A 144,179-nucleotide genomic window follows, 5' to 3' on the forward strand; every position below is an offset into this window, starting at 1 on the left:
TGCAATTCTGCTCTTTTTCTTTTATCATCTTCTGATGACTTCTTCCCACTTTATAATTTTAAATGTTTGCATGTTTCAATGGCATTGAAACATGTATACTATCAGGTAAGAAATGAATCGCTAGTCTAGGTTTGATACAGGTACAGGATGCTTGGGGCTGGTGCACTGGGATGACCCAGAAAGATGATATGGGGAGGGTGGTGGGAGGGGGGTTCAGGGTTGGGAACTCATGTACACCTGTGGTGGATTCAGTCAATGTATGGCAAAACCAATACAGTATTGTAAAGTAAAAAAATAAAATTAAAAAAAAAAAAAACTTTATACTTTTTTCCCTTCCTTTCATAAGTACATTTTATTGCCAAATAAGTAATATTTTCTTTACATTATATTTCCTTGATATTGAATTACCTTTGCAACTTGCTTTGTAAACTTTAGGCAGTATTTACTTTTTGAGACAAGATAAGGAAATAATTATAATTATACTTTTTCTGATTTCTCTAATTTTATTTATAGCTTTATTGTTTTAGTTCAGGAAATTTATCTTTGTCACATATTTTTCATCATTGTATGAAATGTTAGTCTTTTCCTTCTAATGTGACAAAGTAGATTTAAAAAAAGAGCATTATTGGAAAGGTAAAAATTATGTTTTGAAGTTTTGTTCTTAGTTGCTTATTTTAACTTCTTCCTGGTTAGAATATATTATTTATAGAAGAGATGCTTTTAGAACTTGTATCAAGGTTATTTTAAATATTACTAGATATTTTGCTAATTACATTTGAAATACTGTTTGAAGACAAAACATATTATAGGTTTAAAAACATACTTTAATTATGTAGCTTTTTATTCCAATTGCCTTATTTATTTCTCTTGGATATTAAATACCCCTCCATTATTTAGAGTAATTCTATTTTCACTGTACAGTTGAGAAAATTGATGCTCAGATATTAAAAAACAGCAAATAGATTAAAGTTGATATGCTTAATCTTAGTGTCATTGTCCAACGTAATCTGATTAAAACCTAAGTCTCATTCCTCAAATATGTCTGTGGTTGAACATGTTATGACTTTCAAGTGAAGGTGCTCTATTTTTTAAATATCCAACCTTAAATATGCTCCACTAATGAGGACTCATTTATAAACTTGTTTTCTTTTATCTCTTCTATAATGAGGCTATACATAAAAGTCAGTGTAAGAAAAATGATAATATACCTATAGCTATGATATCTGTTAATATTATCTTCATATACATGTATATTACTGTTAATATCTGTATCCAACCTTTAGAGTTTTTTGTCATTGCTGTTGTTTAGCCAGTAAGTTGTTTTAGACTCTTTTGAAACCCCATGGACTGTAGCCCATCGAGTCCTCTGTCCTTGGGATTTCCCAGGCAAGAATACTGGAGTGCGTTGCTATTTCCTTCTCCAGCAGATCTTTCCAACCCAGGAAATGAACCCATGTGTCCTGCATTCCAGGCAGATTCTTTACCACTGAGTCACCAGGGAAGTCCACTTATAGTGTCTATGGAAAATTAAATAATGTATATTGGTGAAATTATTGATTAATGAAGAAAACAATAAGCACTCATAAATTGTTTACCAAAGAGTTTAACTGGAGCCTTTGTAATAAGTACTAATTGTTGGCATAAAATACCAAGCAAATAAATTCTTTAAAATCTGGATAGTAAAGGAGGGTATCATGAAAATCTATTTAAAATGAAATTTTTTGAATTGCAGCTTATGCTAAAAATTCCAATTCTGTGTAGGAGCAACATTTATACTTTAAACTCTTTTTGAGTACATCAGCAGAGGCAGATTCATTTAGTTGATATAGGTCTTTTCCTCACCTTAACCAGACTCACAAGTATATGTTTAGCAGAATATTTATATGATAAGCATACCGAAACTGCTTATTTAGTGTAAAGTGCAACTTGTGCTGTCTCTTTCAAATTATGTATTTTAGGTCCTACATTTTTGGAAAAAAAAAAAGTCTAACTCAGTCTGGTTTCAACAGTTTCAGCAGAATGTTGACTTTATATACCTTACAGATAAATAGCCTAGATTTTGAATTTATACCTTTGTAGTAATAAAGGCCAGATTTTGTATGTTATAACAACCATAACAAACAAACAAAAAAGATGAATAGGAATTACTGCAATAAAGAAGAATGACAGTCTTATTTTAATGTAGGAAGATATTAATTTTTGTTATTAAAAGCTTGAGGTAACATAGTAGTTTCATTTGTGGAACAAAATATTATTATAAATTATGTTATCACTTTATTAAAAATGGAAATGTGATTGTTAAATTGTGATAAATGTATTTGTCTTTTCTAAATGTGTACTTTAAAACTATTCTTTAATCATTTGTTCAGTAACTTTGACTCTTTCTCTTGGATAAAGTAAAAAACAAATTCTCTAAAATCTTGTCCCTTCTACATGTAAGCTCTCATTATCTCTTATGTGTCCTTAACAATTTCCATTTAATAAGCATATTACTTAGCTCAAAGCGGACTGACAAATTTGGAATCATTCTCAACACCATTCCTTGAATTGTCCTGTCCATTTGCTTAAAAGTCCTTTGCCTTTATTTATGTTTATTCTAAGACCATGAATCTTGCAAGACTCTTTTGCAAAAACAACCTAACCAGTGTGTACTGCAATATGGTGATTCTTTCCTCTGAAACTTAACAGTGCTCTCAGTACTGCACTATTGCTTGGATGTATTTTTATTGGTAACATGCCATATTGTTGGAGTTTTGATTCATGATGTTAACAGTTTTCTGTCTGTTCTTACTTGTTTACCAAATATGGATTTCTTATTGTTCGTATTATGATTCATGATAATGAATATGAATATGAATATTTTGTAGAAAAATATGACAAATCTCTTTATATAGTCAGCAAATGAAGTCTTCCAAACTTTAATTCACTTGCCCAAAGTCACTCACTCTAAATGAGACAATCTAGTATTTTTCATGTAGATCCAGTCTAATCCAACTTGTGCTTGTAATCACTGAGTTTTAGTTGATGTGAGATTTCAAGTCCTTGGCAGAGTTGAAACAATAAGTCTGTATGCAGCCAAAATGTTTGAATCAGTCTGCAAGTTTAGATTATTTGATGTCCACATAATCTTTTGCAAATCTCTCTCTCATCCCTTTCTAAAGCCTGAGCATTTCTAAGGTGAAATTTCCAACAATCGATCTTCCTTTGTTTCCCTCATATTTCTATCAAACCAAATCCCATTAATCTGTTTATCTGCTATTTTAAAACAATGTTTTGTTTTTTTTTTTATCTCCACCATCTATGTGTCTAGCTGTATGTGTGGAGAGACTTAAGTGGGATCCTCCTGTTTATAGATGGTGGCAGTTGAATTACATAGTTTGAAGTTTGTGGAGTATGAAACAGGCTTCCCATGTGGCGCTAGTGGTAAAGAACCCACCTGCCAATGCAGGAGATGTAAGAGAAGCAGGTTTGATCCCTGGGTCAGGGAGGTTCCCTAGAGAAGGGCATGGCAGCCCACTCCAGTATTCTTGTCTAGAGAATCACATGGTCAGAGGAGCCTGGCGGGCTATAGTCCTTGGGGTCACACAGAGTCAGACATGACTGAAGCAACTAAGCACGCACGCATGAAGTAAGAAAATAATTTTGTTTCCTCATTTCGTTTTGTTATTCACAACAAGCAGTGAAATAATGATTTCTGAGAAGGAAATATGTGTAATATTAGTGATGATATTTTAATTTTTATTTCACTGGATGGATCTTATCAATCCTAACGGACTAAACACTTTTTACCTTTCTCTTTATTTTTTAGTATTATAAAAGATAGGTTGGTATTTTGGAAATGAAATTGAAAACAGGATTTATATGCCCTTATAAAGCTTATTGTCTACTGGAGCAAATAAACTAGCTATCAATTCCAGTGATTAGTTACTTTGTATGGCATAGAAAATACTGGGTTGAGTTGGTGTAATTTAACCTTAGGAAGTACAGCTGCTGCTGCTGCTGCTGCTAAGTTGCTTCAGTCGTGTCTGAATCTGTGCGACCCCATAGACGGCAGCCGACCAGGCTCTCCTGTCCCTGGGATTCTCCAAGCAAGAACACTGGAGTGGGCTGCCATTTCCTTCTCCAATGCGTGAAAGTGAAAAGTGAAAGTGAAGTCGCTCAGTAGTGTCAGACTCTTTGTGACCCCATGAACCGCAGCCTATCAGGCTCCTCCATTCATGGGATTTTCCAGGCAAGAGTACTGGAGTGAGATGCCATCGCCTTCTCCATAGGAAGTACAGAGGGATCCTAATTGATTTAAGGAAGTATAGTGTCAAGGAAGCTTTCAAATGTAACATGAAACCTAAAGTCTGAAAGAATTATAGGGCTGCCCTAATGGCTGACATGGTAAAGAATCTGCCTGCAATACAGGAGACTGAGGTTCAATCTTTGGGTTGGAAAGATCCCCTAGAGAAGGGACTGCCTACCCACTCCAGTATTCTTGCCCAGAGAATCCCGTGGACAGAGGAACCTAGCAGGGTCACAGAGTCAAACATGACTAACACTTTCACACTTCACAAGGAAGATTTCTTTGTTAATATGACATAAAAACTAAAGTCTGAAAGAGTTACAGGACTGAACCAAGAAGAGAGATGAGGTGCTTTCCAGAATCTGGATAAGCATGTATATATACCTGTGAGATACAAAATACTGCATAAGTCTTATAGCTTTTTGGAGCCAGTTCCAGAATGGTTTTGAAGCATGATTGTTATGTGAAATAGTGTAAAAATGTTCAAGCTGCTTGGCAGGCTCTGCTGTGTGCTCTGCAGTTTCAATGGAGAATGAATGGCCATAAGATAAAGCAGTGGGCTTTTTAATCAAGGACTCCTGGAAAAAAGTGACAGAAAGAAAGATGAAAGCCCAAATTGCAGTAATAGTCACTCTCTGCCCATCAGCTCCCAAACTCATATATAAAATCATAAGCTAAGGTCTAAGCTGTTAGCCAAATCCCAGGAAATTACTATTAATGAAAAGAGCTGACTTCCATTAGAGATTAAAAGGTAAGTTTACAAAGAAGCAAAATGAGTGATTTGAAAAGCAGAATCACTGTGTAAAAAAGGCCAAAAATTAAAGAATCTACATCATTGTCTTGATGAATGCAACTTTATAGTGAAATCTCAAAAATGGGTAGTATCTGTCTTCTGACATTGTTCTTCTTCAATAATGAGTTGGTTATTTTGTGTTTTTTGCTTCCCATATAAACTTTAGAATCAGTTTGTCAATATCCATTATACAATTGATGTGATTTAGTTTTTCTTTTATATCTGTCATCAGAACTTGGTACTTTGCCTCATATAGACCTTGTACATTCATTGTTAATTTATACCTAACTTTTTCCTATTTGGTGTGCTAATATGTACAGTATTGTGCTTTAATATCAAATTCCATTAGACATTACTAGTATATAGGGGAATATTTGACTTTTATGTGTTAACCTGAGTCCTGCAACCTTGTATATCAGTAGTTATTAATTCCAGGAGTTTTTTTTTTTCTTTTGGATGTTCTATATAGACAATCACGTCACCTATAAAAAAAGAGTTTAGTTTCTTCCTTCTCGATCTGTGTATTTTTTTGTTCACATTTTTTTGTCCTATTGCATTAGTTAACACTTTCAGTATGGTCTTGGATAACAGTGTAAGAAGGAACATCTCTTTATTCCTGATGTTAGTGGGAAAACTTCAAGTTATTCACCATTAAGTATGATATTTGCTGTACATTTTTTGTAGGTGTTCATCAAGTTCAGGAAATTGCCCTTTATCCCTAGTTTACTGAGAATTTTTGTCATGAATTGGTGTTGGATTTTGCAAATTCTTTTTCTGTACCTATTGATATGATCTTGTCATTTTTCCTTTTTAACCTCTTGATGTAATGGGTTCTGTTAACTGATTTCTAAATGTTGAACCAGCCTTGCATTACTGGGGTGAATATGCTTTATTCATGAGGTACAATTCTTTTTATATATTGTTAGATTCTATTAGCTAAATTTTGTTTGGGATTTTTGTATTTATGTTCATAATTTATATTGGACTGTGATTTTCTTCTTTTTTATGATGTCTTCATCTGATTTTGGTATTAGGATAATTCTGATCTTATAGTATGAGTTAGAAACTATCTCCTTTGCTTTTACCTTTGAAAAAGATTGTAGATAATTGGTACTTTATTCTTAAATGTTTTGTAGAATTCAGTGAATCCATCTGGACTTGATATTTTTTTAATTAATTTATTTTTATTGAAGGATAATTGCTTTACAGATTTTTGCTGCTTTCTGTCAAACCTCAGTGTGAATCAGCCATAGGTATATATATATCCCCTCCGTTTTGAATCTCCCTCCCATCTCCCTCCCCATCCCACTCCTCTAGCTTGATACAGAGCCCCTGTTTGAGTTCCCAGAGCCATACAGAAAATTCCCATTGGCTATCTATTTTACATATGGTAATGAAAGTTTCCATGTTACTCTTCCCATACATCTCACCCTCCTCTCCCCGTCCCCATGTCCATAAGTCTATTCTCTATGTCTGTTTCTCCATTGTTGCTCTGTAAATAAATTCTTCAGCACCATTTTTCTAGATTCCATATATATGTGTTAGAATATGGTATTTATCTTTCTCTTTCTTACTCACTTCACTCTAGATAATAGGTTCTGGGTTCATCCACCTCATTAGAACTGACTCAAATGTGTTTCTTTTTATGGCTGAGTAATATTTCATTGTGTATATATACTGCAACTTCTATATCCATTCATCTGTTGATGGACATCTAGGTTGTTTCCATGTTCTAGCTATTGTAAATAGTGTTACAATGAACAATGGGATACATGTGTCTGTTTCAATTTTGGTTTCCTCGGGGTATATGCCTAGGAGTGGGATTGCTGGGTCATATGGTGTTTTTATTCCTAGTTTTTTAAGGAATCTCTATAAAATCTTCCATAGTGGCTGTATCAATTTACATTCCCACCAACTGTGCAAGAGTGTTCCCTTTTCTCCACACTGTTTCCACCATTTATTGTTTGTAGACTTTTTGATGAGGGCCATTCTGACTGGTGTGAGGTGATATCTCATTGTAGTTTTGATTTGCATTTTACTAATAATGAGCAATGCTGAGCATCTTTTCATGTTTTTATTAGCCATCTGTATGTCTTCTTGGGAGAAATGTCTGTTTAGGTCTTTTTCCCACTCTTTGATTGGGTTGTTTGTTTTTCTGGTATTGAGTTGTATGAGCTGCTTGTATATTTTGGAATGTGGGGCCCTAAATGGGAAACCTTGAAAAAAGAAGGGCTAGCTTTGCGGTTTAGAGCTAAGATGGCACCTGGCGGGAGAGATGAGGATGTGGCCTAAGTTGTTTGTTAAAACTTTTGATTGGCTCTGTTGATTTCTGTGCACACGGGACAGCCAGTGATACCCATAGACTCTTGTTACAATGAAGCACATGACGACTTGACCTTTAACGTGATTGGTGCAACTATGGTATATTAAGATTTGACCTTTAACGTGATTGGTGCAACTATGGCATATTACAATTTGACTTTTAACGTGATTGTTGCAACCCTCGCAAAACCCCCTTGCTTGCCTATTTAAACCAAGAGTTTGTGGCAATAAAGCGGAACTGCTTAGATGGAACCCCTGTAACGTCTGATTGTCTCTCGCTCGCCGAGGGGCTGGGTTGGCGGACAGCAGGCTCACCTCTCCTCAGGACCCCTTGGCTTTGCTGAGGGAAGTTCCACTGCCTCTCTCTTTCTGCGGAGCGCCCCCTGCATTGGAAAGTAATCTTTGTCAGTTGTTTCACTTGCTATTATTTTCTCCCATTCTGAGGGCTGTCTTTTCACCTTGCTTATAGTTTCCTTTGCTGTGCAAAAGCTAAATCAGTCCCACTTGTTTAATCAGGTCCCACTTGTTTACTTTTGTTTTTATTTCTATTACTCTAGAGGGTGAGTCATAGAGGATTTTGCTTTGATTTATGTCATCGAGTATTCCACTTATGTTTTCCTCTAAGAGTTTTATAGTTTCTGGTCTTACATATAGGTCTTTAATCCACTTTGAGTTTATCTTTGTGTGTGGTGTTAAGAAGTGTCATAATTTCATTCTTTTACATGTAAAGCTGTCCAGTGTTCCATAGTTCATCAGGCACTCTATCTATCAGATCTAGGCCCTTAAATCTATTTCTCACTTCCACTGTATAATCATAAGGGATTTGATTTAGGTCATATCTGAATCGTTTATCAGTTTTCCCTACTTTCTTCAATTTAAGCCTGAATTTGGTAATAAGGAGTTCGTGATCTGAGCCACGGTCAGCTCCTGGTCTTGTTTTTGTTGACTGTATAGAGCTTCTCCATCTTTGGCTGCAAAGAATATAATCAGTCTGATATTAGTGTTGACCACCTGGTGATGTCCATGTGTAGAGTCTTCTCTTGTGTTGTTGGAAGAGGGTGTTTGCTATGACCAGTGCATTTTCTTGGAAAAACTCTATTAGTCTTTGCCCTGCTTCATTCTGCATTCCAAGGCCAAATTTGCTTTTTACTCCAGGTGTTTCTTGACTTCCTACTTTTGCATTCCAGTCCCCTATAATGAAAAGGACATCTTTGGGGGGTATTAGTTCTAAAAGGTCTTGTAAGTCTTCATAGAACCATTCAACTTCAGCTACTAGATCTGATAGAGTGCCCGATGAACTATGGAATGAGTTTAGTGACATTGTACAGGAGACAGGGATCAAGACCATCCCCATGGAAAAGAAATGCAAAAAAGCAAAATGGCTGTCTGGGGAGGCCTTACAAATAGCTGTGAAAAGAAGAGAGGCAAAAAACAAAGGAGAAAAGGAAAGATATAAGCATCTGAATGCAGAGTTCCAAAGAATAGCAAGAAGAGATAAGAAAGCCTTCTTCAGCGATCAATGCAAAAAAATAGAGGAAAAAAACAGAATGGGAAAGACTAGAGATCTCTTCAAGAAAATTAGAGATACCAAGGGAACATTTCATGCCAAGATGGACTCAATAAAGGACAGAAATGGTATGGACCTAAAGAAGCAGAAGATATTAAGAAGAGGTGGCAAGAATACACAGAAGAACTGTACAAAAAAGATCTTCATGACCCAGATAATCATGATGGTGTGATCACTCATCTAGAGCCAGACATCCTGGAATGTGAAGTCAAGCGGGCCTTAGAAAGGATCACTACAAACAAAGCTAGTGGAGATGATGGAATTCCAGTTGAGCTGTTTCACATCCTGAAAGATGATGCTGTGAAAGTGCTGCACTCAATATGCTAGCAAATTTGGAAAACTCAGCAGTGGCCACAGGACTGGAAAAGGTCAGTTTTCATTCCAATCCCAAAGAAAGGCAATGCCAATGAATGCTCAAACTACCACACAATTGCACTCATCTCACATGGTAGAAAAGTAATGCTCAATATTCTCCAAGCCAGGCTTCAGCAATACATGAACCATGAACTTCCTGATGTTCAAGCTGGTTTTAGAAAAGGCAGAGGAACCAGAGATCAAATTGCCAACGTCTGCTGGATCATGGGAAAAGCAAGAGAGTTCCAGAAAAACATCTATTTCTGCTTTATTGACTATGCCAAAGCCTTTGACTGTGTGGATCACAATACACTGTGGAAAATTCTGAAAGAGATGGGAATACCAGACCACCTGATTTACCTCTTGAGAAACCTGTACGCAGGTCAGGAAGCAAAAGTTATAACTGGACATGGAACAACAGACTGGTTCCAAATAGGAAAAGGAGTACATCAAGGCTGTATATTGTCACCCTGCTTATTTAACTTCTATGCAGAGTACATCATGAGAAATGCTGGATTGGAAGAAACACAAGCTGGAATCAAGATTGACGGGAGAAATTTCAATAACCTCAGATATGCAGATGACACCACCCTTATGGCAGAAAGTGAAGAGGAACTAAAAACCCTCTTGATGAAAGTGAAAGTGGAAAGTGAAAAAGTTGGCTTGTAGTTCAACATTCAGAAAACGAAGATCATGGCATCCGGTCCCATCACTTCATGGGAAATAGATGGGGAAACAGTAGAAACAGTGTCAGACTTTATTTTGGGGGGCTCCAAAATCACTGCAGATGGTGATTGCAGCCGTGAAATTAAAAGACGCTTACTCCTTGGAAGAAAAGTTATGACCAACCTAGATAGTATATTCAAAAGCAGAGACATTACTTTGCTGACTAAGGTCCTTCTAGTCAAGGCTATGATTTTTCCTATGGTCATGTATGGATGTGAGAGTTGGACTGTGAAGAAGGCTGAGCGCCAAAGAATTCATGCTTTTAAACTGTGGTGTTGGAGGAGACTCTTGAGAGTCCCTTGGACTGCAAGGAGATCCAACCAGTCCATTCTGAAGAAGATCAACCCTGGGTGTTCATTGGAAGGAATGATGCTAAAGCTGAAACTCCAATACTTTGGAGTTTTATTTTTAATATAAATTTATTTATTTTAATTGGAGGCTATTTACTTTACAATATTGTATTGGTTTTGCTATACATTGACATGAATCTGCCATGGGTGTACATGTGTTTCCCATCCTGAACCTCCCTCCAACCTCCCTCCCCATACCATCCCTCTGGGTCATCCCAGTGCACCAGCCCCAAGCATCCTGTATCATGCATCAAACCTGGATCAGCAATTCATTTCATATATGATAATATACAAGTTTCAACGCCATTCCTCCAAATCATCCCATCCTTGCCCTCTCCCAGAGTCTAAAAGACTGTTCTATACATCTGTGTTTCTTTTGCTATCTCTCATACAGGGTTATCATTGCCATCTTTCTAAATTCCATATCTATGTGTTATTATACAGTATTGATGTTTTTCTTTCTGGCTTACTTCACTCTGTATAATAGGCTCCAGTTTCATTCACCTCATTAGAATTGGTTCAAATGTATTCTTTTTAATGGCTGAGTAATACTCCATTGTGTATGTGTACCACAGCTTTCTTATCATAGTAGTCTCTTATAATCTTTTGTATTTCTGCACTATCTGTTGTAACCTCTCTTTTTTCATTCCTATTTTTTTTTTTGATTTGAGTCTTCTCTCTTTTTTTCTTGGTGAGTCTGGCTAAGGATTTGTCTTTTTTTTTTTAATCCTCTCAAAGAACAAGCTTTTAGTTGTATTAATCTTTACTATTGATCTTTCATTTCTTTTTCATTTATTTCTTCTAGGATCTTTATGATTACTTTCCTTCTACTAATTTTTTTTCCTTCTTTTTCCAGTTGCTTTGGTGTGAAGTTAGGTTATCCATTTGCTGTTTTTCTTGTTTCTTGAGGTAGGGTTGTATTGCCATAAACTTCCCTCTTGGAACTGCTTTTGCTGCATCCCATAGGTTTTGAGTTGTCATGTTTTCATTGTCATTTGTTTCTAGAAATTTTTTGATTCCCCTTTTGATTTCTTCAGTAACCTGTTGGTTATTTAGAAATGTATAGTTTAATCTCCACGTGTTTCTGTTTTATACAGATTTTTTTCTTGTAATTGATATCTAGTCTCATAGCATTGTGGTTGGAGAAGATGCTTGATACAATTTCCATTTTCTTAAATTTACTGAAGTTTGATTTTGTCCTGGAGAATGTTCCATGTGCAGTTAAGAAGAAGGTGTATTCTTCTGCAATTGGATGGAATGTCCTGAAGATATCAATGAGATCCATCTCATCTAATGTATCATTTAAGACTTGTGCTTCCTTATTAATTTTCTGTTTTGATGATCTGTCCATTGGTCTGAGTGGAGTGTTAAAGTCTCCTAGTATTATTGTGTTACCGTTGATTTCTCCTCTTAGATCTGTTAGTGTTTGTCTTATGTACATGCATTATTGAGGTGCTCCTATGTTGGGTGCATAGATGTTTACAATTGTTATGTCTTCCTCTTGGATTGATCCTTTGATCATTATGTGGTGTCCTTCCTTATCTCTTATAATCTTCTTTATTTTATGATCTATTTTGTCTGATATGAGGATTGCTACTCCAGGTTTCTTTTGCTTCCCATTTGCATGGAATATATTTTTCCATCCTCTCACCTTCAGTCTATATGTGTCTTGAGGTCTGAAGTGGGTTTCTTGTAGCTAGCATGTACATGGGTCTTTTATTTGTATCCATTCAGCCAGTCTGTGTCTTTTGGTTGGAGCATTTAGTCCATTTACATTTAAAGTAATTATTGATATATATGTTCCTATAGCCATTTTCTAATCGTCTGGGGTTGATTTTGTAGATCTTTTTTCTTCTGTTGTATTTCTTGACTATATAAGCCCATTTAACATTTGTTGTAAAGCTGGTTTTGTGGTACTGAATTCTCTTAACTTTTACTTGTCTGAAAAGCTTTTTATTTCTCCATCAATTTTGAATGAGATCCTTGCTGGGTACAGTAATCTTGGTTGTAGATTTTTCCCTATCAGTACTTTAGGTATATCCTGCCATTCCTTTCTGACCTGTAGAGTTTCTGCTGAAAGATCAAATGTTAAGGATATGGAGTTAGCTTTGTATGTTACTTGTTGCTTCTCCCCTACTGCTTTTAATATTCTTTCTTGGTGTTTAGTCTTTGTTAGTTTGATTAGTATTTGTCTTGGCATGTTTCTCCTTGAGTTTATCCTGTATGGGACTCTTTGTGCCTCTTGGACTTGATTGGCTATTTCCTTTTCCATGTTGGGGAGATTTTCAACTATAATATCTTCAAAAATTTTCTCCAACCCTTTCTTTTTCTCTTCTTCTGGGATCCTTATAATTTGAATATTGTTGCTTTTGGTATAATCCCAGAGGTCTCTCAGCCTGTCCTCAGCTCTTTTCATTCTTTTTACTTTATTCTGTTCTTCAGAAGTCATTTCACCATTTTATCTTCCAGCTCACTGATTCGTCCTTCTGCTTCAGATATTTTACTATTGATTCTTTCTAGAGTATTTTTAATTTCAGTAATTGTGTTGTTTGTCTCTGTATGCATATTGTTTAATTCTTCTAGCTCTTTGTTAATTGTTTCTTGCATTTTCTCCATTTTTTTTTCAAGGCTTTTGACCACCTTTACTATCATCATTCCAAATTCATTTTCAGGTAATTTTCCTATTTTCTTTTCATTTATTTGGATTTTTTGTGTTTCTAGTTTGTTTGTTTGTGCTGTATTTCTCTGCCTTTTCTTTTTTTTTAAAGTTATTATGTTTGAGGTCTCCTTTTCCCAGGCTTTAAAGCAAGTTCAATTCTTTCCTTGAAGAAGATTGAATTCTTTCTTCCTTTTGGTTTCTGCACTCCTAAGTTTGGTCCAGTGGTTTATGTGAGCTTCATATAGGGTGAGATTTTTGTTTGTTTGTTTGTTTTTCCTCTGATGGGCAAGGCTGAGTGAGGTGGTAATCCTGTCTGCTGATGACTGGGTTTGTATTTTTGTTTAGTTTATTGTTTAGATGAGGCGTCCTGCACAAGGTGCTACTGGTGGTTGAGTGATGCCGGGTCTTGTATTCAAATGGTTTCTTTTGTGTGAGCTCTCACTATTTGATGCTCCCTAGGGTTAATTCTCTGGTAGTCAGTGCTCCCACTCCAAAGGTTCAGGTTTTGATCTCTGGTTGGGAACAAACATTCAAGGAGAGTAAAACAAATATCCAAAAACAAGAAACCAAAGATGAACCCCAGACAAATGGCAATTACAAAATCAGGCAAATAATAATTAAGATAATATAATATACATATACACAAATAACCCATGAGCAAAGTGAAAACAGTCCAAATAAAATAAAGTACAGTAGATAGATCTGGTGAACAAAGGAAATAAAACATTATATTTACCAGTTAAGAACAAAACTAACTTAAGCACAAAATGGAAAACAAAGCTAAAGCAAGGTGCCAAGTAGAGAATAAAGCAATGAAAACAAAACTAACAAATATGTTGAGAGGAAAGGAAAGAAAAGAAAGAAAAAATAGATATGCAAAGTTAAATAGAGGTAGATGAAGAAGATTTATATACATTGAAGATTAACTGCAAGGGGAAAAGCACAGTAGACAAGACAAACGAAGGAACAAATGTAGAAAAAATATAGTAGGCTCTAAAAAATTAAAATTATAAAAAAGAGAAAGAACAGAAGAAGAAAGAAAAAAGGGGGTGGGGGTGGGGCAAAGGATAACTCCACAGAACTGCAAAAGCCCAGTGTAGAGGCAGAGGTTTATAACAACAATAGAAAGTATGACTGAATACACACATATACATATACACCCACAATTAAAATCAAAACAGTCCAACAAAAATTGACTACAATCTATCGACCTGGCAAACAAAGGAAACCAAAAATTATGTCTACCAGAACAAAACTAATTAAAGCACAAACTGGAAAACAAAACTAAAGCAAGGTGCCAATTGGGGAATAAAGCAGTGAAAATAAAACTAGCAAATATGTTGAGAGGAAAGGAGAGAAAGAAAAGAAAAGAAACAAAGAATAGATATGCAAAGTTAAGTAGAGGTAGATAAAGAAGATTTATATACATTAAAGGTTAACTGCAAGGGGAAAAGAACAATAGGAAAAGCAAACAAAGAAATAATGTAGAAAAAATAATAGGTTAAGAAAATTGAAAATTAAAATAAAAAAAGAGAGTGAAAGAGAAAAGAGGAACAACCAGAGAACTGCAAAAGCCCAATGTAGAGGCAGAGGTTTATGACAATAAATATGTGACTGAGGAAAAAGATAAAAAAAAATTTAAAGCTTAATTGGATTTCTTAGTGCCAATAAAATTAACAACTACAATGGGGCAGGGGGAGGGGAGAGGAAAAAAGTTCAAAAGAATCTACAGAACAAGTCAAAAAATAAGAATAATAAAAGTTTTTCTTGTGTCACTGCTGTCAGAGTCCTTTCCCATGCTGGAAATCACAGTCCACCTCACCTCCGTAGGCCCTCCAACACTGAACTGATCTCTGGACCTGCTGTGGGGGCAGTGCAGATTCTGATCTGGTCCAGCTCCTGTGTGTTCTTGCCTCCAGTGTCCACAGCTATCAGAGTTAGTGCATTTTCTTTTGTGGGAGCTCTCAATGGCATTTTATATATTCCATAGACACAGGGTCTGCTTAATTGTGTGGACTTAATCTGCAGCTTGTACAGCTGGTGGGAAGGTTTTGGGTCTTCTCCCTTAGCCACACTGCCCCTGGGTTTCAACTGTGGTTTTATTTCCACCTCTACATGTGGGTCGTCCACTGGGGTTTAGCTCCTGAGGCTGCCCTAGAGGGCTTGGGTTTGCCCCTGTGAGGGCCAGGTGTGGAGGTGGTGCAGCTGCTTGGCTTGCAGGGGTTCTGGCAACACCAGGTACTCAGGGGAGTTGGCAGCTAGGGCAGCAGGAAATATAGTGCTCTAGAAGGGTATGGGAACAAGTATTGGCCAGTATGCTCCAGTATTCTTGCCTGGAGAATCCCCCTCTCTGACAGAGAAGCCTGGCAGACCACAGTCTACAGAGTCACAAAGAGTTGGACAGGACCAAAAGACCCTGCGCGCATAGACAAAAGACTTTTTTTCTTTTGCCTGTGGCAGCTCTGCCCCAGTGAGAGTTGAGCGTGAAGGTGGTGCAGCTGCTTGGTTTGTGGGGACCCTGGTGGCACCAAATGTTCAGGGACACAGACTGCCTCTGCTGCAGTAGTTATGGCCCTATCAGAGTCTTTTTTCGAGCCTCTGGTAGCTGGCGATCAGAAGGTCTCTTTGGCCAGTCTTTGTAGCTCCGCCTGTTCAGGCACATAGAGGGGCCCCTCTGGTTGGGGTCCTACTCTGTAGATCTGTGTATCAGTCACTTGAAGGGGCATCCTGGGTGGGGTCCTATTCTGTAGTTCAGTGCATCAGGTGTTTGACAGGCCACCCTCTCTATTGTTCAGCTGCAGATGCTGGCGTGTGGAGAGAGAGAGGCTATGTGATGGCTTCACCCTCTACACATGACTCAGCAGTATCACCTTGCTTCCATGGCTGCCTAGCTTTCCTCCACAGTCATTTCCCACCATAATCTCCCTCACATCCCCTTGATCCGTCTCTCCGCAGTCAACAGCAGCCTTTTCCCTGGCATCGCTCCACAATCCCTAAACTCCAGCTCCCAGCCTTTTCCAGGAGACCTGCATTCCTGTCCAGTATATGTATGACTGAAGCAAGGACTGTCTGATTCTCATTCCATTTAGGCTGCCAGAGATCAACTGTTTCACTCTCAGCCTTAAATGTTTCTCCTCTGAATCAGACAATTGCCTTGCTGTGGTGACTGGATCGGACCCCTGCTTCAGTTCCCCTAGCTGCCGAGAATAGGTCCAGTCCTACTAACACTCCCGTTTTTCTCCCTAGTTCCTTTGTCCTACTGAGTTTTGCGGGATTCTACATATTCTTTTCCATTGGTCAGGTCCTCCTGTCTGCTCTCAGCTCGTGTTTTGCCCACGCTTCTGGGTCTGAAGGTGTACTCCTAATGTATCCATGGAGAGAGATGTACTCCACATCCTCCTACACCTCTGCCATCTTGCTCTCTGAACTTGGTGTTTTTTGATTTGGAAGATTATTAACCATTGATTGTGTTTCTTTAATAGATAATAAGACTATTCAGGTTACCTATTTTTTCTTGTTGAAATTTTGGCAGATTGGTCTTTTAAGGAATTATTTATATCAAATTTGTGGGCATAGAATTTTTCATCATGTTTCTTTATTATCCTTTAAATGTATTTAATATCTGTAATTTTGTCTCCTCTTTCATTCCTGATATTGGTGATTTGGGTCTTCTGTCTTTTGCTCTTAGTCATCTTGGGTAGAGGCTTGTTAATTTTACTGTTTTTTTAATTTATTGCTTTCTGCTTTATTAAGATATATAATTTTAATTTTCTCTTCTGTTTATTTTAATTCAATTCAATTTTATTCTCTCAGACTGGAAATTTAGATGACCAATTCTTGGTTTGTTTTTCCTTCCTAATGTATGAATTCAGTGCTGTTAACTTCCCTCTATGCATTAATTTTCCTCTAAGCATTTCAGTGTATACTACAGATTTTGATAAGCTGTATATTTATTTTAATTTAGTCCAAAATATTTAAAATTTTCTGCTTGTAATATTTTGTTGTTTTAGGCAGCCATAATTCATAATGTGCCAGGTAAAGAAACTTTGATAAATAGACTTTCAGCAATATGGTGGTCACATAGATTGTTTTATATAGTTTTGTTATTATCTTTGGTGAATCTAGGCTCCTGTACCATGAACTTCACCAGTGCTCCCCTCCTCCCACCCATATGACACAGAAGGGGCCAGAGTTGGATAATTCCCTTCTTTTGTGTAGGTTTGGCTCTGCTAAAACCCCATCAGGTTAAACTCTGCCAAAATAGTTTTTCCTGAGGACCTGCCTTTTTAAGCACAGAATGCTCTGGTATATTCCATACTGTTTCCTATTCCTTCCTCCTACTGGGATTACAAGGGGATTTTTCTTCAGTGTTCATCTTGAGAACCTGGAAGGGCCCCTGAAAGTAAAACTCACAAAATGTGGGAGCTTATTGATGACTTCTACCCCTTGGAGATTTTAATTCTCAGAGTTGTCCATATCAAGCCTCTGAAAATTTGTTGATTACAGTTCTGGCTTTCCCATCCTTGCACTGGCTCCTGTAGAGGTTTATCCTCTTGGGTTTCTGTTCTGGAAGTTAAAAAATTTCTGGAGTTGGAAAGATTGCAGGACCTACACGGAAGTGAAAAACTCTTGCTATCACATAATATGCGGGTTCTGGCATCACTTTCCCCTCACCCTGTCCTTGGCAATAGTTAATAGTTCTGTCCACATTTCCTTACACAGAGTTGCAGTGCAGCTGTACTGAAGTCATCAAACTGTGTGTTTCTACTACTACTACTACTAAGTCGCTTCAGTCATGTCCAACCCTGTGCGACCCCATAGACGGCAGCCCACCAGGCTCCCCTGTCCCTGGGTTTCTCCAGGCAAGAACACTGGAGTGGGTTGCCATCTCCTCCAAAGCATGAAAGTAAAAAGTGAAAGTGAAGTCGCTCAGTCGTGTCCAAATGTTAGCGACCCCATGGACTGCAGCCCACCAGGCTCCTCCATCCATGGGATTGCCTCAAATTCCAGAGGACATATGTCAAGCTCTCCTAAGTGTTCCCTCACTATGTTCTGTTCTTTTTCCAAGAGCAATGACTTCCGAATCTGATATATTCTACTACTTCAAATAAGTGTGTGTGCTACTATAAGAGAGAAAAAGCTTGACTGCTCTTTTCAAAGCCCTTCAAGGGGTTTGTGGAAGTTAATCTACATCCTCTTTATCAACTGTTGTTCCAAACATTTGTATGTTAGCTGAAATTGTGGGTTTATAGAAAAAATAATTTAACATCTTTCGTCACGCACAGACGGAGAAGGCAATGGCATCCCACTCCAGTACTCTTGCCTGGAAAATCCCATGGATGGAGGAGCCTGGAAGGCTGCAGTCCGTGGAGTCGCTGAGGGTCGGACACGACTGAGCGCCTTCACTTTCACTTTTCACTTTCCTGCATTGGAGAAGGAAATGGCAACCCACTCCAGTGTTCTTGCCTGGAGAAAGCCAGGGACAGGGGAGCCTGGTGGGCTGCCGTCTATGTGGTCGCACAGGTTCGGACACGACTGAAGTGACTTAGCAGTAGTAGTCATACACAGAAACTATGTGAATGTCTATTGTAGGCTTCACTGAACCTCTATTGCCTTCATGGGCCAGGCTGGTGATTTAAGTTCATTGAATTATAGTGTCATGTGCTTGAAAGTAGAAAGTTAAAATGTTTTTAACAAGGAGTTTTTTTTAAATGAGTGAAGATACTCAGTGGCAAGAAACAATATACTCTGTACTCTGAAACACCAAAACATTAAAGTGAATTTGGAAAGCTAATAAAAATATACTATGCATATTGAACATCTTTAATATATAAACATTACATATTGATTCACCTAAGAAGCTTGTGGACTACAGTGCTCTTCCTTATACAATGAAATGACCTAAAATATCAAGTACTGTTTGTGAAGTCTTGTTTTAAATAATAGAATGAAGTAATATCATGCTTATCATATGGATCATATTAAATGTGGCTCCAGAGGTTACTTTAGACCTTGAAATGTCACCATTTAAACATATACATCAGGGTTTTGTTATTCACTAATAACTTCATTAACACCAAAACTTTCTCTTTGATTCATTTTTTAGTTGTTTGTTTTCACTAGATAAAGGAAAATTGAATATGGTAGACTATCCATTGCTGGGTTTTATAAACTTGTCTTATTAGTTTATAATATGATTTCAATCTGCCACTCAAAAAATAATGATGTCATTCATTTTCAAATATTATTTATTCTTCATTGGGCTGTTGGTAAATTTCATTAGAAGGAAATGACAATTTTTACGCCAGGAAGTAACTTTTATCTAAAATCTGCCTTGCATTTAGTCTATTCTCTGAAAAAACTAGAGCACTTCAGGAAATATTAAAAATTCTGGTAAAATTCTGGAAATAGATTACATCCAACAGGGTATAATTTCCCATATAACCAGTATGAGAACTGATGGTATAATAAAAATTCTCAAGTTACATTGCACTTGGCATTCATTTCGTTTCAGTTCAACAACTTTCTGTCCTGATATTTGTTTATTTGACCAGGTGAACTCGTAAATTAGGAGAATCCTACTCTGAATCCTTTACATTCAATTGAAATAATTCTACAAAGGCAACTATTATTTCAGATGATGTAAATATCATCACCTCTGATGTGGAGGAGAAGGGGTCGACAGAAGATGAGATTGTTGGATAGCAACACTGACACGATGGGCATGACTTTGAGTAGGCTCTGGGAGTTGGTGATGGACAGGGAAGCCTGGCATGCTGCAGTCCATGGGGTCGCAAAGAGTATACAACTGAGTGACTGAACTGAACTTAACTGATGTGTCTTATTGACTTTGATAATAGTTTGTCTACAATTGACTAAACTAACTATGTGTGGATCACAATAAACTGGAAAATTCTGAAAGAGATGGGAATACCAGACCACCTGACCTGCCTCTTGAGAAACCTATATGCAGGTCAGGAAGCAACAGTCAGAACTGGACATGGAACAACAGACTGGTTCCAAATAGGAAAAGGAGTACATCAAGGCTGTATATTGTCACCCTGCTTATTTAACTTCTATGCAGAGTACATCATGAGAAACACTGGGCTGGAAGAAGCACAAAGTTGAATCAAGTTTGCCAGGAGAAATATCAATAACCTCAGATATGCAGATGACACCACCCTTATGGCAGAAAGTGAAGAGAAACTAAAAAGCCTCTTGATGAAAGTGAAACAGGAGAGTGAAAAAGTTGGTTTAAAGCTCAACATTCAGAAAACGAAGATCATGGCATCTGGTCTCATCACTTCATGGCAGATAGATGGGGAAACAGTGGAAACAGTGTCAGACTTTATTTTGAGGGGCTCCCAAACCACTGCAGATGGTGACTGCAGCCATGAGATTAAAAGACACTTACTCCTTGGAAGGAAAGTTATGACCAACCTAGATAGCATATTCAAAAGCAGAGATATTACTTTGCCAACAAAGGTCTATCTAGTCAAGGCTATGGTTTTTGCAGTGGTCATGTATGGATATGAGTGTTGGACTGTGAAGAAAGCTGAGTGCCAAAGAACTGATGCTTTTGAACTGTGGTGTTGGAGAAGGCTCTTGAGAGTCCCTTGGATTGCAAGGAGATCCAACCAGTCCATTCTGAAGGAGATCAGCCCTGGGATTTCTTTGGAAGGAATGATGCTAAAACTGAAACTCCAGTACTTTGGCCACCTCATGTGAAGGGTTGACTCACTGAAAAAGACTCTGATGCTGGGAGGGATTGGGGGCAGGAGGAAAAGGGGACGACAGAGGATGAGATGGCTGGATCACATCACCCACTCGATGGACGTGAGTTTGAGTGAACTCTGGGAGTTGGTGATGGACAAGGAGACCTGGCGTGCTGCAATTCATGGGGTCACAAAGAGTCGGACACTACTGAGTGACTGAACTGAACTGAACTATGCAAGAGTGTTAAATTTGGGATAATTCAGGTATGAAACCTAGAATAGCATTTCCTCTTCTGCTTTCAAATATATTTTTAACTGGCTGATCTATGAGTTATGAAAACATTGTCCATATGTCTAGATTGATATTGCAAATAATTTTAATTGGTTTTAATAAGACATAAGGGCAACAATTAGAATTCATTCACTTCTTACTTTATGTTTTCATTAGTGTCCTATTTCGTCTATTGCAGAAGCAAGAGAAAAACAGAAGCAGAGAATAAAGGAAGTATATTGATATACATTTTGATTTCTAACTGTGTTGTTTGAGGACATCATATAATTACTTAAGCTCTGCATCTCAATTTTTGGCCTTTTCTGAAGGAAGTTTTATCATCCACAGATTCCAGTGTGCTGTACCTTCTTAAGCATGCAAGGAGGTTAAATATATTAGCGCTCATAAAGTGCTTAGCACGATACTTGATTAGATTACTTATTCTTTAGATTGTTAAGTTTTTCATAAAGGGAGTATTTCTAAATAGTTATCATTGCTCTTTCTAGTATGTTTGCTAACTTAATGAATCACATTTTGAAAGACTTAGCTAGGATTTATCAGATTATAAATAAAAAATATTTTATAGCTAACTACTGGCACAATCTTTTCTTAGAATCTGTTAAGTTTATATTATACATGCATTAAATTGAACCAAATTTGATAGTTTGTCTCTCTTTTTTACTCAGTGTAGAACAAAGATGTCTGCCCTATCCCTTTTCAGAAGTCACATACTCTAAATTATAGGGTTAAGTCCTGTGGTTTCTTTAGAATTCTTTAATCTGGTGGGTGTAAGGTACTCTTTCCTATAAGTTTGTGGCTGTGTTGTGAGCTGCTGTTTACCATATACTACTGACCATCGTTTCTATTGTCAGGGAGCTTATAGGAAAGAGGTATGACCCAGTCTGAGCAAATATACAACTTATCTTCTCCCATAATATGTGTACTTGTGTGCATTTGTAGGGGAGAAGGAGTATTAAAATTGCTCATTTAAACTTAACCCTAAATTGCAAATGAAAACATGTTGTAAAGATATTTTCTCAAAGTTCCTAATAGCTCCCTTGCTCCAATGTTCAGACATCTGCAATACTTAAATTCTCTACCATCCCTTCATAAGAAATGCCTACAAACCCATTAAGAATTAAATTAACTTCTAGGTCCACCTCTTTCCCACATATGTCCCCATGATTCCAATCCCATTCAGCCTGCACTGTAGCCGAGAATTGCATCCTGAAAATCAGTGATGCCTACTGATTAACTTCACATTACCCAGAACATCTTGCTCTTAGATATCTGTGAGACCAAGTGTGGACAAATTCTTTAGGTTTTTTTCAGTGTTAGATGCCTCCACACTGCCATCTTCAACCACCATGTGAAAAAGCAGCTTACCTTTAATTTTTGAAGTTTTCCTAGTAAGCTATGCAAATCTTTGAAGTAAATGGCATACTGGCAAGGCAGCAGAAGTGTGTAAGTCATAGTGAAAGATAATGTTTCTTTTTTCATTGAAGTATAGTTGATTTACAATGTTTCAGGTATACAGCAAAATGATTCAGTTACACACACACACACACACACACGCACACTTTTCCATTATGTGCTCAGATGCTCAGTCGTGTCTGACTCTGTGATCCCATGAACTGTAGCCCCCCAGACTTCTCTGTCCATGAGTTTTTCCAGGCAAGAATACTAGAGTGGGTCGGCATGCTCTCCTCAAAGGATTCTTCCTAACCCAGGGATTGAACTCACGTGTTTTATGTCTCCTGCATTGGCAGGCAGATTTTTTACCACTAGCATCACCTGGGAAGCCCTCCTCTTTTCCATTATAGGTTATTACAAGATATTGAATATAGTTCCCTGTGCTATACAGTATGTACTTGTTGTTTGTCTATATATATAGTAGTGTATATCTGTAAATCCCCAGTTGTCAGTTTATCCCTCTTCTCTACCTGCTCACTTTCCCCTTTTAGTAACCTTAAGTTTGCCTGTGAGTCTATTTTGGCTTTATAAATAAGTTCATTGGCATGATTTTTAGGTTCCACATATGATTGATGCTTCCCTGGTGGCTCAGGAGGTACACACACACACACACACACACACACACACATACTGCATCTATATTCATTCATCTGTTGATGGTCATTTAGGTTGCTTCCATGTCTTGGCTATTGTAAACAGTGTTTTTTACACTGGATACTAGAATACATGTATCTTTTCTGAATATAGAGAAAAAATTTTTTTTTCCATTGGAGAATTTCCAAAGTAACACATGGAGATAAAATGTTTCATTTCTTTCCTTCTTTATTTTGGAGCTTATTGAAATCAATGAAATAACTACTCTGTTCTTCAAGAAATGTTACCTTTTGTGACTTCTGGGAATCAGTGATTCTAGATACTAGATAGACTCTAATCCTTCTGAGGTAAATAGCTATTTCCTATTTCATTTTAAAAGTGATGTTATAATTGTTTTTGAAACACACATAGAAAATACATCTGATTACTGTGGACTATGTTCAAAATATATACACTACTGAATAGGCAGGAGAAACTGATAATAGCAACAGCTACAACAACAGAATAAATATGGATATAGATGAGTCTCCTGGTCATTAAAACAGTTCTTCAGTATAAATCAGTGTATTTAAAAATATATATCATTGATATCATTGATCAGGAACAATTCCTCCTGTCATTTTTGAGACTTTATTTCTCAAAAGAAGAAATAAATAGATAGAGATACACTCTTTAAAATGTTACAAGCTTCAAAATTTGGTTTTATTATCTCTATTATTGACTATGCCAAAGCCTTTGACTGTGTGGATCACAATAAACTGTGGAAAATTCTGAAAGAGATGGGAATACCAGACCACCTGACCTGCCTCTTGAGAAATCTGTATGCAGGTCAGGAAGCAACAGTTAGAACTGGACATGCAGCAACAGACTGGTTCCAAATAGGAAAAGGAGTACGTCAAGGCTGTATATTGTCACCCTGCTTATTTAACTTCTATGCAGAGTACATCATGAGAAACGCTGGACTGAAAGAAACACAAGCTGGAATCAAGATTGCCGGGAGAAATATCAATAACCTCAGATATGCAGATGACACCACTCTTATGGGGGAAAGTGAAGAGGAGCTAAAAAGCCTCTTGATGAAAGTAAAAGAGGAGAGTGAAAAAGTTGGCTTAAAGCTCAACATTCAGAAAACGAAGGTCATGGCATCTGGTCCCATCACTTCATGGGAAATAGATGGGGAAACAGTGGAAACAGTGTCAGACTTTATATTTTTGGGCTCCAAAATCACTGCAGATGGTGACTGAGCCATGAAATTAAAAGACGCCTACTCCTTGGAAGTAAAGTTATGACCAACCTAGATAGTATATTCAAAAGCAGAGACATTACTTTGCCGACTAAGGTCCTTATAGTCAAGACTATGGTTTTTCCTGTGGTCATGTATGAATGTGAGAGTTGGACTATGAAGAAGGCTGAGCACCAAAGAATTGATGCTTTTGAACTGTGGTGTTGGAGAATACTCTTGAGAGTCCCTTGGACTGCAAGGAGATACAACCAGTCCATTCTGGAGATCAACCCTGGGATTTCTTTGGAAGGAATGATGCTAAAGCTGAAACTCCAGTACTTTGGCCACCTCATGCGAAGAGTTGCCTCATTGGAAAAGACTCTGATGCTGGGAGGGATTGGGGGCAGGAGGAGAAAGGGACGACCCAGGATGAGATGGCTAGATGGCATCACGGACTCGATGGACATGAGTTTAAGCGAACTCCGGGAGTTGGTGATGAACAGGGAGGCCTGGCGTGCTGCAATTCATGGGGTCACAAAGAGTCGGACACGACTGAGTGACTGAATTGAACTGAATTATTTATGAAGAAATTGAAAATTAGAAACTTTATCTAATTCATCAGATACCATAGACACGATGCATGGTAGATGAAGAACCAAATAAAATTTTGAAGCCAGCTGTTTCTGACTTCAAAGCCTGATTATACTATTGTGGTAAGATATTTTAAAGATGACATATCTTTTGTTTCACTAAACACTGTCAAAGTTGGGATAAACTAGCTTGTTCAGAGAAAGTGAAAGTGTTAGTTGCTTAGTGATATCTGACTTTGTGCAACCCTATGAACTGTGTCCTGCCAGGCTCCTCTGTCCATGGAATTCTCCAGGCAAGAATACTGGTTGCCCTTGAATAGAGATGCAAAGGTGGCTTGTGAACCCAGTTTTCTCCAATTCCATATGCATATGTCACCACTTTCTTCTGCTTTTCTCATTTTTATCTAAAGTTTATCCTTTAATACCATCTTAAGATAAATACAATTTTCAGTCATTATTATTTAGAAAAGAACAAAGTAGCATGTGTGTATGTATATATATATACATAATGCATATTTGAATAAGTGAAATGAGAAGAGATAACCTAGAAGAGACCACTGTTAATAAATTTGCACTTTAGTCAAATCATTTTAAGAACATACAATTAAAAATCTCTATTTTGGTCAACAGACAAATAGGAGTTGAGTACAAACTATTTTATATTATTATTTGAGAATATTTTTCAAGCTTTATGATGACTCTTATGATCATCATTAGATAATAAGAAAGATAAAAGCAAACATGAGGATTTTCTTCTTAAAAATCAGTGATAAACCCTTGTATTCTTACTCAGAATAGATGAATGTCTTTCAATAGTATATCCAGATAATACATATTTAGTTTTATTGGTTGGCATAATAGAGGCTTACTTATATTTTAGGATATTTGAAAAAATTTCAGTGTTTTAAAATCAGTTGAGAGCATAAAAATCCAAACTTATGCTTTTCAAAAATAAGAAATCTGGCAATACCAGGTTCCTGTGGTATGAATTGAAGACTTTAGATATGTCAGATCTGAATCACCATATAAATCAACACCCAGAGTGATAGGATAAAAAGTTTGGGGTGGAGAATGAAAGACTTTGCCATTAAGCTGCATGCTTCATGAGCAGGTAAAAGCCAAAACTGCCTCAGAGAAATGGGAGATATATGGTTACTCTTGTCGTTCATCTTGTAATCATCAAAGTTCTTAATACTCCCTATTGACTCTCAGATCCTAAGTGTCAATAGTTATTTCTCTACCATACTGTTAAGAGGAAAAAAAAAATATTCCTATCCCTACGTTTCTAAGAAATTAAAGAAACAAATTGTATATTGAGAGACTCTTTTGTTTCATACATACGTTATATTTACCAAAAATATCAACCTGCCTCAATCTCAAAATTACTTCATATAATAATATTCATTTATGGTTCTTTGAAAATCGCTGTGGATTCAAGTTTGATAAGTCTTCCATTTTAGTGATATTATAATTACCTAAGAAATTTAAGAATCTAAAACTTGCTGTTTGTTCATAAAAAAAAGTGTTCAGTAGAATTCTTCAAAGAAATGTGAAAAGGACATTTTTGAAAGTCTAAATTAATAAAATATTTTTTATGATAATCTGACAAATATGATGGACAATACTGAATTTTCATTCAAGAATAGCAAGATACTACTACTATGATTACTAGTGCTATAGCTGCTGCTGCTGTTGCTAAGTCACTTCAGTCGTGTCCGACTCTGTGTGACCCCATAGATGGCAGCCCATCAGGCTTCCCTGTCCCTGGGATTCTCCAGGCAAGAACACTGGAGTGGGTTGCCATTTCCTTCTCCAATGTATGAAAGTGAAAAGTGAAAGTGAATTCACTCAGTCGTGTCAGACTCCTAGCGACCTCAACCAGGCAAGAGTACTGGAGTGGGGTTCCATTGCCTTCTCCAATTACTTTAGCTAGCCTACTGTAACCATATAGTAAAGTAGAAGCTTGAAGACAACAATTTCATATCTTTAATTCCTCTTTAGGATTTTAATTGTGAAATGTATAGGTATTTTTTCATTCAAAAATATATAGGCTATTTTGAAGAATAAAGTAAACATGATCAGGAAGAAAGAATTTCAGAGCATATCACCAGTGGACAAATTTATAAAGAGAAATTCTTACAGTCAGTATTCCAGTTGAGACAGGATTGTATCATTTTTTATTTTTTCTGTCAACACTGAAGTTTTGAATGATAAGTTTGGCATTATAAATCCCCTTTCTCTTTGAATGGACTTGAATGATTCTCAGCCAAGTACACAGATTTAGCAATGCACTAGCAGCTGGCTAAATATTCAAAAGTAAATATAAAAGGTACCTAGAAAACAGAGCTACACAGAAAGCAAGTTTAATCAACTAAATGTGGTGTTTGTTTTGGATATCAGGAATGGAATGGATTATTCCTAGATCATTGTAAAGACACAACAGTAAAATGATATTTGCCATGTTCCTGTTTAGTCACAAAGTTGTGTCCTACTCTGCAACCCCATGGACTGCAGCACACCAGGTTTCCTGTCCTTCACTATCTCCCAGAGTTTGCTCAAACTCATGTCCATTGAGTCAGTGATGCCATCCAACCATCACATCTTCTGTCGCCCCCTTCTTCTCCTGCCATCAGTCTTTTTCAGCATCAGAGTCTTTTCTAGCATCTGGGTCTTTCCTAATGAGTCAGTTCTTCACATTAGGTGGCCAAAGTATTGGAGCTTCAGCTTCAGCATCAGTCCTTCCAATGAGTATTCAGGCTTGATTTTCTTTAGGATTGACTGGTTTGATCTGAAGTGTCTTTTCCTGCATCACAATTCAAAAGCATCAATTCTTCCATGCTCAGCCTTCTTTGTGGTCCAACTCACACTTATACTTGTCATAGCTAACCTGATAATCTAATACACAGTATATTTATATATTTCACTTTGAGTCTTAAATGCCACATGTATACATATACATGACTACATCTTCATGTATATGTATATATGTACAGTACTTACATGTGGATATATTTGTATGTGTATATCTGAACAGGTTAGATCAGCTGTGTCCCCAATACATGAAGAGAATCATACTCTCTTGTGGAGAAAATAAAACAGAAAACCCTACAGATAATTTGCTTTAAGACTGTACATCCTAATGAAGAATTGACTCATCTTTATTGACATGAAATATAAAGACCTAAAAAGCACTTTCAAAAATATTATGAAAAACTTGTAATTAAGATATTATCTTCCTAATTACATCCTGTGCTTTCATGGATGCTCAGTCATGTCCAGCTCTTTGGGACCCCACGGACTGTAGCCCGCCAGGCTCCTCTGTCCATGGGATTGTTGAGGCAAGAGTACTGGAGTGAGTTGCCATTTTCTCCTCCAGAGGATGTATATTCTACACTTATTTAAATCTAAAAAATCCCTTTTACTCTAAAATTTTGATTTGTACTCAATTTAAGATATAGTTTTGAATTATTGAATTTTAAAGTGTGTCATTGGAATGTGTTTTTATAAATATATATATATATACAGAAAAATAATATAAAATAAGTAAAACATTTTAGCATTTTAGCCCATTTTCTGTCTCTACAAACATACCTTGGATTTCATCTTGAGAAAGGAAAACATTCAATGTCTAAGTTAAGTTTAAAATATTTAGAGAAAATACTTTAGATATATTAAGACTAAAGAGTTACAGAGTCAACTTTGCTTATCTTTCTTCACAGGCTTTTAAAATAAGTTTGGAGGATTCTGTTCTGTGAACTAAAATTTAATAACATGTTTGTAAAAGGTAAAGGTCCCAGACTAAGCTCATTTCTCCTGGAGAAAGTTCACAGCCTATATTTCCTAATAGTAACTCACAGGCTAATGTAGAAAGACTTTTTCTTTTTGTCTCTTTAGGCAGAGTAATGGCCTATGTCTGAACTGAATTAGATACTAAAAAGATGAGGCATATTTTGTAGAAAACAACTAAATTTACCAATATTTTTGTCTCTGTTTTAAAGATGTTTAATGATTAATAGGTTTTGTAATAAAAGGAACATATTTAACATAGCTTTTTATATGCTACATTTTATAAAATGACCATAATATTTGCTACATAGTGTGATTCAAAAAAACAATTAAGCTCATCAATGTCACTAGCCTTATTGATTACCTATTTGTGTACAATAATAAATTATTTACTAAATCAAGAAACTAAGATATCTGATTTTGTGTATGTACTAACCACCCTTAAAATATTTGGTGTCCCTAAATTATTAGTTTTGTAAATTACATTTCAGTGGTAGAGGATTGTGTTTAATAGTACACATTCTACATTTTAATCTACTCTCCATTCTTGAAATTGGAAAAATGAGCTAAATTTTAGTTTTAAATAGTGCCAACTTATATAAAAATATTCCACTTATTCCAATCCAGTTTCAACTTGAACAATAAAATATTATTCCTTTTATTTTACCTATTTCATTTCTTTTAAGATCTTGCTTTTTATTCTATTGATAACCTCAGAAATAAGTACAAGCCAAGCATATCAAATATTGGGGAAACAATATTTACATCATATTAAGTCATAATTATTCACCAAAGGAATACCATAAAAATGCACTAAGATATCCATGACTTTATTACCTTCTAACCTGTGTTTATTTCTTAGTAGAATATACTAATGCAGTAGTAATACATTTTCTTTTATTATGATTTCCCATATGAAGAGTATAATTATATAACTGTATTAGAGAATAAAACATATTTTAACACAACTAGTGCTTGGGTTTTGCTCAAATAGAGGTTCCATTTAAAAAGCAAAAGACATCTTACTTCTGAATTTAATTAAAACTTAACAAAGCAACTAAAGACTAGTAGGTTAATCTATTTCAAGGAACCAATTGTTTTCCCTGAATTTCTTTAATTCCTTCAGCCAATAAACTGATGTATTATACTAGTTGAAGCTGATGTTATTTATTGGTAGGATAATAAAGAGCACACTGCGTAGAACAGAAAATCTACCTGTGTAATCATTGTTGTCCTATGCATCTTAGATACTCCAGTCCATTATTCTGATATAATTTTATATAGATTTCAAGGCTGATTCTTTATAAAGCATAGCAACACTAAAGTTCTTTTGCTAGAAAAAATCTTGGATCAGCCATGTAGCTAATATTTTTAATGAAGCAGTTTTTATTATGTATTATTGTGTTCGGTAGTTAGAATAGGAAAAAGGAGTCCAAAATTGTGGTGGCTAAAAGACAAGGAAGGGAAAAGCCCAGGAAAATAGAACGAAGGAAGGTCCAAGGGCCAGAGTGAGGACCCCAGGTAGAACAAACAGCACTCCTGGCTAGCCCAATTTCGTAGGGCAGGCCCAGGGGGAGGAGAAAAAACATAAAAAGAGGAGCCAAAAGGCCAGGGGTCCCTCTCTCTCTCCTTACCCCTCTCTCTCTCTTTCGCTTTCACTCTCTCTCTCTTCTCTTCACGTCTTTTGGGTCAGCATGCCCTGATGCCTTTAGGATGTATTTTCCTTTATTTTCTAAATAAAACTGAGCTGTAACATAGAGCTGTGACATTGGTCTGTCCAAGAGCTGTAGCGCTGGCCCATCCGAGAGCTATAACGCTGGTCAAATGTAACACTGGTCTGTCACTTCGAATTTTTGTTGTGATGAGACAGAACTGAGGAAATTACACACTCCCCCAACAATTGCAAAAATATTAAATTCTAATCCCTTTTGTTTTAAAGTTATTTATACTTTTACTCCAGAAGCATCATCTAGTTCTCAGAGCTTTTTTAATGTTTACTTATGTGAATGCTGTTTGCAGTCACTGTTTTAAACTAGTAAATGTCCCATCTGTTTTAAAATAAAAATATATCTTATTAGCTCTTCTAACCTGTTTTGTTTGCTGAAAACATTGCTTTCTTTAAATATCATTATTTTTCTTTGTTTTGAGAACATTAGACCAATTAACATTACTATCAACATGAATTTTGCATGTTATATTTATCACTCTTGCAGATTTATAAGTGAAAGTTGCTATGTCATCTGCGTTCATAACTGTTTAAGATCTGCAATAATAGAAAATTGAATGAGGTTACTGAGACATCATTCAGACTATAAATTCTTAATTTAGCACCCTAGGAGACTCAATTGTTTTGCCTTTTATTACTCATTTGCTCCAGTCTCCCACATTGTATAACTAAAAATGAAGTGATTTAAAAGTTTATTTTCTCACAAATCTTGCCCTCTTGTTTCTAGACAGCAATATTTTATACTGAGCTCTATCTAATGCTTTATGTATATTTCAAAAATACTTAGTAAAAGAAGTGGTTTAAAAACTTCCAGCTGCTTAAATTTAGATGAGGATGAAAATAGATGATAATGTAAAGCAATACAGATGAGATTACTGAATAACATCACATTATCTATTTCAAGATGTAGATGATTGATAATCTTGAATTCTTTAAACTTCCACAGAGACTACAATGGAATAAAAGATAGGTTTGTAGGAAGCAACAAAGGTTTACAGCTCAACATAGACAACTGTTTTCAAAGATGTTTCCATCTCAGAGAAACATATTTTAACAAATATCTCAAAATATATGGTTTTGTTAAGTAAAACTCTTTCTGTACTCCAGCTGACAAAGTGTACTTAAAAGAGTTTTGTGAGCATGGATGTTCTGAATTTAATTAAATGAAAAGTTCATCAAATGGGATCTGTGTATATGTCCATTTCAGTTTAGTAACCCATCTTTTCAGAGGAGAGGATGCAATTTTCTTATTATATTTGAATAAATGTATTTATTGGAGATTTTCTGAGAAAATCAGTCAGAAATGGTGAGCAATTAAGTAGTTACACAACAAGCTTTCCCAAAATAATCTATTTTTAAAAAGTTAACTTAGCCTGTTGGTTTGTAAAATCATCATACATGTAAAATCCATGGGTAGATTTTCACTTGTCATGTTTCAGCTATTGGGCTTATAATATAAATTATATGACACAATTAATATCCACTTTGGTGAGCCACTGAGGATACTTTTAGTAATTGTTACTATCCAGAGTAGTTCTATCCACTAGAACTCTCTGAAATGATGGAGAAGAGATATTTATTTAGAAATGGAAAATGGTAATTTAATTGGGGAAGCAACTACATAAAAAGCCACTCTAATGTTTTTATTTTACAGTATAGTAATTTACTCACAGAAAGTACATTGTCTTTTCACAATTCTTAAAGACTAGCCATGTTGTTCAGGAAGTGTGCTATACCTCATCAGTTTGGCTTTTATTTTCACTTAAGATTTATTTTTGCGATTTCCTGTCTAACTTCAGGTGAGTTAAGATGTTAGAAGTAAGAAGATCATTCCTTTTGGTTTGCTTGCTGCAAAAAAAATCTCTCTTTTCAATCCAGTACTTTGTAAATCAGCTGTTAATATTGCTTGTATATGACCTGAGCTATTGTTAGACTTTAACAAATAGAGCTATTTTCCTTTTATTTGACCTTATGTTTCCTCTTTTGCAACAGTGACTTCTACCAAGTCCTGGAGAGACTATTTCTAACCCTTTCTGCCTTGAATGAGCTAAAAATCTCAAAGGATATTAGCTCTAAATAGTAGTTTTTGACCTTGACTACATATTGGAATCTTCTGCTGGAACTCTTAAAAGATATACAGGCTAGGGCCCCACCTGTAGATATTCTGATTTAATTGATATGGGGAGTGCCTTGGTCACTTATTTTATGAAAGATCATCTAGTGATTCTAGGGTTAAAAATTCACTGCTCTAGTGTCTTCCTATGTCCCAACTTTCTTACCCCCACTCCCAGCCCACCCCCTGCCCCATCCATCAATTGCTACAACACTTTCTATTCTTATGAGATGTAAGGTTGTTTAGTAGTTGATCCCAGGTGTTTTTAGGAATCCAGTGAGAAATCATCTAGCATTGATGTCATTGTTGCATCCTGTTTAAGTAAATGTGGTGGCTCAGAGGGTAAAGGATCTGCCTGCAAGGCAGAAGATCCAGGTTTGATCCCTGGATAGGGAAGATCCCCTCGAGAAGGGAATGGTTATCCACTCCTGTGTTCTTGCCTGGAGAATTTCGTGGACCAAGGAGCCTGGTGGGCTACAGTCAAGGAGGTCACAAAGAGTCAGACATGACTGAGTGACTAACACTTTCACTTTTTAATGACAACTACTTGCAACTTCTTTAGCAGAATATTTTAAAGAATGTGGTCAAGCCAATCAAAGGAGGAAAACAGGAAATAAAAGTTCAAGCAAAGAGAATTGGGAAGGGACTCTGGGCATATTTTAGAGGAAGAGAAAACTTAAGCAAAATAAGTATGGAATGGAAGACAAAAGGGCCTTGAGGTTATTGTTCCAGGCACAAGAAGCATGGAAAGATTTGTGTTAAAAAAAAAAAAAAAAAAAAAAAAAAAAAGCATGTGGTCTACAGAATAAAATCCATACTCTCTATATTGTTTTTCCAATGTGCATATATAAAACTGAAAAATGATATAATAAACAGATCAATGATATTTAAGTCATATAGACACCACCTTAGTTTTTTCAGGTGTAAAGAGGATCTAAAACTTTTTACTAGAACGCATACATTTTGAAGTTGGGGATGGACATCTTAAACATCAGCCCTGTTTATTTTTAGCATCAATTGTGTTTAATCTCATTTTGTTTATGAAAAAACTGAGGCATGGGAAAGTTACATGGCTTGCTCAATTTTCCAATGAAATAGCATAGTATCATTGGGCAAAAGCTTTAGAAATATCACTAAAAGTTCTTCACTTTGATTTTATAATCCATAAAATAATTATGTTGAGACAGGTGGACTCTAGTATATGTTCTATTCCATAAAGGCCTGCAACTTCTAAGAGTTTAATTCTCTTTCAAGAAATTAAGAATCACCCTCTTGGCCTTCTATCTGAAACAAAATCAGAGTATTCTTCTTTATAATTTGGAGCATTTGCCATTTAGAGTTTTCAAAAAGGTATTTCTTTTCCTATTATTGCTTAAAGACTCTCAATACTGGTTTGCAGGTAAATGCCAATGGCTCCTCTTACTCCCTCGGGCCTATGGATTTGAATTCATCTGAATTCATTCAGGGCAGCATGATTTTTTGACCTGGAATATGCTCTGTATATTTTCTTTTGTTCTTTCCATTTTGAAGATGACACTACTTTTTAAAGAAGGTAGAACAAAAGACCATCTGTATACTTATCCAGCTACTTTCTCTACTTTTAAAATGACAACAGTTTTTATAAATGACAGACACATCTATTCCATTTTTATCTTGTTTTGAAAAGAGTTTGGTAGGGATTTTTTAAGCATTATTTACCATATTATCTGACATTACTTCTATAGGTCTACATTATGCTTTTATATTTAATGCTGCAAACCATTTACAGGTATTTGGAAAATTTTTCTTTAAAAATTTGAACTAAATAGCTTTCAAAGATTATTATACAAAAGAGAAAGGTCTTTGATCTTCTTAGAGGTAGTGCTAAGAGCTGATAAAATTGTATGTTTTGACTTCTTTGATATTTGGAAATACTGTTTCATACACTTTATCCTTGCTATCTAGCAGACATGTCATTAATACTATTTATATGCCTGCTTTCTTATAAAGTCCTTAGAAAGTTTTTGCACTCATTAAGTCCTAAAATTCCAAAACCCAAAGTAGATGGAACACGTTGCTCTCACTTTATAATCAGACAAATTGAGACATAGAAAAATAAATGATCTTTATAACCTCAAGGTTTTAGGGTTATTTCAACATTTTCAGAGCAAGGAAGAAAACTATTAGTAATGACTTCTAAATGTATTAAATTGAGGATAGGTACCCTATCATGTTACTCTATAAAACTTATTGTTTGGACTCACATATAACATGAAATCAGAATTGAAAAATAAAAACAAACAGAAAGAGACCTTGAGAACAAGGTTAACTTGATCCTTTCCTTGATGTTTTGTAAAGTGAACTGTAGACTCTAAGAGGGATATTAAGTTTTCTGCCTTTTAAAAGTTATTTACAATGTCAATACTTTGATTTTTGCTTTATAATTTCCAAAGTAAGACTTTGTAGAACTGATTCTTTTATTTTTTTAAAATAACTAAAGGGCTTATAAAGGTCTTTTGAAAAACTGTATGTAATATACAGTTGTACAGTTCCTAAGTTCTAGAATTTATTTGGAAAATGTTAATAAATGTAACTCTAATAATGAATGGTTTATTTAAAAGAAAAAATAAACTGCTGATAAGCCTCACTTATGTAAGATTATCCAATAAATTAGCTTATGTGAATTTCCACCTCCTTTTTTCTCATTTGAGTTACTAAATAAGCTCAAATATCCAAATATCCTCTCATTTCATGGACAAATCTCTTTCATTTCATTATATCAGTTATAATGCTTTTTCAGTGCTTGCAGGTTTATGGGCTGTTTTATATTTACAAACATTTTTTTTCTTTCCTTTTCTGGATATAGTAACTGTATTCCTGGGCAGAAGCTGCTTTGTTAACACCATGAACAGGAAAGAGTATACATGCATCTATTTACAGAAATTTCATAATCAGACAGAATATTCTTCTGTTAAAAGTCAAAAGAGTGATTGATAGCATTTAGGGTAAACATATCTGGGAGATGAAGAAAAGGGGACTTTAACAACACTAATAATTTCTATTTGCAATCTGGATGCTTCTTACATTTTGTTAAATTCATTGATCTGTGTATCTATCCACTTATGATTTATGGATGTACTATATGTATCTGTGTATTATCTGAAACTTTATTTCAGAAGGATCTAAAGTTATTAGTTATAACTGAGAAGGAGAAAATTAAACCCTTAGTGAGGAAGACAATCAGGGGAGATTTACCTAAGTATACAGTTAATAGAACTATAGGGATTTATAACAAAAATTGCTCCTGTGTATATGTTAACTATTCTCCAGTAGCAGAAATAGACATTTCTGCCACTAAAGACAAGTCTAACTCAATAACGCATCTCTTCTGGGTTTAAAACCTTCAAATCATAGTCAAAAGAGCCAAACATATAGATTTATAATCTACAATGTTTCAACCTAAAAAGGTCTTTTGACTCTATGATGGTGTGAAAGCAGTCAGCATTCAGTAGAAACCATACTTCAGCTTTTGAATGTTGATCTTTTGGAGAGTACTGCTACTCTTGTCATGTGGGGCAGTGTCAACAAGCTAAGCAAGGGATCATGAGGGTAAACCACCAAAACACTTACAACAATTCTGTTTTCACTTTCAGCACAGTACCTAGTAGATTATTGATACATGAGATATTCAGCCTATTGTTATAAAATAGGCTTTGTTTTAGATGATTTTTGTCTAGCTGTAAGCTAATGTAGGGGCTTACATTGTGGCTCAGCAGGAATATAACCTACCTACAATGCAGGAGACACAGCCTATGCAGGCTCAATCCCCTGGGTCAGAAAGAGCCTATGGAGAAGGAAATGGCAAGCCATCCAGTATTCTTGCCTAAAAATATCCCATGGACAGAGCAGCCTGGCAGGCTATGGTCGGAAGTGTTGCAAAGAATCAGACATGACTGAGCGACTAGGGATACAAACTAATGTAAGGGCTCTGAGCACATTTAAGACAGGTTAGGTACATTACATGTACTACTGATTTATTTTCAATTTACAATGAGTTTATTAGGACATGACCCCATAGTAAATCCTGGAGGATTCATATAAGACACTGACCTATATTTAAGGATCAGTCAAGTGACCGCTCCAACTAAAGATTACTTTAAACTTGGTGTATTATTGAAACAAACAAGAAACACAAAGAATAAATAAGATGAATAATAATGATTGTCTCCAGGATCTTAATAGAGTCTTAAGTCTTGATGGAATTCCACTCAGAATTAATTGATCTTAACAGCTTCTTCGGGCTTCCTAGACAGTGCAATGGTAAAGAATCCATTGGTCAATGCAGGAGACACAGGCTCGGTTCAATCCCTGAGTTGGGAGTATCCCCTGAAATAGGAAATGGCAACCCACTCCAGCATTCTTGCCTGGAAAATTCCATGTACAGAACCTGGTGGACTACAGTACATGGGGTTGCTAAGAATCAGACACGACTCAGCACACATGCACACAACAGCTTCTTCAGCATAAAGAATCCCAACATGTCAGCCCACAAATTCTTCTTTAAAGATACTATGTGGCTATTGAAAGCTGGCCACAGTCTATTGTCCCATTCTCAAACCCCTGCCTAAATTCCTGCTGCCATTTTGGTGTCCCAAGACATGATAGAGCTAAATCTCCCAACCTATCGGAATGAAAAGCAGCTGACTTTGTGGACCTAGACAATTACATGTTTGTATTTATTTTAGACTATGAAAAGTGAAGTCAGTTGCCACCTAGGAGTTCCAGAAACTGACAAAAAAGGCTCCCCTGCCCACATCAGAGGGCTTTAGGAAAGTTGCTGTTCGTCAGTTTCCGCATCAGTCATATCCAGGAGTTGTTAGTGGTCTTAATAGAAATCATAGTATGAAGATGCAAGGAAACTATCTGATCTAATGGTGCAAGAGCCAAATGACAGAAAATAATAAAGATAAAAGTTGCTGAGAAAATATTTTCTTAGGAAAAACTGCAGTTTTAGAGCTTTAAATGTCAAAATTGAGTTGGATGTTTTAATTATATGGACTTGATTTCTGATCTGTCATTTGGAGGTAAAAGCAGAAGGATAACAATAATTTAATCAAAGGATTGCTCTCCTAAATTAACCTTGGTCTTTTTTGTTTACCAGTATTTTTGTTCAAAATCCTTCCTGGAGAAGGAAATGGCAACCCACTCTAATATTCTTAGCTGGAAAATCCCATGGATGGAGAAACCTGGCAAGTTATAGTCCATAAGGTCACCAAGAGTCGGACACGACTGGGCGACTTCACTTTCACTTTTCACTTTTCACAAAATCTATAGTAATATTTAACAGTGTATAGGCTCCACTAGTAAGGAAAACCTCACATTAAATTATTATTAGATGCTTAAAATAGCAAATCAATTTTGGTAGTCAATGCCAATAAAATAAAAGCAATTCTCCTACCAAATAAGTGATCTTCAAATTAGTTGAGTTTTATACATAATGTATTATTGCAACTAAAAAAAAAGTGGCAATATTATACTGATTGAAATACAAGTTGTCCTTAGTAAATTCACAATTATTTTTGTGCTCACAGTTAAGTATCAAGCTAACATTTTTAAAATACTGATATATTTTTTTTAATTTAACAATTTCTATCTTTACTATCCTATATCAATTTGAGTTTAGAAATATTTGTGCACTTAAAGGATTAGTAAAGGTAAAAGTTTAAAGGTTGGTAAATCAACTTTTCTACATGATTACACTTTTTTTTGGTTAGTGAGTTTTCTAAATTTCATTATATGTTGATAAAATCAGGCCTCATAAATACTTTATTAAATTATTTAATAAATGGGGCTTCAAAAACTTCAGCTTGTCAAAATAAATGATTTAAAATAAAGCTTGTATATTAAAGGACAAAAACATTTATCCCAACAAAAGCAAGGTAGGAAGTAAAGTTTAGTTTACTCAGTTTAGTAACTAAGTGAAAATGAAAGTCACTCAGCCGTGTCCGACTCTTTGGGACCCTGTGGACTATACAGTCCATGGAATTCTCCAAGCCGGAATACTGGAGTGGATAGCCTTCCCTTCTCCAGGGGATCTTCCCAAACCAAGGATTGAACCCAAGTCTCCTACATTGAAAACAGATTCTTTACCAGCTGAGCCATAATCCTATTTAAATAAGAATGAAATCCAAAAATTTCTGACTCAATTTGAGATATTTCAAATCACAATTCAAAACACAATTTAATTACTAAATAATTAAATCAGAGAAGAGATTGTATATGGATTCAATTCTAGAAGTGTGATTTGGAATATCTCAAATTGAGTTAAAAATTGTTGGATTTCATTCCTGTTTAAATAGGATGTACTTACTTTTTTTTTTTTTTTGAAATAAAATGAAAACGGGAAAGCCTGTAAGTGTATCAAATCTCAGTTTGGGGAAACACTCAAAAGAATACAAAAAAGGAAATAAAATATTTAGTGTTTTGTATTTGTAGAAGTAAAATAGATGGAAACCAAAACTACTTACAAAAATATTTCACCTTAAAATTTTTATATTTTATTATTTTATTTTATTTTATTTTATTTTATTTTATTTTTTTTTTAGTCTGGATTTTTTTTTATGTTTTTTTTTAAATTTTTTTTTAATTTTAAAATCTTTAATTCTTACATGTGTTTTTATATTTTAATAGGGAAAATAAAATTGGGACTATCCAATTAAACAGGGTTACAGCTGAGTTTAACAATACCCTCAGCATCTGTAGAGCCAGTATTCCTCATTTTAAAATGCTATGTTTATAGGAAATTGTCAAATAAAGAGATCAAAAATTCCAAATGTATTCACTATAAAATATATAAGAAAAAATAGGCTAATTTTACCAAAAAATAGCAAAATAGATCAAATTTTTAACAAGCATTTTTCTAAAAAACACCACGGATGAAGTATTAAAGGTAAATATGAACAAAAACTTGAAATTTGTGAATTGGCACACATCCTTATTGTTCAGGGCAGTGCCATAGTGAATAGTACTTATTGGTCTAATCATTAGCATCCTGTTGCACTCTCAGAATCATCCCTAATTGACATGAGAAATTATATTTTCACCATAAACATGTGTAATGTATATCATGAATAACTATTCTGCATATCTTATTTTTAATCTTTATAAGAATTCTCTTATTTTTAAAATTATCTTTAACTGTGATTGGCTACAGCTCTTTTAATTGTTTTAAAAAGATTATAAATTTAACAAATTAGACATTTGCAACTCCCTTCAATTACAAAAGTGTGAGCTTAGGCAATAAATTTTACAGCCCCACTTCCTGTTTGATAAACATAAAAGTAAATAGTTTATTCATGACTAAAGCAAGGGAAAAAATAAGCAAACCACTAGTACTTAGGGACAACTGATTAGCAAAATTGTATAAACCAAATGTTCCTGCTTTCTGTATCAATTGTAGAAAGAATGTTATTTCAAAGGATTAAGTACTGTGTAACCAACTACATATAGATTTGCATACATTGAAAGAAAACTTCCCCGGTGGCATTAATAATAAAGAACCCACCTGCCAATGCAGGAGACTAAGAGACACAGATTCTATCCATGGGTTAGGAAGGTCCCTTGGAGGAGGGCATGGCAACCCACTCTGGTATTGTTGCCTGGAAAATCCCATGGACAGAGGAGCCTGGTGGGCTACAGTCCATGGGATTGTAAAGACCCGGACGCTATTCAAGTGACTTAGTACACATGCATGCATACATAGAAAGCCTTATAATCCTATCATATGTCATTGTAAGCTTTACAAGTCTTTAATGGATTGTTTGAAATTCACAACAATTTAGCTTATAGGATATTTCAGCTATGAAGTATAAAAAGGCATTTAGCATTAAATATAAATGAAAGGAAGTTGCTAGGGAAAACACAAACATTTTTTGTATCAGATTTATATATTTGTGATATTTGTGTATTTTTTTATTTATAAGGGTTTTAATAAAGTATTTGTATTAAGATATCACACACTTTCCCATAGCTATTAATTGAATCATAGCTTCTCATACTGTGTCTCAAGGAATCTTGTGCTTTTTTTAGCCTGATTAAATACAGAAGAATTACTTCCATAGATTTTTAAAGTTCATGGTAATTTGAAAAGATTGTTCAATTTAGCTCTAAAATTAGTGACTGTGTCTTGATAAATGCCCAGTTTACTCAGCCCTTGCAAATAGAAAACAGATTCTGTTTATTCTTCCAATAGTATCTCAAAGTAATACCATTATCCAGAAGTCTAATTTTTATGTGTAATTACATTTGCATATATATACTTTCTCACTCACATATTTTAAACACTTACTTCAAAGATAGCATTTTACTCATTATCAAAAAGAAGTTAATAAAAAGTTTCTTAATATTTTAGTCATAATTTTAGTCTAGAAGGTGAAGAATTAATTTTTGTCCTTTTAAATATAATCAAATAATTTTATAAAAGGCACATTTTCAGTTTGATATTTATGAATAAGTTATTTTTAAAGAGAAGAAATTATTTAGACAATAACTCAATGTTTCATTTAGTGTTTTGTAAGGCATAATGATGTCCTTGAAATATAAAGCAGAAAGAAAGAGGAGGAGGCTGAGGCAGGGAATATTCAACCCAAACTAGCATGACAAGTCAAGGCTTTTTTTTTTTTTTAAGAAATAAACGAATTTCTGCCTATAGATATACCAGCAGTACCTCTGGCATAGACACATAACAAATGTTTCAAAAATTTTAAATTAGCCTTTACCTTTTAAATTAGCCTTCAGTATGTAAATACACAAGTTTTCCTTAGTTGACATGTAGACACTTAAAATAATATGCAGTTTATAGTAAATGACTTCTTTAGCAGGTATATAGTAGTAGGTCATGGAAGATAGCTGTGATACTTTAGAAATCACAAATTATGTTTTTGGTATTTGGGCAAATGAAAATATTGCTATATTTCGAATTTTGTCCATAAAATCATTGTGGGAAAAAAAGTATTAGTTTTGATTTAAATTAAATCCTTTTGTTGCTGTTGAAGTTATTTAGTCACTAAGTTGTATCCAACTCTTTTGTGACCCAATGGACTATGGCCTGATATGCTCCTCTGTCCATGGGAATTTCCAGGCAAGTATACTAGAGTGGGGTGCCATTTCCTTCTCCAGGGGAGCTTCCCAACACAGGGATCTCCTGTACTGGCAGGCAGAATCTTTACCACTAAGGCACCAAGGAAGCCCAGTTAAATCCTGGGGGCGTCTCAATGTTTAATGTTAATAAGTGTTCCAGCACTATTTCCTACCAATTCACTTACTACTGAAATGAGTGTGATCAAAATTGACTCGGTTTGTTGAAGTTCAGGTTCTGACCATTTAAGTAAAAGAAGAGAGTGGAAAAGTTGGCTTAAAGCTCAACATTCAGGAAACGAAGATCATGGCATCCGGTCCCATCACTTCATGGGAAATAGATGGGGAAACAGTGGAAACAGTGTCAGACTTTATTTTTTGGTGGCTCCAGAATCACTGCAGATGGTGATTGCAGTCATGAAATTAAAAGACACTTACTCCTTGAAAGGAAAGTTATGACCAACCTAGATAGCATATTGAAAAGCAGAGACATTACTTTGCCAACAAAGGTCCATCTAGTCAAGGCTTTTGGTTTTTCCAGTGGTCATGTATAAATGTGAGAGTTGGACTGTGAAGAAGGCTGAGTGCTGAAGAATTGATGCTTTTGAACTGTGGTGTTGGAGAAGACTCTTGAGAGTCCCTTGGACTGCAAGGAGATCCAACCAGTCCATTCTGGAGGAGATCAGCCCTGGGTGTTCTTTGGAGGGAATGATGCTCAAGCTGAAACTCCAGTACTTTGGCCACCTCATGCGAAGAGTTGACTCATAGGAAAAGACTCTGATGCTGAAAGAGATTAGGGGCAAGAGGAGAAGGAGACGACAGAGGATGAGATGGCTGGATGGCATCACCAACTCAATAGACATGAGTCTGAGTGAACTCTGGGAGATGGTGATGGACAGGGAGGCCTGGCATGCTGCAATTCATGGGGTCGCAAAAAGTCAGACATGACTGAGTGACTGAACGGAACTGAGGAGATAGTCAAGGACAAGGAAGCCTGGCATGCTGCAGTTCATGAGGTCTCAGAGAGTTACTCAACTGAACAAGAACAAACAGAAATAGCAGAAAGAAAACTGGAAAATTTATAAATATGTGAGAATTAAACAGTACAGTGTTAAACAATGAATGGATCAAAGAATAAATCAAAAGGGAAATTAGAAAATATTTGTAGAAATAAAAACAAAAATATAACACACTAAAACATACGGGATGCAGGAAAAGCAATACAAAAAGATAAGTTTTTAGTGATAACCACTTAGATTAACAAAGGAGAATGACCTCAAAATAACAATGTAAACTTACAACTTCAAAACACTAGGCAAAGAAAAATAATCTGAACCCCAAATTAGCTGAGTAGAGTAAATACTAAAAGATTAAAGCTAGTAATAAATATGATAAAGAATAAAAAACAGTAGAAAAATTAATGAAATTAGCAGTTGGTTTTCTGGAAAAAAAAAAGTTGACAAATCTTAACTCACTAGGTAAAAAAGTGAAAACAGTCAACTAAAATCAGAAAGGAAAGAGGAGACATTACAACTGATGCCACCAAGAAAAGAAATTACTCTGTAGACTTATGCATCAATAAAATGGATACATTTTTGGAAAAATAGAACTTACCAAGATGGAATCTGAAGAAATTTAATATTTTGAACAATTTATACCCAATAATGTGATTGGATCAGTGATCAAAAACCTCCCAACAAATAAAGCCCAGGACCAGAGGACTTCATTGAATAATTCTATGAAACATTTCAGCAAGAATTAACATCTTGTTAATGTTCTATCTAGTTCTCAAATATCTAGTTCTCAAAAATTTCACCACCCCTCCAAAAAAAAAAAAAAATTGAACAGGATGGAGCACATCCAAACTGAACAGTGTGAGGCCAGGGTTAATCTAACGCCAAAGCTGGACAAGAACACAACAAGAAAAATAAATTACAGGCTGTTATGCCTGATAAATAGATAAGTGAAAGTCATACACAATATACTAGGAACATATTTCAACAGTACATTAAAAGGATTATATACCATGACCAAGTGGGATTTGTTTCTGGAATGTAAACATGGTTCAATAGACAAAAATCAATTGATGCTATGCAACATATTAACAGAATTGAGGAAATATACCCCTGTGATCATCTCCCCTGCATCCTGTTGATGCAGAAAAAGCACTCTTTTTTGATTAAGAAAACATTCAACAAATTAGAATGGGGAAAACATAATAAAAGTCATATATGAAAAGCTATCAATTAAAAAATTGCTTCTCGAAATATAAAATATTACATCCCACTTAAAAATCGTTTGGCATTTTTTTGAATGTCAAACACCTGTGGTATGGTCCAGCCATTCCACTCTGACATATTTACCAAAAACACATTCCTATACAAAAAAATTATACACAAATGAGAATAACAGGTTTATTGGTAATAAGCAAAAACTTGAAATGACTTGAATAGATAAATAGTGATATTTTCATACACTGGAATACTACTCAACAATAAAAATGAGTGAATGTTTTAAGATGTCATAATACAAATGAATTTCACAATTATGCTGAGTGAAAGGCAAAATATTTTGTATATTATGATTCTATTTATATAAAATTCCAGAAAATCCAAACTAGTTTATAGTAACAAAAACAAGAGGCTTGGTTGCCTAAGTATGGGGCAGTGGAGAATGGGGAGATAGAATGTGGAGGAGAGAGAGAGGGCTTCTGTAGTGTCATGTTGCATCAGGTATACACACAATCTTAACTGTGCTTTCCACATCTATTAAAACTGTTATTTATAAACTTTAAATGCATGAAGTTTTTTATATTAACTACATCTTGATTGAAAAAATAAATAATATGTGGAAAGGAATAGGAGAAAGAAATTATATACATCTTTTTGATGAATGTCACTGCAATTTAGAGCAAATAAATAGTGCATAGCTATTGGAGAAATTGTGCAAAAAGGAAAGTTCAGTTAAGACAGAAGAAATTGCTTTTTATGCTGAAGGAATTACACAGTAGAGTATGAAAAAATGAAAACACAGGCCAAGGACCAGTGGAATCTTATTGGAATGATATCTTTGATAAAGAGAAAGGGTGTGAAATCTAGTACACAGATAACTTTATATAAGGATCAAGATTCCAAAATATATCATTAGATTGTTAGATTGTAGAACATTCCTCTAATTGCATCAATTTTCTCAGAGAATTCAAAAACAAGGTTATTGGAAAACTATGAGGATTAGAAGGAGTTACTGGAGGTTAAAGAAAAGAAAACGTGAAAGGAGAACGTTGAAGATAGGAGAGTCAGTAGACTAATGACGTAGAGTGTGATTGCAGAGTAGTATTTTTGACTCTCTTGATGTTTACCTTTATTTGAAGTCATGCCCATTGTTGGGGTAGTATGTTTTTCTCTAGCTGCATTTTACTGCATTGGTACAGGTTCATAGTTGAGAGCTGGAAAGCAAAAATATCAAAGGGGTAAATAACACTGAAAAGCTGATCAGCACAAAAGCATTGGAGGTCCTGGTGAAGTTGTAGAATCAGTGGAGTCAAGATACAAGAAGTGAGCTGGAAAGACAGGTTACTGAGTGCATGAAAGTGAGCCTGTGGATGGATTATAACCTTTACTGTATCTTGCATATTTGGATGTCCCTTCAGTAAGTCCTCTGTTTCTTTTTCATCTCTGATCCTTCCAGTTCCTCCCACAAATGACAAATTATCTACTTTAAACAATACATCATTACATAGTAATTTTACTCAAAAATCTCCTTGTTCTGTTTTTTAACACTATTCATCTAACTACTTCCAAATATACAATCTCTTTAGAAAACTGGAGAATTTGCTTGATTTCATACTCAGTGTCTTCACTCTACCATTTCTCTCTTTGCATAGATATACATCTATTAGCTCAAGACCAAAATCAACATTTCACTTTTAAGAATGATTCTTGCCTACTGCATTGTCTCTATTTTCTTACGACTCTTATGTCAAAATATTGTTAGGTCATATTTCTCATATGATAGTTTGTTAATATTCATCAAATTGTATGTGAGAATGCTTTCTTTATTTTTTTTTTTTTCTGGCAGCATCTTGGCATGTGATATCTTAGTTCCCTAACCAGGGATTGAACCCATGCTCCCAGCAGTGGAAGTGTAGAGTCTTAACCAGTGAACTGCCAGGGAAGACCTACATTTTTGTTTTTAAACTATGTTAGTAACTTAAGCAAATCTCTTTTTGTGTGCCATTTGAGAGAACTCAAATGCTTACTTGTATGGCTGCAGCATACAATTGACAGACTGTTGTACTGACTTCTAACTTTACAAGAACTTTTCTCTTTGTTGAGTTGGGTCCACACTTCATTGTTAATTTGATCTCATATTATGAGAATATCAATTTGTCAACTGACTAGAGTTAAACACAGTTTCCTTGTATAGATGGGGTGTGTAGAATTATTAACAAAATAAATGAGAAGTGCCTGCTCCCACAATTGCTGCTCATTTATATATTTGGAGTATACAAATCACTTTCATCCCTCGTACGTTGTGCTTAATTCTAACAGTGATTTCTTAAGGAACCCGTAAATAATAGTTTTCAGGTACAAGCAAACTGATTTACTATTGCTCAGCATGGAGAAGTTTTGACACTTCTTTTTATCATTATTTAAATGTTTATTTGGACATAATCTGAGAAAATTTATCATATACTTAGGTTTTACAACTCATTTTGATGTTGTTATTCCTCTTGAGTTTTAATGTAACTCATGTTCCTGATTACCTATTTTCACTTTTATTCTTTTTTACTGCCCTGAACTATATAATCTTATCCATGTATTTTCCCTTCCTTTTTTCCTTCAATTTTCTAATTCAACTCTATTCTCCTTCAAAACACTGTGCCCTTTTAAGACCTTGTCATTAACCTCAGATATGGAATTTTGTCAAAAATGCTGTTCTAGAATGGAAACAACTTTGTTGTCATTTCATTAAAAAAATGTGCAATTGTGTTCTGAAACTTTTCTTATTTTATTCTTCACAGTTGTTTTATCTTAGTGAAGTCCCTCAGTCGTGTCCAACTCTTTGCGACCCCATGGACACCAGGCTCCTCCGTCCATGGGATTTTCTAGGCAAGACTACTGGAGTGGATTGCCATTTCCTTCTCCAGGGAACTTCCCAACCCAGGGATCGAGCCCAGGTCTCCCACATTGTAGACAGACGCTTTACTATCTGAGCCACCAAGGAAGGGTGTGTAAATCCTTTTTTTTAGAATGATATTACACATTTTTCCTCTACAAGGAATTTAAACTTTGTGGTTATGTGGTTAGGTTGATAATTCTGCACATCAGACAAGTAGCATTAATTACAATATAATTAGGAGGTTATAAAAGCTTCAAACTGATGAAGGTTTATCGGAAGACTTTAGGCATTATATCATCTTCTCTCATCTGATTATTTTTCCCTACTATTGTGACCATATCATTTATGCTTACTGATAGAAACTGAAGTGTTACTAGTATCTTCTTATAAATTGAGCTGTTGAAAGGATGGTTTAGTTTGTCCTTTAGAGCAAGTCAAATGTATTCCAGTCATAAGATGAGGTTGCACCTGTTCTGTGTGTGTTTGTTCTAAATTTTGAGAATCATTTGACACATTGCTTCAAGAATGACAAGAAAATTAAAATGGTTAAATCCTATGTAAACTAAATCTGTAGGATAAGAATATTTAAAATAAAAATTCAGCAAATTGGCACAAAATAAGGAGCTCAAAGTATTAATGTAAATATAATATGTGTTATCTGAGGAACATTAAGCAAAACCTATTTTCTTTTAAAAATCTGTATTATTTAAAGTATATCACAAAAGACTTTAAGCAAATAGAATTCATAGATTCAGTTAATTTTAATGAAAGGAGTGTAAGCAATCTAGGTTATTTCAAACATGTTTCTTGGGTAATTAATACTCACAACAGTTCTACAATAGTAGATAATTCTCCAGCTAAGTGTAAATCTGGGTTTGACTAACCCAACATCATCATGCTTACTTCAGTTGTGCTAGCTTTCTACAGAGCACACAGAGGAATAAAATGTGTATTCCTCACCCTTACCGCAACAATCTGAATCCCAATCTCTGGAGGTGGGGCCTGTTTTAATAAGCCCCATGGGTGACTCTATAGACACAAAGTTTAAACAGCACTAGACCGCACAGCATACTTCTGCAATATCACTCCATTTTGTGTTCAATAAATAAAAGTTCTCAACTCCTGGTTGGTGTAAAGATCTTAAAAAAATTAAGTAATAGTTATGATCTATTTTTAGACTGAATCTGTTAGCCCTGCCAAAATCAATGGAATAATTGGAACTGAGAAACATTCCCTCTAGAGAAGCTAAGAGAGTGCAGCATAAATAAAATATCAGCCTTTTTAAGGTACACTATTCCAGTTGCCCAAAACATAGGCCTCCCTTGTCAGGCATCACATTCAGTTACTAAAGAAGTTTCAGCGGAATCATCCGTACGTCAATGTTGATACCTCATGGAAAGAAAACACACCATGCAAGGGCCACCAGTCCATCTAGTCATAAAAGTTCATTCTTAATAACAGTGCTCTGTGTCAGTCTGGTGTGGGTCTACCCGTCATCCTATGCCATTGATACGTTATTAGAGTTTACACAAAAGTTCAATAAATAAAATGTTGATTTTGGGGAAGCAAGAGAAATAGAAAGCTGAGATGGCTCTGCCTTCTTTGAATCTAAGTATTTTATTTTTTAATCCAAGTAGTAAAAATATAATCCAAATATAAGAAAAATAAGGATTTGTAATAAAATAATGATTTGCCAGATATAATCCCTTTTAGCTTTGTCTGCACAGAGAGAAAATGAAACATTCAGGAAAAAAATTGTCAAAAATTAAGTATAATATAAGTAAGGTAGTAGAATTTCTCTTTTCAGATGCAATACCATGTACAACTTCTGTAAGATATTCAAAAGTACTAAAATAATAAACATTTCCTGAAAGCAGCTTTTGCACAGGAGGACAATCACTGATGACAGTAATTATTCAATAGGTCCAGAAACCCTTAATAAGTGGAAAAATACAAAGAAGAAAAGCTGTACACTAAAAGAGGTAAAATTTTCTAAAATTTTGATTTTTCAATGTATTTATAAAATTTTATTCTACCATAGTTTAATACCATAATTTAGATGATTGAGAGATTATCTGTCATTTTTTTACTGCTCACAAATTTCTATTTTAATTATGTTTAAATGGTGAAAATAAATACTTTAAGACTATATTGTACAGACAAAATACTAGTTTTTTAATATATGTACCACAAATTTGTAAAAAGAATAATAGAAGTAAGATCACATGTTAGCTTCAGTTGTAAACCCAGTCATCATTACTAATACATAATTTTTCCCCAAAAGCTAGCTTTTAATCACAGTTATAGATGTCTCATGAGTATAATAGAATTCCAGTATGAAGGTGGCTAGAATAATATCTATTTGGGCTCCATCCTACCTCACAGCACATGACTTCAGGGTCTAATGGGAGAAGATGCTCAGTATATGTTAGGAGATTTTTAAAAATGAATGAGAAAAGATAATGATAACATTTCATCATAATTTCAAAAAGAATCAAAAATTGTTTTCATCAGCTTATGAAGTGAGCAAGAACAGAAAAAAAAAAAAAAAATCCAAGAGCTGTAAGTGCCTTCTGAGAGTACTAACTTCTAGGTATAAGAAAATAGACTGAAAAAATATTGGGGAAGAGTGCCTTGGATAGTTTAAAGTTCTATCCTTCCCCCCTCCCCCACCCACAACTCTCCTTTCTTTAAAAAGGAAATATAGAAGAGAAAAATATGTCTATCCTAATCTGTTAGATCCACTGAAACCAGTTAGACATGTCTAGTGGGCTACAGTCCATGGGGTTGCAAAAAGTCAGACACAACTGAGCGCACACACGAATGTGTGGTTATTTTCTCCATTATTGACTATGGTTATTGTGTTTTAAATCTAAAATTTAAATAGTCAAATTATGTTAGTAGAGTTCTTAAACTATATTTATGACTGTCTTTGTTTGAGCTGTGTAACAAAATGGCATAAACTATATGACTTAAACAATAGACTTTTATTTCTCACAATAGGAAAGCTGGGAAGTCTACAGAGTGCTGGCTAAATCTGTTCTGGTGAGAGCCCTCTTCCTGGCCTGTATGTGACATACCTTGTCTCTGTATCCTCAGGTGGCAGGGAGACAGTGGTCTCTCTCCCCTCCTCTTTTTATAAACCCACTTATCCTATCTTGAGGGCTCCATCTCATGACCTCATCTAATTTGAATTACTTTCCAATGGCCCTACCTCCATATTAGAGGTTAGGGCTTCACCATGTAAATTTTCAAGGTAACACAGTTCATCTATACCAATGTCTATGTTCTAACTGTAGACCCCAACTCCCATACTTGGTATAAATGGAGTTACTACTACCAATATGATTGATTTGTATCTGTTCTGCTATAACCCATCCTTAATACAGTTTATGCTGCGAAATTACACTCCAAACCCACTAACAACATGTTTGTGGCCAAGTTTCTACTTTCGCAATATATATGGTAATATCTGAGTCTAGATTTCTACTGGGGTGCTGTCTTTCAAATTCTAGCCAATGTATATACACCTTTCTCTCCCTCTGCCTCTAATATTACAATTCAACTGACGGTTCCAGTAAATGGAGTATAGCTTACTGATTTTCCTTGTCACACACTGTTAATATATCTGAACTTTTTTCTCTTGTTTTAAACTCAAACATCCATAGTAGGCTTTTCTGTTTCAGAGGCTTTTCCTATACCTAGATCTCAGTCATCCCTGGTCTTGATTTTCCTTGCAATGAAATATGTTCTGAATTTTAACATATTATTTGCTTAATATTCTTGTTATGAAAGTCCTATGTTATTAATAGACTAGCTCATAATAATCACTGTTATTATAAGCCACAATTCACCGTGGTAAATATTGATTCTCACTTTGTGGTGGCATCATGATTCCAAAGGCACAGTTACTCCGAGATAGAAAAAGGTTTGGTTGAAGGGACTGACACAGAGTACCATAGATAGCTTAAATCTTCATATTAAGCCAAAAATTTATTCTTATAATCATTATATAGTCTATTAAATAGTTATCTACAACTTTTTTTCTGTGATATATATCCATCCTTTCATGAATATATGTGTGTGTGCAAGAGCACATGTAAAGTCTAACAGTTCATGTTTCCTTTTCATTCTCTTAAATTTGATGATATGGTAACTGCTATACAGTATATTTGAAAGTTGCTAAAAGAGTAGATCCTAAAATTTCTTATCAAAAAGGAAAAAAAAAATGTAACTATATGAGGATATGGATGTTCACTAAACTTACTGTGGTAATCATTTCCCAATATATATATGTCAGTGTGTCAGCATATGTATGTAATTTATTAACTCTATACAGACCATGGAATTCTCCAGGCCAGAATACTGGAGTGGGTAGCTGTTCCCTTCTCCAGGGGATCTTCCCAACCCAGGGATCAAACTCAGGTCTCCTGCATTGCAGGCAGATTCTTTACCAGCTAAGCCACCAGGGAAGCCTAAGAATATGGGAGTGGGTAGCCTATCCCTTCTCTAGGGGTCTTCCTGACCTAAAAATTGAACCGGGGTCTCCTGCATTGCAGGTGGATTCTTTACCAGCTGAGCTGCCAGGGAAGCCAAGTTATTATACAATATACCTTAAACTTGTGCAGAGCAGTATGTCAATTATATCTCAATAAAACTGATAAAGAAAACTTAGACACAATAATACCTCACAAAAGATTATGGAGTATATACTAATATAACCATAAACAGTCATAGATAGAAAGACTTTGGAGTCATTTTTCAGTTATTTTTCTTAGCAATTGCGTTTTATTTAAATTTTTAAAATCAGTTATTGTAGCAGAAGATTTTAGTGGAATCTTTAAATATAAGATAAATAAGTCATAATTTTTCCAGATTCTGTTTGGCCTGCAGTATTTATCAATATCCTTTATACAGATTTATCATATTGCTTAATATAATGAATCAAAACAAAGAAAATCCATTTATGATATAGCCAAAATATATTCTTCAGAATTAGCTGGTGCAGGGCACAAGTTATACAAAGATGGTTGCAGGCCAGTTAACTGTGCTTTAGTTGTTTGTGAAATTAGAATAGTATCAATCAGAGTTGCTATGTGAATTACTACTGTAATTGAGCTAGAACTACTGTAAAGAAGAACTACTGTAACACTAGTTAGAGAAATTTATACATTTTGTGATCCATTCAAGGGCATTTCCTTGTGATTAACTTCAGAGTTGTGAACCTGATTTTTTGTGAGCACTTGCCAATTTGATTTAAATGACCCCTTAATATTAGCCAAATCCCTAAATTTTGGCCTAACTTGATACTACAAATTTCAATGCACATTTAAGCCTAACTTATACCACTTAATTACTTTTCTTCGTATATATCTTTCCAGTTTTCCTACTCATCCTATTATCAGATAACTATCTGGCTGTTATAAATTTCAAACCTATTACTCTCTTGTATCGTTTTTCATGTCAATACAAATTTCACGTTCTACAATTTAAAAACATCTTTTTCAAAGGACTTTATTAGTCAGAATTCTTTTCTTTTTTTTTTTTTTTTTTACTTTATTTTACTTTACAATACTGTATTGTTTTTGCCTTACTTTGACATGAATCCACCACGGGTGTACATGCGTTCCCGAACATGAACCCCCCTCCCATCTCCCTCCCCATAACATTTCTCTGGGTCATCACCGTGCACCAGCCCCAAGCATGCTGTATCCAGCGTCGGACATAGACTGGCGATTCGATTCTTACATGATAGTATACATGTTCAGAATTCTTATTTTAGAGATACTTAAGGAAATCTGAGGTAAATAGTACAGGAATTTATTAATAATATATTCATAAACTTCCAAACTTCAGCTTCTACTTAGAATGTAGTGAGTTGAAAAGAGTTTCAATCCCAAACTGAAGCAAATAAACTAGTAATAAAAAATCCAGCCAAACAAAAGCTGTTCATATTCTTTTAAACTCAGAAATGTGTTTTAATCACAAGCTAACCAACCAATTCATACAATAGGGAAAGTCAGGAAGACACAAGCACTGGCTCACTTGGGCTACTAGTAAGAATTATAAAGTACAAACACTGTATTCAAGTGTATGCTATTTCTTTCTCAAAGCAATTAATTTTAGCAATTTTAAAACTTCTTTGTATATGTTAATTAAAGAGGTTTTTAGACTAAGGTGACTCTAAAGTCATTGGGGATATGTAAGCAAGCCTAAACTAAACCTATAAATTCCTCAAGGTTACTTAATCAAAACCAAAGGATAACCCTCCCTAACTGAAATTAATATAAATGGCTATATGTTTCTAACTCTATTAATTACATACATATTGAACTTAATTTATGTATATTTAGAATTGCTTTTTTTATTGGTTTCACAATTGTAATTTTAAAACATTACACAGTACTGCATAAAATGGTGTATAATATTTTATTTATATCACGGGTAAAGATTTAATCTGATGTCTAATTTTGTTATCTGCATTTATCGATAGATTCTTTTGTTTGTTTTTTAAATTATTTCCTTGGCTTTTAAGAGTGGAATCACTCAACTGGAGGACTGTTGCTTTGTTTTACTTCTTTGTTGTTATCATTCTGTTTTCCAGTTTGGTACATATTTAAAACACTATTTATTAATTCATGCTTATGTTATAATAATGAAAGAAAACAATTATCTCTCAAAAGTCCACTTTTATATTTTGAAAAGTAATATTTCTTTTATCAAAATATTTCAGATTGATATTATAATGTTGAGAATATAAAATCTTTTATATTCTTAGGTACTTAAAATTAAAAAGTGCATGTGTTTGATATCTGTAGATACAGCTACAGATTAGAAATGCTTGGGATATAAGATTTATCTTTTTATACTTTTATATTGTGTCTGTATATATTCAAAGCTTGTAAATTTTGTTTATCATCTGGAAGATTAACTGACTTGAAGCATTGTGTCATTTCTCCCCCATATAATGAGAAGTGTAGTAGATACTTAAACTTGTCAATCTCCTTTATCTTAACCATCTGTATTACGGAATATCTATATTCATTTTTATTAAAGCAAATACTTTCAGTTGAGGTAACGATGAACATCTGTCTATTCTAGTTAGAAATAATAAGAGTAGAAGGTGTAAACTATCTCTTTCAGTTTCCCTTAATTCTAACTACAGAGGCACTTGAATTGAAAACAAAATTTTAACAGTATTTGAATCAAATTTCTATCTTCTAAATTATTTTCACTCTCCCAATTGAGCTTCAGTAATATTATAAGTAGAATGGTTCAAGAAGTGCTAGATTTAGGCCAAGACTTTTGACAAACATTTTAATCTTAAAGCATGTTTAATTATGTATTCTTGGCAGCTAGAAGAATGTAGCCTAATATCTGATCCAAAATGGTTTTAAAATAAAAGTAGTCTATTTTAATAATGATAAATATGACTGCTATTTTAACCTATTGGATACACATGACAGTCATCGAACATTCTCATATTGATCTTTGATATACACTAGAAACTATTAATAGTCTAAGTCATAAATTAAAAAACACATATTCTGTTTAGAGTTATGGTGTTAGACTCCTTTTTACCTAAAAGGAGAGAAAATGGGGATTCAGAGACTAGTGTTTACTTTCTGAGAATCTAACTCTTCAGACTGTGTAATGAAGAGGAAATTATGTGCTCAAGGGATTCCCAGGTGGCTCAGTGCTAAGGAATCCATCTGCCAATGCAGGAGACGTACACTAGATCCTTGGGTTGAGAAGATCCCCTGGAGAAGGAAGTGGTAGCCCACTCTAGTATTTTGGCTAGGGAAATCCCATGGACTGAGTACCTGGTGGGCTACAGTCCGTGGGGTCACAACAGAGTCAGACACAACTTAGTGACTAAACAACAGCAGTGTCCTCAAAACTGTCAAGCTATGGATGTAATGATAATGATATGACAGTGTTAATATAAATTTTATCTCCTCCAGCAGTGCTGTTTATTCATGATTCTTTGTAAAGCCATCAGGTATGCTGAACTGGAAAATACATTATTGTTTTTACATGTGAAAAGTAAAAATGGGACCTAGAATAAATGCTTTGAGAGAAGCCTTGATTATTAAAAATAAAGTATAATGAAGCCACGCTCTTAATAGGGTGGAATTTTTCCTAAGTCTTACATTTTCATCTACCATAAAAGATTTATTGATGTTCCATTTGAGATTATAACTTCCAATGATGAAGCAGTCTTAGGAAGAAAAACAATTATAAGTTCAACGAAACGGGGTCAGGGGCTTTGTTCAATTTCTGTACTTTAATTAGTTAATGAGCTTTGTTTGAATTGTTAGAAGCTTTCTTTGTAAGTGCAGTGTTTGGAGAAATCAGAGGCTAAATTCTCCCATTATGTACTCATCTGTAACTATCACTAATTACAATGGAAGTTTCCACATAAATAGCTTGGAGTAGAATTTAGATCTAGCAGATAAGTTCTAGGACAATTCAGTAAATGCTCTAATTTTTCTAAATGATTACTTTAGTAATTAATTTATCTAAGAATATTTTATTACAAACTGTTTACTAAATGTCAGCTATCTATTACAAATAAGGATAACTTCACATCTTTGTTTTTGAATCAGTGTCAGATATTTAGAAATACAGTTAACCTATGAACAACATGGACTTGAACTTCACAGGTCCCCTATACTGAGTGATTTTTTTTTTTTTTAACAGTAGTAAATGCTACAGAACTACACAGTCCAGTCATGATTGGTTGAATCCATGGATGTGGAATGAATACAAAGGGACAATTGTAAAGTTATGCTTAGATTTTTGACTGCTTAGGGAATCAGCATTCCTAACCCCAACATTGTTCAGGGGTAACTGTAATATCTTTACCTCAAGTGAAAAAGACTATGATAAATGTATCTAATGGTTTCATAATTGTAGTAAAAAGTATTTTTTTGTGATATACTTACTAAAAGCAGGATATGATGTCTTTCTGTTGAAAGTGTTTAGCTGTATGAAGGATTAAAATGTGAGTCAAGTCAGAGCCTTGAGTCACATCATTAACTTAAATGATAATTAGAGATTGATTAGGGTTTATTGTAAACTATAACCAAGGGTATAAAATCAGATAAATGTTGCATTTTGCTTCTATCATATGTGCTATTATCTCTAGAAAGTAATCTTTTAATTGAAATTGAGGCATGTATCATCATTTGATCATTCCATTCTCCATATTTTTCAAGATGCTAGTTTTACTTGAGGTAAATTGAGGATTATATGACAAAAACATGAAATAACTGTATAAAGAGAAGATCAACATAGATACTTATATTTAGCACCATAATTTGGATACTACTAATCAATTGTCATTATCGTTACATTTTTATTAAAAAAGATAAAATAATGGATGTTGTCATTATTACTTTGCTTTAGAAACAGAAATATTAAGGTAGAGCTACTTAAATTCTGTACCTAATATGAGAATTAGTTCCTCTCTCACTACTTTTTTAAGCCAAATTTCCTTTGTAACTGTTAAAATAATTATATGTTTGCACACTTTCAGGATTTCATAGGCACTTGAAAATTATTCAAATTTACATTTAAAACTTTTACTGTTTATTATGAAATAGAATGCACAATTACAGATGTACAGAGAATGTATGCATGCATGCTAAGTCACTTTAGTCATGTCCGACTCTTGCAACCCTATGGACTGTAGCCCATCATGCTCCTCTGTCCTTGGGATTTCCCAGGCAAGAGTGGGTTGAAATTGAACCCACTGGAGTGGGTTGCCATGCCCTCCTTCAGGGGAGCTTCCCAACTCAGGGATCAAATCTGCCTCTCTTAAAAGTCTCCTGCATTGGCAGGCAGATTCTTTACCACTAGTGCCTCCTAGGAAGCCCACATAAAACAGAAATGTGCAGCTAAACAAATACATATACATCAAGAATCCATGTAACCATTTCCCTGAAAAATAAATATACTTTTGGTAGTAAACAGATATTCCCACAATTCTCTCCTATTCTCATTGTGGTTAACTTTGTCCTGACGCCCAATATACCAGTTTCATTGTGCTGCTTTGTTTTTTTACCTATACAGAAATCCATAAATTTAATTTTGCTGTTTACAAAAATATAAACAAGGGAATACATTTGATTGTGTACATGTGTCTTTTGCTTCCATAGCTCAGGAGTATGTTTTAGAAATTCATGTCATTGCAGAAAAAACATTGCTGTAGCCTTTTAATTTTATTATAATATAATGATCAATGCTTTATTGTACAGCTCTGTATTTATTATACTGCTCATATTCTAATGTTTTCCAATTCTTGGATAATACCAATATTGCTACTATAAAAATTTTTAGACATGTACATTGTATACATATGTGCACATTTCTCTCTCTCTATATATATATACATATATATATATAGAGAGAAAGAGATTCTGGTATGTAGAGCATGTGATAAACAGAGATACAGCATTTCCATATTCCTGCAACACACGTGCCTGACCTAACTTTAAAAATGAAGAAACATCAGAAGAAAATATATTAAGGGTCAATCTACAACATTACCAGTCAATAGTATACAAAAAGATAAATAGTGTAAAAAAACAAGACCTGAAGAACCACTCTAAATTAAATGGGACAAAAAATGCTCAATTTTCTTTAGCTCCAAATAACATTATTAGCACAATTGGCAAAATCTTGGCTACATAAAAATAATCCCTGCCCCCCTTTTTGAAAGAAAAATACACTGAAATGTTAAGTGGTAAGAAACTTCCATGCCTATGAGTTAGTTTAAGATTGTCTTGGGAAATGAAAGAAGACAGAGACTAAATTAAATATGATCATATGTTACCCTGTGAGGAATATGGATGCAAGATATATGGGAATTATTTATTCAGATCTTTTTTAACTGCTGGAAAATACTGTCACATTGAAAGTTAGAAAAGTATGCAGAACAAAAGAGAAAATAAATGTGGTAAATATATGTGGTTAGTAACTATACAATCATTAATATAAAAGTCAGGAATAAAAGGTGAAAAGTGAGAATTATATATGTAGAGTTAACATGTTCTAAGGTTCTATAATTAATAGGAAGACATAAACATGATCATTGTAATAGACTCTCAAGGATACCTGTTTTGAAATATAGTATAAATTTGATTCCACGCATACCTTTCATTGCATGTTACAAATTTTGTTATACTGAATTTTGTTTGTCATTAATTTCAGTATAGTTTTTCATTCCCATCATTGTTCTTCCCATTACTTCTCTTTGATATAGATGTTTTGAGAACTGCATTATTTTTAAGTATTTGAGAACTATTCTGTTTATTTTAATTACTTCTACCTTTATTCCACTGTGGTCAGACAACATATTCTGAATGATTTTATTATATCTGTAAAGTTTGTTGGGATGTGCCTTTTATCTCTTCAGTTAGTCAATTTTGGGTCCATTATATATGGACTTAGAAAAGTGTATATGGAAGATTTTTAATATAGAGTTCTACTTATGTCAAGTAAGTCTAATTACTAACATATTATTCACATTTCCTATAACCTATTGATTAAATTATTTTTCTTCCTTTTTAAAATTTCTGTGATCTTAAGGCATGTCTTTGCAAGTGTAATATTGCTGGATTTTTCTCTTTTTTTTTCTAGCTCACAATTCTAGTTTTTATATGGAGTATCAAATTCATTGACCTTTAATATAATTAAAATATATCTGATTTACACCTATCATCTCTCTCTTTATTCAGCCTTTTAATAGTCTCTTATCCTCTATTTCCTTTTTCTGAATAATTACATTTTATTACGTCTTTCTGTCAATTAGTTACTCTATCCACACTTATGAAAAATAAGTTCTTGGAAAACTACTAAAGAGGATATATTATTACTTTGATAAAGGACATTATACATAAATATTAGCACTTAAGACAAGTATATTAAGAGACATTCATATTCAAAAAATAAGTAAAAGTAAAAGTATTATTTTTATAGCATATAATCTTGTATCAGTTCAGTTGAGTTGCTCAGCCATGTCCAACTCTTTGCGACCACGTGTTCTGAATCATGCCAGGCCTCCTTGTCCATCACCAACTCCCAGAGTTTACTCAAACTCATATCCATTGAGTTGGTGATGCCATTCAACCATCTCATTCTCTGTTATCCCCTTCTCCTTCTGCCTTCAATCTTTCCCAGCATCACGGTCTTTTCCAGTGAGTCAGTTCTTCACATCAGGTGGCCAAAGTATTGGAGTTTCAGTTTCAGCATCAGTCCTTCCAATGAATATTCAGGCCTGATTTCCTTTAGGATGGACTGGTTGGATCTTCTTGCTGTCCAAGGGACTCTCAAGAGTCTTCTCCAATGCCACAATTCAAAACATTAATTCTTCAGCACTCAGCTTTCTTTATAGTCCAACTCTCACATCCATACATGACCACTGGAAAAACCATAGCTTTGACTAGAAGGACCTGTGTTGGAAAAGTAATGTCTCTACTTTTGAATATGCTATTTTCATGACACAGATAATCATGATGATGTGATCACTAATCTAGAGCCAGACATCTTGGAATGTGAAGTCAAGTGGGCATTAGAGAGCATCACTACAAACAAAGCTAGTGGAGGAGATGGAATTCCAGTTGAGCTGTTTCAAATCCTGAAAGATGATGCTGTGAAAGTGCTGCACTCAGTATGCCAGCAAATGTGGAAAAGTCAGCAGTGGCCACAGGACTGGAAAAAGTCAGTTTTCATTCCAATTCCAAAGAAAGGCAATGTCAAAGAATGCTCAAACTACCACACAATTGCACTCATCTCACATGCTAGTAAAATAATGCTCAAAATTCTCCAAGCCAGGCTTCAGCAATATGTGAACCGTGAACTCCCTGATGTTCAAGCTGGTTTTAGAAAAGGCAGAGGAACCAGAGATCAAATTGCCAACATCTGCTTGATCATGGAAAAAGCAAGAGAGTTCCAGAAAAACATCTATTTCTTTATTGACTATGCCAAAGCCTTTGACTGTGTGGATCACAGTAAACTGTGGAAAATTCTGAAAGAGATGGGAATACCAGACCACCTACCTGCCTCTTGAGAAATCTGCATGCAGGTCAGGAAGCAACAGTTAGAACTGGACATGGAACAACAGACTGGTTCCAAATAGGGAAAGGAGTACGTCAAGGCTGTATATTGTCACCCTGCTTATTCAACTTATATGCAGAGTACATCATGAGAAACGCTGGACTGGAAGGAACACAAGCTGGAATCAAGATTGCTGGGAGAAATATCAATAACCTCAGATATGCAGATGACACCACCCTTGTGGCAGAAAGTGAAGAGGAACTAAAAAGCCTCTTGATGAAAGTGAAAGAGGAGAGTGAAAAAGTTGGCTTGAAGCTCAACATTCAGAAAACGAAGATCATGGCATCCAGTCCCATCACTTCGTGGGAAATAGATGGGGAAACAGTGGAAACAGTGTCAGACTTTATTTTGGGGGGCTCCAAAATCACTGCAGATGGTGACTGCAGCCATGAAATTAAAAGAGGCTTACTCCTTGGAAGAAAAGTTATGACCAACCTAGATAGCATATTCAAAAGCAGAGACATTACTTTGCCAACTAAGGTCCGTCTAGTCAAGGCTATGGTTTTTCCAGTAGTCATGTATGGATGTGAGAGTTGGACTGTGAAGAAGGCTGAGCGCCAAAGAATTGATGCTTTTGAACTGTGGTATTGGATAAGACTCTTGAGAGTCCCTTGGACTGCAAGGAGATCCAACCAGTCCATTCTGAAGGAGATCAACCCTGGGATTTCTTTGGAAGGAATGATGCTAAAGCTGAAGCTCCAGTACTTTGGCCACCTCATGCGAAGAGTTGACTCATTGGAAAAGACTTTGATGCTGGGAGGGATTGGAGGCAGGAGGAGAAGGGAACGACAGAGGATGAGATGGCTGGATGGCATCACGGACTCAATGGACGTGAGTCTGAGTGAACTCCGGGAGTTGGTGATGGACTAGGAGGCCTGGCGTGCTGTGATCATGGGGTCACAAAGAGTTGGACATGACTGAGCGACTGAACTGAACTGATCTAGGTTGGTCATAACTTTCCTTCCAAGGAGTAAGTGTCTTTTAATTTCATGGCTGCAATCACCATCTGCAGTGATCTTGGAGCCCAAAAACTAAAGTCTGTCACTGTTTCCCCATCTATTTCCCACGAAGTGATGGGACCAGATGCCATGTTCTTAGTATTCTGAATGTTGAGTTTTAAGCCAACTTTTTCAGTCTCTTCTTTCATTTTCATCAAGAGGCTCTTTAGCTCTTTGCTTTCCGCCATAAGGGTGGTGTCATTTGCATATCTGAGGTTATTGATATTTCTCCCAGCAATCTTGTTTTCAGCTTGTACTTCATCCAATCCAGTATTTCTGATGATGTACTCTGCATATGTTAAATAAGCAGGGTGACAATATAAAGCCTTGAAATACTCCTTTCCCAATTTGGAACCAGTCTGTTGTTTCATGTCCAGTTCTAACTGTTGCTTCCTGACCTGTATACAGATTTCTCAGGAGACAGGTCAGGTGGTCTGGTATTCCCATCTTTTGATGAATTTTCCAGTTTGTTGTGATTCATACATATCCTATATGAAAATATATAAATAATATAAAGAGCAACAATTAATATGTGAATTTATCAAGGTTGCTGATACAAAATTAATATAGGAATATTAATTATATGTCTCTCTCTATATATACACCAACAAATTGAAGATTAAATGCACAATTAATGTTAATACCATGATATATCAAATATCCATGAATATATCTAATGAGAGCTGTGCCAAATTTCTGTACTCAATAACAACAACAACAAAAGATTGTTCTTGAGATAATTTATAGATGATTCAAGTAAATGAAGGAGGAGAACATGTCCATATATTGGAAGATATTTGTAAAAAAAAAAAGTTAACTCTACTCAAGTTATCTCTATATTCATTGCAAAGACAGTTGAATATCAGAAAAATATTTTAATGTGAAAATTGACAAGCTGATTCTAAAATTTCATGGAAATGCAATGGGCCAAGAGTCAGCAAGGGAACTGAAGTAAAAGAATAAAGTTGGAGGGCATGCACTCCAGATAAACAAACAGCACTTAAAATGCTGCAGTAATTAAGATAGTGTAGTAGGAGCTCAAGGAAAGAGAAGTAGGCAATAGAACATAATGGAGAATCCAGAAGGTTGTTGTTTTTAGTTGCTAAGTTGTGTCTGACTTCTTTGCAATCCCATGGACTATAGCCCAACAGGCTCCTCTGTCCATGGGATTTACCAGGCAATAATACTGGAGTGGATTGCCATTTCCTTCTCAGGGGATCTTCCTGACCCAGGGATTGGGTCACTTGAGTGTCTTGAGCCTCCTGCAATGGCAGGCAGATTCTTTACCACTAGCACCACCTGGGAAACTTACAAAAAGAAAAGTAAGTCAATAGAACACAATGGAGAATCCAGAAGGGGATGCACTCAAATGCAGTCACCTGATGTATGTCAAGGTTGACCATAATGTGCTGCAGAAAAATGAAGGTCTGTTTAATAAATGGGACCAGTTAAATGAAGGTGCAAGCTTGGGCCAGAAGACAATCAAAACTTCTGTACCTCACAACACACTATTAAGAGAGTAGAAATTTTGAATGTAAAGAGAAAAAATGTATTTCTATTCTGTATATCCAATGAAGAAAAATGCAGAAAATATAAAGAACTTTTACAAATTTGTGGGTAAAAGAGCAAGAAAAAGAACAAGGAAAATATGGAAAAACTCTTGGAAAGATATTATAAAAAGAAACAAATGCAAGCAGCCAATAAACAAAAATATCATTAGTCCATACTATTAGTCACCAAGGAAATTAACATTAGGTTCATGATTAGACATTAGTACACACCTGACCAGATGACTAAAATGAAGAAAATACCAAGACTGGGAAAGTTTGGGGGAGCAACTGGATTCACATGTTATGGGATAATTACATTGTCAAGCTATTTGATGCTATTTACTACAGCGATGAAAATGAGCATCATAAATGAATCTGCCAAACGTTATATTCAGCAAAAGAAGTCAGGCATAAAAGGTTATGTTCTGTATGAATCATCTACATAAATCATAAAACAAGCAAAACTTGCCTGTGGTTTTAAGAGTCAGGATGAAATTTTTCAGTGAGTGGGCAGGCTAAGGACAGGGAATAGGCATGGGGTGAGGGGTATTGGAGACCATGCTTCTGGTGGTTTATGGGGTTCTGGTTCCTGTTTACATGGGCATATTCAATCTGTAAAAATTGAACAGTGTGTATTTTTATGATCAGTGCTTGTATCTATTTTATACTTTAATAAATATTTTAATTAATATTTTCATTTGTGTACATTTCTGATAGAGCCCATATATTATTTTATTTTACACTCTTATATGTAATATATTTGCTATCTTGAGTGTACAGGCACAAATGTATATATTTAGAAAATATTTTTGTGGTTACGAATATAAACGTGAGTATGTAGAACATGATATTAAGTCAAAATAGGACTGGCAAACATTTTACAACACAAATTCAAGCAGTAAGCTATAAACTACTAGTCATTTAATTCACCCTAAAAATAAGTAAATAAGTAAAAGTAGTAGAATTAAAGATGATTTTATATATACGTGTATCTATCTACATGTGTATCTACATCTTTCTATATCACTATCTTTTTATTATCTATCACTTTCTTTATCTCTTCCTTCTTTCCTTCCTTTCTTTTCTCCTTTTCTTCCCTTCATCTATTTCTTTGTTTCTGCCATCTATCTCTTTCTCTTTAATTCCAATATGTCTTTAAATATGAAATGTGAAAAAGTTATTTAAAAATTTTATCTATTAGAACTAGATTGAAGTTATTAAGACATTTTATTTAGTAGAAACTAGATTTTAAACATCTGAATAACATTCCTAAATGAAGTAATTTCAATATCAAGTACAGAGTATACTGGCACAGTATTCAGTGTATAAAGTATAAAAATACAGTATACTGGTACAGACTGGATGTTCAATAAATACTTGTTATATGTTGAAAGAAAAAGGATAACAAAAGTTTTAATCCCTATATAGCTGCTATGTGTAGGAGAAGTCATGTTCTAAAAAGTCCAAGAAGAAATACATAGAAGGAACTATTATATCACGAATTTAAAAGAAAAAACAAATACCTTTTCGCTACGTTCTGAGATGTTAATATAGAAATAAGGTAACTTGAAAATATAATATGTACATTGTGTTTAAATTAAAAAGTAAATGGAAAAGAATGTGTTGGAGTCACATACACCAACGTGACCAGGCTCATAAAATATGTACATGTTCATTCACTTTAGTTGTGTCTGACTCTTTGTGATCCCATGGACTTTACCCACCAGGCTCCTCTGTACATGGGATTCTCCAGGCAAGAATACCGAGTGCCTTGCCATGCCCTCCTCCAGGGGATCTTCCTGACCCAGGGTGCCCTGTATCTTCTGCTTTGTAGGCGGATTCTTTACCATTGACATAATCACTGTTTCCCCCTTGGGATTCTAAAATGTTCATTATTTTCCCCAAAATAGATTGTAGCTGTCAGAGATATTATATAGTATTTTAATCTTCTAAGAGTTATTTTGAAACTTTGCTTTTGCCTTTGCTCTGAAAGTGATATATCAATTGGTAGAAAACTTAATCATATTATTCCATTTATTGTTAATTAAGAGAATTATCTACTCCTTGACAATATATTACTATTTGATATCTTTGCTGTTCAAAACATAAGACACTTATTTTTTAGGCATTTAAAAAGCTTTACTAGAGATTGCTAATTATAAGAAAGTCATACCAATTTGCAGTCTTATTCCTCCAGATCCTTGCCTACACTGTATATCACCAATCTTTCTTAGTTTTACCAAGTACGTTAGCAAAGGATAGTATTTTATTGTTTTTTTTTTAATTTTTGCATGTTAAAGGTGTTATTTTATTTTATTTCTGTTGAAGTACAATTAATTTACAATGTTGTGTTAGTTACAGGTGTACAGTAAAGTGACTCAGGTATATATAGATAAATAGATGTCTCTCTCTCTCTCTTTCTCTCTCTCTCTCTCTCTCTCTCTCTCTATATATATATATATATATATATATATACACACACATATGCTTCCCAGGTGGCACTAGTGGTAAAAAAAACAATTTGCTTTTAGTTTTTTGAAGAATAGCAACACCATGCTCCATAGTGGCTGCACCAATTTACATTTCCCTAAACAGTATAAGAGGGTTTCCTTTTCTCCACATCCTCTCCAGCATTTATTATCTGTAGACATTTGAAGATGGCCATTCTGATTGGTCTGAGGTGATACTTCATTGTAGTTTTGATGGGAAAGACTAGAGATCTCTTCAAGAAAATTAGAGATACCAAGGGAACATTTCATGCAAAGATGGGCTCGATAAAGGACAGAAATGGTATGGACCTAACAGAAGCAGAAGATATTAAGAAGAGGTGGCAAGAATACACAGGAGAACTGTACAAAAATGATCTTCACTACCAAGATAATCTTGATGGTATGATCACTCACCTAGAGCCAGAGATCCTGGAATGTGAAGTCAAGTGGGCCTTAGAAAGAATCACTACAAACAAAGCTAGTGGAGGTGATGGAATTCCAGTTGACCTATTTCAAATCCTGACAGATGATGCTGTGAAAGTGCTGCACTCAATATGCCAGCAAATTTGGAAAACTCAGCAGTGGCCACAGGACTGGAAAAGGTCAGTTTTCATTCCAATCCCAAAGAAAGGCAATGCAAAAGAATGCTCAAACTACCGGACAATTGCACTCATCTCACACGCTAGTAAAGTAATGCTAGTCAAGGCTGTGGTTTTTTCAGTGGTCATGTATGGATGTGAGAGTTGGACTGTGAAGAAATCTGAGCACCGAAGAATTGTTGGTTTTAAACTGTGGTGTTGGAGAAGACTCTTGAGAGTCCCTTGGACTTCAAGGAGATCCAACTAGTCCATTCTGAAGGAGATCAGCCCTGGGATTTCTTTGGAAGGAATGATGCTAAAGCTGAAACTCCAGTACTTTGGCCACCTCATGCGAAGAGTTGACTCATTGGAAAAGACTCTGATGCTGGGAGGGATTGGGGGCAGGAGGAGAAGGGGACGACAGAGGATGAGATGGCTGGATGGCATCATTGACTCAATGAACGTGAGTCTGGGTGACCTCTGGGAGTTGGTGATGGACAGGGAGGCCTGGCATGCTGCGATTCATGGGGTCACAAAGAGTTGGACACAACTGAGCGACTGAAAGAAACTGAACTGACCTGAGTAATTATCAATGTTGAGCATGTTTTCACTTGCCTTTTGGCCATTTGTCTGGCTTTGGAGAAGTGTCTGTTTAGGTCTTCTGCCCATTTTTTTTATTGTGTTGTTTTATTTTTTGAGATTGAGCTATATGAGCTGTTTATATATTTTGGAGATTAATCCCTTGTTGCTCACATCGTGTGCAAGTATTTCCTCTCATTCTATAGGAAGCTGTATTAGTATACAATCTATGCTAGAGTTGCTCAGGAAATTGATGACCTTGAAGTGCATCTTGAGATATGGAATTTATCACTGATAGATTTTCTCATTGGGGAAACATTATTGAAAATGCATCTAATCATGGTAATAAACCACATTCATGTATCCTCTTTGTATAATTTTGAAGTTTTGCAGTACAGTAAGTCCTCAGGATCCATGGGTTTTCCATCAGTTGATTCACCAACTGCCAATTATGTTAGTTGAATCAGGACATGGAGTTGGTTGAATCAGAAGCTGCAGAACCCACAGATATTGAGGATAGACTATACTATGTCACATGAGCATCTGCTGATTTTGGTATCTGCTGGTATCTGGGGGAATCAAACTCCCATGAACACAGAGAGACAACTATACTTGAGATGGTTGTGTATGCCAATGATTCCTTCTTTTAATTGGATTTAATTTCCTTTATTGGAGGCATGGACTAACCAGATTGTTGAAATTTGTTAAGATGTTAAATTATATGAATCTAAGCATTAATAAAATGAATAAATTTCATTATCCTGCCTTTTTACCTTATGGACTCAAGTCATCTGAATTTAGATGCACATAATATATTTTGTTATGAGGGTCTACTGGAAAATGTTGAACCAAATGTGATATATATCTGGTATTTCTACAGCTCCTGAACTGTGTTAAATTGAAAATTCCTTAACTACATTAAAAATTAAAAATTTCTGCAATTCATAATTTCCTATAAAATCTATTGTGTGAAAAATTTGCTTATATTCCTGCTGTGCTTAAGAATTTACAAAATAGTCACTAATATTTGTTTACACTGTAGGATAGAAGAGTCTCCTTAGATTATAATATTTCTCCTTACTTCAGATTTTAAATACAAGCTTCATCTTGACAGTCATCCACATATTAATACATAAAATTGCCTCTTTTTCACATACATAATACATATATGCTATAATTAAAACACTTATGTAATCCTTGTTGAAACTTAATTTATGTTACTTGATAAGACTATAGAGAAGACATGTCTCTTCCATGATATCTTGTGTTCATATTTACAGCTTTGTTAATGTGATAGATATAATAAAATTGCAGTAAAATCAAGAGCAAGCTTAGGATGTAATATATAAAAGTTATGGAGCACACTGCCATAATGTTCAATTCCTTTTTGTATTATTATAATTCTGATTGTGCTCTCCTGTGACAAGCATTATAATGAGAAGGAAAAATGCACAAAATTAATTTATTCTGAAGACAAAGATATTAATGAGGTGAAATGAGAGAATACACTTAAAATTTCTAACTGTCATTGAATAAGTTTTACAGCTTCTATACTTCATGGCTTTATAAAATGAATTCTAACTTTACTTTTTATTATAAGAGGATTCAGCAACAGAGGGATCTGGTAGGATGAAGGATTAGTACTTCTAATAGAGTACAACTCAGATATAATTCTTATTTTTGCTTACAGAATTAAGGACATTTTTTGCATTGTAGTGTGATAGATATTCACATATATATAATGCTCAAGACAAAACATTTTATTTTATTTTTGGCTGATGATCTTACCTGAACTCTATAAACAATTTGAATGTGCTAGACATTGATTTAATTGTTTAATTAATTCTTCAGATCATTGTATAGGATAGGTGCTGATATAATCCCTACTTAGTTACAGAAAGATAATTTAACCAGACCACAAAGATGTTGTATGACACAGCCAGGATTCAAAACCAGAGATCCAGAGCTCATATGCTTAATCACTGTACCATACTCCTTCTAGTCAACATGACACATATTCATGTTTTCACACACTATCATGTGTTGAAATCTGTGATTACCACAATGGAAGATTTCAAAATTCTCTACTTTTATTTTCCTTATTAGTAATAAAATGAACTATGATAACCATGAAACTAAATATTAGTTATTCCCTTTTTATAAAAGAAATGATGTCACAAGTATTTATATCATCCTCGAATGTTTCTAATTTGCCTGAGAGAGAGATGTTCATAAGTTAGGATCTATGGATATTTCTTTATCTTTCTAGGTTTGTTGCTGCTGCTGCTGCTAAATTGCTTCAGTTGTGTTACTCTGTGCAACCCCATAGACAGCAGCCCACCACCCCCCTCCCTGACTTCCTCCCAGCCCCGCCCCCCGACCCCGACCCCGACCCCATCCCTGAAGGGGGTTGCCATTTCCTGAAAGTGAAGTCGCTCAGTCGTGTCCGACTCTTAGCGACCCCAGACTGCAGCCTATCAGGCTACTCCGTCCATGGGATTTTCCAGGCAAGAGTGCTGGAGTGGGGTACCATTGCCTTCTCCTTCCTAGGCTTGTTAACAAAGTGCAATTCTAAGCCACTGTAGATTCCATAACAGACATATTGTTAACAATCTTTTTTGCTACTGACGTGAGTTCATTATTTATGTGATGACTCATAGGAGCTGTCACAACTAATACTTGAGCATGGCATAGCTGAAAAATATTAAAGAGTTTTAGAAGCTCATTTTATGTGTTATGTTTAAGCTCACTCCCATGCACACTGTGTTATGCTGTGCTTGGTCGCTCAATCATGCCCAACTCTTTGCGACCCCATGGATGGGGATTCTCCAGGCAAGAATACTGGAGTGGGTTGCCATGCCCTCCTCCAGGGGATCTTCCCAACGCATACACACCACTATAGTTAAAATAGACAACCAACAGGGACCTACTGTATAAAACCGAGAACTCTGCTCAATATTCTGTAATAACCTAAATGGGAGGGGAATTTGAAAAAGAATAGATACATGTATATGTATAACTGAATCACTTTGCTATACACCCAAAACTAACACAATGTTGTAAATCAACTGTACTCCAATATAAAATAAAAATTAAAAAAATAAATCAACCACCTCAAAAGAAAGCTCATTTTAACACAATGTATTAATTTGTTGGGTGACTTATCAGAATAAGATGATAAAGGCATTCTTTCACCACACATATATTACTCTCTTTTTGTAGAGGTAGAATTTTTGTCACATAATTCTTACTGTGGGGAAAGTCACATACCTTTGTGCTAGAAGAGAGTGCCATAGAATTTGGTTTAAAAGGGTGAAAGTATTGTAAGTAAACAATTGCTATAAATAATCTGTGGTGCTTTGTAAGAATAGCCAATCTTGAGGGTCTACACTTTATATTTTTCTGTTGTTATCTATAGAGACTAATATCTGAATTACTACTTAATTAAAACTATTAGTCCAACACTTACATTGACAGATATATATACACACATATATATAGACACTGGATATCTTTGGAAACATTATAGAATAAAAGTATTTGTTCATTGCTATCATGCAAATGGTCAAATACATATCACTCTTCTGAGCCCTTCAAAAATATGCATTTCTGTTAGAAGTCTTACATTCTAATGTTCACTCCAGAAACACCTCTATAAATGTACAAAAAATACATTGGTAATATTTTAAAACTTGTCTGTCAGGGGACTGACAATTTATCTTTTTGAGTGATTTTTCTAAGAAAATAGATTTCACACAATTTGGTCTGCATGCACAGAAGCATACAGGAACTTATTTATCAGAAAAGCTAAAAAATAAAAATTAAAAAAGGACAGGAAGGAGAATTGAAAATCTAAAGAACAAACTTTAAGAATAATTTCAAGCAGGACTTTGGCTACAAAACTTCTCATGTATTTTTATGATCAAGCTTGACTCGTGACCAAAAGATGATATTTATATTTAAAGGATCTTAAGAATTTTGGAGAAGTACACTTCACTAGGATATTTATTGTTTTCAACCAAAAAGGTAATTTTGCATACATTCAGTAAATCTCAAAAATTCCCTATGAGTCAAGCCAAGAGATTTGGATATTTTGTATTTTTATACTGTTTTTAATTACTGACCAATATTATGCGGGTATTCCTAAAAAGTATAGAATCAGTAACTCATGTTCTCAGAATATTCCTGTCCTCTCCCTTTTTACCTTTGCATACAGTAAGTGTGTGAACCTTTGACCACCTATCACCAAGTACATCCAATCTGTCACTTTTGCTAAAACTGTGATGTTACTCGTATTACTTCAGCTTGACTCACTTATACACATCCTTTAGTATGATGCATCAGTGATAGAAATAATTATGCAAATTCTGAAAATTAATTGTTCATAACATAAAACATGCATTGGAAATAGGTTCAACAAAGTCATCTAAAATTGCGAGTATTAAGAATTAAGATAATGCTTATGATATCAGATTCAAGCTATATACCTATTCCCTGTATTAAATTATTCCTAATTTTGGTTCCAATTATCATAATCATTCGTATGGTAGAACTTAGCATTGTCATTTTTCAATTTTTATATGCTTGTAAAATTTGAAAAAACACTAAGCAGAACTCTAGAATATTCATTATTCAAGTTAACTATTACTTTTTTATACATGCTTATGACTAAAATTTATCAAGACATTAAACAAGTAAGTGACAGGCAAATGTGTCTTCTGTAAAATGTTTTTTAAGTTTTACAGACTTGAAAATATGTAATTGTATAACTAATTTCCATTTTTCAAATTTATCTTTAAGTTTTAAGACAAGTTAATTCTCTAGAATTATTGAGAATAAAAAAATGACATTTGCAAAAAACAAATATCAGGAGCTGGATAAAAGGATTAAGAATAAATCAGGTTGCATATAAGTTAGAAAATATTATTTTTCTGAAACAAATGATCTTAAGTCATGATTATCCTTAGGATTTTATTTTTATTTCATGGGGGAGATAACTTTAAAAATAAGAAAACTTGCTCTAGGCAATCCATTAGTCATCTAACTATATTGACTTTGTCATTGACAGAGAATATTCTGTGATTATCTTCCTGCCAGTAGGCATGTATTTTACTAGTATTAGGGCTTCCTGGATAGCTCAATTGGTAAAGCATCTGCCTGCAATGTAGGAGACCCCAGTTCAATTCCTGGATGGGGAAGATCCCCTGGAGAAGGGATAGGATACCCATTCTATTATTCTTGGGTTTCTCTTGTGGCTCAGCTGATAAAGAATCAGCCTGCAATGCAGAAGACCTGAGTTCAATCCTTGGGTTGGGAAGATCCCTTGGAGAAGGGAAAGATACCCACTCCAGTATTCTGGCCTCGAGAATTCCATGGACTGTACAGTCAGTCCATGATGTCACAAAGAGTCAGACACGACTAAGCGACTTTACTTTTAATTTACTAGTATTTCCCAATTTAAAAAAAAGTATATTATTAATATAACTCAGCTAGTATTGTCTTTATTATGCAATATTTATGGTTTCTGTAATTTCATCATTAAAATATTTTTAATAAAATACTATATATATATATATATATAATGAGAAATAAATGCACTGAACAACTAATAAGCACAGTTCAGTTCAGTTCAGTTCAGTCGCTCAGTTGTGTTCGACTCTCTGTGACCTCATGAATCGCAGCACGCCAGGCCTCCCTGTCCATCACCATCTCCCGGAGTTCACTCAGACTCACGTCCATCGAGTCCGTGATGCCATCCAGCCATCTCATCCTCGGTCATCCCCTTCTTCTCCTGCCCCCAATCCCTCCCAGCATCAGAGTCTTTCCCAATGCAAAGAAATAGAGGAAAACAACAGAATGGGAAAGACTAGAGATCTCTTTAAGAAAATTAGAGGTACCAAGGGAACATTTCATGCAAAGATGGGCTTGATAAAGGACAGAAATGGTGTGGACCTAACAGAAGCAGAAGATATGAAGAAGAGGTGGCAATAATACACAGAAGAACTGTACAAAAAAGATCTTCACGACCCAGATAATCATGATGATGTGATCACTAATCTAGAGCCAGACATCTTGGAATGTGAAGTCAAGTGGCCTTAGAAAGTGTTACTACAAACAAAGCTAGTGGAGGTGATGGAATTCCAGTTGAGCTGTTTCAAATCCTGAAGGATGATGCTGTGAAAATGCTGCACTCAATATGCCAGCAAATTTGGAAAAGTCAGCAGTGGCCACAGGACTGGAAAAGGTCAGTTTTCATTCCAATCCCAAAGAAAGGCAATGTCAAAGAATGCTCAAACTACCGCACAATTGCACTCATCTCACATGCTAGTAAAGTAATGCTCAAAATTCTCCAAGCCAGGCTTCAGCAATACATGAACCGTGAACTCCCTGATGTTCAAACTGGTTTTAGAAAAGGCAGAGGGACCAGAGATCAAATTGCCAACATCTGCTTGATCATGGAAAAAGCAAGAGAGTTCCAGAAAAACATCTATTTCTGCTTTATTGACTATGCCAAAGCCTTTGACTGTGTGGATCACAGTAAACTGTGGAAAATTCTGAAAGAGATGGGAATACCAGACCACCTACCTGCCTCTTGAGAAATCTGTATGCAGGTCAGGAAGCAACAGTTAGAACTGGACATGGAACAACAGACTGGTTCCAAATAGGGAAAGGAGTACGTCAAGGCTGTATATTGTCACCCTGCTTATTCAACTTCTATGCAGAGTACATCATGAGAAACGCTGGACTGGAAGAAACACAAGCTGGAATCAAGATTGCCGGGAGAAATATCAATAACCTCAGATATGCAGATGACACCACCCTTATGACAGAAAGTGAAGAGGAACTAAAAAGCCTCTTGATGAAAGTGAAAGAGGACAGTGAAGAAGTTGACTTAAAGCTCAACACTCAGAAAACGAAGATCATGGCATCCAGTCCCATCACTTCATGGGAAATAGATGGGGAAACAGTGGAAACAGTGTCAGACTTTATTTTGGGGGGCTCCAAAATCAAGGCAGATGGTGACTGCAGCCATGAAATTAAAAGAGGCTTACTCCTTGGAAGAAAAGTTATGACCAACCTAGATAGTATATTCAAAAGCAGAGACATTACTTTGCCGACTAAGGTCCATCTAGCCAAGGCTATGGTTTTTCCTGTGGTCATGTATGGATGTGAGAGTTGGACTGTGAAGAAGGCTGAGCGCCGAAGAATTGATGCTTTTGAACTGTGATGTTGGAGAAGACTCTTGAGGGTCCCTTGGACTGCAAGGAGATCCAACCAGTCCATTCTAGTAAGCACAGATTCATGTATTAGGCAGCATGCACTATGATGACTTGGACTTGTAATTTACTAAGTGCCCAGGTATACCAAGAAAAAGTGTGTCCTTTAATAACTAATAATCAGATAAATCAAGATTATACAAATAATTTCACCAAATTAGTAAGAACTAAAATATGTATGTTCTTTGCTGTTGTTCAGTCACCAAGTAGTGTCCGACTCTTCAACTCCATAGACTGCAGCATGCCAGGTTTCCCTGTCCTTCACCATCTCCCAGAGTTTGCTCAAACTCATATCCATTGAATGGGTGATGCCATCTAACCATCTCATCCTCTGTTGCCCCTTTCTCCTCCTGTCTTCAATCTTTCCTGGCATCAGGGTCTTTCCAAGTGAGTCAGCTCTTTGCCTCAAGTAGCCAAAGTATTGGAGCTTCAGCTTCAGCATTAGTCCTTTCAATAAATATTCAGGATTGGTTTCCTTTAGGATTGACTGACTGGATCTCCTTGCAATCCAGGGGTCTCTCAAGAATTCTCCAGCACCACAGTATGAAAGCATCAATTCTTTGGCGCTCAGCCTTCTTTATGGTCCAACTCTAACATCCATACATGTCTACTGGAAAAATCACAGCTTTGACCATATGGACCTTTGTTGGCAAAGCGATGTCTCTACTTTGTAATATACTGTCTAGGTTTGTCATAGATTCCTTGCTAGTGCTTCCTAAGGCCCACTTGACTTCACACTCCAGGATGTCCTAGCTCTAGGGCATGAGTGACCACACCATTGTAGTTATCTGAGTCACTAAGACTTTCTTTTTATAGTTCTTCTGGGTATCCTTGCCACCTCATCTTAATCTCTTCTGTTTCTGTTAGGTCCTTACCATTTCTGCCCTTTTCATGCCATCCTTTCATGAAATGTTCCCTTCATATCTCCAATTATCTTGAGAGATCTCTAGTATTTCCCATTCTATTGTTTTCCTATATTTCCCTGCATTGTTCACTTAAGGAGGCTTCTTTTTTCCACAAGGAGTGGAAGACTCACTGCCATTAGGGGCTTAAGCACAACCTTGACTGAACACAGGCTGAACAATGTGATAATCTGACATAAAGGCAGCTCCTAGGAAGACTGACTTTAAAATTACACACATCCCTGTCATCTAGAAGCCTGTGTGCATGACCAAAATTGAACCCTTTCAGAGGTAATCAGGGAGGGAGAATGCAATCTACTAGTCCCTAATTGAAAATAGAGAGAAAAAAAAAATGTAAACTTGATCTGTGAAAGCAGCCTCCAAGGTATCACATTCAATGGAAGTGGGTCAAAATCTAACTTGTTAAGCACAACAATCTTTGACCAATAAATGGCTTATGCTGTTTCAGAGCTAAAATATAAAGACAAAAAAAATCTGAGGAAATACATCTGAGACTTCACACTGTGGGGGAAATAGATTTCAGAGTTATTTCAGCCAAGTCACTAAACAAATAAATGACCAGGAAAATGGCAACATCAACATCAAACCCTAGGGAGAAAGGAGCCTAGAGGATTAAGATGCAGAGCTGTTAAATGTGTTTTCTAAAAGGTTCAGTTTTCAAGCAAAAATTATGAGACATACAAAAAAACAGGAAACTGTGATCCATATACAGGGAAATTGAAAACTTCTAAACACTGCTTAGTGAAGAGGACCAGATGTTACACTTCACAGACAAAAAACTTCAAAGGCATAATAAATGGAAGGTTGCCCCATGCTTATGGATTGGAATGATTAATATTAAGATGGCAAGAATCCCCAAATTAGTGTCCAGATGCAATGTAGTCACTATCAAAATCCCAGATGGCTTTTTTTTTTTTCCCAGAAATGGATAAACTGATCTTAATATTCATATAGAATTACAATGGCTCAGAATAGTCAAAAGAATCAGTTAAAACTAGTACTCATGACAATTTGGCTTAGAGAGTTTATATTTATATACTTTATTTTCAGAGCAGCTTTATTCATAATAGCCCTTAACTGGAAAGTCTGCACTTGTTAACTAGTGAATGAAGAAATGGCAGTATAGCCATGCAATGGTGAATTTTTTTCACAGTGAAATAATAATAATAAACTACTAATATACTCTACAGCATGAAAGAATCTCAAAATATGTTGAGGAAAGGAATACAAACACAAAATCCATATACCAGTATTCCATTTACATAAACAGGGTTTTATATTCTTTAGAGAAAAAAATTCTTATCTGTATACAAATCATTTGCCTTATGTAGGCAGGAAAAATTTCTATTGCTTTAAGTATACTGTAACTTTACCCTACAGGATTTTTAAAACAGCCTCAGTTCAGTTCAGTTCAGTCACTCAGTCGTGTCCGACTCTGCGACCCCATGAATTGCAGCACGCCAGGCCTCCCTGTCCATCACCAACTCCTGGAGTTCACTCAGACTCACATCCATTGAGTCCGTGATGCCATCCAGCCATCTCATCCTCTGTCGTCCCCTTCTCCTCCTGCCTCCAATCCCTCCCAGTATCAGAGTCTTTTCCAATGAGTCAACTCTTCACGTGAGGTGGCCAAAGTACTGGAGTTTCAGTTTTAGCATCATTCCTTCCAAAGAAATCCCAGGGCTGATCTCCTTCAGAATGGACTGGTTGGATCTCCTTGCAGTCCAAGGGACTCTCAAGAGTCTTATCCAATACCACAGTTCAAAAGCATCAATTCTTTGGCACTCAGCCTTCTTCACAGTCCAACTCTCACATCCATACATGACCACAGGAAAAACCATAGCCTTAACTAGATGGACCTTAGTTGACAAAGTAATGTCTCTGCTTTTGAATATGCTATCTAGGTTGGTCATAACTTTTCTTCCAAGGAGTAAGCCTCTTTTAATTTCATGGCTGCAGTCACCATCTGCCTTGATTTTGGAGCCCCCCAAAATAAAGTCTGACACTGTTTCCACTGTTTCCCCATCTATTTCCCATGAAGTGATGGGACCAGATGCCATGATCTTTGTTTTCTGAGTGTTGAGCTTTAAGTCAACTTTTTCACTGTCCTCTTTCACTTTCATCAAGAGGCTTTTTAGTTCCTCTTCACTTTCTGCCATAAGGGTGGTGTCATCTGCATATCTGAGGTGATCGATATTTCTCCCAGCAATCTTGATTCCAGCTTGTGCTTCTTCCAGCCCAGCGGTTCTCATGATGTACTCTGCATAGAAGTTAAATAAGTAGGGTGACGATACACAACCTTGACGTACTCCTTTTCCTATTTGGAACTAGTCTGTTGTTCCATGTCTAGTTCTAACTGTTGCTTTCTGACCTGCATTCAGATTTCTCAAGAGGCAGGTTAGGTGGTCTGGTATTCCCATCTCTTTCAGAATTTTGCACAGTTTATTGTGACCCACACAGTCAAAAGCTTTGGCATAGTCAATAAAGCAGAAATAGATATTTTTTTGGAACTCTCTTGCTTTTTCCATGATCCAGAGGAGGTTGGCAATTTGCAAATCAATCTGAAGTGCACACATCTGTTAACATACTCCTTTGAGGTCTGACAGAAAATTCCCAGCATTCTTCTCTCTTCAGAAGATTAATTTGCCTGTGTCTAGATGTTTTATCCAGGTGTAACAAGTGATTTAAGTGGGTGATGCTTTGATGGAATTAACTTGTATATTCTTAAGAAAATCCTAGGGCTTCCCTTGTGGCTCAGTGGTAAGGAATCCACCAAGAGGAGATAGACATTCTATCCCTGGGTCAGGAAGATCCCCTGGATTTGGAAATAATAACCTACATCAGTATTCTTGTCTAAGAAGTCCCATGGATATAGGAGACTGGCAGGCTACAGTCCATGGGTTCAGACCCTTACCTATTGCAAAGAATCAGACATGACTATAGCAAACATATAGCAGAATGACTATAGACCTATAGCAAAGAATCAGACATGACAGCAAGTAACACACACACAAACACAGACACACACAGACACAAGAAAGGCCTCAGGTAAAGAAAGAGCTAACAAAAGAAAATGGAGTTTGCCAACCCTTAAATAGCCTCATGCCAAATAAGACACTAGGTTATTTGTCACTATCAATTAAGAATACATCTGTTCTTTGTATTGCCAAGTTCCCCATTTTTGAATTCAACCAATTGTGATCCAAAATATTTGGGAAAAAATTCACGAAGCTTCAAAAACCAAAACTTGAATTTTCCATGCACCAGCAAGTATTTACATAGCATTTAAATTTCATCTGGCATTATAAGTAATATAGAAATTATTTAAAGTATTTGGGAGGATGTGCATAGATTATTTGCAAATAATGAACCGTTTTGTACAAGGGACTTGAGAATCCACAGATTTTGATATCCTGCAGGAGTAGGGGAGTAGTCCTGCAACCCCATGCATGGGTCCTGAGGAGGGCTATATACTGTCTCTCAACTAACTTATCTAAATATGCACAATTTAGTAGAGATGTTTAAGTGTCTGTTCTGTAATTTCAATAGTAAATAGGTATACCGAGAGCTCATATTGATGAGAATACTGAAGACACTGTTTGCCCAGGGAAGCAAACCTCTGCAAAAATGAAGGGAATTAGAACACTAGAGACATTCCTCTCTAACATGAAACTGGGTACAGCCCACCTTGCATAGGAATTGCAAGGGTAAAAAGCCAGACCAAATGACTTGAATTTGATGCAAAGGGGGGATGCACACAGTAGTGAGCCCACTATGTTTGGCTTTGGCCTTAATTCCTATATAAATACTCTAAGTACAAAAAGGACAACTAATGTAGAGATGAATATTACTAAGCTATCACTACAACTGTTTATTAATAAATACAGCAATAATCATGAAGGTGAAATGTGATGCCTGAAACTAGGAAAATGTCTTATTAGAGTCAGTTGCCTTGTAGAAGGGTAAAGAGTTGATCCACTTGAATAACTACATATGCATAGAACAGCAACAACAACAACAAAAAACTGTAAGTGATTTTAAATTAACTACAGGGGAGAGGTTATCTGATAACCTCACCATTTTTTAATTAGTAAAGCAAGTAAATTAGTAATGCAAAAAAAAAAGTCCATTCCTCTAGGATTTAGCAACTTTGGAAAGGTAGATATGAATCTGTATCTAAAATTTTTTCTCAGTGTTCTTAAATAATAATTAGTTTATCTAAAGTCAATGGCCCATGCTCCTAAGGAAATGCATTGTTTAATATTTACCTGGAGACTTGGTATCTGGGAGGGTAAGGTGAAAACACAGGTCTGTCTTGACATGCATAACAGTAAAGATTTAGGTACAGAAGTCTCTGATTCCTAGAGAAAATAGACAACTTCATCAACAACTATCAAGTTGACTATTTGTGGGTCTGGTCTGTTTTGTTAGTCACAGGAAGAACAGGAAAGTGAACTACCTCAGGCTTACATTACCTGTCTGGTTCATTTGGCACTTTGGTTTTTAAATATTTTATTGAAAAAAAAAAGCAAGATCAGGGAAATTGCGGTAACCAACTCATCCCAGTTTGTTTGAGACTTTCCCTGCTTTAACACCAGAAAGTTTCATGTCCCAGACTCTCCCTCAGTCCTGAGCAAAACCAGAATGGTTGTTCACTATTAACTGGACTATTCTGAAGGCAGGTAAGAAGAGTAGTGCAGTTACGTGCTTTTCCACCCAATCTCATGTTTCTTCCACAGTACAAAACTAGGTAGTACAGACAAATGCCCACCAAGACTCAGGCAAACATGTAATAATGTGATTAGTGCACTGGAAATTGAAATAGAAATGTTCCTCTCCAGAGCAATGATCAGCTTGCTTTATTATCAAATGGTCTCCATATGGTCTAATCAAATGGTTTAACATTTTAATAAGGTTAGTATAATTTGTTTACTAAGATGATGAAATAAATAACCACCTAATCCATTTTAAAATTGTTGCTGCCTCTATTTTCATGTAACATATTATCATAAAGGGATAGAGGGGAGCCAAAACCATTAAAAATGTCAATGAGCATTCAAGGAAAGCACATATCATGCTTCATATTCTAGGAAATGCAAGATTAACTCTTTCTTTCCATAGCATACCATAGTCATTATATTAACATTCTAGCCTTTTGTCAACTATTCTGCTCCTTTGAAGTCTAAAATTAAATTCACTGTTAGTTCACTTTAATGACCTTAGTTATGCCCCTAGTAAATAAGCACTCTTTTATGGGACTGTTGCATAGATCTCTATTTAACATACAGCTAACCTAAAAGGGCAGTGTTCAGTGACTCATACCTGGGTGATTATTTTGTTGCTAATAACCCGCTTCTCTAAGAAATCAATCTGTACTTTGAACCATGATGATTCTTAAATCAAAAGTAGCAAAACCTGTGGGGAAAGTGACATTTATAGTTGAAAATATTGATTTATGTATGCCAGAACTTGGCTTCAGGTGTTATTACATTTCACCTGTATGAAATAAGAAAATGAGTTTTCATCAGTAGAACCCATTATTTGGAATGAATTGGACTTGTGGAATTAAAAGAAGATAGTCGATATACCTTACACCTATACCGTGAAATTCAATCTTGGATTAGCTCCTTAAAAAGAAACTGTAAGTGATAATTTTCTTCAAATAATGATACCAGATGCCACGAATAGCATGTCTTCAAATGTAATACTAAAATCTATGAAATATTGATGATTATTTATTATTTATTTTATTAATGAATTTCATTTATTCCATATAAATATTATTGTCATTCAACCTACTTTATTAGTTATTTTTTTTTTGAACCAAGCATGAACTAAACACTTAGATGCTAGGGACTAAGACATTTGTCTGAGGAATCAAAGATTAGGCTCTGGCAGTTCAAGGTATGCCATTCACACAACTGAACTTGACCTTGCTTTAGGTATGATATTGGCAAAAAAATAAACAACTCATATTACCAGGGAGAAACCATCTTAGCACAGATAATTTAAATGTTTCGGGATCAAAGTCAACTATTACCTGTATTTAAGTTCATGTGTTACAACTAAATGCTACTTTAAGTAAAATAGAAATTTGTTATTCAAAATCCCGTAATATTCTTATAGTTTGGTAATATTTAACACAGTGTGTATGTATTTCATAACTGAAACAGAATGATGTATAAATCAATAACCATGTGTTTCACTTAGAGAAGTCAATAAATTTATTGTAGAATATTTTTCATCTTTAGATGGATCTTTTAGAAAAAGATGCACATAATACCTACCCTGAAAACAGAAATGGGTGTCAATAGAAAGAACTATATCACTTGCTAATATTTCACAGGTCTTTACTATATCATTTTGGTTTTAGTTCATTCAAAATTTTGTGTTAATTACACATCCATTTCTGTCTGCTTTATTGTCAAGTAGGAATTAGTGTTTTGTTGTTGCTTTTTTTTTTTTCTTAAGTTTTATGACTTCAAGGGACATATATCTTGTTTAGAGTAACCCGTAATATATTTAATTAGTGGGGGTCAAAAATTTATTTCTTTATGACTTCAAGGGACATATATTTTGTTTAGAGTAACCTGTAATATATTTAATTAGTGGGGCTCAAAAATTTATTTCTTCTGAGGACCCAAGATTTTTACATATTATGTTCAATTTTCAGAGAACCCAGTAAATTAAATATAATAGTTTTCCCTTTTATATATGAGTGAGTATGCTAGAGAGCTCATATTTTATAGAAGACCACTGGCTCAAAACATGACCATTCAGACTCAAATCCTTTCTTTCTTTACCCTGTTAGAGTGTCTTATTGCAAAAAAAATTAGAACTATTCTTAGAATGAAGGAATAGCAGGATACATAATTCTAATCTTTGTTCAATGCAGAGATTTTATACTTGTCAATAGAATTCATTTTTACCAAATTTCTGAGATATACTTACCTCAGTCATTCAGAAGTCTTAGAGATTTCTTAAGGTTGTACTGGGAGGCACTGAAGTTCCTTCCCTCAGCTCTGTGACAAAACTGCTGTGTGCTCTCCAAGCCAAAATGATAACACAGTATAGAACAATGTGGAAATGTATACTAGGCAAAGGCTGTTTTGTGTAGTTTTCCCAGAAAACATCAGAAATTTTGATTTGTTGATGCAGATTTATATTTATTGTGCTTATCAGATATGAACAAACAGTATATGAATAAAATTAATAGATACCCAAGAGTCATTGAAAAATTATACATTAACTCATAGTGTATAAACCATTTTTCTGGAATAAGAGGAAAGAGAATTCTACCATTCCTTTATCACTGTTACTCAGGAAAGCCAAACTTTTGGAGGGGTTTCTGTCATAGACACTCCAGTGGCCTACAAAGCATGCAGTTTTAAGTCTCACCCAGCCTAACCTGCTCTTTCCTTAATATCTCAGTTTGTTGTTAAGCATATCTACAAAAATGTCAGAGAAAATGACACTGCATAAGCTTCCTTTCTTTTCTCTGACTGAAGATAGCAGAGTAAAGTTGAAATATATGAAAATTATACTTTTAAAAAATGCAATTTTGTGCAAGCTACCAAAACCCTCTCAGCATCAGTGTTCTCATATGTAAAATAAGCACTGATATATTTTTCAAGAATTCATTGTGAGACTGTAATGAGATAATTTATTACAGCACTGAGCCTAGGGGTTGGCACAGAGTATTTCTAGCTTCTGATATAATTTTCTACCAACTAATTTATGTCTGTATTTCATTAAAATATACTGGCTATTTTAGGTTTTCAATTCAGATATTAAATATTTCAGTGGATCTTAGTTGTAATTGATATTTTATATCTATTTTACATTGCAATGTTCAAAGTACATGTAATTTATACTTAAACAGACTTACTCAACAATTAAAATGATCAGTTTACAAAATGAAGATTGTCAGCAAAATTGTTGCTTCACTTCTGTATAATATAAAGAAGTGAAGTGAAAGTCACTAAGTCATGTCCGATTCTTTGGGACCCCATGGAGTATACAATCCATGGAATTCTCCAGGCCAGAATACTGGAGCAGGTAGCCTTTCCCTTCTCCAGGGGATCTTCCCAACTGAGGGATCAACCCAGGTCTCCTGCATGGTGGGCTGGTTCTTTACCAGCTGAGCCACCAGGGAAGCCCATAAAGTAGTAAGTTCAGTTCAGTTCTGTCGCTCAGTCATGTCTGACTCTTGGTGACCACATGAACTACAGCACGCCAGGCCTCCCTGTCCATCTCCAACTCCCAGATCCTACCCAGACTCATGTCCATTGAGTCGGTGATGCCATCCAACCATCTAATCTTCTGTCATCCCTTCTCCTGACCTCAAGCATCAGGGTCTTTTCAAATGAGTCAGCTCTTAGCATTAGGTGGCCAAAGTATTGGAGTTTCAGCTTCAACATCAGTCCTTCCAACAAACACCCAGGACTGATCTCCTTTAGGATAAACTGGTTGGATCTCCTTGCAGTCCAAGGGACTCTCAAGAGTCTTCTCCAACACCGCAGTTCAAAAGGATCGATTCTTCGGCACTCATCTTTCTTTATAGTCCAACCCTCACAGCCATACATGACCACTGGAAAAACCATAGTCTTGACTAGATGGACCTTTGTTGGTAAAGTCAAGTCTCTGCTTCTTAATATGCTTTCTAGGTTGGTCATAACTTTCCTTCCAAGGAGTAAGCATCTTTTAATTTCATGGCTGCAGTCAACATCTGTAGTGATTTTGGAGGCCCCAAAATAAAGTCTGACACTGTTTCCCCATCTATTTGCCATGAAGTGATGGGACCAGATGCCATGATCTTCATTTTCTGAATGTTGAGCTTTAAGCCAACTTTTTCACTCTCCTCTTTCACTTTCATCAAGAGATTCTTTAGTTCTTCACATTCTGCCATATGGGTGCTGTCATCTGCATATATGAGGTTATTGATATTTCTCCCAGCAATCTTGATTCCAGCTTATGCTTCATCCAGCCCAGTGTTCCTCATGATGTACTCTTCATGTAAGTTAAATAAACAGGGTGACAATGTACAGCCTTGATGTACTCCTTTTCCTATTTGGAACCAGTCTGTGGTTCCATGTCCAGTTCAAACTGTTGCTTCCTGACCTGCATACACGTTTTTCAAGAGGCAGGTCAGGTGGTCTGGTATTCCCATCTCTTTCAGAATTTTCCACAGTTTATTGTGGTCCACACAGTCAAAGGCTTTGGCATAGTCAATAAAGCAGAAATAGATGTTTCTCTGGAACTCTTTTGCTTTTTCGATAATCTAGTGGATGTTGGCAATTTGACCTCTGGTTCTTCTGCCTTTTCTAAAACCAGCTTGAAAATCTGGAAGTTCACGGTTCACATATGGCTGAAGCCTGGCTTGCAGAATTTTGAGCATTACTTTACTAGTGTGTGAGATGAGTGCAATTGTGCAGTAATTTGATCATTCTTTGGCATTGCCTTTCTTTCTAATTGGAATGAAAACTGACCATTTCCAGTCCTGTGGCCATTGCTGAGTTTTCCAAATTTGCTGGCATATTGAGTGCAGCACTTTCACAGCATCATCTTTTAGGATTTGAAATAGCTCAACTGGGATTCCATCAACTCCACTAGCTTTGTTCATAGTAATGCTTCCTAAAGCCCACTTGACTTCTCATTCCAAGATGTCTGGCTCTAGGTGAGTGATCACACCATCATGACTAACTAGGTCATGAAGATCTTTTTTTTTGTTCAGTTCTTCTGTGTATTCTTGCCACCTCTTCTGAATATCTTCTGCTTCTGTTAGGTCCATACCATTTCTGTCCTTTATCGAGCCCATCTTTGCATGAAATGTTCCCTTGGTATCTCTAATTTTCTTTAAGAGATCTCTAGTCTTTCCCAGAGAAGGCGATAGCACCCCATTCCAGTACTCTTGCCTGGAAAATCCCATGGATGGAGGAACCTGGTAGGCTGTAGTCCATGGGGTCACACAGAGTCGGACACAACTGAAGCGACTTAGCAGCAGCAGCAGCAGTCTTTCCCATTCTATTGTTAAGAGGTTGACAAATTAAAAACAAACTATTGAATATAATTTATACAAATTCTTGTCCTATTTGGGAAAAGGGAGTGCAACAGATGTGCACTCATATATTTATGCAGTTCCTTACTTATAAGTTATCAAGTACTGATTATTTTCATTTAAGCTGTTGATGAGAGGCTATGGTCACCTGACATGTAACTAAGAAGCCGTTTGAGAAGATTCTTATTCCACTGTCAAAATGAATCATGCTTGCAATATCTTAGACAATAAAAGGTGATCAATCCCTACATATAAAGCACGTGTCAGTTTCTGTACTTGTATTCATATCTGTCCTCATCATATAAACTCAGAATCATAACTTCATTGTCTTCAGTAAATCTTAAATATTTTCAATTTTTATCATTTTTTCCTTATTTCTCCTTGTTTTAATTTTGGGTTTCTTTATTACTCTTTAGTATTTATGGAGTGAATTTTTACAAATTCCTGAGGATACAATTTATTTTCATATCATTAATTGTTGTTTGGAGTTTATGATATGTATGATTGGATTATACTTTCTTTCATTCTCCCATCCATTTCTAGTAAAATAACATATTGATTGAAACAACTCCCATGAGGAAAAAATTGAAATATTAATATAATTGCTGCATGTATGCTCAGTGGTGTCAGACTCTTTGCAACCTCATGGACTGTAGCCTGCCACTCTTCTCTGTCCATAGGATTTCCTAGATAAGACAACTGGAGTCAGTTGCCATTTACTCCTCTAGGGGGTCTTTGCAACCCAAGGATGGAACCTTGGTCTTCTGCGTGTCCTGCGGATTCTTTCACCACTAAGCCACCTGGGAAGCCCAATATAAGGGCTACTTGATGCTATAGGTCTTTTCATTAAAATCTATGTATACCAATAAGAGTTGTTACATTTATCTATGAAATAGTTAAAAAAAAAAGAGAAATAGTTCATTTAAAAAGTAGGATAAAAACAAGGGAAACTTATGCATGAGAATGTAGACACCCTGTTTTACTAGAGCGTCTTGGTATGCAGGATGAAGAAAGTTTGGACTCAGAAAAGTTTTAAAAGTATGCATCATTAAAGTCATCAAGCGTAACTTCACTGTTAACTTTAAGGCATAGACTATGTGGTATTCAAGATGAATTACATGGCAAAAAATAAACAGTCTTGCCATATCAACTATGTATTTATATTATAATTAAGAATTTATAAAATAAACCTCCTCTCTCTCTCACCCTCCCTCAGTCTCTACCTCCCTTCTGCTCCTCCAAATACACACACACACACACACATTTTTCAGTATTGTATAAGTGCACAGTAACTGCAGAAGTTTCCACTGGTTTCTGCTTCATCATCTTTTTGGGGCTCTGTTACTGATTACTTAAACAAATAAGTTCATCAGATATTCTGGATGAATTGAGGCCTTTATCATGATGAAGTGTCCCACTTTATTCCTAATAATAGGTCTTGTTCTGACATCTAGTTTATCTAATATTAGTATGTCTACTCTATTATTCTTGGTTGTTATTTGCCTGGTATATTGTTTCCCATCTTTTAGTTTAATCTTTTTTCATGTATGCACATTTAAAAATCACTTTCTTGGAATGTCACAGAGTTTGGTCTTTTTTTTTTTTTTTCCTTCTGGCAATGTTTGTCTTTTAATTTATCTGTTTAAACATGTATTCTTCAATGTGATAGCCACTAACAACATGTGGCTGGTGAGCTCTGAAATGTTGCTGAGTTTATATCTGAGATATGTGCTGACATATAAAATATACTCCAGATTTCAATGATGTAGAATAAAATGTAGACTGTCTCATTGATGACATATTGATTACATATTGAAATAATAATATTTTAAATTATTTGTTTAAATGTACTAAGTTAACCTTTTATTTCCTAACTTGGAAGACAGAAGTATTTATGTTAGTGGCTCCGATTGTATTTATATTGAATAGTTTTGATTCAGACCACTTACATTAAGGCAAATGGGTTTAAATCTACCATCTTGTGTCTGTTCTATTTATGTGCATTTCTTTTTTCTTCCTAATTCTATCTTTTTCTTCCTTCTGTTAGATTGTTATTATACTTTATGAATGGTTGAAAATGCTTATAACAATGTTTATATTTTGATTTTCCTCTTCTCATCTTTTATGCTTTTTTGGCTTCATTATATTTAAACATATAATATAAAATCCACAATAAAGAATCAACTGTCATTCAGAGATATTAAAAATCAGGGACATTGTGTCTTATATTTGTTGTTGTTTAGTCACTAAGTCATGTCCTACTCTTTTGCGACATCATGGACTATAGCCTGCCAGGCTCCAGTGTCCATGGGATTTCCCAGGCAAGAATGCTGGGGTGGGTTGTCATTTCCTTCTCCAGGGGATCTTCCTGACCCAGGGGTTGAGCCCATGTCCCCTGCACTGGCAGGTGGGTTCTTTACTACTGAGTCACCAGGGAAGTCTTGTGTCTGATATGCACCCACATATTTGCACCTTAATATACTCTTCATCCTGGAGAAGGAAATGGCAACCCACTCCAGTACTCTTGCTTGGAAAACCCCATGGGCAGAAGAGCCTGGTAGGCTGCAGTCCATGGGGTCGTGAAGAGTTGGACACGACTGAGCGACTTCACTCACTTATACTCTTCATCCAATTGTGTATAAACAAAAATTTCTATTTGGTATTATTTTTCTTAAAGAGGGGTGGTATAGGGAGGGAGGTGAAAGGGGGGTTCAGGATGGGGAACATGAGTATACCCATAGCAGATTCATGTTGATATATGGCAAAACCAATACAATATTGTAAAGTAATTAGCCTCCAATTAAAATAAATAAATTTATATTTTAAAAAAGAAACAATCGAAAAGAAAAAGAACTTTGTTAACATCCTGGGAGTACAGGTCAATTAATGAAGAATTCTTCCAGTTTTCATTTTTCTAAAGCATCTGTGATTTACCTTTAATTTTGAAAGACATTTTTACTCAGCATAAAATTCTGAATATGTAATTCTTATCTTTTCCTCCCATACATAATGTTTGTCTTTGTTTTCTGACTGCTCTAATAGATTCTCTGTATGTTTGCAGCCATTTGTACTTGGTGTGTTTTATTTTATGTTTATTCTACTTAAAGTTATTTCACTTTCCTGTATCTGAGTTTTTATTGTTTTATTTTATTTTAAAATTTTAGTTATTATTTCTTTAAATATTTTCACCTTCATTCTGCAATTTGAATTATAATACAGACACACACACACACACACACACATCACAGATTACTCTAGGTCTATTCATTTTGTTTTTCTCAGCCTTGCTTTTTTTATATTGGGTTTGTCTATTGGTATGTCTTTAGACTCAATGATGTCTTTTTCTGAAGTGTCAATTTTTCTGTTATTTATTATTTATTTATTTTTAAAATAAAATATTTTGTGTTCATATATAGAGGTTTCATTCATGATATTTTTAGTTTTTCATTTCTCTCCTTATTATGTTCAAGTTTTTTAGCAATAATATTTAACAATAGATATTGTAAGGTCTTCCTCCTATTTCATCTTCTCTATAATTGCTATTATTTTTTCTATTTATGTATTATATTTTCCTGCTTCATTACTACCAGTTATTTTTGTTTGGATGCTGTACATCGTGGGATTTTGAGTTTTGAGTGCTATATTCAAAGAGAATAGGACTTTGTTAACACACATAAATTAGTGATTAGTTTTGTCTTTTAGAGATTTGCCTTTAAGCAATTTTTTGCATATTTATGTGTGTCTAGAGTACTTTTTGCATGCATGCATGCTAAGTCACTTCAGTTGTGTTCAGCTATGCAACCTTTATGAACAGTAGCCTGCCAGGCTTCTCTGTCCATGGGATTTTCCAGGCAAGAATACTGGCATGGACTGCTATTTCCTTCTCCAGGGGATCTTCCTGACCCAGGGATCAAACCTGTGATTGGCAGGTGGGTTCTTTACCTCTAGCACCACCTGGAAAGCTCAGAATAGTTTCTAATTTAGGAATAATTTAGCCCCAGCCTGAGGAGGGCATGGTAACCCACTCCAGTATGCTTGCCTGGAAAATCTTGTGAACAGAAGGGCCTGGAGGGCTGCAGCCCCCATAGGGTCGCAAAGAGTTGGATATGACTGAAGTAACTTAGCAAGCGCAGCCTCAGTCTAAGGTATGACCCTTTGGCAAACACTACCCAGTGCCTTGTCTTTGCGAAACTTCCTGATTTGGCTGGTGGGAATTGAAACTCTTCCCAACCTTATGAACTCTAAGAAAGGTTTGACCTATATTTACTGGTGGTTCTTTTCTTGATATTGTGAATTTCAAGCCATAGTTTTATGCATAGGATAGTGCTCTGTCTAATATAATGTGACACAGAGACACAAAATGAGCAAATGGTATTGGAAAAATGGTGCAAATAGACTTGCTCCATGCAAGATTGCCACAGACTTTCAGTTTGAAAACTGCAGTAACAGTAAAGCACAATAAAATGAGGGGTGCCTGCATAAGCTTCCTAAAGACCAAAACTGAGTCTGGCTCATCCATTATTGCATGCCCGGTGGTTTCTATATTACCTGGACAATAATTTGTGCTCAAGAATAATTGGTCACACAAATTAATAAATGAACAAATAGGAAGAGTCTTAAACAGTATAATTCATATATAAGCCCAGGTCACTCTGCTCTTTAACATATATATAAAGGTAACTTAATTTCTACTCATACATTACTAAAAGCCACATGCCTTCCCAGACACTTCTAAAAATTCCTAAGAGATAATGCTATGAGTCTTATCTAGAAGGGACCTTTTACTTCTGCTTAATTAATTTAATTTTGGGATGTTCTCATTATTCACATGCATTGTTACTTTTATATTCTATATTGGCCAGATGGAGAACAGTGCTTTTTTTAAAAATGGCAATAGTCAGAAAATAGAATGAATGTTTAATAGCACAGATAATAGCACAAGCAATTTACTTGTTGAAATAAATAATATTTGTAAAAAACACACCTCTGAGATGCCTGTAGTGGTTACATAGACATCTAGATGACATCTAGAGTTTGACTACTGCTTTTAAAGTTGAATATTAGTCACACCTGTTCTTAAAAATTTGCTCAGTGTTTTGCTCAAATCACTTTTTACCCTCTCACCACGTTGCTCTTTCTTGCTCTCTCAATCTTCACTTCCCTTTTCTCCCTTCTTCCAGTGCATCGTAGCAAGAAAACAACCAGCTAAACAACCAAATGACTAGTCAAACCATCAACCCACCCCAAACTCCCAAACCCTCTCATATTCATAATTAGGGGAAATTGAGTGGTTCTAGCCATCTGCTTTCAATTACAGTTGAGGCTTCAGCCCTCTTCCCATGGAGCAAGGAATATGAAATCTTAAAAATGACTGTTTATCAGGGTAACAGATTTCAATTAATTTCCTATACAAAGGTTATTCATATATGCTTCTCCTATTTGAATAGTAAGGAGTGACTTTTTAATTTTCTAACTTAATATGGAATTGCTTACTAGCCACATACATACTGCTTTTAATAAATAGATCATAGAGCATTTAAAGTCACCATTATGAGAAAAGCTTGAAAGAATTTGTTAAGATAGGAACAGATAATTGCAAAATTTCAAGATTTATATAAATTGAAAAGGAAAGAAGAGAGAGGGTAGAAAGAAGGAAGGGAGGAGGGAAAGGAGGAGAAAGGATAAGGGGGAAAGGAAGTAAGGGTCATCCTCCCTTCATAATTATCCAAGATAATATAATATATATTATATAATAATTATATATTATATTATATATTATCTGAGATAATCCATAATTATCAAGAGGCCTATGCTGTACTGAATTATAGTTCAACTTCTTCATCTAGCTACTCCTGCTTCCTTCACTTCCTTCATAGGGATTTTCTCTAGACTCTTCCTAATATCCCACTTATGTACAAATCTCCATGTCTGACAACACATAGTCAATAGTGAATAACTGACATGTTTGATGCCTGTAAATTTGGAAGGGACCCAATAAATAGCACCCATCCTGTCTCTCTAGATTCTACAGTGTTAGATAAGAGACATAGGTTTCTGCCAGATAGCAATCAAAATACTCTGTTTTTCTTTTTAAATGACAAAGGCAAGGTTATAACTGAAATGTGTGGCAGTAAAGGGTTTCCTCAGAAGTAAGCAGTCTCACCTTATTGAAAGTTGGTGGGATAACTGTAGGCTTATTATTATAGAATAAAGATTTTACCAGGATTTAAATTTATGAGATAAAATAACAGAAAAGAATATATCTTTTTTGAAAGCAAGTAATCCCAAAGAAGAAAACTGCTGGGAGTCAACACGGGAGATCCCACCCATGACAAAGGTCATGAGGAAGAGGCCTGACAGGCAAAGGCGAGTCAGGACTTGAGGGACGCCCTGGACCTGCTCGAGCATCTCCCCCAAAACCAGAATCTGTCTGTCTTACTATTTTATGACTTTCACCAACTCCTCTTACATTAACAGGGAGCTATCCCCGACCACCTTTCTCTGGAAAAAGTTAACTTAGAGCTCCAGTTAATAGTCTCCTGCATATAAAAGGAGTGTCTCAGCTCACACCCCTCTGATGGCTCTCTAACTTGCCTGACAGGTTTACCCAGACTTACAGCTATGCATGTGATTGTTCACAGCCTCCCAACTTCGAGAAGCATGGGAAGCTTAAAACATCTTAAAGATATAGAGCCTTTTAAAGAGCTAAGAATTATATTGGTGAAGGTTTCATTGTTGAGTTAATGATTGCCGCCAGACTTCCATATCCTTAGGCACCTGGGAGGATATTAATCAATGTAATTGGGATGTAGAAAAAGGAATATAGTAGTTTTGATGTTAGCAATACTAGACTTTTGAGTTAATGAATTTTCTATTTGTTATAAATCACTGTATTCCTCTTTCTTTGTTATAAATCGTTGTATTCTTGCTATGTAAGAATGTAACTTTATTTAGTGCTTTCTGAGAGTGGCACCATGCTTTGCAAAGAACAACAATTTTAGGGCAAATAAGTTTTCTGGTTGACGGACCCTTACCAGAAAAGAGTCATAAAATGCTAATAGGCCTCCTGGCCAGAAGATGATGTAAATCACCTAAGACCTGTGTATACAGATAGGTATGCAGAGAGAAAGCCTGGTCTCGATAAGAGTCAGAGCTGCTGACCCTACATGACTCTGTTTCTTACATTTATCTCTAGGTACAACCCAAAGTATAAAAGCTTCCCTGAAAAATAAAGAGATGGACCAGTTCCATGAAAGCCTGGTTCCCTTGTGTCAATTCTTTCTCTCTCTCTTACTCTCTTTTTCAGGCTGATCCCCTGGAGCACAGGAGCTTGCTGCATTCACTTTTCCGCCTGGGCTTCTAAGATCCACGTGAGAGACAGCCCAAGGCGGGGCACCCTCTGCTATTCAAGTGGGCACCTGTGGCCTACGTGAACAGTGTAAGTCCCTTGTCTGGAGCTTTATTGGCTTTCTGCATAAACCAAGGACTATCGGCCTCTTTCTCTCCTCTATTTTCTTAACTGCAACATTCTTTCTATATCTCTGTCTATATCTCTAAATAAATCGTTATCTCCTTCTATATCTCTAACTAAATAAATCTCAGTCACCAATGCCATCATACTTCAGATACCCTGGATCCAACCAGGGCTGGTCCCTGGTAGAAAACAAAGAACTCAGCCAAGCAGAGATAGTTTCAATTCCTACATTTATCTAATTTTATCATTTAGAAGGTAAAGTATCTGCCTGCAATGCAGGAGACCTGGGTTCGATCCCTGGGTCAGGAAGGTGCCCTGGAGAAGGAAATGGCAACCCACTCCAGTATTCTTGCCTGGAAAATCCCATGGACAGAGAAGCCTGGTAGACTACAGTCCATGGGATTGCAAAGAGTCAGACATGACTGAGTAAGACTTCACTTTTCTCTTCTCCTCAGAAATGCTGATAAATTTTAGTTTTTTTTTTTTTTTTGAGACAAAGCCTGAGATGAGATGTAACACTAAGGAATACCATTATACTGACACTGATTTTTCAGGTTAGGCAGGATCTTGAATATGAGTGTTGACTCTCCCACATAGATAAATCTTTCATTAACCTACTTATTTGAGTGTAAGATATGCCTATATGCCTCTAAGGGTTATTCTTAGTCTTCTACCTCAGTACACATAGCTATATAGCTTTGTTTTCTGTAATAAAATCTACTAAAGCTCATCACAGCACAAGAGAATATGCTGACCTCATCCTACATCTTACTTTCTTCCCACAATTGGACATAATAATGAAGTTTCCATATTTCCATACAAATTTTTGTTTCTTGCTTCAATTTCTTATTTTATTATTGCCTCAGCCTCTGCATTATAAAAACAAACAAGCAACACTAACAATACTAATTCGTTCATTCTACTTTTGTTCTATCTTTGTGCAAATTTTACTTCTTTTGGATTTGAACCATATTTGAGATTTCACCTGTTATTTGAATAGCAGGAAAATGTCAGTTCATGGTAGCCTCTATTTTTCCTGAAGGCAGTTAGCATTTATTTTTAGCACTACTCATTTTTTTCACAATTTAAACTATAGCATTTGATCTCATTCCCTCCTCTGTATATTAATGAAGTTTGAGCACTAAGTGCCTAATTAATACTTACTAAATAACAGAATGATGGTTGAATGTGTGATACTTCTCTTGACCTTGGATTATTAATCTCAAAGTGTTTATTGTTGTTCATGGAATTTTCTCTGTAGTAAGGGGGGAGTAAAAGGTTTTCAGATGAGTCATATATTAGAAGGAATCTAAAGACTGCCATTAATATTTGTGCCTATGAACAGTCAGGCAAATAAGAAAATATACTTCATATGGTATTCTTTGAGAAATTACTGAAAAGGAGCCATTTCATTCCTTTAATGTAACTAGCAAAGGGCTTTCAAATATATGACATTTCTAAATAGTGGAATATTGTAGTTGGGGTGAACCAAAGGACACTATACTATGGTAGAGATAACTTGAGCTTTGAAATCAGATGATTCATCTAGGATTTAAGTCTTCACTCTTCTCAACTATGTAAACTTGACAGTTACTTAAACTCTTTGACTCTCATATTCTTTATTTTCAAATTGATAAAAATAATAAAAGATTTTATAGAGATGACAAGCAAACATATGAAAAGATACTCATGTCTAATGTCATCAGTGAAATGCAAATTAAAATAACAATAAGATACCACTGCACACCTAATTGAATGGCCAAATCCAAACCTCTAAAAAAAAAACCAAGTACCTGTGAAGATGTGGAGCAACAGCAACATTCATTCCTGTTGGAAAGGCGGAATGGTACAGCCACTCTGGAAGACAGTTTGGCTACTTCTTACAAAACTAAACATATTCTATTGTAGGATTAAGCATTCTTGCTGCTTGGTATTTATCTAAATGAATTGAAAACTTATGTCCAATTTAAAAAAACTGTACATGGCTGTTAATATTATATTTCTTCATAATTGCCAAAACTTGGAAGCAACCAAGATATCCTTTAGTAGGTGAATGAAATAATTAATGTGGTACATCCAAACAACAGAATATTATTAAGCACTAAAAAGAAATGCTCTATCAAGCCATGAAAAGACATGGAGGAATCTTAAATGCACATTACTAGGTGAAAGTGGGGCTTTCCCCATGGCTCAGTGGTAAAGACTCTGCCTGCCAATACAGGAGATGTGGGTTTGATCCCTGGGTCAGGAAGATCCCCTGGAGAAGAAAAGGGCAACTCACTCTGGTATTTTTGCCTGGGAAATCCCATGGACAGAGGAGCCTGGTGGACTATAGTCTATAGGGTCACAAAAGAGTTGGACATGACTTAGCAACTAAACAACACGTGAAAGAAGTCAACCTGTAAGGGTTACATACTGTCATTCTGACTCCATGACATTCTGGAAGAGGCAAAACAAAAGAGACAGTAAAAAGGTCACTGATTTCCAGGGTTGGGGGTAGGAAGAGATGAATAGTCCAAGCACAGAGGATTTGTAGAGGGGTGAAATTAGTCTATCTATTACTATATGTGTGTGCTAAGTAGTTTCACTCACGTCTGACTCTGTGACCCTGTGGACTGTAGCTTGCCAGCCTCCTCTGTCCATGGGATTTTTCAGGCAAGAATACTGGAGTGAGTCACCATGCCCTCCCTCCTTCAGGGGATCTTCCTGACCCAGGGATTAAACTCACATCTCTTATGTCTCCTCCATTAGCAGGCAGGTTCTTTACTACTAGCACCACCTGGAAAGCCCCTTTATTACTATATGGTGGATATATCTCTTCATACATTTGTCCAGACTCTCAGGATATACAATACAGAGAGTGAGGTTATGCATGTGTGGGGGCAGGTGGTATATAGGAAATCTTGAAATTTCAGTTTTGCTTTGAACATAAAACCACTCTAAAACATAAAGACATTAAAAATGGCACTACTTCAAAGTGTTTTTATAAGAATTAGATGTGATCATCTAATACTGGCACAAAGTCATTATTCAACTCAGGCTCAACTAAATTGCATCATATCTTAATATTCTGTGAATGATGGGAAATATGTTCATCACAGTTCTTTTATATTCTGATTCCCATTGCAGAAGTTTTACTCAAGATTCTTGAACCTTTTCTAACTACCTTAATTCTGTTATATAAAGTAATATTCTTTGAATAGTCAATATTTTGGTTATGATTTTCAAAATAAAATAAATTTTTATGAAGAGTAATATGAAAATACAGTAAATGTGTAAATTTTCTAAAGTGAAACAGATATGCTGATGATATGCTCAAACTATATTATGAAGAGCTCTCTGACATCAAAGCAAAATATCAGTCTGAAATATCAATCTGAGACACTGGCTTCCTCTTTCAGCAATAATTGAAAGTTAAATTTGTAATTATGACTGAATTCACTGTTCTGTGCCTGTTGTGATCTTATTCTCAAGCTTTGGAAGTATTGTTAGTATATCTGCACTTTGAGATAAGTGAATTTCCTGAGGTTCAAACTGACTTAAGCTTGGGTTTTCTTCTTCTCCATGTTGTTTGAAGAGAGCATAGGTCTTTCATTTCTTTTAAATAAATACTGATGAGGAAAAATATGACACCTTAACATTTAAATGATCATGACTCATATTATTATGAGATGAAAAAATAAATGTATTTGTATGCATGATGTATCATACTACACATATACAAAATTAATTTTTATAAATTTTAAGTTAATACCAGAACAATTCCTCTTTAACTTTTCCATTGCTAATTTGTTATATCTTTTATTATAGTTTAATACCTTTGATAGAATTGGTTTTTTTCCAGGTTATGTATTTTCCCCTTAATCTTTATGATTAAATTGGTCACAAAAAGTGGCCTCAGTTCATCAGTGGTCTATACCCATGACCTATGAAGTATCAGGTTGCAGCTGCAGCTATTAACAGGGTGGGATCCATTTCCTACCCCTTAAACTTAGGCTTCCCTTGTGAGTTACTTTGGAAAATAGAATAGAAGAGAATGGTTTGTGTGCCAATTTTAAAAGTATAATCCAAAGGTCTTTTGTATTTCCACTTACTCTCAGAACCCTGCAGCTAAATTTAAACAAGCCAGTATTTGCCTGTTGGATTATTAGCAATGTTGTTACCTCCATGTATACCAGCTAATACTAGCCAGCGACAGCCAACCACTACACATATGAAGGAAACCATCCTAGAATAAACGTACCTAGCTGACTTCTCAAATGTATGAGTGATCCCAACACTGATGGGCTGAGTCTACACACACTGTTCAATAAAACCTTCCACTTGACCCACAGACTGATGACTGATAGTAAATATTTATCTTTTTAACCCAATAAGTTTGTCTGTTTATCACAATGCAAAGAAATATACTAGTATAGTTTGGCTATTTTCAGATGAAAATAAACCTTTTAAATAGCTTTTGATTAAATAGGTCTTGATACTTGATATGATTGACTGGTACCTCATTTTCTACTCATCTTCAAGTTTGCTATGGCACATTATATATCCATTCAGCAAAATAAACATGAGTGCTGAAGAATCTGTGCTTTTGAATTGTGGTGCTGGAGAAGACTCTTGAGAGTCCGTTGGACTGCTAGGAGATCAAACCAATCCATCCTAAAGGAAATCAGTTCTGAATATTCATTGGAAGGACTGATGCTAAAGCTAAAGCTCCAATTCTTTGGCCATCTGATGTGAAGAACTGACTCATTGGAAAAGACCCTGATTCTGGGAAAAACTGAGGGCAGGAGGAGAAGGGGGTGACAGAGGATGAGATGGTAGGATGGCATCACCAACTCAATGGAAGTGAGTTTGAGCAAACTCCAGGAGATAGTGAAGGACCGGGCAGCCTGGTTTGCTGCATTCCATGGGGTTGCAAAGAGTCAGACACAATTTAGTGACTGAACAACAATTTTATTCAATTTCAATGAATCTTATTTTAGAAATGTATTTGAGTCAGGTTCCCAAGAGAATCTGTGGTAAACCAAGTTTTTGGAAACGAGAAATAAAATTATTTTTCTATTATTTCAAAGACTTTGAGTTCCTTTCTGTGAAGAATGGGAAAAGTGATTCATAGAGGCAGGGGGGTTCTATTATAATGAATGATCTAAGGGCAGATACTATAGCATGTATCTTGTTGTTATTTAATTATGTTTCATCCATTCATGGTCTTGCTATCCATGAATTACACCTTTATGAAAAAGGAAAACCACCGTAATCAAGATTTTCATACTATTATTTTGACTGAAGCAATATATCCTGTCCTGTGCTGGAGACTATACTAGATAATGAGATAAAGAGCTTATTCAACCCCACTCCAGTACTCTTGCCTCAAAGATCCCATGGACAGAGGAGCCTGGTAGGCTGCGGTCCATGGGGTTGCAAAGAGTCGGACACGACTGAGCGACTTCCCTTTCCCTTTTCACTTTTATGCATTGGAGAAGGAAATGTTAACCCACTCCACTGTTCTTGCCTGGAGAATCCCAGGGACGGGGGAGCCTGGTGGGCTGCTGTCTATGGGATCACACAGAGTCGGACACAACTGAAGTGACTTAGCAGCAGCAGCAGCAGCAAAATGTTCATTGGACATGATAGTTTAGTGGTAAAAGCCAGTCAACCAATAATTATTGTTCACGATAGTAAGGGTATAAAATGTACAAAATGTGTACATCTAGGGTGCTCCAGAAATACCATCTCAGATGGTGCACTAGCTCAAAATTTCCTTCAGGAACTGAACAGAAATCTTTTTTGAGGTGGCTAAATGCATAGAGGTTTGAAGGGAAGGTAGGAGTTGCATGAAGTGGTCTGAAGGGTGAGGTGTAAATTATATTCCAGGCAGCATTGCTGTAATATATTAGGACCTACATGAAACGCCACTGGCCACCCACTTTAGGAAATCCCTCAGCAACCAACTGAGGCTTGTTAGAACAATTTGGAGTGTTGTTTGAAAACACTTCATAATCTAATAATGCAGAAAACCATTTATACTTTCTAATAAAGAAACTTTGTGGTTTTTTGTGTTAAATACAGTTCTGAAAGTATTGGAGAAGGAAATAGCGACCCACTCAGTATTCTTGCATGCAATATCCCATGGAGAGAGGAGCTTGGCAGGCTAAGTCCATGGGGTCACAAGAGTTGAACGTGACTTAGTGACTAAACTACCTGAAAGTGTAGTTATTTCATTACTACCTGCATAAATAAATATTTAAGGGAAATCCACAATACATTAATGCCATGTATTATTTTGTGGCTTTCAATTTTAAAATAACTTATGAATCTGAAGTTCATGTAATTTATTTCATTACTGCCCATAATATTTCAGGTCCTATTTATTTCCAAGTTTCCCTAGCACTAGTACAATCCTTTACATACTTCACAAAAGAAGACAGGAATGCTTTCCCATGAGAGCTGGTCTAATGCTTCTAATTATTTCAGTGGAGTTGTCTTTAGGCTATGATAAATGATTTTTATTTCTGGAATTTGATACCTATGATAGTTTTATTAGGCTCCTTCAGTTTTAACAAGGAATTATTGCATGAAATTTTGAAAGCAATTGAAATGGGAGTATTCCATTCTTAATTACAGAGACAGACAGAAGTTTATTGTCCAAATAAATCTGTAATTTTAGAATTATAGAAATAAAAACTTCCAGGCTACACTATGTAACTGAGTCTGTACCATAGTCAGGAGGCTAGAATACCAGAAATGTTCCTACAGCTTCAGCAGCATCAAGATAAGAACATTAGGCCTGAAAATGATCCTTGCCATCAGAGATATTCCTTTCTCCCTCTTTTCCATGGATAGTAACACGAAGTAAATTTTGAAAATAACTAAAAGAGGACAAATAACATCTGAAACCTAGCTATAGGAACTAAGGGAAAATGCTTCTGCAAGGATGTTTCATTCTGTGAAGGAATTCTGCACGGGCTATGGAATCAGGTGGCTCAGTTGGTCAAGAATCTGCCTGTAATGCAGGAGACTGAGGTTCAGTCACTGGGTTGGGAAGATCTGGAGAAGGAAATGGCAACCCACTCCAGTATTCTTGCCTGGGAAATCCCATGGACAGAGAAGCCTGGTGGGTTGCAGTCCATGAAGTTGTAAGAGTCAGATACCACTGAGCAACTAAACCACCAGAAACTACCATGGAATCAGCATCAATGAGCCGATACTTGATCTCTCTATAGTCAAATGCTTTGTTTATTCAGTTTTCACATATGTTCCTTTTTCCTTTAAGCTTCCTGACAACAACAATAAAAATTAACAAGTATAATAAACAATGCAGTTACAGCATCTATACATACAAAAAGGCCCCCAGAAGTCAAATAAGTCAGTGTATCACCTTCACCAGTGAATCCTGAATGTAAGCTTATTTTTTACATAACTAGGAGCCATTCTTTGAGATATTATTGTGTGGAATATCATGATAGTGTGTTAAGTATTTAGAAGATTCACAGCTTTTATCACCAAAAGAATTGCATTGGTGAGAAAGACAGGTAAAGATAAAGAAAAAGAGAAAATTATATCCTCTTTGATCAGTTCAGTCGCTCAGTCCTGCCTGACTCTTTGCGACCCCATGGACAGCAGCACACCAGGCTTCCCTGTCCATCACCAACTCCCAGAGTTTACTCAAACCCATTTCCATCAAGTCAGTGATGCCATCCAACTATCTAATTCTCTGTCATCCCCTTCTCCTCCCACCTTCAATCTTTACCACCATCAGGGTCTTTTCAAATGAGTCCGTTTTTTGCATCAGGTGGCCAAGGTATTGGAGCTTCAGCTTCAGCATCAGTACTTCCAGTGCACATTCAGGACTGATTTCCTTTAGAATGGACTGGCTGGATCTTCTTGCAATCCAAGGGACTCTCAAGAGTCTTCTCCAATACCACAGTTCAAAAGCATCGATTATTCAGCACTCAGCTTTCTTTATAGTCCAACTCTCACATCCATACATGACTACTGAAAAACCATAGCTTTGACTAGATGGACCTTTGTTGGCAAAGGTCTCTGCTTTTAATATGCTTCTTTAATTCTTTAATGTCTCTGCTTTTTAATATGCCCTCTTTGATACAGGGGCCAATACACTTGCTCTGGCACTGGATAACTGGTCTTAAGATATGACATCATTTGGAGGAGTTTATCATTTGTCTCTGAGTTAGCAGATTAGACACTTAGCAGTACCTGTAGACTGATTACCAACGACAGAAAAAATTCATATTGTTGGTCTCGTACATAATCTCTATTCCTTTCACTACAGCAGATTACATAAGCCATCTGATAAAGCATTGAAATGACTGGCTGAGGAAATATGAGTTCTGTGGGGAAATCATATTGTTCACCTGGTTATTGGGGTGTTCTTCAAGATGATAAAGTCATTTCTCTCTTCTAGTGGGTGTGCCTTTCATTCAAGTTACAACTTAATAATTAGCTCTCTGTGCTATGTTGATTTCTAGCCTCTAATTTAAATCTGAAACTAATGAAGGGTGCCTTGGGAAGACCTGCCTGGCTTTTTTAGAAAGGAATATCTTGGGTGATTCATCAGTCAGAGAAAAAGTTTGGCTTATCCCAGGGGGAGAACCTTTGTGTAGGTTGGGTAGTTTAAAGTATTCGGAGTCATGCACAGTTCCTAAATGCCATTAGTGCACTTTTGGGATCCACCTATTTCCATAGATTTTCTAACTTTCACTAAAGTTATCTGGCAAATTGAACCTAACACTATAATTCACCAACCCACAGAAAGAGACTTGGAATCTCATTTTCAGATACAGTAACCCTATTGTTATAAGAGATAAAATAATTATTTTCAGTTAGTCATGGAAACCCTCAGATCTTCTGACTTGGCTATAAGAAAATAAAAGGTGGTGCCCTTCATTTTACACTTTTTAAAAGAGTTTTTCCTTATGGATTAAAGCACCCAGACTCCCCATAGTCTTTTCATTACTTGCAAAACCCTTAATGATTTTTGCAGCAAAGATTTGACCACCCAAGACTTGCCTTTGTGCTCAGTCATGTCTTACTCTTTGCTGCCCCATAAACTATATAGCCTGGCAGATTCCTGTCCATGGAATTTTCTAGGCAAGAGTACTGGAGAAGGTTGACATTTCCTACTTCAGCTGATCTTCCCGACCCAGGGATCGAACCCTCATGTCTTTGCATCTCCTGCACTGGCAGGTGGATTATTTACTACTAGCACCACCTGGGAAGTCCTGCCTTTAGTGACTTCTTATTACTTAATTATAGGTGCTCATCAGTGATAATCCAAGTGACTAAATGTGACGTTTTCATGGATTAACTTTTCCTCACTTTATTGCCTTCAAACTTCACTAGTAAATTCCAACTTCCCATATTCTTGTGTGTGGTCAATGGCTGTTACTGGAAACAATTACTAAAGTAGTTAATGCCCTGTGCTGTTAGCAACAGTACCACCTTAGTTATTTGGAGCTGTAGCTACCTTATGAAATCACTATGAAAGTGAACCGTCTAGAAACATCTATGAATCCACACTGCAAAACGGGACTACCAAGGGTACTATCTGCTGGCTCACAGTCAGAAGTTGGACAACTATGAAGTGCCGTTTATAGACACAATTCTTCTCTGCCAAGAAGAGGAAGCTGCCAAATTTGAAACAGTCTCTAAGATCAGTACACCAGCACAGGATCCAAAAGCACACGTTCTCTTCCATGATCTGCTTCAAAGTAGACACCTTTTACTGCTGCCGCTGCTGCTGCTAAGTCGCTTCAGTCGTATCCGACTCTGTGCGACCCCATAGACGGCAGCCCACCAGGCTCCCCCGTCCCTGGAATTCTCCAGGCAAGAACACTGGAGTGGGTTACCATTTCCTTCTCCAATGCATGAAAGTGAAAAGTGAAAGTGAATCCGCTCAGTCGTGTCCGACTCGACTCTCCGTCCCCATGGACTGCAGCCTACCAGGCTCCTCCATCCACGGGATATTCCAGGCAAGAGTACTGGAGTGCGGTGCCGTTGCCTTCTCCCAGACACATTTTACGACATGGAGCTTAATCCTTCCTCAAAATCCAATGACTGAATCAATGTCACACCTAGGATCTTAACTAGAAAAAGGTCCAGGAGGTGGAGTTTTACCTTGTATGCTCTACTCTTCTACTAGAAAGTATGATTGAAAGGGATCAGAGTGCATTGGGCAAACAAATCCATATAAAATTATTGGGCTTTTAAATTATATTCATATATTTTATAAGTTTTGTAATTTATATGTGCAAGTTTTATAGACTTTATGTTGTGGAATAGAATATAGGTTGCAAATAAATTGAAATAAGAAAAGAATATTTATCGTTATAATAGATGTATAAAAAATATTCTTAGCGCTTTGTCACTTATTTAATTAAAGACAGTGGAAAAAATATATGGTCAATTAGAAAAGTCTGTAAATAGAAGCATGTTAATTTTTAGCCTGATTCATAATTTTATAAAAACAAAAATCCAGAATAAAAAATTTTCAAAATAAAAAGTCATATTCCATAGTGATTTCTGATATTTTAATATTTTATATTTATACCATTTTATTATATACTAATTACTCAGAATATTTTATTTATTAATTAAAAGTGAAGAAATCAGTCCATGGTATCATATTAAATAAACTTTAGCAAAACATTGCCAAAGACTTATGCAATAAAAATGCTGTTTCAGTTTGTTGGAGGAGAAGATGGAAAAAGTAGTCAAGGGTAAATGAGAGTTGTAAAAGAGATAACATGTAAAATTCATAGAATAACCAAAACTGAATATAATACTAAGTTTCAGAAATATTAGAGAAAAATTATAAGAAAGTGTAAGCTGAAAAAGACAACAACAGAAAATAATATGGAAAGACAATATGTTGAGAAAAGACATTTAAGTAATTTAAAGGTGGCTTTAAAAATTTATTTATCAAACAGACAAAACGTAAGCATTATTAACTCTGCTTGAAGATAGAAGGCAAACCAAACTTGTGAAAGAATTATAGATTAATAGGAAGGGTTTTAAATGCACTGAATTTACATATAGAGCAATATTTTATACTATATATATATGCATGCATATATATTAATAATAGGGAGAAATATATTACATATATAAGGCAGAGGAAGAAATGGGAAAGATTTATTAATTTAGATAAAAAATTATGAAGTATTGGAAACTAGTATTTTCCTAAGGAAACATAATTTCTAAGATCAGAGCAATCTACTACTTTTTTTCCTGAATAGCAAGACTTGTATTAGAAAAGAACTACTGCCATGTAGCCTAGCAGATTTCTTTTTTATTTTTATTTTTTATTTATTTATTTATTTATTTATTTATTTTTATTTCTTTTATAAATGAACTTGAATTAAAGAAGATCCCGATGATCATGAATGAATGCCTTTTGGATTTATTATTTTCACAATCTAGATTTGTCAAATTTATAATGTTTCATTCAGGATAAAATAACATTCCTCAGTTCAGTTCAGTTGCTCACTTGTGTCTGACTCTTTTTGACCCCATGGACTGCAGCACGCCAGGCTTTCCTGTCTAGCACAAACTCCTGGAGTTTGCTCAAACTCATGTTCATTGAGTTGGTGATGCCATCCAACCATCCCATCCTCTGTCGTCCCCTTCTCCTCCTGCCTTCAATCTTTGCTAGCATCAGGGTCTTTTCTAATGAATCAGTTCTTCACATCAGGTGGCCAAAATATTGGAGTTTCAGCTTCAACATCAGTCCTTCCAGTGTATATTCAAGACTGACTTCTTTTAGGATTGACAGGTTTAATCTCCTTGCAGTCCAAGGGGCTCTCAAGAGTCTTCTCCAAGACCACAGTTCAAAAGCATTAATTCTTCAGTGCTCAACTTTATGGTCCAAGTCTCACATCCATATATAACTACTGGAAAAACCATAGTTTTGACGAGGTGGACCTCTGTTGGCAAATAATGTCTGCTTTTTAATATGCTGTCCAAGTTTTTCTAGGCTTCCTTCATAGCTCAGTTGGCAAAGAATCCACCTGCAATGCAGGAGACCCCAGTTTAATTTCTGCATTGGGAAGATCCACTGGAGAAGGGATAGGCTACCCAATCCAGTATTCTGGCCTGGAGAATTCCATGGACTGTATAGGCCATGGGGTCGCAAAGAGTTGGACACGACTGAACGACTTTCACTAGGTTTGTCATAGGTTTTCTTCTAAGGAGCAAGCATCTTTTCATTTCATGGCTGCAGACACCACCCACAGTGACTTTGGAGCCCAAGAAAATAGTCTGTCACTGTTTCTATTGTTTCCCCATCTATTTGCCATGAAGAAATGGGACTGGATACCATGATCTTAGTTTTTTGAATGTTGAGTTTTAAGCCAGCTTTTTCCCTCTCCTCTGTCACTTTCATCAAGAGGCTCTTTAGTTTTTCTTCACTTTCTGTCAAAAGGGTGATGTCATCTGCATACCTGAGGTTATTGATATTTTTTCCCTGCAATCTCGATTCCAGCTTGTGCTTCATCCAGCCCAGCATTTCACATTATGTACTCTGTGTGTAAGTTAAATAAGCAAGATGACAATATGCAGCCTTGACATACTCCTTTCCCAATTTGGAACCAGCCCGTTGTTCCATGTCCAGTTTTAACTGTTGCTTCTTAACCTGCCCAAAGATTTCTTAGGAGACAGGTCAGGTGGCCTGATATTCGCATCTATTTAAGAATTTTCCACAGTTTGTTGTCATCCACACAGTCAAAGCTTTAGTATAGTCAAAAAAGCAGAAGTAGATGTTTCTCTGAAATTCTTTTGGAATTTTATAGATGGGTAGCATTCCTATCTATCTATAAAACATCAGTGGAATACAAAGAATATTTTGTATATATGAGATATAGTTTTAAATCAAGTCATCAGTTAGCAGATTTATAATCCTAATTTTCTTAAATTTTCTTTTCTAGAGTTAAGGAAATAGAGGTTTATAAAAGTCAAGTAATTTGCCAAACCTAATTAACTATAAAAAAGATTACATTTTGGGACTAATGTCCTCTTAGACCAGAGTATTTACCATGAACTCGCACATCTTTCTCTTCATGTGTTTGCTTTTCAGACAGAGGTTTCAATTGAATGAGTATTCTGGGATAAAGTTACATAATTTACCTCAAAGAGCATTTCATATATATCCAAAGTATATATTTGAAGATTTACAGGCAACAGATTGGAAGGAAAGTTATGACCAACCTAGATAGCATATTCAAAAGCATAGACATTACTTTGCCAACAAAGGTCCATCTAGTCAAGGCTATGGTTTTTCCAGTGGTCATGTATGGATGTGAGAGTTGGACTGTGAAGAAAGCTGAGCTCTGAAGAATTGATGCTTTTGAACTGTGGTGTTGGAGAAGACTCTTGAGAGTCCCTTGGACTGCAAGGAGATCCAACCAGTCCATTCTGAAGGAGATCAGTCCTGGGATTTCTTGGAAGGAATGATGCTAAAGCTGAAACTCCAGTACTTTGGCCACCTCATGCAAAGAGTTGACTCATTGGAAAAGACACTGATGCTGGGAGGGATTGGGGGCAGGAGGGGAAGGGGTCGACCGAGGATGAGATGCCTGGATGGCATCACTGACTCGATGGATGTGAGTCTGAGTGAACTCCAGGAGTTGGTGATGGACATGGAGGCCTGGCATGCTGCGATTCATGGGGTCACAAAGAGTTGGACATGACTGAGCAACTGAACTGATTTTTGAACAAACCACAAACTTTATTCTAATATCATCTATATCATGAAAAAATAAGAACAAGCCAGATTCTGTGGGTAGGGAGACTAGGGGAAAAAAAAAAGAATAACTGCTAATTTGAAAGAAAGGCCAGATAATATGAACATAAATAATTTCTCTGAAGTGGGTGATTATTATAAGTTGAAGATTAGTTTAATTTAAACTCCCCATCAGAGCTGAATGAGCAGAATAGACATCATAAGCATTTTCTCTAGTAGTGACAAAAACCCCACCTGCAGTGCAGGAGATGTAAGAGAGGTGGGATTGATCCCTGGGTTGGGGAGATCCCCTGGAGGAGGAAAAGGAAACTCACTCCAGCATTCTCAGCTGAAGAATCCCATGAACCTGATGGCTCAGACTGTAAAGAATCTGCCTGCATGCCAGAGACCCAGGTTTGATCCCTTGGTCAGAAAGATTTCCTGGAGAAGGGAATGGCAACACATTCCAGTATTCTTGCCTGGAGAATTTCATGGATAGAAGAGCCTGGTGGGTTGAAGTCCAAGGGGTTGCAAAGAGTTGTACACAACTGAAGTGACGTAGCAGCAGTAGCATAGATTAAAAAATAAGAATATAAGTGAAATAGAATATTGAGTCATCTCAATAAGAAATAGATATTCTTTGATTTGTGTTTTTTCAATAAATTAATTTTTATCAAAAACTGTGTTTGTTAAATTTATTTAGAGTGTAATTATAAAGATAATCTGTGAGGGGATTTATAGTGTCAGCAAATGAATAGCATGTACGTTATGCTTGCATGGTAACCTGAAGGAAATATCACAGTGAACTCTCATATATATGTTAATTTATTGGTAATGAAGCTTGCTCCCTCATGGCTCAGATGGTAAAGAATCTGTCTGCAATGAGGGAGACCTGGGTTCAATCCCTGGATTGGGAAGATCCCCAAAGAAGGACATGGCAACCCACTCCAGTATTCTTGCCTGGAGAATTCCCATGGCTGAGGAGCCTAGCAGGCCGCAGTCCATGGGGTTGCAAAGAGTTAGAGACGACTGAGCAACTAAGCATAGGGAGTGGTAATGAAAGGATTATTATGTTTTCATTGGTTAATAAGTACTATACCATTAAATAAAGACAAATATTTATACAATATTTTCAATGATTTATTGAAGTAGAATTTTTTATTGACCAATCAAGCATGTGTCTTGAAAAGTAAATATTCCAAGTTCAGTGTTGGGCAGTGTTGAGTATGGAATACTTCTGTTTTCCACGGAAAAATACTATAAAATTCACACAACAAAATATAAAATAATTAAATGCACTTTTTTTCTCCAAAAATAATTTTTTCTGTGTATCCTGGATTATTGTTCTAAATGTAACTCTTGTCAAATGAACCATGTAGCATATAATGTAGCTTTTGAAAAAACATAAAATATTAACTGAAAAGCTTTATGATGAGAGATAGTTGCGATTATAGCAAGCATCATTCTGTAAAACTTGAAGTTTAAAATGTGAGGTAGACTGGTGTAACATCTGACTTGATAAATAGCAACCATGATCTATGTGCCTTTCTAGTCAGAGTTAAAAAAACATTTTCAGTTTTTACATTTCTATATTTCATCTTATACACTAATTTTTTAAAAAAGAACGATTTGCTAAAATTGTTAATTCAGGTATTTCTTAGCTAACCTATCATGATAATTGACAATTGAGGTCACACCACTAAAAATGTCATAGAAAATGTCCAAAACAAGTCAAATATTTCAACTGTCACCATTAAGAGAGCTTTTCTTTTTGCTAAAAAATAACTGAATAGAATGACGTGTAATTTCTTTATTTGAAGCACAATGCTAATTAATAATAAAATTTCCCCCAAATTGAAATCAACAAGGAAAATGAATCTTAGTCAATAGATTGCATTTTGGCTGTGCTTATTTTATTCCAATCACTAAGCTAACTGCTTTCAATGGAAGACCTCACTTGACTTCTCAAAACAATACTATTGCAATACCAGCAGGGAGATTGAAGCTTAGAATGCTTAATACTATGCTCAAGGTCATACAGCTAGTAAGTAAAATGACAGGATGAATATCCAGGCCCTATGATATCATCGTCACACATTCCTAACTACTACTGCTGCTGCTTCCTATCAGGCAGGACTCAATGTCCGAATGTGGGGCAGGGGTAGGGCCACACAGATCCAAGAGGATGAAAGCCTGACTTTATTTAATGAGGAGTCTAGGCTTGTCCATGCCCCATTTGGTTGACCTGCAATACTGAGGACAAGTTTATGATTTGCTCTCATCATATTGTAGACACATGGCTTTTCAGGAAAACAATATAGCTACAAACCATCTCTCACATGAATGAGATTAATATGTTTACATGATTCTGGAATAAATATACATAAAATTAGATTAGTAGAAGTACTACTCAAAATATGAAGCAGTTTGGGATACGATGGAGTGAGCAGATTTTGTGAGTGGATAAACATACCTTGCTAATAAAATTAGAGTTCTTGTAAAATGAGGATAATATTAGTACTGACTCAACCTGAAATATAAAATGAGAAATTATATGTAAACATTACTTATAAATAGAGTTTTTTAAGTTGTAGAGGTTTTTACAGAGTATCACGACTTTATTGTATTTTTTCCTACCTTTCATATATTACTTTAAATTTTTGACAAACTGGGGCCTTTGTATATATATTTTATTTCATAAAGAAAATGCAGTTGTGATGACTCTTATCACCAGGAAGATCTATAAACAAAAGATATTTTTAAGATCTTTTTTGATGCGGACCATTTTTTTGGTCATTACTGAATTTGCTACAGTATTTCTTCCGTTGTTTCTATATATTCTGATTTTTGGCCATGAGGCATGTGCTCCCCAACCAGGGATTAAACCCACACCTCCTGCAAGGTGCAGTCTTGCACCTCACCTGCAAGTGCAAGGTAAGTCTTACCACTGGTCTGCCAGGGAAGTCCCAAAAGATGTTTTTAGAATACAGTCATATACAGTTATTTAATTTTTAATTTAGCTGTTAAATATTATAATGATAAGTGGTATTATAGAAATGATGTTGTAAACAATTTTTTATAAATTCAACATGAAATTTGTATTATTGGATTTTAATTTACTATGATATCCAGGACAATATTTTGGTCTTAAAATCTTTATACTGTTATGGTCATATCTCAGGGCTATAAACACACCAAGTGTCATTACGCTAGGCAAATGGTTGTGTTATGTAAGCAGTTAGGCATGAGCAAAAAGGAGTAGCCTAGTCATAAAAGATTCAAGCTAATCTCTAAACCCTACCCCAGATGTGTCCCAGTACAGCCAAAGAGAGCTCACAGCTTTGCTGTAAACCAACCACAGGGACTTCTCCAACTCTGGCACCTGCACCCTTGATGAACAGCTGTGTCCTCAAGTGACCTTAGGCAGTCAGGATTACATTAAGCGTTCATTAAAAAGTTTATACATACATCAGTTCAGTTCAGTTCAGTCGCTCAGTCATGTCGGACTCTTTGCGACCCCATGAATCACAGCACACTAGGCCTCCCTGTCCATCACCAACTCCTGGAGTTCGCTCAGACTCACGTCCATCAAGTCCGTGATGCCATCCAGCCATCTCATCCTCTGTTGTCCCCTTCTCCTCCTGCCCCCAATCCCTCCCAGCATCAGAGTCTTTTCCAATGAGTCAACTCTTCGCATGAGGTGGCCAAAGTACTGGAGCTTCAGCTTTAGCATCAGTCCTTCCAAAGAAATCCCAGGGTTGATGTCCTTCAGAATAGACTGGTTGGATCTCCTTGCAGTCCAAGGGACCCTCAAGAGTCTTCTCCAACACCACAGTTCAAAAGCATCAATTCTTTGGCGCTCAGCCTTCCTGATTATAACAGACTGAATTATGGGAAAGACATGAACAATAGAGCCTATTGTTATGTAACTTGCAACTGTCAATCAAAACTGTCAGGCCATGCCTACCTAAATGAATACGCAAAAGCCTTGCCTTGAAAACACCTTTACTTCAACATTCCAGCTCCAGTGTCTCTCCTGGCTTAGCTGAACTCTCCCTTGAGGTGTGCATTTTCTTCTTTCTTCAATTAACTTGTTTTTGCCACAGTTAAGACCTCAGACTTTTCTTTGTGTCCTTGAAAAGAACCAAGGCACACAAGGAAGGGTGCTCTTCAACTCTCCCTACCATATAGGAGTTGGACTGTTCCAGGATAACAATTCAAAATATAGTTAAGTTCAGTTGCTAAGTTGTGTCTGACTTTTTGTGACCCCATGGATTAAAGCATGCCAGGCTTCCCTACCCACTCCCAGAGCCTGCTCAAACTCATGTACATTAAGTTGGTGATACCATCCAACCATCTCATCCTCTGTTGTCCCCTTCTCCTTCTACTTTCAACCTTTACCAGCATCAAGATCTTTTCCAAGGTGTCAATTCTTCGCATAAGGTGGCTTCAGCTTCAGCATCAGTCCTTCCAATGAATATTCAGGACTGATTGCCTTTAGGGTTGACTGGTTTGATCTCCTGCTGTCCAAGGGATGCTCAAGAATCTTTAACAATACACAGTTCAAAAGCATCAGTTCTTCAGTGCTCAGATTTCTTTATAGTCCAACTCTCACATCCATACATGACTAATGGAAAAACTATAGCTTTGACTAGATGGACCTTTGTCAGCAAAGTAATGTCTGTGCTTTTTAATATGCTGTGTAGGTTTGTCAGTTTTTCTTCCAAGGAGCAAGCGTCTTTAATTTCATAGTTTCAGTCACCATCTGCAGTGATTTTGGAGCCCAAGAAAATAAGGTCTGTCACTGTTCTCATTGTTTCCCCACCTATTTGCCATGAAATGATGGGACTGGGTGCCATGATCTTCATTTTTTCAATGCTGAGTTTAAGCCAGCTTTTTCACTCTCCTCTTTCACCATCATCAAGAGGCTTTTTAGTTCCTCTTCACTTTCTCCCCTAAGGATGGTGTCATCTGCATATCTGAGGTTATTGACATTTCTCCCAGTCATCTTGATTCCAGCTTGTGCTTCATCTGGCCTGGCATTTCATATGATATACTCTGCATATAAGTTAAAGAAGCAGGGTGACTATATACAGCCTTGACATAACTTCTTTCCCAATTTGGAACCAGTCTGTAGTTCCATGTACAGTTCTAACTGTTGCTTCTTGACCTGCATACAGGTTTCTCAGGAGACAGGTAAGGTGATCTGTTAATCCCATCTGTTTAAGAATTTTCTTAGTTTCTTGTCATCCACAGAGTGAAAAGTTTAGCATAGTCAACAAAACAGAAGTAGATGGTATTTTTGGAATCCCTTTGCATTTTTCTGTGATCCAATTGGATGTTGGCAATTTGATCTATGGTTCCTCTGCCTTTTCTAAATCTAGATTGTACATCTGGAAGTTCTCTGTTCATGTAATGTTGAAGCCTAGTTTGAAGAATTTTGAGCATTTCCTTGCAAGCATGAGAAATGATCACAATTCTATGGTAGTTTGAACACTCTTTCAGTTCAGTTCAGTTCAGTCACTTGGTCATGTCCAAGTTCTTGTGACACCATGAACCACAGAAAGGCCAGGCCTCCCTGTCCATCACCAACTCCCAGAGTTTACCCAAACTCATGTCCATTGAGTCGGTGATGCCATCCAACCATCTCATGCCGGAATCCAGCTCCAGCAGCCAGGGAATCAGCCTGAAGGGGTGAGCAGTGTCGGTGGGGGATGATGTAGCCTCTGACTCATAGTACTGAACTACATGTTTATTTCAAGCTTCAGGTTCTCTTTTATACTTTGACAAAAGCATAGGTCAGAGGTTTGATGTTTTTTAGTTTCCCCCAACCAGATTTACTGTATTTAACTTGTGATTACATTGTAACTCATGCTACATTCCTCAGTTTATTTCTTATCTTTCTAAATCTCATTTGCCCCTAGCATCTTAAGATCACTATCTCCTAAAAAGGATTCTAGCTATTCGTAATTATTCCTAAACCCTAAACTCAGCAATCATCTTTTGCCATAAATATTTCCCTCACAAATAGGTCTCAGAAAACAATCCTTCCCATGGCCTCAAGCTGCGGCCTATGTGCTCATCCTGGGACATTCTTAGTAAAGATCCTTGAACAAATGTCAATGGTTATTTTATAGATTTTTTTCTGGGCACAACTGTAGAAGGCTTTGTGCTTTCTCATACTTCTCTCAAGCACCTTAACATTCTTTCCAGCCAACTCAACTGAAGAAAGGAAATAACAAGTCAGAATCACAAGGCCTAACTCCTTCATCCCAAGGCCGTGCCTGCAGGATGAGTAAAGGGGGTCAGGGCCATGCCTCCATTTTGTCAGTAATGCCTAACATGGCTCCCGACATCTCCCCCTTTCTTAATTTTTAGAGCATAAGTATGGAATTCAATACATAAAGCAGAGACACTTCGGTTGAGTATTCTGAAAAGGCATGGGGCTATTACACAAATCAGAACCAACAGGCATAAGCACATGGCTGCATTAATCACTATTGTAAAAAAGGATACATGGGAAAGATACCCTTCCAGATTTTAAAAAAGGGAATTAGAAATCCATTGAGAGGAAAAGTCAGACTCCACCTGTTTCATACTCTGAATATCCTGATGTAACTTAGAAATATCAATACTAAAATCTGAATGATTCCAGATGCCTAAAATATGATTCCTAATCCATTCCCAAGAATGTACATAATCATTCACTTGTAGAGGAGTAACGCATATCCATTTAAATTCAGCATGGCACCCTAAAGACAACTTAATTTTTAAATTTGTAATTTCTTGCCCTATAAGCAGGACTGCTTCTTCTAAAGCATTGACCTTATTTTCTATTTTCCTATCTATAATTTCCTGTGTAGTAAGAGCTACAGAGACATTTCTGGACAGCTGATCAATGCTACAGAGACATTTCTGGACAGCTGATCAACAAACAAGGCAGTATGCATTTCTCTTGACAGGGCAACAGCAGAAACCATAACTGAAACAATTACGGCAATCAAGGCAGTTATTCCCACAATCAGAGATGCAATGAATCTCTTAGGTCAAGAAATTAAGCCATTAAATTCATACAAACTTTCCATGCATAATCATCAAACCATTGTTCCTCTAATTTTACAGGAACCATCAAATATGGTGGTTGCTTTATAATCATCATAGCCTTATAATTATTATAATCATTCCCATCAACACAATTTGATATAAAACAATTCACACATTCGACATTATAAAGTTTCTCCTTCAAAAACTCCCAAATCATTCTGATTTCTGGCCAACAAAAAGGCATAGGGAGAATGCATGCAGGCCCGTACAATATGTCTTTGTTCATTTAAAGGTCTATGTAAAGTCACAGGTGCCATAGCAGCCAAGGCTCTCCATAATTCAGGCTGCATGGGACCTGTTCCATCAAAGCTCACTAAAGGAGGAACCCGTCCTCCTTTAGTAATTGCTAAAGGATAAGGGATGCTAAAGGATAAGGGATGAATGAATCATTCCATATGGATCTCTAAGGTTCTCGAAAAATCAAGTTCAATAGTTGATTCGAAAAATAGGGACACCCCCATTCAGTCAGAAAATGTCTGGTGGCAACAGTGGATATAGATAACTTCATGACGTACATGCATTCTTTCCAACGAGGAAAGCCAGAAATTCTGCTTATGCTTTCCCAGGCCTGTAGTCCTTGTTCATCAGAATCCGGAGGGGGTAGTGCACAGCTCAGAAAGTCCTTTAATGAGGGGCTGCTTGTTTTATGACATCTTGCACCCTCAGCATCAGTAGCTGTAAGGACCGAAAGTCTCCCTTGCTGTTGCTTCACAGAGAATCGGTAAGCATAAATTTCAAGGAAGTGCTAACACATCCGTTCAAAACCTGAGCTGATCCTTGTAAGGAGGAAGGTATGGCAAAGCCAATAGGTGGATAAACCAACACACCTGAAAAATTGAAGGGAGTGCTGACCACTGTTTTAGCATTATTAGGATAGATGGAAGCCCCGCCCAAAAGATGAGTATCATTAACAAAAACAGGAATGGGCTCATTCATCCAATCAACAGGCTGAAAAGAAGGTGGATTAGGCAAATAGGCCCAATGAAACTTTTCTGCGCTGGAGGGCCTCAGCTGACAAGCCCGCACAGCAAGCATAGCCACAAACATTACCATAGGAGTGGTAATGTCTCCCCCTTTCTAGTAATTCTTCAGCCCGCTGAGCGAGACGTTTCAGCTGGCCCCAAGTTGGCACCATGCTGGAGGCAGTTACTTGAGTACAACAACAGTGATGAGATGGAGCAGAATATGGTTGGACTCTATCAGCATGTCTTTCCTGAAAGTGCCAGGTACCTGAAGCGATGTACTAGTGTTGAAGCCTCAGGTGAAGGGTCACTCACCCTTCGGCTTCTCCTTGCCTCCCTCAGGTCCGGACTCGACAAGCTACTGATCTCTCCATCTTCCCTCGGTCCCTGACTCCAGGGCCCCAGGAATCTCAGTGACCTCAGGGGTCTTCGTGATCTTGGAGATCTCATGGGACTGGACATGTCGAACCAGTATGTCAGGAATCCAAACAGGAGAAGTGGAATCCTGTGGAAACACGCAAGCATACCCTCTCCTGCAAGTTAACAGCACATCTGGCCCTTTCCACTCTCCGGTAAGGAGGTCCTTCCACTTGACCAGGGGCCAAGTGGTTAATTACAAACAAAGCATGGTGTAGAACATGATGTGGAGAGGAATACTTAAATTCTCCCTGCCTTAATTTAGCTATCTGATTTTTTAGTCTGGTGCGCCTTTTCTACTATGGCTTGGCCTTGGGGATTATAAGGTATCCTGTTGAATGCACTATAGAAAATTGTTGACAAAATCTCCTAAAAGCAGCAGAAGTATAAGCTGGGGCATTATCTGTTTTTATCTGTTCAGGGAATCCTATTTGGGAAAAGCACTGAAACAAGTGCTGAATTACATCTTTTGCTGCTTCACCGGATCTAGCAGAGGCTATAATAACAGGAGAAAAGGTATCCACGGTAACCTGCACAAAGGAAAGTTTTCCAAAGGCCGGGGTATGAGTTATGTCCATTTGCCAGAGAGCATTAGGCCTAAGGCCTCAGGGGTTTACTCGTAATGGTGGAGATGGATTAGATGTTGGGCAATTTGGACATAACTTAACTATTTGTCTAGCTGCCTCCCTAGAGATATGAAATTCAAACCTTAAACCAGCTGCATTTTGATGGTGAATTTTGTGAGAATTTTTGGCCTTGTCAATCTTTTCATGTAAGTTTAAAGCAATTACTTTAGTTAATGCATCTGCCAAAGCATTTCTTTCATGTAAAGGGCTTGGCAAGCCGCAATGGGCTCTAACATGTCCCACAAAATATTTCTTATCTCTATGCTTAATCTCCTTCTGTAAATTGAATAACAAGGAGAAGATGGTAGTCTTATTTTCCGGAATATTAGCAGTCTCAATATGAGGAATCAACCCTACAATATATCTGGAGTCAGTCAAAAGATTGAAGGTACCTTCTCTAAAATGTTGAAAAGCCCAAATAACTGCTCTCAACTCAGCTCTCTGGGCACATGTCTCTTCAGTTACCTGAACATGGCATTTTCTATTAATAATTGTGACTGCTTTACCATTAGAGGAGCCATCTGTGAAAACTAAAATTGCCCCTTCCAAAGGTTGAATAGAAAATTTCCTTGGAAAAATCACAGAATGTATTTTCAAAAAATGCAAAAGGGGGCTTGAGGGCAAATGAAACAAAATTTAACCCCTGAAATCTATCAGGGCAACTTGCCAATCATCACTATTTTGTACAAGAAATTGCAGTTGATCATTATTAAATTGAATCACTATATTTGCTACTTCCTTTCCGAAAAGTTCCACACTTCTTTTTCTACCTTTTATAATTAATTGTGCCACCAAGCTGGGATAAGACAAAACTATTTTTCATGGGATCACTGGTAGATGGAGCCATTCTAAAGGGCCTTCTTGCCACAAGTATCCTGTAGGTGTATATTCCATAGTGAGAATAATTAAATCCCATCCTCTGGTAATATTAATCCTAATTAACTGATCATTCAAAGCCTCATCCACTTTAACAAGAGCCGACTCCACCTCACTAGTCAATTTTTTCTTAGAACTGGGATCTGGATCACCCTTTAAGCAATCAAACAAAGGCTTTAAATCTGCAGTAGTCAGTCTTAAACGTGGGCGTATCCAATTAATATCCTCTAACAATTTCTGGAAATCATTTAAAGTTAGTAAATGATCTCTCTGCAGCTGCAAAGGGGCATGACTCACAGTATGGGTATTTAACACGCTCCCTAAATAAGAGAAAGGAGGATTTACTTGTATCTTATCTGGAGCTATCTTTAAACCCCAGTTTTCCAAGGCCTCAATCAATTCAGATAAGATTTGTTGCAACAAGGCTCTATCCTTATGGGCAGCCAAAATATCATCCACATAATGTATCAAATATAGATCTTTATACTTTAACATTCTGCACAGCTTGATCCCCAAATTTCTGACACAAGGTGGGGCTATTTTTCATTCCCTGAGGCAAAAACTTCAATTGAAACCTTCTACAGGGCTGTTTAAAATTAGCTGAAGGGAGACTGAAAGCAAACCTTTTACAATCCTGAACAGCCAGGGGGGATGATAAAGAAACAATCCTGTAGATCTATAACTATCACATTATATTGAAAGAGCACAGCTACTGGGGAAGGGAGACCCGGCTGAAGGGTCCCCATGTCTTCCATAGTTGCATTTATAGCTCTTAAATCTTGTAACAATCTCCATTTTCCTGATTTCTTCTTAATGACAAAAATAGGAGTATTCCAGGGGCTATTAGAAGGCTCTATATGGCCGGCTGCCAGTTGTACCATAACTAAATCCTCAGCTGCCTGCAGCTTTTCAGCTGTTAAGGGCCATTGCTCCACCCATACCAGATCATCAGATTTCCAGGTAATAGGGTCGGCAGCAAGAGCAACAGCCTCTAGGATAAACTTGAATATCCTAAGCCTTCTCCATTCTAGTTAGGAATCGTTTGTAATGGAGAAACAATTCCCTGCTGATCTTTACCAAGCACTTTGTCAGGATTATACCTCATTTGCAGCATTTGGTTAGTAACCTTTTCATCTGGGTTGTATAAAAGCATTCCCATCTGAGATAATATATCTCTCCCCATAAAGAAAAAGGTAGTGAAGGAATCACATATGGACAAAAGGTGCCTTGTGCCCCATTCTCATCTGACCATGTCAAAATTTGTGAGCTCTTAGCAACCGAGGGCACTGACCTTATTCCTACCAAGCTGGCATTGGTCAAATGTGTTGGCCAGGACGAGGGCCAATCTTTTCCAGCAATGCAAGAGACATCTGCTCCAGTATTCAACAGCCCTGACGTTTTATTCCCTTGAATTAAAAGATTTTTCAAAGGCCTGGAAACTGTAATTTCCTGCACCCAAAAGGCTAGATCACTAGATCCAAATCCTCTGGGGCCCCTAGCTTGAGAAGTCAAGGTTCTTCCTGTCTGATAATAAGGTAAAAGCAAAAGCTGTGCTATTTATTCTTTGACCTTTATTAATTTGCACAGTTTTGGCAGGTGGTGAGATCAAAATTTTAATTTCCCCAGTATAATCAGAATTTACTACATGAGGCACTACTGAAATTCCTTGAAGACAGACCGAGCTACACTCTAGCACAAGCCCTACAATGCCCTCAGGCAGGGGGGTCAGCCCCTCCTGTTGGAACTGGAGTAACCGGTACTCAAGGGTTAATATTGTTGTGGTGGCAGAACTGAGGTCCAGTCCTGCACTACCTGGGGTTGCTCTGAGGAGTTCTGAGATGGAACAAAGGGAATAAAGGGATTCAAGGTGATTGCCCCTATTGTTGTCTGGGGCCAGCGCTGCCCCTGCTGCCCGTTTCCCTGAAACTGGGAAAAATTACTTCCTTGTACTTGGCGGGTGGGGGTGAGCGTAGTCCCATCCTTATGGAACTTAGATCTATGGTCTTTTGCGAAATGATACCCCTTCTGGCATTGGGGGCAAGGTGCCTTTGGAGGGTTGGTTTTGGCCTGTATTGGCACGGCTTGTTGTCCCTTCTTGGTAGGACATTGCCAGCAAAAATGCCCCATTTGGCCACAAGAGAAACACTTTTTATTTGTAGAATCATTTCCATTAGGGTTAATCTATTTATTATTTTTTTTTTTTAGCCAGGGTGAGGCCCCCCTGAGGGGGCCTCTGTATATTGTGCACACATCTGCTTCAAAAGCTCCTTTGTTTCGGGAAAACTCTTTATCTTCCTCAGCCTCAGGCAATGCTCTGGGAGGCTTTGGGGGCAAAGTGGAGAGCTCCTGGGCCCTGGGAGGTGCAAACGGAGGCAGCAGCGATTGCCTTACATCAAAAAGTAATGGATAAATTTTTAAAGGTTTGCGTAGAGGAAGAGGGGCCTCACAAGGGCGCCCGGCCACAGCATCCTGCAAGTCCTCCCTCTCCTCCGGATGTAGAGCACAGTCTCCCCCCTCTTTTTTTTTTTTTTTTGTGTGTCAGTGGCAGAAAACATGATCTGCACAGAAGGCGGAGACCCACTATCCACCACTGTAGCCTCTCCCATAGGCTGTCTAACAGCCTCATGCCAAGGGTCCAGGACATGCCTAATCATATTCCACAGAGCAAAAGCATCTACAGGAACCTTTTCTGGCCCATGCAAAGTGTAAAACAAACGTAACTGATCTCCAACCTAAGTCCAGGTTTCTAGATTTACAGTACTCTCCTCAAGAAACCATGGGCATTGCTCTTGGACAAAAATTAGAAATTTAGACAGTCTTCCTGTGCTTACTTTAACACCTCTATGGACTAACATGTGAAGTAATATTTGAATAAACATTTGTCTATTCTTGGATGCAGAGAGACCCATTTTCCTAGAGAATATTCTTATTCCTTCTGTACCCTTCTCACCCTGCCTAAACTGCAGAGGGGTGCCGGCCACCTACAGGTACAATCCTAACCACTCCACGTTTCAGTCACAAAGTTACTTACATTTCAGATGTCCCTGTTTGGGTGCCACGTGCTGGAGTCCAGCTCTAGCAGCCAGGGAATCACCCTGAAGGGGTGAGCAGTGTCGGTGGGCAATGATGTAGTCTTTGACTCATATTACGGAACTATATCGGAGGACGATGATGTAGTTCTGTACTATGAGTAAGGGACTACATCATCGCCTGCCAACACTGCTCACCCCTTCAGGCTGACACCCTGGTTGCTGGAGCTGGACTCCGGCAATCTCATCCTCTGTCGTCCCCTTCTCCTCCTGCCCTCAATCTTTCCCAGCATCAGGGTCTTCTCAAATGAATTAGCCCTTCGCATCAGGTGGGCAAAGCATTGGAGTTTCAGCTTCAACATCAGTCCTTCCAATGAACACCCAGGACCGATCGCTATTAGCATGGACTGCTTGGATCTCCTTGTAGTCCAAGGGATTCTCAATAGTCTTCTCCAACACCACAGTGCAAAAGCATCAATTCTTTGGTGCTCAGCTTTCTTTATAGTCCAACTCTCACATGCATACATGAATACTGTAAAAACCATAGCCTCGACTAGACAGACCTTTGTTGGCAAAGTAATGTCTCTGTTTTTTAACATGCTGTCTAGTGTCAAGGCTGTATATTGTCACCCTGCTTATTTAACTTCTATGCAGAGTACATCATGAGAAACGCTGAGCTGGAAGAAGCACAAGCTGGAATCAAGATAACCGGGACAAATATCAATAACCTCAGTTATGCAGATGACACCACCATTATGGCAGAAAGTGAAGAGGGATTAAAAAGCCTCTTGATCAAAGTGAAAGTGGAGAGTGAAAAAGTTGGCTTAAAGCTCAACATTCAGAAAACAAACATCATGGCATCTGGTCCCATCACTTCATGGGAAATAGATGGGGAAACAGCAGGAACAGTGTCAGACTTTATTTTTGGGGGGCTCCAAAATCACGGCAGATGGTGATTACAGCCATGAAATTAAAAGATGCTTACTCCTTGGAAGAAAAGTTATGACCAACCTAGATAGCATATTCAAAAGCAGAGACATTACTTTGCCAACAAATGTCCATCTAGTCAAGGCTATGGTTTTTCCAGTAGTCATGTATGGATGTGAGAGCTGGACTGTGAAGAAAGCTGAGTGCCAAAGAATTGATGCTTTTGAACTGTGGTGTTGGAGAAGACTCTTGAGAGTCCCTTGGACTGCAAGGAGATCCAAGCAGTCCATTCTAAAGGAGATCAGCCCTGGGTGTTCTTTGGAACAAATGATGCTAAAGCTAAAACTCCAATACTTTGGCCACCTCATGCAAAGAGTTGACTCATTGGAAAAGACTCTGATGCTGGGAGGGACTGGGGACAGGAGGAGAGGGGACGACAGAGGATTAGATGGCTGAATGGCATCACTGACTTGATGGACATGAGTTTGAGTGAACTCCAGGAGTTGGTGATGGACAGGGAGACCTGGTGTGCTGCGATTCATGGGGTCGCAAATAGTCGGACATGACTGAGTGACTGAACCGAACTGAACTGAGGTTGGTCATAACTTTCCTTCCGAGGGGTGAGCATCTTTTAATTTCATGGCTGCAATTAGCATCTGCAGTGATTTTGGACACCCAAAACATAAAGTCACCCAATGTTTCCTCTGTTTTCACATCAATTTGCCATGATGGAACCGGATGCCATGATCTTAATTTTCTGAATGTTGAGCTTTAAGCCAACTTTTTCACTCTACTCTTTCACTTTCATCAAGAGATTCTTTAGTTCTTCACTTTCTGTCATGAGGGTTGTGTCATCTGCATATGTGAGGTTACTGATATTTCTCCTGGCAATCTTGATTCCAGCTTGTGCTTCTTCCAGTCCAGCATTTCTCATGATGTACTCTACATATAAGTTAAATAAGTGGGGTGACAACATATAGCCTTGATGTACTCCTTTTCCTATTTGGAACCAGTCTGTTGTTCCATGTCCAGTCCTAATTGTTGCTTCCTGACCTGCACATAGTTTTCTCAAGAGGCAGGTCAGGTGGTCTCATATTCCTATCTCCTTCAGAATATTCCAATCTCCTTCAAAATATTCCACAGTTTCTTATGGCCCACATCATCAAAGGCTTTGGCATAGTCAATAAAGCAGAAATAGATGTTTTTTTCTGGAACTCTCTTCCTTTTTTGATGATCCAGCAGATGTTGGCAATTTGATTTCTGGTTCCTCTGCCTTTTCTGAAACCAACTTGAACATCTGGAAGTTCACAGTTCACATATTGCTGAAGCTTGCCTTGAAGAATTTTAAGCGTTACTTTATGAGCATGTGAGATGAGTGCAATTGTGCTGTAGTTTGAGCATTCTTTGGCGTTACCTTTCTTTGGGATTGGAATAAAAACTGACCATTTCCAGTCTCATGGCCACTGCTGAGTTTTCCAAATTTGTAACATATTCAGTGCGGCACTTTTACAGCATCATCATTTAGGATTTGAAAGAGCTCAACTGGATTTCCATCACCTCCACTAACTTTGTTCGTAGTGATGCTTCCTAAGGCCCACTTGACGTCACATCCCAGGATGTCCAGCTCTAGGTGAGTGAACATCTGGAAGTTCAGAGTTCATGTATTGCTGAAGCCTGTCTTGAAGAATTTTGAGCATTACTTTACTAGAGTGTGAGATGAGTGCAATTGGGCAGTAGTTTGAGCATTCTTTGACATTGCCTTTCTTTGGGACTGGAATGAAAACTGACCTTTTCCAGGCCTGTAGCCACTGTTGAGTTTTCCAAATTTGCCAACATATAGAGTGAAAAACTTTAACAACCTCATGTTTTAGAATTAGAAATAGCTCACTGGACTCCTATCACCTTCACTAGCTTTGGAGTATAATCACTCCATGACTATAAATATTTTAAATGATCTTTGTTTGGCACCCCAGCATTTTTGCATGCCATGCAACACCACAGAAACATTCCAGAGAAGAGATATGTCTTTCTTTTAGAGTTGGCAAGGGTAACAGGGAAGAAGGTCTCAGAATAGGAGAAATGGAGGGAGATACCTGATAAACCTCAGTACAAGTCCAGTTTTGAAACAGAAATTGCTAGGCAACCAGTGTTGAACTCTGAGACCTTGGTCTGGTTTTCAATAAAATCTCACTCCATCAATCTAAAACTGTACCCTTTGTCACCAATTCTTGGAATGTGTCCCTGGTTTGATAAATTCAGTTCAGTTCAGTTCAGTCACTCAGTCATGTCCGACTCTTTGCGACTCCGTGAATCGCAGCACTCTAGGCCTCCCTGTCCATCACCAACTCCCAGAGTTTAAGCAAACTCATGTCCATCAAGTCGGTGATGCCACCAAGCCATCTCATTCTCTGTCGTCCCCTTCTCCTCCTGCCCCCAATCCCTCCCAGCGTCAGGGTCTTTTCCAATGAGTCAACTCTTCACATGAGGTGGCCCAAGTATTGGAGTTTCAGCTTTAGCATCAGTCTTTCCAATGAACACCCAGGACTCTTCTCCTTTAGGATGGACTGGTTGGATCTCCTTGCAGTCCAAGGGACTCTCAAAAGTCTTCTCCAACACCACAATTCAAAAGCATCAATTCTTCAGCACTCAGCTTTCTTCACAGTCCAACTCTCACATCCATACATGACCACAGGAAAAACCATAGGCTTGACTAGACAAACCTTCATTGGCAAAGTAATGTCTCAGCTTTTGAATATGCTATCTAGGTTGGCCATAACTTTCCTTCCAAGGAGTGAGCATCTTTTAATTTCATGGCTGCAATCACCATCTGCAGTGATTTTGGAGACCCCCAAAATAAAATCAGCCAGTTTTTCCACTGTTTCCCCATCTATTTGCCATGAAGTGATGGAACTGGATGCAATGACTTTAATTGTCTGAATGTTGAGCTTTAAGCCAACTTTTTCACTTTCTTCAAGAGGCTCTTTAGTTCTTTTTCACTTTCTGTCATGAGGGTGGTGTCATCTGCATATGTGAAGTTATTGATATTTCTCCTGGCAATCTTGATTCCAGCTTGTGCTTCTTCCAGTCCAGCGTTTCTCGTGATGTACTCTGCATGTAAGTTAAAAAAGCAGGGTGACAGTATATAGCCTTGACGTACTCCTTTTCCTATTTGGAACCAGTCTGTTGTCCCATGTACAGTTCTAATTGTTGCTTCCTGACCTGCATATAAGTTTCTCAAGAGGCAGGTCAGGTGGTCTGGTATTCACATCTCTTTCAGAATTTTCCACAGTTTGTTGTGGTCTACACCATCAAAGGCTTTGGCATAGTCAATAAAGCAGAAATAGATGTTTTTCTGGAACTCTCTTCCTTTTTTGATGATCCAGCAGATGTTGGCAATTTGATCTCTGGTTCCTCTGCCTTTTCTAAAACCAGCTTGAACATCTGGAAGTTCATGGTTCACATATTGCTGAAGCCTGGCTTGGAGAATTTTGAGCATTACTTCACTAGCGTGTGAGATGAATGCAATTGTTCAGTAGTTTGAGCATTCTTTGGCATTACCTTTCTTTGGGATTGGAATGAAAACTGACCTTTTCTAGTTCTGTGGCCACTGCTGAGTTTTCCAAATTTACTGGCATATTGATGCAGCACTTTTACAGCATTATCTTTCTGGATTTGAAATAGCTCAACTGGAATTCCATCACTTCTACTACCTTTGTTCATAATGATGCTTTCTAAGGCCCACTTGACTTCCCATTCCAGGATGTCTGGCTCTGGTTAAGTGATCACACCATCATGATCATCTGTGTCATGAAGGTCTTTTTTTGTACAGTTCTTCTGTGTATTCTTGCCAGGTCTTCTTAATATCATCTGCTCCTTTTAGGTCCATACCATTTCTGTCCTTTATTGAGCCCATCTTTGCATGAAATGTTCCCTTGGTATTTCTAATTTTCTTGAAGAGATCTCTAGTCTTTCCCATTCTGTTGTTTTCCTCTATTTCTTTGCATTGATCCCTGAGGAAGGCTTTCTTATCTCTCCTTGCTTTTCTTTGGAACTCTGCACTCAGATGCTTATATCTTTCCTTTTCTCCTTGCTTTTCACTTCTCTTTTCACAGCTATTTTTAAGGCCTCCCCAGACAGCCATTTTGCTTTTTTTCATTTCTTTTCCATGGGAATGTTCTTGATCCCTGTCTCCTGTACAATGTCACGAACTTCCGTCCATAGTTCATCAGCACTCTGTCTATCAGATCTAGTCCCTTAAATCTATTTCTTACTTCTACTGTATAGTCATAAGGGATTTGATTTAGGTCATCCCTGAATGGTCTTCAGCACTCAAATCCAGGAAAAAGCAGTAATTAATTTCTGTTCCATATGCCTGAGGGAAAAACAACTGGTGATCATTAATCTTTAGCCCATACTCTGGTCCATTTTAAAACAGCCAGGGGCCATGAAAGAGGATGACAACTTTATCCAGGGATCAAAAGAAGCCATAGAGATGTTAAGTTAGACATTGTGATCTTTAAACATTGGTTAGAAATTATTTATTTTTAAGGACAGGAGCTAACCTAAAATGTTTCAGTACTCATAAGGATATAAACTGCTGTAAGTCCTGCCTTTCTGGGGACTCTTCACCCCCTCTCATTGTCTATGCTGAGTGTTTGCACTTTTCTTTCTCTTTAAATCCTATCCACTTGTTACTGTGAGTGTTTGCGTGTTCATTCTTCAGCTCCATGAATAAGAACTCAGCATCCTATTTCAGTTTCAAGGAAGTCAGTTTTAGGTAAAGTATACATGAGAGTTGGACTTCCCTAGTGGCTCAGATGGTAAAGTGTCTGTCTACAATGTGGGAGACCTGGGTTCGATCCCTGGGTTGGAAAGTTCCCTGGAGAAGGAAAAGGCAACCAACTCCAGTACTCTTGCCTAGAAAATCCCATGGACGGAGGAACCTGGTGTCCATGGGGTCGCAAAGAGTTGGACACGACTGAGCGACTTCACTATCACTATATATGAGAGTTAAGAAGCTGGAAAGTTAACCCCACAAAACTCTGTGCCAGTGTGCTCTTTTGAAATTCTGCTGGCCTCAAGGAATGTGTATCATGATTTGAAAATCACTTCATGTTGCTATATTGATCCCTGAATAAGTTGAGATAAAGAATGAAAGTGTGGAAGCAAAACAGAAAGAATTCACTAAAGTGTTTTTAATTCCATTTAATGTAACTGTGCTATGCTCTTAGTAATTCAAAATGGGGTGTGATTCTTATTATAACAAAAATTGTTTTAAAAACAAATATACATATTAATTTAATGTTTAATGCTTTCTGGGAGTAGCTTTTTGTTTTTTGTTCCCCCCCCCCCCCAAAAGAATTAAAGTAGAAAATATAAGGCTGTCTGCTGTTGAATTCAAATGATGCTTTGTTTTAAGTAGTCAAGATATATCAATAATAGTAGAAGTTTTTCTGGATAAAAAGGTCAATTTATAAGTCAATACACATATCATTGTTTCATTATTAAAATCAAATAAATGCATGTAAGCCATTTATGCAAGTAAGAATATAATTCATTACATATTTAAAACAGAGTAAACTCAAATAAAATACATAGTCATTACATAAACTAGACAATAGTACATTTTTAAAAATATAGTTGAATGTGCAAAATAGCTACTGCCTGTTTTCTTTACAGCATGTTTGATCTTGTTAAATCAAGACACATTTTAAGAGCATACACATTATTACAGTCATCTCCTTTCTTTTGGAACAAGTTTAGAATTATCATGAGAAAAGTAACATATATAAAATCTTGACACCAAAGAGAAGGGTAAAAGATATATTTATTGTGATTTTCATTTACACTGAAGTTCAGTACAAAGTTGATAGTACAAAAACAACAGTAGCAACAATAAAAACAAAAAGCCCAAGGGTTTGCTTCTAAACATGGGGTATTTTCTGTTTATCTAGTTTTAATTTATTTTGATGTGATTTTTGTGTTCACTCATGAAAATATTATGGTAATCATAACATCTAATTTAAAACTGAAGTCACATTTACATCATTCATAAAGCATACTTTTAAGTTCTTTTGAAAGATAATAAGTTTTAATGCCACTTGAAATGCCTTCCCATCCCTTAAGTAATCTCAGTATCAGTCTAACTGTTCCTGACCAACAATAGAAAAATAGAAATATATATTGTGTTACTGGTTTAATGAAGATGCAGCAGAGAAAAAAAGAGGTTTTTTTTTCCCCAATACAAAATCAATTATAAACACTACCTCATAGTAGGTATTTAATAGCTTAAATGTGTCAGGTTTTTAATTGACTTATAAATGGAGTCTGTTAAAAAAGAAGCTGGAATCTGATGTTCCTATTGAAATCATTATTTTTTTTTCCATAATACAGATTTTCCACAGAACAGTGTACAAAATGCCCCTTGAATTATGTAAAATATTGTAGTAGGCTCTTAATCAATCTCATTTAAAGAGTGGTTGAGTTTGACAACCTTTTGAAAAGTTTTAAAGCAAAAGCAGGTCACCTGAGAATTTAGCATGGAAATGCAAGTTATAATAATTTTTTTTTAATGTATGAAATAGAATAATTTGAAAGTGTTAGTTACTTAGTCATATCTAGCTCTTTGCTACCCCATGGACTGTAGTCTGCCAGGCTGCTCTGTCCATGAAATTCTCAGGCAGGAATACTAGTGTGAGTAACCATTCTCTTCTCCAGGGGATCTTCCTGAGTCAGGGATTGAACCTGAATCTCCAGTATTGCAGGCAGATACTTTACCATCTGAGCCTCCAGGGAAGCCCATAATAGAATTAACTTAATTATTATTATTTTTTATTGTTGTCATTTTAGTCCCTAAGTTGTGTCCAAGTGTTTTGAGACCCCATGGACTGTAGCTCCCACAGGCTCCTTCATCCATGGGATTTTCCCAGACAAGAATACTGGAGTGGGTTTCCATTTGCTTCTCCAGGGGATCCTCCCAACCCAGGGATCAAGCCTGAGTCTCCCATATTGCAGGTGGAATTTTTACCACTGAGCCAGTGGTAGTTACGTTAGTCAATCTATTTGTTCAAACTAAAAATAAATATTGTTTTCACTTTCTTTTCAATAAGTGGTCCTCCCTTTTTATGCTTCCTTTATTTTGTAAACTTGGGTAGTTGCTGTTCAGTCGCTCAGTCATGTCCAACTCTTTGCAACCCCATGGACTGGAGCACACCAGGCCTCCCTGTCCCTCACCATCTCCTGAAGTTTGCCCAAGTTCATGTCCATTGCATCAGTGATGCTACCTAGCCATCTCATCCTCTGACAAGCTCATCTTCTGCCCTTAATCTTTCTCAGCATCAAGGACTTTTCCAACGAGTTGACTGTTCACATCAGGTGACCAGAATACTACAGATTCAGCACCTTCCAAAGAATATTCAGGGTTGATTTCTCTTAAGATTGACTGCTTTGATCTCTTGCTGTCCAAGTGAGTCTCAGGAGTCTTCTTCAGCACCACAGTTTGAAGGAAGCAATTCTTTGGTTCTCTGACTTCTTTCTGGTCCAGGTTTCACAACTGTACATGACCACTGGTTAGACCATAGCCTTACCTATATGAACTTTTGTTGGCAGAGTAATGTCTCTGCTTTTAAACAAACTGTCAAGGTTTGTCATAGATTTGCTACCAAGAAGCAATCATCTTCTGATTTCATGACTGCAATCACCATCCCCAGTGATTTTAGAGCTCACAAAAAGGAAATCTGTTACTACTTTCACATTTCCCCTTCTTTTTGGTATGAAGTAATGGGGCTGGATACCATTATCTTCAGTTGTTAGTTCAATCACTCAGTTGTGTCCAACACTTTGTGACCCCATGTACTACAGCACACCAGGCTTCCATGTCCATCACCAACTCCCAGAGCTTGCTCAAATTCATCTCCATCGAGTTGGTGAACCATTCAACCATCTGATCCTGTCATCCCCTTCTCCTCTTGCCTTCAATCTTTGCTGGCATCAGAGTCTTTCCAGTGAGTCAGTTCTTCACATCAGGTGACCAAAGTATTGGTGCTTCAGCTTTAGCATCAATCCTTCCAATGAATATTCAGGACTGATTTCCTTTATGATTGATAGGTTTGATCTTTTTGCAGTCCAGTGACTGTCAAGAGTCTTCTCCAACACCACAGTTCAAAAGCATCAGTTCTTCAGCACTCAGCTTTCTTTATAGTCCAACTGTCATATCCATACATAACTACTGGAAAAACCATAGCCTTGACTAGACGGACCTTTGTTAGCAAAGTAATGTCTATTTCCAGTTCAGTTTAATTCAGTTCAGTCGCTCAGTCATGTCTGACTCTCCCATGAATCACAGCATGCCAGGCCTCCCTGTCCATCACCATCTTCCGGAGTTCACTCAAACTCACGTCCATCGAGTCGGTGATGCCACCCAGCCATCTCATCCTCTGTCGTCACCTTCTCCTCCTGCCCCCAATCCCTCCCAGCAGCAGTCTTTTTCAGTGAGTCAACTCTTTGCACGAGGTGGCCAAAGTACTGGAGTTTCAGCTTTAGCATCATTCCTTCCAAAGAAATCCCAGGACTGATCTCCTTTAGAATGGACTGGTTGGATCTCCTTGCAGTCCAAGGGACTCTCAAGAGTCTTCTCCAACACCACAGTTCAAAACCAACAATTCTTCGGTGCTCAGCTTTCTTCACAGTCCAACTCTCACATCCATACAGGACCACTGGAAAAACCATTGCCTTGACTAGACGGACCTTTGTTGGCAAAGTAATGTCTCTGCTTTTCAATAGCTCTCTGTGTTGGTCATAGCTTTTCTTCCAAGGAGCAAGCATCTTTTCATTTCATGTCCTCAGTCAGGATCTGCCGTCATCTTGGAGCCCAAGAAAATAAATTCTCTCACTGGTTCCACTGTTTCCCCATCTATTCACCATGAAGTGATGGGACCAGATATCATGATCTTCATTTTCTGAATGTTGAGTTTTAAGCCAGCTTTTTCCTTCTCCTCTTTCACTTCCATCAAGAGGCTCTTTGGTTCCTCTTCACTTTCTACCATGAGGGTGGTGTCATCTGTGTATATGAGATTATTGATATTTCTCCCAGAAATTGTGATTCCAGCTTGTGCTTCATCCAGTCCTGCATTTTGCATGATGTACTCTGAATACACGTTAAATAAGCAGGGTGACAATATAGAGCCTTGACGTACTCCTTTCCCAATTTGAAACTAGTCTGTTGTTCCATGTCCGGTTCTAACTGTTGCTTCTTAACCTGCATACAGCTTTCTTAGAAGGCAGATAAGGTGATCTGGTATTCCCATCTCTTGAAGAATTGTCTGCTTGTTGTGATCTACACAGTCAAAGGCTTTCACATAATCAATAAAGTAAAAGTAAATATTTTTCTGGAATTCTCTTGCTTTTTCTTTGATCCAGTGGATGTTGACAGTTTGACCTCTGGTTCTTCTGCTTTTTCTAAATCCAGCTGGAACAACTGGAAGTTCACAGCTCATGTACTGTTGAAATCTGTTTTTATTATTTAGTTTTAAACTGGCTTTTTCACTCTCCTCCTTCACCCTCATCAAGAAGCTCGTAGTTCCTCCTCACTTTCTGCCATTAGAGTGATTGCTCAGGTTAGTGAATATTTAATTTCCAAAACAAAATACCAATGCTTGGTACATTGTTTATTTGGATTCTAAACATATTCTCCATAGGAAGGTTTTTTTTTTTTTCCACTTTATAGGTTCCTTTCAGTTTTATTAATTATATACCTCTTAAGCTTTTATTAAGTCTTCTTTATTGACATATTTGTTTTTAAACTATTAAATGACTTTCCAAGTAAAAGCCATTTTATAACCTGAAAAAATAACAATTTAAAAATATTCTTTATGCTTCTACTCTGAGCTTTTAATCTATTGAAATTCTATCTCCATTTAATTCACAATTTTCCAATTATTGGATAGTTAAAATCTTTCCTGTTCTTATTTGCGTTATGTAAATGCTTTCAATATTCAACCATACCTAAAATATATGACATTTATATATGACTGAATGAGTAATCACATTCAATACATATTACTGCTTTATACAAAGCTCCATGTGTGTTATCACATACCACAGTTGTGATGGTTAAATGTTATGTGTCAGTGTGGCTAGGTTATTGTGCTTAGTTGTGTTTCGTCAAACACTAGAGGTTGTTGTGGTAGTATTTTGTAGATGGAATGAATATCTATGACCAGTTTGCTTTAGGTAAAGGAGATTATCCTTGGTAATATAGGTGAACCTCATTCAATCAGTTGAAGGAAGGCCTTAAGCACAAAAACGGATTTCTCTGGGAAGAAGGACTTCTGCCTTACAATTGTACTATAGAATTCTTGTCTGAATTTCCAACCTCCCTCCCCATTCTACAGATTGCAGACTCAGGAATACAATAGTCTGGCTTTCCATCTTACTGATTTGTCCTATGAATTTTAGAATTGCCAGCCCCCAAAATCAAGTGAACCAATTCCTTAAATGATATATAATTCAAAATATGTACACATATCATATTGGTTTTATTTTTCTAGAGAATCTTGATGGATACAGAAGTTGTAAATATATATATTTTGAATATAAAGATATGCTTTATGCCTGTATTTGTATATTAGTGCTGTATGCATTTCAATCATCTTTGTTATCTAAATTCTTTGTAAATTACTACATATCACAGACTAAACTAGGATATGGATTTTGCTACTATATAAACAGGTGACCTACATTCAAGGGGCTTCCCAGGTGGCACAGTGGTAAAGAATCTGCCTGCCAATGCAGGAGATTCAGGAGACACAGGTTTGATCCTTGGGTCAGGAAATCCCTCAGAGGAGGAAATGGCAACCCACTCCAGTATTCTTGCCTGGAAAATCCCATGGACAGAGGAGTCTGGTGGGCTGTAGTCCATGGGGTCACAAAAAAAGTCAGACACAACTAAGCAACCGAGTACACATACTTGCTGCATTTAAGTCCTCCATCAACTTTCATTCCCCCCATCCCCAGGATGTTTTATTAGTTCAGTTATCTTCTAGTTGAGATGGATCGATACACAATTTCCTGTTAAAAGTAAAGAGTGAATTAATAATCACTTCTTACCTCCCAAGTACAAGTTTGATCTCATTCTCCAAGGTGGTGTGAACACCAATGAAAGAAGACATTATTTGTGTATTTCAGAAATGAAACTGCAGAAACACATGGAGGGAATTCTTTAAGATTTTTTCCAACAAAATGGAAATAGTCAAAAAGAAGAAGTGTTCTTTATAGCAGTGAGAGAAGCTGCATTCCTGTTGTCCTAAGCATAAATCATGTGGTTTATAAATATCAATAATGTATATTAAAATTAGTGGGTTAATGGTATCATATTAGTTGGGATCAATTTGTTTTTAATTCACATATAATACCAAAGAGAAGGGGTATGTGGTTTTTTTTTTTCTTTCCTACTATAGTATAAAGCATGTACTACACTTGAAAAAATCATAAAGAGTGTATACTTTCACTCTACTGACTAAATCAATGTTGGTGAAATTAATTCTAAGACTACTTAGAAGAAGCCAAGTTCCAATGTTATTTTTTTTACCTGTACATGAGTGAAAACTGAATATAAATTGCTTTTGCCATGGATTTGAAAGCTTCTCTGTAACTATCTTGTCAATTTTATTGGCAGAGATACCTAGTTAAGGCATTTTATTCAAAATTTCTGTGTGAGAAAAAGACTAATAATGGCAATAATAGTGAAACACTATGTTAGAAAATCCTAGTCTATCTTTTCCCCAGTGCTGTGAATCTTGATTTATTTGTTGTTTGTTTAGTTGTATCAAAGCTTTTTCTTTATATGGATTAAAGTGAATTTTGATTTTTTTTTTAATCATTTCAGAGTTCCTTCATACTGTAACAATGCTTCACTGGGTTCATTATGATTATATCTAATTACTACTTAGAAATTTTCCCACTTATGTAGGCCAGAAGAAAACCAATAATGATTTTTACAAAATGTGCATAGCACACTAGCCTTTTTAAAACAATTATTAGAATTTTTAAAAGCTGATTTTTATAACACTGGTTTGAACTTATATATGTGACTAAAATTATTATTGGTATAGCCAAGAAGGAAATGGCAAATCACAAGTACTTTAAGAATATGGGATTAATTTCTTTAATTATATAAACTTTATAAAATGAAAAATAAGTAAGCAGGCATTTCACAGAGAAATAAATGCACTTGGCCAATAGCAATGTTTAAATCAATGAAAAACCTTCACTATTAAGAAAGCATTTAGTAATACATATTGAATTAGATAGCCTACTTTTCAAAATTGCAAAATCTGATAAACACATAAGAACCACTGTGGCTTATTATAAAGGCAAAGAGATACTCTTAAATACTTACAATATTGTGATAATTTGTTGTGTTAATTTTATACAGCACAGTAATTCAGTTACATATATATATTCTTTTACCACAGGATATTGAATATAGTTCCCTGTGCTACGTTGTTGTTCAGTTGCTACATCTTGTCTGACTCTTTGTGACCCTATGGACTGCAGCATGCCAGACTCTTCTGTCCGCCACTATCTCACAAAGTTTGCTCAAAATCATGCCTATTGAGTTGGTGATGCTATCTAACCATCTTATCCTCTGACATCCCCTTCTCCTTTTTTCTTTGATCTTTCCCAGCATCAGGGTCTTTTCCAGTGAAAACACAAAATCCAGCTCCCTGTGCTATACAGTAGGACCCTGTTGTTTATCCATTTCGTGTGTAATAATTTGCATCTGTTAATCCAGTCTTCCACTCCATCCCTCTACCCCCTGCCTCCTGCTGGGCAACTACATGTTTATTCTCCACTATGAATGTGAGTCTGTTTCATAGGTAAGTTCGTTCATGTCCTACTTTAGATTTCACATTTAAGTGATATTGAGGCTTCCCAGATGGAGCAGTGGTAAAGAATCTGCCTGCCAATACAGGAGATGCAAGAGACAAAAGCTCAACTCCTGGGTTGAGAAGATAGCCTGGAGTAGCAAATGGCAACCCACTCCAGTGTTCTTATCTGGAAAATTCCATGTACAGAGACTGGTGGGTTACAGTCAGTGGAGTCAAAAGAGTCAGACAGGACTGAGTGACTGAGCATACACACACAGAAGTAATATCATATGATATTGTCTTTCTCTCTCTGGCTTACTCCAGTTAATCTCTGGTTCTATCTATATTGCTCTAAATTGCATTATTTCATTTTTTAAATGGTTGAGTGGCATTTCACTGCATACATATACCACATATTCTTTAGCCATTCCTCCTTTGATGGACGTTTAGTTTGTTTCCATGTCTTGGTTACTGTGAATAGTGCTGCTATGAATATTTAGGGTGCACATATATCTTTTTGAATTATAGTTTTGTCCTGACATATGCCCAGGAGTGGGATTGTTGGATCATATGGCAACTGCATTTTTACTTTTTTTAAGGACCCTCCATAGTGTTCTCCATAGTGGCTGCAACAATTTACATTCCCACCAACAGTTTCTTCACATTCTCTCCATCACTTATTATTTGTAGACTTTTTAAAAATGATAGCCAACAAGGTAGTGCCTCATTGAAGTTTTGATGTGCATTTCTCTCATAATTAGCCATGTTGAGTACCTTTTCATGTCCCTATTTGCCATCTGTATGTCTTCTTGGAAAAACAGCTATTTAGATTTTCTGCCTGTTTTTCAATTGGATTGTTTTTGTTGTTGAGTTGTATAAACTGTTTGCATATAGCCCTTGTCAGTCACATTGTTTGTAAATATTTTCTCCCAGTCTGTAGGTTGTCTTTTCATTTTGTTTATGATTTGCTTTGCTATACAAAAGCTTGTAAGTTTGATTAGGTCTCATTTATTTATTTAATTTTTTGGCCACACAGTGCAGCCTGTGTGATCCTAGTTCCCTGACCAGGAATCGAACCCATTCCCTCTGCAGTGGAAACATGGAGTCTTAACCACTGGATGATTATGGAAGTCCCCCATTTGTTCATTGTTGTTTTTATTTCTATTGCCTTGGGAGAGTGACCTAAATATTAGTACATTTTTATGTCAGAGAATGTTTTGCCTATGTCCTCCTCTAGGAGTTTTATGGTTTTATGTTTAAGTTTTTAAATCATTAAGTGTTTTTTTTTTTTTTTATGGTGGTGTAAATTTGTTCTACACTCTAATATATCAATAGTAACACAGAAAATTCCTTAATTTTTTCTTAGGTGCTTATCTTGAGAAAATAATTAAAAACGATAAAGTTAGACATAAGCATATGTGATATAGAGTTTATTCTTTTATTCACTGTTTATTTTGGGTATGTACTGAATACAGGATAATTTACAGACACTGCTACTATGGATCTTGTGGTCAAATACGAACTTTCCTCATCTCACTGAGGTTCAACTCAGCTGAGGGACAGTTTCCTTTCATAAAGTAATTATGCATTACAATTTCTGCTTTATTTCAGCTCCATTACTTATCTCTTGAGTGACTTTGGGCAAGTTATATATTGTCTACATGCTTCAAATTCCTCAAGTACATATACATATATATATATACATATATATATATGTATATATGTTGCTTCAAATGTCATTGCAGAATAAAATAACATCATTGGAGAATAAAATAACTTAGCACATCTATAGTCCTAAGACAATGGCTGCATATAAGAAGCATTTTCTTACTAATGTTTATTATTAAAAGTAATAGAACTTGTAGTAATTGTAATAGTAATAGTATATATGGAACAGTAATTAGTAGTGGTAGTAACATGGTAGAGTAATTCTTATTCTTCTCTCTGTTGTCTGTATTTGAATCATATAGGCAGCACTGGACATAAGAGACAGAGTGAATATTATACCTTAGATACTAATGTCAGACAAATTATTTTTCAAAAAGAAAATTCCCCAATAATAAATATTAGTCTCCTACTAGTCACAGTTAAATGAAATACCTTCAAGATACTTGAAATATCATCTCCAACTTGGGTTCTTCCCTCAAAGTTAAATACTGTCTTCCTTGTACCCTGCGTTTTTAGAGAAAAGTTTTTATTTTTCCTCATATTCTTCTGTGTTGTGTGCCCAGTATTTCCATCAGTGCCTTATAGGGTTACTGGGAAATGCAAAGTGCTTAGAACAACCTTTTCAAATATTAAGCACTACAACTATGCTTTCGATTATTATTATATAATTATCTCCCTACTAAGAGTAATGTGCCATTGGCACTAATTAAAATCATATCCAGATTTTCTGTTTCCAGTCTGGAAAATAAAGAGCTTCAAAGCCATCACTCTGTCATATTATAAAGTGAAAGACTGAACAAACTAGAAGACCGACAACTTTTCTAGATCCTTTAGGTAAGGATCTAGACCTTACAGGGCAATCCAGAAAGGCAGACAAATGAATACAGAGAATCCAAAATCCTGAGCAGAAACTTCTGCAGGAAACTGCTGGGTTAGAGAAAGCTGGACTGTAACTCAGCAATGCTGAAGACTCAGTGAAGTTAAATTTCTAAGGATTAAAAACCTCAGAAAGGACCAATCAGGGGGCCTCCCATACTGTGTGAGTTTTACCTCTAGAAACCCAATCTGATTCCCACAGTGACTATTAGAGCAAGTTTCCAGAGCAGAGGGAGAGGAAAAAAGGAACTGTTTTGAAATACACCAGAACATTCTGTTCTCTTACCAAGACTTGCCAGTGAAAGATAGCTATTTTACCAGAGCCTAAACTATTGTGGTTCTGTGAAAGTTTAACTTACTTGGGAGAAAGCAAGTACCCAACTCCAACCAACTCTAGCCTTCCTGTCCCACCTGCAAGGAGGGAAGGGGACTAAGAAATTGTGAGGTGGGGAAGGCAGAGTCTCATCAAAACACTGCAACTTCATCATCACACTGTGAAATGCTTTCTTCTTCACTAGCTTCCCCTCTTCACTCTATAGACTTAACTTGTCAGAAATATTAGAAGAATTTCTTCAGAGAAAACATGTTATGGATTGAACTGTGTTCTCCTAAAATTCACATGTTGAAGCCTTAATTCTCAGTGTGACTCTGTTTGGAAGTAGGTTTTAAGAAGTAGCTGACATGCCAAAGCATTTGACTGTGTGGATCACAATAAACTGGAAAATTTTGAAAGAGATGGGAATACCAGACCACCTGACCTGCCTCTTGAGAAATCTCTATGCAGGTCAGGAAGCAACAGTTAGAACTGGACATAGAACAACAAACTGGTTCCAAATAGGAAAAAGAGTACATCGAGGCTGTATATTGTCACCCTGCTTATTTAACTTATATGCAGAGTACATCATGAGAAATGCTAGGCTGGAAGAAGCACAAGCTGGAATCAAGATTGCTGGGAGAAATATCAATAACCTCAGATATGCAGATGACACCACCCTTATGGCAGAAAGTGAAGAGGAACTAAAAAGCCTCTTGATTAAAGTGAAAGAGAGTGAAAAAGTTGGCTTAAAGCTCAACATTCAGAAAACGAAGATCATGGCATACGGTCCCATCACTTCATGGGAAATAGATGGGGAAACAGTGGAAACAGTGTCAGGCTTTACTTTTTGGGCTCCAAAATCACTGCAGATGGTGATTGCAGCCATGAAATTAAAAGACGCTTACTCCTTGGAAGGAAAGTTATGACCAACCTAGATAGCATATTCAAAAGCAGAGACATTACTTTGCCGACTAAGGTCCATCTAGTCAAGGCTATGGTTTTTCCTGTGGTCATGTATGGATGTGAGAGTTGGACTGTGAAGAAGGCTGAGCGCCGAAGAATTAATGCTTCGGTGGTGTTGGAGAAGACTCTTGAGAGTCCCTTGGACTGCAAGGAGATCCAACCAGTCCATTCTGAAGGAGATCAACCCTGGGATTTCTTTGGAAGGAATGATGCTAAAGCTGAAGCTCCAGTACTTTGGCCACCTCATGCGAAGAGTTGACTCATTGGAAAGGACTCTGCTGCTGGGAGGGATTGGGGGCAGGAGGAGAAGGGGACGACAGAGGAAGAGATGGCTAGATGGCATCACGGACTCGATGGACATGAGTCTGAGTGAACTCTGGGAGTTAGTGATGGAGAGGGAGACCTGGCGTGCTTTGATTCATGAAGTCGCAAAGAGTCGGACACGACTGAGTGACTGAACTGAACTGAACTGACATTCAAAAATTCATAAGAGTGGGGCCCCAATTTAGTAAGACTACTGGCTTTAAAAGAGGAGGAAAAGAGAAAGATATCCACTGTGAATATTGGGATGCCTTTAACTTTTCAAATTAGTAGTTTCTAAAGTCAAAGATGCTTATATCTTTTCTTCTTTATAAGCAACTTTGACTTTACAAACCACTAATTTGTAAAGGTAAAGGCACCCCAATGTTCACAGTGGATATCTTTCTCTTTTCCTACTGCAGATGGTGATTGCAGCCATGAAATTAAAAGAAGCTCTCCCCTTGGAAGGAAAGTTATAACCAATCTAGATAGCATATTGAAAAGCAGAGATGTTACTTTGCCAACAAAGGTCCGTCTAGTCAAACCTATGGTTTTTCCAGTAGTCGTGTATGGTTGTGAGAATTGGACTGTGAAAAAAGCTGAGCACCAAAGAATTGTTGTTTTTGAACTGTGGTGTTGGAGAATACTCTTGAGAGTCCCTTGGACTGCAAGGAGATCCAACCAGTAAGGAGATCAGTCCTGGGTGTTCTTTGGAAGGAATGATACTAAAGCTGAAACTCCAATACCTTGGCCACCTCATGCAAAAAGTTGACTCATTGGAAAAGACTCTGATGCTGGGAGGGACTAGAGACAGAAGGAGAAGGGGACAACAGAGGATGAGATGGCTGGATGGCATCACCGACTCGATGGATGTAAATTTGAATGAACTCCGGGAGTTGGTGATGGACAGGGAGGCCTGGCGTGCTGCAAGTCATGGGGTCGCAAAGAGTCACACACAACTGAGCGACAGAACTGAACTGAAATGAAAGTCAAAGAATTTATATCTGTGTGACAGTGATTTCAGTGTAGAATGTGTAGAGTCCAAATGGAAATGTGTTTATAGATTAGGATTCAATTAGGCAAAACCTACGGTCAGAGGCTCCTGGCAGCTATAGTCTATGGGGTCACAAAGAGTCTGACATGACTGAGTGCACACACACACACAGTTGTGAACAGTAGACAAAGTGTTTTATAAAACTAGGCTTAAAGGAATGTTTACATATTAAAATATGCAGAAATGTTATTTAATCAATACAGAAACAGGATACAGTCAGTGTAGGAAGCAAGCCTATTTTATTGAGGCAGCAAAGACCAACCAGGTCAATGATACTCCTACTGAATATGCGTTTGTAGCCTTTGAAAAGGTATGGCTCTCAACAAAATCATTTTGCAATTGATGAAGACTGCTACTGTTTTTTTGAGTTTTGATTTTGTTATGTATTTGAGAATTAAAAAAAAAAAAAGTTTTGTAAGCTGAGTTCCATTTCCAGGATGACAGAGCAGCTCAGCAGACTCATTCTCCAGTAAAACAAAATAACATGGGAAAAACAAACAAACAAACCAAAAAAACTATTAAAGCTAAAGGGAAACAATCTCACCTATTCTAAATATCTGGAAATTGCCCTAGGGACACAATAAATGAAGTGTTTCTCTAGGATAATGTACTAAAACTCAATAAGATCAGTGAGATTCTGACATCTGAGCCACCAGCCACTTTTTTTTCTGCTCCTTTCTTCCTAGCCATTGCTCAGTGGGTGGAAGTTTCACTTAGGGTGACAATACCTAAGAAGATGATGACAGCTCTGTTCTCATTTCATGCACCAAACAAGACTTACTATATCCCTCTGAGAGGGATATCCCCAGCATTTCTCATCCCTTCCAACTCAGAGTCAAAGAGGCTGAATTGTTAGTGAGTGCAGCAGTGGTCAGGGGCTCATCTCTGCCATTAGCCCCTTTCTTACTCTTGGGGCAAAGTCTCTTCTCCAGATACAACACCAAGAATATGTGTGTACATGCTCAGTTGCTCAGTCATGTCCAACTCTTCATGACCGCATGGACTGTAGCCCACCAGCCTCCTCTGTCCATGGGATTCTCCAGGCAAGAATACTGGAGTGAGTTGCCATTTCCTTCTCCAGGGGATCTTCCCAACCAGGGACTGAACCTGTGTCCCTTGCATTGGCAGGTGGATTCTTAACCACCAAGCCACCTGGGAAGCCCTAGACCAAGAATACTGGGGCCTCAAATGCTCTCTTCCCAGCTCCTTCACAAGGTAGAGGCTTTGCACCTGGAGAGGCAGGGAGAAGAAAGACAAGAGGAACACAGGCTACCCCCAGCCCAGAACCCAGAGTAGAGTCTCAGATAGTTTGCCTGGACAAAAAGTCATGTATAAAATGAGATAGCAATGAAGCTCTCCCCAAGGGACTCAGTTTCTTTGAAATTGAGTGTGAAAAGTACAGCCTAAGAATACTCTTAAAATGAGAGTTCCTATTAATTAAGAGCAACACACTGAACCATAGGCCATTGAATTCATCACCAAAAACCAGGGGAAGAGACCACAGAGAAGAGCTCTTCTGAGTTAAAACCTCAAGGACTACTCATGTCATGTATGATTTGATCAGTCTACTGAGCATTTTTTATGTCCTAAGTTGTTGTCAATAAAAAAAATAAGCAGTAATTAGTAGAGCCTAAAAAGCAGGTGTGTAATGTCAAATAAAATAGACAGTTTACCAGAGAGATTGGAAAAAGAGAAAATAAAAGTTGCCCTGTTAAAATCACTGTCATCTCAATTTGTTCATAGCATATCCAAGACTGCTTTCTCTAAGATGTCACATCAAAGTATTCAGACTATAGGGGAAATAGACTAAAGTAAAACAGCTTAATTAAGTCACAAAACAAATAAACAATAACAAAAACAGACCCCGGAGAATGACACAGGGAAATCAGTATGAAGAGTTCCTATAGTGTATTACTTAACATGTTTTCAGTGACAAAGACAGCAATAATATATGAGACACGCAATGAAATATCAATCTGATCCATTATAGGAAAAATGAACAACAACAAGAAAATACAGGGGAAAACAAGGCAAAAGAAACTGCCGATAAGAGGGTCCAGATGTCAGAAACAAAATTTCAAGTTTGATATTATAAATATGTTCATATTGGAGTAACTGGAATATACCCAAATGGAAATTATGGAGTAAAAAAGTATAGTAATTGACTCCAAAATTCATTAGAGGGACTAACAGTGGACATGAACTGTCAGAAGAAAGAATATGTGAGTTTGGAGATAGATCAATAGAAATAAGAAGTCTGGAAATACAGAGAAAGAAATGGAATGAAGAAATAGAAACAGAGCCTCAAAGAAATGTGGGAAATTTTAAGTGTATCAATATACACATAAGTAGTGTACCAGAAGGAGAGGAGAAAATATATATCAAAAACAACTATTAGAAAAAATAATGGCTGATAAAAAAATATCAATTTACACATCCAATAAGCTCAGTGAACTCCAAGCAGGATAAAGGCAAAATGATTCACACTCAGACATGTTATATAAAATTTCTATAAGCCAAATCAAAAGAAAATTAGAAAAAAAGAGCAAGAAGAAAACAGCTTATTGTGTATGAGGCAAACTCAGTAAGATTAAAACCTGTCTTTTCATCAGAAACCATAGAAGCTAGAAGGCAGTGGGATGACATAAAATGTGGAAAGAAAGAACAAATGTCAACCAAAATTCTTATATACTGCAAAACACTTGTCAAAAATTAACACAGAATAGATACATTCACAGATAAACAAAACTGAGAGAATTTGGTGCTATTATTCCTGCTTTCCAAGAAGCAATAAAGGAAGTTTCCTAGGCCATTAGCAAGTATGTCAAGGTATAATTCAGATCTACATAAAAATCAAAGTATTCTTATAAAGGGAATCATAATCATAACAAAACACAGTATAAGTGCATTTTTGTTCTCCCTTCTCTTATCTTAGATAAACCAGAATTGGATAAACATATGTCTAGAACTATATTATTGGTTCTATAACAAAAGGAAACATAATATTTGACAGTAAGCTCACAAAGAGGGCTTCCCTTGTAGCTCAGTTGGTAAAGAATCTGTCTGTGGTACAGGAGACCCAGGTTCTATCCCTGGGTTGGGAAGATCCCCTGGAGAAGGAAATGGCAACCCACTCTGCCGGAGGCCAGCGTGAGGAACTCCGCCCATGGCAAAGGTCATGAGGAAGGAGGCTTGGCATATGCAAAGGCGTGATCAAGCCTCAGGAAACCTCCTGTTCCCGAGCATCTACCCCCAAAACCAGAGTCTATCTGCTTTACTGTTCCATGCTCTTGCCTACACCTCTGACTTTATGGGGGGCTGTTCCCCACCGGTTCTCTCAGAGAAGGAGTAAACGTGCAGCTCCAAGTCAATAAAAATTCCTGGGCATGACAAGAGTGTTTCAACTTACGGACTCCTCTGAAGGTTATCTAGCCCGCCTGTATAGGTTCATCCGGCCACATGTGATTATTTACAGCCTCCCAACTTGAGAGGCACAAGATATTTTAGACTTACTAAAGGCAAATTCTTTTGGGAAATTGTCAGTATAGTGGGTTGGTTAGGAATTATATTGGTGAAGGGTTTTTCACTTGTTGTGCCAATAATTGCTGCTAATTCCCTGCCCTGGGTGGGACAAGGGTGTCTCAGGTCAAACCTCTCTGCTGACAGACTAGCTTGTCTGATAGGATTATCCATACTCCTGCCACTACACACATGATTGTTTACTACCTCTCAACCATAAACAGCACAGAGAGTTTGGAGTATTTTGAGAGTCTTAATTAGCATAGGGCTTTTTCTCATTGTTGAGTCAATGATTGCCGCCAGGCCTCCATATCCTTAGGCACCTGGGAGTATATTAATCAATGTATTTGGAATATAGAAAAGGAAATATAGTAGTTTTTAAGGTTAGCAATACTAGACTTTTTGAGTTAATGAATTTTTTCTTTTGTAATAGATCACTGTATTTTGTTATAAATCACTATGTCCTTGCTATGTAAAAATGTAACTTTATCACTACCTTAAGACTAAATAGATCTTAAGGGGAACATTGGTGAAAGGATTTTCATTTGTTGGGCTGATGTTTGCTGCTAAATCTCCATACTCCCTGCCCTTATAATGAATATAACTAACATATAAGAAAAATAAGTATTAACCTTTAAGATTAATCATGTTAACCTTGGGTTAAATAAATTCCTTTTTTGATTGTAACTCACTACACCCTCACCCTATAGGAATGTAACTTTATTTGGAGGGTGGTGCCTGGTTTAAGAAAAAGCACCCTTGGAAAAAATAAGTTTTTGGGTTATCAGAAAGAAAGGGTCGTAAAATGTCAGCAGGTCTCATGGCCAGAAGATGATGTAAAACCCCTAAGACCTTTTTTTATACATTTATGTGAAGCACCTGATTTTGATAAAGGTCAGGACTGCTGACCCTCACGTGACTCTGTATTCATCCCTATGGGTAACAAAAGGTATATAAGCAAACCCAAAAATAAAAAAAATGGGATCAGTTTCTGGAAAGACTGATTCCCCCATGTTGCTTCTTTCTTGCTCCCTGTTTTTCCGGCTGAATTCCCATCTGGAGCCGTGGGTGCCCACCATGTCTACTTACTTGTCCTGGTTTTCAAGCCCACGTGAGAAGGAGCCCAAGGAGGGGCACCTTCCAATATTCAAGTGGCACCGGTGGCCCAACGTAGATGGTGCAAATTCCTTGTCTTGGAATTTTATTGGTATTCCACGTAAACCAAGTTATTCAGCCTCTTTTTCTCTCCTACTATTTTCTGGCCAAATTCCCATCTGGTACATGGGTACCCACCAAGCCTACTAATTTTGCCTGGGCTTCTAAGATTGGACCAGGGGGGCCTCAGTGCCTCCTCTCCTTCGGGAGAATGGGAAGACGCCTGTGGCCTATGTAGGTGGTGATTGGTATTCCATGCAAACCAAGTTATTCAGCCTCTTTTTCTCTGCTAATTTTCTAATTCCTCTCTATCTGTAATTAAATAAGTTATTTCCAAGGACGCCGACTCTGTCTCCACCTTCGAATCACCCTGGATCCACTGGGGCTGGACCCCGGCACCACTCCAGTATCCTTACCTGGAAAATCTCATGGACATTGGAGCCTGGTGGGCTGCAGTCCATGGTATTGCAAAGACTCCAGTATCCTTGCCTGGAAAATCTCATGGACAGAGGAGCCTGGTGGGCTGCAGTCCATGGGGTCGCAAAGAGTAGGGCACGACTGAGTGACTAACACTTATTTACTTAAACTCACAAAGAAGTTAATGGGAGCAGAATTATAATTGGATACTATAATCTATCTACTGATAGATACTGAATGGTATTTTGAATCCACAAGAACGAATAAATAAAATCAGAAATTATATAAGGTAAATACAAAAATTTATAAATATATGCTTATTTTCCTTTCTTTTTCTAATTGATTTAACAGATATAAAATATACAAACAAAAAACTTTAGCAATATATTGTAACATGTAGATGTAATGTATACACTATATAAATATGTTGCATATATCCTTATATACATGGCAACCCATTCCTGTATTCAGGCTTGGACAATCCCATGGACAGGGGAGCCTGGTGAGCTATAGTCCATAGGATCTCAAAGAGTAGAACAATACTGAAGCAACTTAGCATACACACATACATACCCAGGTATAGGTACATAGGTAAATTACATATGTTATTTTATATGTAACATAATTATATATGTGATTATATACACAAATTGTCTTGATAGGAAGAACAGGAAACAGGGTTATAAAGGAGTAACACTTCTATATCTCACTGTAATCAAGTTAGTGTATCTCACTGTAATCAAATTAGTATATCTCACTGTAACCAAATCTGAAGAAGATTGTAATAAATTAAATGTGTAAAGTAAACCCTGGAGAAAAACATATAATGGAAAGTAAAGAGTTGGAAAAGAGATTGGGATTATTTCCTTCAAAAATGTCCATTTTTTGTAATATATATCTTATAAAACATTCACTTAAAATTTAAATAGAATTAACTAAGCTGTTAATCTTTTAAAGAGTAAATTTTGTTTTTAAATATTTTAAAACTCAGATGATATTTTGTGCCTAAAATATCTAGCTCTGCTCTCTTAATTATGTGTTAAACTGATTCAGTGGCCTTTACATGTCAGTTCCTCTATAATTTTCTTATCACAAAATTTTATTTTAATTAATTTCTTGTTTCTGGTTTACTTCTCCCAGTAGAATTTGTAGGCAGTCATATGGCTGCTGGCATGAACTTGGGTTTTTATGTATCCGAGACTGTCTTTTTGTTTTGTTTTTGTGGTAGTGATGGTTGTGTTTTTTGTTTGTTCAGATAAATACCTAGGATTGAAATAATTAAATCAGAGTGTAAATGTAGGTTGTATTCTATTTGAAACTTCTAGTTTACAGTGGCGAGGGCTTGTTCATATATCATTAAATTTATTCATATGAATGTTATAATTTATGATGCTGTTATAAATGTTTTTATTTGATTATAAAATTATTTACTTGGGGTTATGGACTACATTAGGCTTTTATGTAATGACAACATGTCTTGTATAATTATAAAATGTACTTATTATTTTTAATACAATCACAGTAAATTTTAA

Source organism: Budorcas taxicolor, chromosome 17 (genome assembly GCF_023091745.1).
Source record: "Budorcas taxicolor isolate Tak-1 chromosome 17, Takin1.1, whole genome shotgun sequence".
NCBI lineage: Eukaryota > Metazoa > Chordata > Mammalia > Artiodactyla > Bovidae > Budorcas > Budorcas taxicolor.